Source organism: Centroberyx affinis, unplaced genomic scaffold, assembly GCF_046629955.1.
Source record: "Centroberyx affinis isolate AG114_WGS23_722 - 3 ecotype Tasmania unplaced genomic scaffold, CSIRO-AGI_Caff_v1 ptg000885l_1, whole genome shotgun sequence".
NCBI lineage: Eukaryota > Metazoa > Chordata > Actinopteri > Beryciformes > Berycidae > Centroberyx > Centroberyx affinis.
The window spans coordinates 1-135,000 of record NW_027279474.1 but is presented as its reverse complement, the minus strand read 5'-3'; the positions used below and the strand labels follow the sequence as shown (position 1 = coordinate 135,000).

The 135,000-nt window shown below is 42.7% G+C and overlaps 7 protein-coding genes across 9 annotated transcripts; 6 read left to right on the top strand and 1 right to left on the bottom strand.

Moving 5' to 3' along the window:
* Window positions 1–5,125: 5,125 nt before the first annotated feature.
* LOC139645574 (stromal cell-derived factor 1-like) lies at window positions 5,126–11,719 on the top strand. Its single transcript, XM_071521328.1, has 4 exons — window positions 5,126–5,241; window positions 7,057–7,174; window positions 8,317–8,400; window positions 9,916–11,719. The coding sequence occupies exons 1-4, from the start codon at window positions 5,175–5,177 to the stop codon at window positions 9,941–9,943; spliced, it is 297 nt and encodes a 98-aa protein (XP_071377429.1). The 5' UTR covers window positions 5,126–5,174; the 3' UTR covers window positions 9,944–11,719.
* Window positions 11,720–37,108: 25,389 nt separating this feature from the next.
* ercc6 (excision repair cross-complementation group 6) lies at window positions 37,109–53,229 on the top strand. 2 transcript variants are annotated; one of them, XM_071521333.1, is made up of 22 exons: window positions 37,109–37,169; window positions 37,793–37,965; window positions 38,162–38,390; window positions 38,897–39,017; window positions 39,270–39,384; window positions 39,622–40,345; window positions 41,990–42,121; window positions 42,747–42,905; window positions 43,889–44,024; window positions 44,288–44,458; window positions 44,689–44,865; window positions 46,080–46,196; window positions 46,659–46,754; window positions 47,591–47,809; window positions 48,289–48,399; window positions 49,121–49,240; window positions 49,501–49,595; window positions 50,270–50,415; window positions 50,612–51,217; window positions 51,313–51,481; window positions 51,597–51,675; window positions 51,762–53,229. In XM_071521333.1, exons 2-22 carry the CDS (start codon window positions 37,803–37,805, stop codon window positions 52,209–52,211), a joined length of 4,335 nt encoding a protein of 1,444 aa, XP_071377434.1. In that variant the 5' UTR covers window positions 37,109–37,169; window positions 37,793–37,802; the 3' UTR covers window positions 52,212–53,229. The 2 variants fall into 2 exon arrangements, with proteins under 2 accessions (XP_071377434.1, XP_071377435.1); XM_071521334.1 differs by lacking the exon at window positions 46,659–46,754.
* A 1,780-nt stretch (window positions 53,230–55,009) lies between these two features.
* drgx (dorsal root ganglia homeobox) lies at window positions 55,010–61,298 on the top strand. The gene is made up of 7 exons (XM_071521362.1): window positions 55,010–55,072; window positions 55,231–55,318; window positions 56,284–56,384; window positions 57,149–57,250; window positions 59,050–59,222; window positions 59,780–59,892; window positions 59,997–61,298. Exons 2-7 carry the CDS (start codon window positions 55,261–55,263, stop codon window positions 60,368–60,370), a joined length of 921 nt encoding a protein of 306 aa, XP_071377463.1. The 5' UTR covers window positions 55,010–55,072; window positions 55,231–55,260; the 3' UTR covers window positions 60,371–61,298.
* A 6,519-nt stretch (window positions 61,299–67,817) lies between these two features.
* On the top strand, window positions 67,818–79,739 carry cunh10orf71 (chromosome unknown C10orf71 homolog). Its single transcript, XM_071521335.1, has 2 exons — window positions 67,818–69,683; window positions 77,577–79,739. Exons 1-2 carry the CDS (start codon window positions 67,818–67,820, stop codon window positions 79,737–79,739), a joined length of 4,029 nt encoding a protein of 1,342 aa, XP_071377436.1.
* A 2,367-nt stretch (window positions 79,740–82,106) lies between these two features.
* On the top strand, window positions 82,107–90,284 carry vstm4a (V-set and transmembrane domain containing 4a). Of its 2 annotated transcripts, none has more exons than XM_071521359.1 (8): window positions 82,107–82,329; window positions 83,510–83,962; window positions 87,253–87,306; window positions 87,439–87,546; window positions 87,644–87,677; window positions 87,758–87,906; window positions 88,751–88,818; window positions 89,680–90,284. In XM_071521359.1, the coding sequence occupies exons 1-8, from the start codon at window positions 82,281–82,283 to the stop codon at window positions 89,830–89,832; spliced, it is 1,068 nt and encodes a 355-aa protein (XP_071377460.1). In that variant the 5' UTR covers window positions 82,107–82,280; the 3' UTR covers window positions 89,833–90,284. The 2 variants fall into 2 exon arrangements, with proteins under 2 accessions (XP_071377460.1, XP_071377459.1); XM_071521358.1 differs by having other exon boundaries at window positions 87,412–87,546.
* Window positions 90,285–92,278: 1,994 nt separating this feature from the next.
* On the bottom strand, window positions 92,279–131,921 carry LOC139645572 (WD repeat- and FYVE domain-containing protein 4-like). The gene is made up of 62 exons (XM_071521322.1): window positions 131,904–131,921; window positions 130,507–130,631; window positions 129,633–129,761; window positions 129,261–129,450; window positions 128,475–128,664; window positions 127,886–128,046; window positions 126,391–126,623; window positions 126,151–126,290; window positions 125,691–125,821; window positions 125,296–125,397; window positions 124,869–125,059; window positions 123,140–123,867; window positions 122,836–122,926; window positions 122,495–122,709; window positions 122,252–122,355; window positions 121,832–122,060; window positions 121,197–121,273; window positions 120,893–121,111; window positions 120,483–120,661; window positions 120,092–120,323; window positions 119,193–119,344; window positions 119,004–119,115; window positions 118,705–118,895; window positions 118,441–118,593; window positions 118,212–118,285; window positions 117,646–117,807; window positions 117,426–117,520; window positions 117,207–117,303; window positions 116,836–117,038; window positions 116,542–116,708; window positions 116,314–116,433; window positions 116,038–116,217; window positions 115,799–115,963; window positions 114,930–115,056; window positions 114,679–114,830; window positions 114,007–114,245; window positions 113,787–113,908; window positions 113,417–113,608; window positions 113,194–113,303; window positions 110,608–110,685; window positions 110,213–110,404; window positions 110,015–110,090; window positions 109,698–109,912; window positions 107,828–107,976; window positions 107,549–107,663; window positions 107,037–107,122; window positions 106,837–106,899; window positions 103,308–103,350; window positions 102,967–103,086; window positions 102,598–102,721; window positions 102,389–102,498; window positions 100,603–100,753; window positions 100,287–100,378; window positions 98,798–99,013; window positions 98,239–98,359; window positions 96,983–97,140; window positions 95,620–95,778; window positions 95,365–95,544; window positions 94,581–94,763; window positions 93,976–94,072; window positions 93,072–93,201; window positions 92,279–92,734 (listed from the first exon to the last, which is right to left on the bottom strand). The coding sequence occupies exons 2-62, from the start codon at window positions 130,522–130,524 to the stop codon at window positions 92,671–92,673; spliced, it is 9,294 nt and encodes a 3,097-aa protein (XP_071377423.1). The 5' UTR covers window positions 130,525–130,631; window positions 131,904–131,921; the 3' UTR covers window positions 92,279–92,670.
* lrrc18a (leucine rich repeat containing 18a) lies at window positions 105,808–106,587 on the top strand. Its single transcript, XM_071521317.1, has 2 exons — window positions 105,808–106,391; window positions 106,437–106,587. Exons 1-2 carry the CDS (start codon window positions 105,808–105,810, stop codon window positions 106,585–106,587), a joined length of 735 nt encoding a protein of 244 aa, XP_071377418.1.
* Window positions 131,922–135,000: the final 3,079 nt, after the last annotated feature.

Here is a 135,000-nt window from a genome sequence, read left to right as displayed (position 1 = left end):
AGCCTGAGGCACATTGTTTGTGTTGTGGTTTTCATTTTCAGTGACAAAATAAACTTCTCTCCTCCGCTTGCAGGAGTTTACGCTTGTGAGAAAATGTGTGTTTGCATATGTGTATTTGTCCATGTATTTGTGTGTGTGTTCATGCATGACAATTATGTAGGAGCCATGCATAAACGCACACAAAATACATACAGACACAAACACACACACACACCCCCCACACACAAATACATGGACAAATATATCAATATAAGTTCACCGTTCATTTCCTCCAGCCTTTACAGAATTGAGCATAGAGGAACAGAGCTCAACCATTCACTGCAAATTTATGCTCCGTTCCTCTATTTAACAATTTATCTCTTCCAATTTTGTGACATATGGAGAAACCCGCTCCAGAGAATGTCGAGCACTTGGGAAAGAAGATGATATACTGTAATAGCATTCCTCTGATTCACGAAAAACCACCGTAACTGAAAAGTCGCATGAAAATACATAGCAGTATATCATCAGTGTTGACTTCAAAAAGCCGATTCAGCAGTGCTATCGTGAACCTTCATGTGTCTCCCTGGGCTCCATTTTGGTTCGTCCTGCGGGCAACATCAGAGGAGCAGCTGAGGAGCAGGGTTTTGGTTCCCGTAGCAGGACAATGCCAGGTGTAGAGCTCAGTGGATCCACCGTCGTACGTCTCTCTGAGCGCGGAGATAACCGGCCACCACCACACCAGCTGTGGTTCATGTAATCCATCCTAGCCTAAACTCTCACCACACAGCTGAAGCCGTAAAACCAGCAGAACAGACATTCACTTTAGATCCGTCATTATGGCTTAATGTAAGGTGACCATATTTTTTGAGCAAATCCGGAGACACACATGCTATGAGGCTACACCACACACACACACACACACACACACACACACACACACACACACACACACTCACTCACTCTGCAGTTTGCCATCAATATGACATTTTGGTTTATTGGACAAAGCCATAGATCCAGCTTGTTGCCTGCAGCAACAAGATTGTGTTGTTGTGTGCAGCGTGCAAGAGAGACAGGAATTCAAGTCATGCATGGCTGGTAGTTTGTTTATGTGACAACAACGTAGCTATGCAAGCCGGTTTTTGTGCGGTTAAAAATCCTTTATAGAAAATTAAAGCTTGACCTGATTATGTCTATTCAAAATAAGAAACGAGAGGGGAATAAGAAATCCGGGGACTGTCCCTGGAAAATGGAGACATTTTGTCTCCTTATGAGACCTGGAGCCATATTTGGAGAGATATGCTGAGGTTAACAGGAAATTCATTTGTGCTGTCGTATTTGGAGGATCTTGAAGCTTACTGATGATTATAAAGCTATTGTTCAACTGGGTGTTTCTCCTTTGATTCGGCGTCTGTGGCTAAAGACTTTGTTGTCTGTTGACAGGGCATTGTGGTGGTCCATATGGTGGTGTGAAGGCGCAGGGCTCGTGACTCTCTGGAGGATATAGAGGAAGACAGACAAAGGCCCAGCCAGCAGGCCCTCAGCCCCACACAGCCACAATGGAGCACTGGCAGAGCCCCCACCGGGGCCAGTTGCCTGTACGCTCCCGAACCAAAGCCTGATCTGTGGAAACTGGCCACTCCACCATAATGCGCTCACCCATCCATACTCCTGCCCCCTGGGTCACATGGTCTCTCTTTTAAGATGAATAGTAGTTAAGGAATGTTTAGCAATCTGCGGGCATGTGACAGATTCCTGTTTTCCACCTCATCACTGACAGCATGCAGATTATTTGGAGTGTGATGTTATTCTACAGCGACATGTAATGTGGATTTTTTTTTTTTTTAGAAAAAAAAATCATTAGCTAGTTGGTGCACCCATGTGTGTGAGTTAGAACGTTTTCCATCGGCTTGTATGATCTGCCTGAAAATTTATGATCTGGAAATTTATGAGGGACAGGCAAAACTATGTGTGTGAGTGTGTGTGTGTGTGTGAGAGAGAGAGAGAGAGAGATCTGATCAAAGTTGGCAGTGGTAGACGCTCTCAAAGTGCAGTAATTCTTGAGGACACCTGCCATGCCTCTAGAGAGAAACCTGACATGTGATTTACACACACGGTCAAAGAAGGGTTTACATGTTCTTTGAGAGTACAGTAACAAATGAGTCACACAGAGAGGAGGAGGTGGACCCCTGGAGTGAGACCTCCCAGGACAGGCAGGCAGACAGATGGGCTACAGAACGCAACACCAACCTGTAACAGGTTCTGTTCAGACAAATATACTGCACAGATGTGAGCAAGTGTAAAACATAACAGGTAACACATATGTTCAGTATGTGTGCAACATGTGCCTAAATCAAATCCATAACCACGCTGACTGCATGCATGTGTGAACAAAAATGTCATACACACACACACACATACACACACACACACACAAAACTCTGTCACATATCCTGTATTGTACAAATAAAACACACATCAAACTAGATATACCTTAAAATGTGTGTGTCAACACTTTCTTGCCCTTACTGTGCCAAAGGAGACACAGGTCTCTTGTTAAGCCATTTCTGTAAACGATTCCTGGCATTCGGCAAAGAACTGAATGTTTTATTTTGGGAAGATGCAGACCGCAAACTTGTTAAAGCAAGAAAGAATGAAACAATTGGGCAAGAAGATGTGCTGCCAAATCTGCTTGCATAACCATACAGCAGACCATTCACCTCAGCAGAGGAAACTAAATCTTGTTGCTTGAGGCAGAATGTTGAAATATTTAGATGTGCTGCTGGAACTTTTCTCCCATAACATGTCACAGGTCAGCCTCCATTTACAAATTAAGACTTGCACGGTGTTCGGTTGTGTGTGTGTTCATGACAAATGAGTTCCATTTTTGTTTGTGTTTGTGCAAACCAAACTGCACATGTTGGTTGTGTGTGCATGCACACACAAGTTCAAGAGTGTGAGTATTTTTGTGTGTGTGTGTGTGTAGCAAGTGATTAGAGGAGTGCATGTAAGGCAGCTATAGTAATGGCATGCCAGGCATCACATACGAGAGTGAGCAGTTTGATGGGCTGTTGCGATCGGTGCGCTTTGATCTGAATGCCTCTGAAGTCGCCTTTCGCTCCAAGCTGAGAGACTCTTACTCAAATACTTTGGCTTTCATACTGCTCTCTCTCTCTCTTTGCTTGTTCTACCTCTCTCTTTCTCGCTCTAACTTGCTGTCTCTCACAAACATGTGCACACATACACTCACACACACACACACACACACACACACACACACACACACACACACACACACACACATTATTTGCTTTTGTGGCCTGTGAGAGAAGTCAATACGTGTCTGTCTGATGGTTTGTCTTTGTCCACTCAGCTGTCAGCTGGTTTCTCTGTTCATCTCTTCTTGTCTCCTCGGTCTCCATGGCATCATCTGTAACGACTGGCTCTGAGCTATTTGACATCCAAAACACAGACAGCCTGGAGCATAATGTACACACAGACACAAAAAGTTAAACAGATATAGATTTACAAATAGGTAAGTATAATTAAAGGCTTGGGAAACAACTCTATGAAAGAAATGTATTATTATTTTCTACATACAGTACATTAACACTCAAACATTAAGACAGATTGCCCACATCAACTACATAATTTTGCAGAAAGAGGACATGTATTTTACTAGTAAATCACAAGGATAACACATAGTTTTTCACCATATTCTATCTGTTCCTATTCCTCACTCATTTTCATAACAATCTGTGCTGTCAGCAGGTGGTTTGCTTTCCCTGGACTGTGCGATGAGAGGATCAGTTTGCATAAAAATTCACTGTTGTAGAAAACACAAAACTAACCACTTATGCACATCATTCATGTTGCTCTATGATTTACAAAAAATGTAGGAAAACACTTCCTCAGTCTGCATAAACACAGACTTTCAGTTACCCAGCGCAGTCAGGACAAAAGACAGGACTCACTTACCTTCACATCCCATATCTCCCCTTTGTTAAGAAGAGACTCCTGACATGCACACACATGTACACGTGTACATACACGCACGCACACACACACACACACACACACACACACACACACATATATATATATATATGCACATGGTACACATGGATGGAGTGTTTGCTCTGGAGGATGAAAGCCAAATGTCTGGAAACGGACTTCACATCTGCATCCCGTTAAACACACTAATAATACCCCCAACCCCCAAACACAACAGTGAGCAGTGAGGACGAGCATGTACACACACACACACACACACATACACACACACACACACACACACACACACACACACACACACACACACACAGACACTCCAACCACAACACTGGAAAGTTCCAGCCAGTGGTATAAAGGCAATTGTTTAGGGATTCACTTAAAATGAGAAGAGCTCCACTCTTTTCCAAACACAAGTTGGGAGCTGTATGTTGTTAATGTATCCCTTGTCTATTTATTGGATCGTCAATGTAATAAAACTCTTGTGATTCCTCTCTAAGTCCACTTTTAGCCTTAAATTAATCTGGGCCAAATGGACTCCCTGAGAAGACAAACCATAACTAAAAACAAACACGTGCAAAAATGTATTCTGTTCCCTTTCATATAGCTTAAGCAAAAGCCCAAGCGACCATATAAAGCAGAGGAGAATGCATATCCAATGGGTGTGCCTGGTGTGGCCAATTTCTCCTTATAGGATAACATAAAGGAGTAGTAACGAATGCAAAAAAAACAGTCCAGCAAAATCAATGCCAAAACCAGAAAATGCGTCATACGTCAAACGCATGATGATAAAGGAGGCAGCATGCGTCAAGACAGCCAGAGGTCACCAGATTAAGGCTCAGTTTACCGGAAGATAGGCTATTTTGCCTTCAAAATAAAAGCGTAATATCTATTACTTTCAATAAAAGACAATAATAAAGCATTGGGATTTCAGAAAAATATGGGTAAAACATCAATTATATTTTCCTTTACTTCTTTAATTACTTTGGTATTTTGTATTGCTCGATAACAAAATAAACGTTGAAATGTTTTACTTTGACACTTAGGCTATAACAGGAAGTCACTCTTCTCATTCTGGCTGACTTGACTGTTTTAATTATAAGTCGCCGCCACACTCCTGTCTGCCACAACGTCCTCTGGACTTTACTCCGAGCAGGAACAAGGCACAGTGGCAATAACGCAGAATGGATGTGAAGTTGATGGCAGTCGTGGCTGTGCTCGCGATGGCGACGTATGCGCCTCCATCACAAGGTATGACTTATGAATTAATTTATGATTATTTTCTGGTCGACTGCTGTAGTATTTTGTTGGCTCATTTTGACTTTTGAGCAGGGCAGAGGAAGGACACGCTCGTCTGTAGGTTGTTATGGATTTAATGGTGTATTTTGCAGCGGTAATTGATCTGTTACGATAGATCCTATTGATTTTCAGATTTAATTCAAGCTAACTTTCTTCTTGTAGCCTATACGTTTTTTAAGGACTAAACGATCAGTTTAGTCAGTGGTGAAGTGTGTTAAATCAATCTCTGTTTACTCATTTACACATCCCACACCTGATTATCTTTTGATTTATCAACAGAGAAAATAGAAAGATATAATTGAAATAACTGTAATTATGCGAACTAGTATTTTAAGTGGCTCAGTCTAAATGTTAGCTTCTAAATCTATTCAAATAATTGCCAGTGGCCATAAGTGTAAATGTAAATTAATGCATATACGCATGATGATTCTGCCTCCTCATGTTGATAAAATTACGACTTAAATTCCATTTGGAAAATATGAGGATTTATTTCGTTTTATTTATTTATGAGTTTATTCTGGAGTGGTGAAAAACATTCGCCGCTGTGCGTAAAGGACAAACGGGCATATGCTGCCCATGTGGCTCTTGTGTTCAGCAAATCCCTGTCGGATCACTGATTAATGTGTGTATTTGTTCTGGTCTTTGTTTTCACTTAATTACGCACAAATTAGGTATAAGACAAAGCCGCAGCTAGTCTATGTGGCGACATCAGTCACCTAACCTCATGGCGTCGTGCTCTTTCTCATGGTAATACCGTTAGATCAGGTGTAAAACAATTAGCATAGCGTTTTAATCCATAGCGGCACTTCTCACCATCTGTCTTGTCCCCTATCAATGCCTTTAGAGATTGCGGTGATCCGGTGGGCGCCCTGCATCCGAATATTTATTGACAGGAGAAATAAAATGAAACCATTCTGTCCAAGTCTTCATTATTATGCATCAATTTGTATTTTAAAACAAGGAATGATTTAAACAAATACTAATTTCAACCGTTTTTCCAAGACTAACCTATTTAAAATGGTAAAACTGAATCATGTAGGGTTATGGTCTTTAAAACTCCATAATCATTTTTTTTCTTCACTTATCAACAATGAACATTACTGTAATTTAAAGATCTGAAAGCTGAGGCTGCAGGGGATTGTAAGTGCATCCATCAGTATGAGGCAGAACCACACAATACACAGTTGTGCATGACTAGAAGATTTGAGTATCAGTATCTGTAGACTTACATGGGCCAAATGCTCCCTGTGTGTATTCAATGACCAGGCCAAAGAAAATACTTTTGAATGGGAATAGTTAAACTTCCCATCTTGATTAAATATTGGCTATTCTTATTCTTCTTGATAGTGTTACTGGCTGGTTTTTAATGTAGTCAAATGTGCATCTGTAAATCTGATGTGAATAGCTGCAATGCATATTTCCACGCCTGGAAACATGTTCTCTCATAATGCAAATAGCAGCACACTTGAACATCTGCTTCAACCTATAAATCTGTCAATGAAGACACTGTATCTTGATTTATTCATTTGCTGTATTATTTCTTAGCACGTCCAGTTGTTATAACTTCTGGTGTTATTTCTCTATTGTCTTTTTCTCAGTTTTATCCTATTCTCTGCTGCTGCTGCAACTAACCACTTTCCCCAGGGAATCATTAGTTTCAACTAATCTAATTGTTATATTGCTGTCTTTGAAACTTGGGCTCTGAAATGCTTTGCTGTATCTGGTGGGTTGTGTTTAAATGATGATCTTGTGTTCTTCCCTCCTCAGCCAAGCCCATCAGTCTGGTGGAGAGATGCTACTGCCGTTCAACAGTCAACAGCCTGCCCAGAGGAATCATCCGAGAGCTCAAGTTCATACACACACCCAACTGCCCCTTCCAAGTGATGTGAGTACCGTTCCTACATGCTGGCTCCAGTGGACCCCCTACACACACACACACGCATACACACACATCACATATTCTCTCCCCTGGCTCTAAAAAGGAGTATAGAAGACAGGTTTCCTCCTTGTTGGACATTTCTCACCATCAATCTCCCAGAGGTGACAGGCCAGAGAAAGGAGCTGTGCATGCATGTGTACACACACGCCTCTCTCTCTCACTCTCTCCCTCTCTTACACACACACACACACACACACACACACACAGGAAGGCGGAATTGTTTTATGGAGGTCTTTAACACAGACCCACTGACGCATCCACAGGAAGTGTTTGTGTATGAGAAAGTGAATGCGAAGGGGAGATGGAAATTGGATGCAGTTTTGTTTTCAACAGGAAAGCAATAATTGTGGGTTTAAGTAATTGGGTTTGCTTCTCATTTGCTTGTCACGCAGTGTTTCCTTCTCATACTGAGCTTATAACGTTTACGGTCAGGAATTATTCAGTGTTATGTCTTGTGTGGAGCAATTATATAGACAACAAAAGCTCAATACAGTTTGATAAAACAGTCTTGAAAAGTCCAGGGAGAACTAAATCTACAGAGCAGGAAAAAAGATACACGGACACACACCAACCAAATTTTTACAGTTATTCAAGAATAGGAAACATGTTCTGAAGGAGTCGTGATCTCCCACATAGAGACACATGATCCAGTCTTGACCCATTCTGTAAATAGCCACACAGGGTTATTCTGGATTTAGAAAGTAGCCAATAGCCATATGTTGAAGGATGGACTCCTCAGCCTCAACATACTCAGATTCTACTGTACATTGAGTTTCAATGTCAAGAGTGACATGCCAAAATTGATTAATTCAGTCTCAGAGAACTGTATGTAAAAAGTGTTCAGTCATTACTAAGCATCCTACCACAAAGACATTTTGTGTGTGTCAAACTGACAAAGCAGTGATAGTTAAGTCTAGACAGAGTTTGAAAACAATATGTCAAGACATCAAATCACAGAAGAATAAGGTATCCTCTTAAAAACATGCCTGATGCCATTGACTTTGCAGAATGTATTCTCTCTTTAACTGTAACTAAGGTCTATCTATGGCATGTACTCAACTCTTTTTTTCCTTCCCATTTCTCATCAGTGCCAAGCTGAAGAGCAACAAAGAGGTGTGTGTCAACCCAGAGATACGATGGCTGCAGCAATACCTGAAGAACGCTATCAACAAGTAAGTGGCTGAAAATCAGACTGGTTGTGGTTATGGATTATGTGTGGTTGTCACAATACACGGTTCTGGTGTCTGCTGTTGGTTGTCTACCTTTTACAGAAACTGTACACTTATGAATAGTCTGCATTGTAAAATCACATACACCACACAACAAAGATTTAGAGTAAGTGAGCAGGAATGCAAACGCACAAATGCGCATTTGAGCACTTGCACTTCACCTATCAGTAGCCCCATTGTGAGAGTGACAGCTCTTAATTGCCCAATTTATTTTGGAGTCCTAACCTGGAACATGCCGGTGCGTGACTGACTGGGAGTGGAGACTGAGTGATAACTTGTGTTGTGGAAACAGATGATGAGTTTTGGTACTGTACTGGTGGATTGTCTACCATTCTGGGTCAACAAAACACTGCCTACCGGCCCCAATACAAAAATGCACACATGCAGTCATTGAGCCAGCTGTGGGGTAGTGAGGATGTTAACATCTTTAGAGTATTATCTAGCACCAGGCTCAGAAATATGCACAGGCAATACCCTGTGACTGATCCAGCCACAGTCAGGCCGTCTGCCTCAGGATGATTGTAGAGCCCTTGTCCTGCGGAGGTAAAGGTGTGAACCGGTCCTCTGCATAACAAAACAGCCCAGGTAGAGAGTAGCAAATGGCCATTTACAATGGAATGGACCTACTCTAATGTTTTTTCGAATTTCAGTGTAGGGGGGGAGGAGAAACCTATTCACTAGGTGTGGAATTGTACACATGTCTAAGTCACACTTTATGCTGCTCTTTTGCCTGGGAATAAGACTGTAATTACAGTTCTGTATTAAATGATTTGTGGTTAAACCTTTAGCCTACAGAGCTATCTACTATTCCACTGTCAATAATTAAAGTGTATATACATCTATGTGCAAAATTATATCTATGGTTTATCATAAAAATATTGTTAGATTGCCAGCAACACATTTTCCAAGAAACCCATCTTGGAAAGGAAAAACTCAACTAACAACTGATTAAACGTGGAGTCTCAAATGGCCAGCTGACTAATGGGCTGTGAGGAGACTGATTAACTGACTACAACTGAACAGACAGAAACAACCTGAATAAGCTAAAAAAGTACAGTTCAAACACAAAAAAGTTTTTGGCTCTGTAAACTTGCAGCAGCTGCCTTTGTTTGAGCGTTTTGGAACAGCAAATACTTCTAATTTTGGCTCCTTCTCAGTGCAACTTTGGCATCCAGTCATGGCTGAACAAATACTCATTAATTTTCTATATGGTGTTTACTGATTAGAGCCAACAGCCAAATATACAGGATACAATTTGTTGTTTCTCACTAAGTCAAGAATCATCTTTGGTGATGTCTCTGCTCTTCTTGGTGCTGACAGACTCGGCTTAGGGTCTGTGTGGCAGCCAGCAACCAACTTTGTAGTAGGAATAGTCATAGCCAAATATGTTAATATATGCAGTACATGATAGTCTTCAGGGCTTTATAAACTCATATCAACTGTGCTTCTGTCTTCCAGGATGAAGAAATCTAAACAGGCCAACTAGAAACCCTGCAGAGATCCCTCTAAACCATCGCTGAGGGTTTGGACCATCATCACAGATATGCAACATGTGTAATGTGGGATCATCTGGTATGTTGTACAGCACTTATCCTGCCTGCCATGGAACCAACCAACAACTCACCACCATGGCCACCAATCACCGTCTTCGCCATCACCACTCTCGCCACTTATATAGATACTCCTGTTGTTAGCGCAAAGTGCAATTATATCTGTGTGAGTGTATGTTTTTCTAACTATGATGTACATACGTTTTTGTTATTGGACTTCAACAGTAAAGAGCTATTTTTGGAGCTTTTCTCGTCCCCCTGGCCTCTCTGTCATTTAGGAATTAGGATGTGGGCAACACCCGGGGTCAGAGTGGGTGCGGGGGGGAGATGCAGGTTAGTGGGAGGGAGAGGAAATTCACCACAAACAAACACAGCTCACCACCCACCTTGCTATCGTTCAGCTTATTAGGGGAAAGAAGTTCTGTGAAATTGATGACCAGGAGACTTTTAGTGGGCAGCTGAGCCAAGAGAATGTGGATTCATTACAACTAATCCATAACACGGCATAATCCTTGTTGTCTGTTATTTTAAACTATACAAAACAATGAGCAACAATGCATCATTTGTTTCCTGAAAATTCAATAACAGGCAGAGCCACAGAGTTTTATTTAAAGGTTCAAGTTAATTGGCACCATAATGTTGGAATTTCAGCGGGTGCCAGCTATCCCGAGACCGTATATCCCAGTAAAAATGGCAATTAGAGTGCTTTTGTCATGGAAATTATGACGCCAAACAGCTAGAGCATTTCCTGAACTGTTCTGTGGCTGTGATTGTGTGACCTCATGTTACCCGACATCTCTGCTTTTTTTTGTTCTCTGAGAATTGCTGAACATCTGGATCCCAAACAGTTTTAATTGAGCGACCAACGAGACCGCGTTCCTTACCGGAATCATAAACCTGCTTCAGTTCACAAGAGTCGGTCAGAACAAACCGTTACACTCACTAATCACAGTTAGTAGTTGAACTAAATGATGTTAACAACATTAACCCATGTTAGCTGTAGTCGTCATGAAAAATGTGAATCCACCTAATGCCAGATGCCAGCTGACCACTATGAATGCCCATAGAAGGCTATGATTTGGATAACAAGGAACATCAGTAACCATAACTATCAGTAGATAAAGTACTATGTTAGTTTTAGTGGCAATGGTAGTACTAGTACTAGTAGCAGCAGTTGTAGTAGTAATAGTAGTAGTAGTAGTAGTAATAACAGTAGTATTAGCAGTAGTAATAGCAGTAGCAGTAGTAGTAGTAGTAGTAGTAGTAGTAGTAGTAGTAGTAGTGGTAATAAGTAGAGGTGTACATGGGCTTGACTACCTACCACTGTCATACAGATAGCAATGCACTTTATATCCAATGTATTCATTTGTCAACAACAAATTAACAGAAAGAGCCTCTTGGTGTATTTCACACTAAGTCTGGTAATTAAATTCTTTCTTTTACCTTTAATTCTCTATGTTTATCATTTTGTTTGTATTTGGTTCTTTTTCATCAGTGAAATGTCTAGCTATGTTTGTAACTTTTAAAGCATGGGAGATGTCACCTATCCATTATGAGTTTCCTTGTCATATGTAAACTTAATATTATGCAAATATTTTATTTTTGTACTCTTTTATGCATTATATTAAATCCACACATTTATATGAAGGAACTGTACTCTCACAAATGAGCCATTCATCCATTGATCATTTTAATGTAAAAATTGAATACAGTTGGTCAGTAAAAGGTATTCTTCTAAATGTTATGGTCACTATTTTTTATTTACATTTTCCTACTTGTTACAAGCATTTCCATCATAAATATACAGTACTGTGGTACAAAAGTCCATAAAGCAAAGATGCTTTCAAAAATAATGAAATTAAACGATTCTAGATATCAAAAAATGTACAATAAAGAGCAGTCTACTGACACACTAATGCGGAAAACAAACATCTAAGGTAAAATTTATATAAAAAATCAAATCTTGGTTTCCTAAGATTTTTGCACAGTACTGTACACTTTCGCATATACACACTCCCACACATACACACTCCTCTTCCAAGGATCAGTCAAGGGGAACAGGATGGCTCTTAGAGATGTTTCCAAACACTTTACACAACTCATCTTTAATCTACATACGAAGCCCTGCAGCTACTGTAACACAGATCAGGCAGATCACCGAACCACAGGGAATCCTACAATCCAAAATGGCTTTTACAGCTTTACATTCAGCACCCTACGTTTAGAGGAGGCTGTTCCAGGGCCAGCATACAGCTGCCATAATGTTACTGTACTAGCGGGTCAGAGGGGCAATCTGAGGCTTTGATGTGAGAACATGTGTTTAGCTTTACTCACAAGAGCAAATGAAAGGCAAGGACAATGATCCTGCTTGTTATTTAACTATTAACTCAACAAGTGGCCATTAGGAAAACATTAGAGCTAAAAGAGATGAACTTTTAACTTTCCTCTAAGGGCGTATGTGAGGCGGAGCACAGTAGTACACATGATGAGAGTGGCCCGCTGATTGGAACATTACAGAGAGATAACAGGCTATCAATGAAGGCCCACAACTCATTTTACTATGTTGACTGATCAGCTTTGAAGTCCCATTTAAAGGTGATAAAAGCAGAGGTAGCAGATTTAGCTCTGGTGCCACGATGTGGAGTGGAAATGAACCAGTAGCTGAATGAACCGATAGTGTTCAATCTAGATATAATTGCAGTAATCAACAGGTTGTATTTTGCTTCCCCAATAATGTGAAGATTATTGTCAGGCAGCTTGTGTCATGTGACGTATTATCACTCCTACAGATGATAGATTTTCCTGCTCTCAATGTTAACTGTTTGTCTTCTAACTTAGACCTATTTTTTAAATATATTTGGTCACCCAGTATGTAGTTATATTTTGATTAAACATTTCAAGACAAATAGCCCAAATGTAATTTGCCTTCGTACATGCAGAGTGTCTATTTACAGTATGTAGCCTATGTCACTCTGGTGATCTGTCTCTTTTGCTGAACAGAAGGAGAGGAATGTGGGCTGCACAGGCACATATATAAATATGATATCTCCTCTAATGCATAGCAGTTGTCTGTGTTAGTTCATAACTCATTGTGTTCGTGGGATCACTGCCAACTCTCACCAGTTAAACTATGCAGGTGGTGTTGCTGGTGCCAGGAAGCTTAAAGTGTAGTAAAAAGGGATGTAAAAGGTTTAGGTTGCATAACTTCATACTTTTATGTGCACAATACATTTCCTTGTAAATGGGAAATGTAAAATATTGCAAAGTATGTCTGACTCCAAACAAAAACATCAAATATTGTTTGCACAGCTTTCTGCCTCTTACAAAACATCTTGTGTTTCAGAAACAAAACAGTTACAAAGACACCATGAGATGTGTTAAAGTGAGGGAATTAAAAACGTATCATCCACGCATGACGTTAACTGACATGGAAATGAACAAAATAATAAAAAACTGGCAGACTTCTCCAGTGTCATGCCGGTGCTGGAGGGTAGCTGGGCGCTGAGCCCAACTAAACACACCACAGACACACTCACCTCAAGGTGTTTCAGATCAGCACCTATTGAGAGACGAGCAGGTAGACCTCACTCCTCTACCTTTGGCGATAAAAATCCCTGGAAGAGCAACCAGTCAAGACACAGATGTTTTGGAGTCAAACTCTTTTTATCATTACAGAACCAATAACCAATTGAGATGTCAGTTTAAGTGCGAGGTAAAAGTCTTTTTCAAGGCTCTAGTTTAAAATATTGCATTGCAAAATGGGTGAAATCAGCAGGCTCCTCAGCAGCTATGGGCTATGCACCCAGCCCTATATTGAGCTTGCTCAATGGCATTGGAATGTGCAACACAGGAGAAGCCATATGAAATTCATATTCAGCACTGGCTTCAAAACTTCCATTGGGGTTTTGAGTTCAGCCGCAATGCCAGACAAAAGAGCTGACACCTTGACAGAGGAATAAAGATTTGTCATGTGAGATGCAAGGAATGACACAGAAATAAAGGACGAGGGCAGTGCATGTGCTCATTTGACTTACATGTTCCCTCCATCGTTAGCCCTAAAGGTTCCCAGATGTGCAGCCATTGAACCAATGGAGCTCCATTGAGTGGTTATTCATCATGAAACGTTGAGGATGAAAATATAAAATTTTAGTGTGTGTGTGTGTATGTGTGTATGTGTGTGGGAGTGTCATAGAAAGCCACTCAAAGAAAGCCCCAGTGAACATTATTCTCCCTGCTCAGATCAGTTTTTAATAAAACCAAGTTAACCTAGGTCAGTTTTATTTGTGTGTGTGTGTTCATGAGTTTGTGTATATTAGTGCATATGTATGCGTGTGTGTGTGATGTCACCTCCTAACTCTGCTCCAAGACCATTAACTTTGCTTTGGCTCATACCTCTACTAGTGCTGGCAGCTGAACACAGCAATTTAACAGCCCTTACAGTTTGTCACCACCAGAATGTCAAGGGATCAGGAAAATTGCCCTCTGATGCTTATTCAGCGGTCAGAACACAGACACACCCTCATCACTGTGGTTAGACCACGAAGGAGTAAAGTGCTGCGACACAATAATCTCTAGGAGGCGATTGAAAACTATTACTAAGCCAATTACCAAGCACTTGTGATCTTAAACTGTGTCAGTTGTTTGCACTGGCAGGACGGGTTTCTGCGTGCAGACGGATCTGATGCTCTTCAGGATTTTGTTCTTGCGCTCCAATGCACAGAAAAAATGCACTCTGGTTTACATCCTTTTTGGACTATACTAATTGCCTTCCCTATAGTTATTGCTATTCCCACACATAAGCGAAAGGCAAACATGTTTGTGAAAATGATTGGGAATGTGTGTGGCCTCTGCTGTCTCCCTGGATATTGGGTCTCTGTAATTCCGGTCCACTTTTAGTCAGACTCTAATAATAAGAGACAACAGGCTATTATCTGGGTGTTGCAGTCACATTTGCATACTGTCCATCTGTACCATCCTTTCAGCTGGGCCTAGTAAGCTGTTAGTGTGAAGACTACCATGGAAAACTAACAATGCTGAATAAAGAAATGTGTTTATGGCAGTACAGCTCTTGGAAGTCTTTGTGCAGTCTGCTGGGATAAACACTCTAAAAATCATTAGCTTATTTATGATCATTTCAAGGCATTTCTTCATTTGTGATACTCTGTTGATCTCCAAAGAGGAAATTTGTCGTTTTCCGCTTTCCCCCATCCATAGTGTCAGAGCACATGGTCAGCTGCAGAATAGCATCACTGGAGCTGGTAGGGATTCCAAATCCTGTTCAAGGACATGCATGGGGGATTGATCTTGGGACTTTCAGTTGAAGGCTGGTCTCTCCCTAATCACTACGCCACCCTGCTATATAAGATAGTACAGTGGAGAGAGACAAGAAAGAGAGGATGACATGTGACATATGTTGAGATTTGATTAAACTTTAAAAACCCACAACATCACAAGTACACAATATGAACCTTAGCCTGCTGATCCACTAGGACACCCCTCTCTTCTCATTAGTGTTGATACAGTGTTGGATCTAAGAAAGAGAGGCCTAATAATAGGAATCTTAAAGTCATATATCATCTCAACTGCCTGAAGTACATTTACTGTAAATAAACATTGGGCCTCTTCTAATGTTCTGTTAAGTTATTCCATCTTGTTCCATTAACCTTTTGTCAACAGGGTGGATGTGTGTGTGTGTGTGTGTGTGTGTGTGTGTGTGTGTGTCTGTCTCCAGGAGGTGAGTGTATCCGGGGCTACTGCTCTCTCTCAAGCAGCGCTCCCCTCATGGTTCCCCCCCGATGTGACTGTTGTTATTTACCTCCTGTCCCAGACCAGGTCACTGCCCTGGGGCAGCGTGTGCACCAAAATCATGATCCTCGAGGGAAACATTAGCACAGTCATATCTGTTCCCATATCAGATGACCTGTTGCACATTACCACAAGTGCACACTCTTGTTCTGTAAAATCCCTAGTAATGATTTGTAAATGACTTGCTGATTGTGTGTAGGGGGCCACTGAGTGTTGCAAATTGCCTTAACACTGCCAGTGACCCGCCAGAACATTAATCACAATTATGACAAAATTACTCAACCGAACGTCTCTGAAGAGTTTGTTGCTGCGACGGATGTTGAAAGTGACCATCGTGCAGTGTGTAATAACAGCGGCATGTGTGTGTCTGTTTGAGAATGAATAGGGGGCTAATAGAGGGGCCCCTATGAATGGCTAAAATAGCCCTCCTGCCGTCTCTCCACCTTTCATGTGTTAATATAGCCAAGGTTATGAGTCCCAACGCCATCCGTCTCCATACAGATGTGTGGATGAGAGGATTTTACACACACACACACACACACACACACACACACACACACACACACACACACACAGACACACAGCATGGACACGGGGCCTCGTCTCCACACAATAACACCAACTATGGTCGAAATTCCTTTAATGTGATTCAGGTTTCAGGCCCAAACCCAGAGCCTCTGTGTAAAGAAACCGAGTGAACTGTGGATCTTAGGTATGGATGAGACACAAAGGAGCCAACGACTGAGATTGGAGTTGGAAAGACTCGGGGGACAGTAGGAGGGCTCTGTCTGTGGGGCCCAGTGAAGCTGAAACACCACTCCAACTTGAAACCTCACATGAATATCATACACCCCCTCTCCCTTCATCTCCATTCCTTTCAGGATTATCACCCAAGTCCAAATTGGTTGTGCTATGAATGCTGTATGTCTTCCCATATGTAGATCTGAGAGCCAAATGACACCCAAAGAGAGAGACAGAGAATACCATGAAGGATGTGACTAACCAAAAGAAGAAAGAAACAATTACGCTATTATCTGGAGATGGAACTGACATACCGTACATGTTGCAGCTCCAGGACCGCAGAGGTTTTTTCCCATGGGGCTGGTCGCTGTGAGAGACCCTACTGTTGGGCTGCAGTGTGATTCAGTACTTAAGCACGCTGTCCAGATGCAACAGACAGGGAGGTCTGATGCCTAATACCGTTCATCAACATTGTTCATCCTCCAAAAATTACATTTTCTAGGCTTAAATGGTCATTTCACCCACAATACATCTGAATAGTATTTCATCCCCATTTTTGATGTAACTGATCCCCCACAAATGTTTAGGATTGTCTTTATTTCATTAGATAGTTGGTTGTAATGCTTTGTCCTGATTTGAAATTCTTTAAAGCTTATTTGCTTGTCTGCATGTTTTAAAAGAACTTAACTTAAAAACTTCATTTTCCCAACAGTATCCCTCACTGGAGTTTCAGGCACTAATATTATTTAATCTACACCATTTCGTTGAGGTGTAAATAACACAATGCAGTGTGTTCTCCAAAAGGCATCACTTGACGGTGGATACACTTAAACTCAATAGATCTAGATTACTGAAACCAAAGTCATTTTTGAGAGATTTGTTTTATTATTTCTTATGTATATGGCTCATATGAGCTTTGTCTAACAATAAAGTGTTCCTTGAACAGTGAGTCACACCTGATTGAGATACCTAGATTATTCCACCTAGATTAATGTCAGATTTGTCAGTGAGTATGACAAAGGCACTGCTTGATGGCATTTGACTACTGTAATCAGACAGCCTGGCATATGGCAGTTGCATCTAGCATGCAGTAAAAAATCTTGACCGAAAAAAAAGAATTCAAACTTGTACGCACATCAGTAGAGAGTGTTTAACCTGTTTTATTGGAATGTCAGACATGAGTCAGTCTTGAGGATACAGTTAAGCCAGTGCCACATCATGTCCAAATGCTGAAAAAGCCAAGAATGGCCTAAGTTGATAGGAAGAAAACGAACATTATTTAGAGTTTCATTCACATCTTAGGCCCTCACCAGTGCTTATCCCAAACCTGAGCCAACACAAGAAATCCTGTACAGGATCCAGGAGCCTGAGGATCAGTAGTGAGGAGGCCAAACCAAATATTAACTCACATCACACACAGATCCCAGCTCCAGATTCCCTCCGGCGTTTCACAACCTGCGCTGGAGTGCCATACACACAATTCTTAGGAAAGCCAATTAAACATAGGAAGTGAAGTTAAAGCCATGATAAAGCCATGAGCGCAACTGAAGACCATCCACCTTGCAGTCTGCCTGGTGCATTTGTTTTCATCCATCTGGTTGACTTAATGAGGCCTTCCTGGAATCAGATCTATTGTTAAAGGAGAACCTCACAGACCTCACAGACAAACCAGTTGTCTGCTGTAGTTTACATAGAACACATCAAAGAAACACAAGCGTATTCAGAACAAAGGCTTTCTAATACTCAGGCTAAAAGGAATTCTCTATCAATCTGGTATGAATTGTAAGATACATAAAGGAAATCTTGTAAGTTGGCTGTTTTAAATACACAAGGAAAAACAATGTACAGCTACTGCGTGTAAATAGTTTTAAAGAAGAAAACGTTACTGTCATAGCTGCCATCATAACTGAAAGTAATTCAATTTATGAGTCCAAACACAAATAAATAATTTTTGAATTCTGTGTTTTCAGTCTAGCTATTTGTCAGACCGACAAGTCCAAGTTGTATCAGGTCATGAAAATTGCATCCAAGTTGAGTTATGAGTATGAGTGCTGAACATGAGCATTACAACACTGCTCCACAAGCCAGCTAAGAAGTTGGCTAAAACAGAGACAGATCTGGCTAGGCATGGCTCTTGTCTAAAGGGGAGTGCGGAGGAGGGACTGTTGTTCTGCCTTTGGCTTTTCCATGGAAGCACACAAGTGAGGATGGAGTTTTTCACAGTTAATAAGGGTCATCTTGGTTGACATGTTGTGAATGTACAGTATGCCTCCTCAAAAATAAAATGCTTTCATTTCATTTTTCAAGTATAAAGTCTATTTACAGTGGCACAGAGACACTACAAAAGCATGAATGTGCAATGTGTGAAAAAAATATACTGACATATAAACCCATAAAAGCAAAAATGTAACCTGTAACATATCACAGCTGCAGCAGCAGCTTTGTTAACAGCTGCATACACTTGACATACTCAGGACTGGAAAAAAACCCAAAACAAAACCTGGTACATGGTTTCCAAATATATTAGTCCCTAAAATGAACGAATGAATCAATTAAGAAGACTGTAATTATATTGATATATCAACACATAGTAAATGAAATCATAATGGTGCTATACAACAATGGCTTTACAGTGCATCTGTTTAGCATAACATTCACAAGAGCTGATTATTTGTCTGAAGGTTGCTTTCTGGTCTGTTTGTGTCTCTGCCTAACATATGGTTTGGATTAATGTCAGCCCTCCGAGTGCTTAGCTTTATCAAGTCTGAAGTATGAAGTAGAAAGTAGAAAGTAGAAAGTACAAGTAAAAAGCTGAAGAGCAAAAGTGAAGCTAAAAATAATTTAGTTAGTTCAATTTTGTTATGACAACCTGAAACACATTAATAGTCATTAATAGCATCATCTTAAAATGGCAAGACAACACCGGAAAGATTTTACAAAACAAAAACTCATAAAGGTTCACAATGGAATATAAAGCTGGTTTGATTTGACAGAAACATTTAAAAACAGACTGACCTTGCAAAATACTCCCATTATTAACTGGCTAAATTCCCAAGAGGACAGTGGGGTGGTGTAGTGAGTAGGAAGACTATCCTTCAACCAGAGAGTCTAGTTTCAAGCCCCAGCGTCGACAAGCATCCTCCCTCCTGAAGTGTCCTTGAGCAAGACACTAAATCCCTTCCAGCTCCAGGAGTGCTGCTCTGTAGCTGAGCCTGACCTCTGACCTCTCTGTGGAGGAGGGTGAGCGAAAAGAGAATTTCCCCACAGGGATCAATTAAGTATCACAAAAATGGTTCAGCTTTAACAGAGGACACATGGCTCCTATATATGTTTCATCAAATAGCCATGATGGATTTTGGTACCTTATCGTTATGTCACTATCATGTGTCTCTCTCCATCACACACCCCTCAATCTCCCAAGCTTGAAACTTGAACACAGCTGGAAAAACAGCCAACAACCGCTAAGAGGTCTCTACACCTGCAACAAGAGGCTGAACTGTGATACAGTGCCTTCTCAAACTCAAGCTGTCACATGCATTTGAGCCGCACTGTCCTCTCCTTCATGTAGTTTCCAAGCCGCAGCTGGAGAAGCCACATCGTCTAGAGTTGTCTTTCAAGTGATGAGAACCTGTACTGCCAGCCTAATTTAGATGCTCAGTAGCAAGAGCAGCGCAGTAAAGTGAAAGCAGAGCGCTAGTTCTGGGACCAGAGAGTCTAGACAGCTGAGGATACTCTGGAGAAAAGTCTAATTTTCATAACACAAGAGGGGCTCTACTCATGATAGATGAACCCACTGACTCCCACTTTATGTTGTGTGATAACCACTGTATAATCTAATGCTTTAAATATATTTTGACAACAGCAAAGATGAACATGTTAATTCATCAAATCAAGGTAAATCTGCAAACCCTCCCCTCCTTTTTAATGTTCAAAGCCAGTGTTTAAAGTAGATGTTCTTCATCTCTGTCAAACTACCAGCGAGCAGGCAGGCATCTCCGTCTCTGCCAGCTTCCCAAGGCCACTTACTGAAAGAATCATGTCAACATAGACAACCTCCTTCGTTCCTGACGTGCATACACACCCACATGCATACAAACAGGCGCCCCTCTCCATCAGAGGGGCTGTAATTTTCACAGTTGCAGTCAATCTCTTTGTTTTCTCATAGCTGTTGGAGTAGTATTTAGCCCGTGAGGAGCATTGCTATGACATTCATTTCTGCACGAGCTTTTGATGATTAGTTAAATATACAATTGCTTATTTGAGCCACCGACCCCCTGCAAGTTTTTATTACTTTCATCCTATCTTCAAACGCCAATAGGAAAATGACGGTTGTCAACATCTCACGCATGGAATTTCAAACACAATAACATTGATGCAAAAGTGAAAGCCATGGCTTATTTTTGTCAAAACAAAACAGTGAAACAAAAGCAACGAAACTGAGAGAAAAGGAATTTTTATGTGTTTTGAAAAAAAGCTTATTAAGCTTATTAAACTTATTAAAAGCTTATGTTTCACAGCATATCTCTATCCTCATCTGTGTCTTCTGAGCAAAACCATGAATTGATCATAGGCTTCGGCATAGCTGGCCAATGTTTCCCAGGATCATTTGCTGACAGTGCACTATGTTGTAGAAGGAAGCTATTCACACTGTTCACATGCTTATCCTTCATACAGAAATCACCTCCATCATTGGATATTAAAGGAGATGGGATTCTTCAAGGAAAATACCTCTGCTATAAGGTTAAAGGATGGTGAAAAGATGTCAGCATCAGCTATAAAGGAGGAGGCATGAGCACCCAGGTTATAATTTAAAGATGAAGAAAAGAGAGAAACGGGGGATGTGGAGGAGGAGGGCAAGGGGAGAGCTCTCTCTCCAGGGAAAATGACAGCCAACTGCTTGGCCAGTGATGGTATGATGAAGAATTAGAAAATCTCTCCCTTAGAGGGAGAGAAAGAAGAAATAAGAGGATAGAGAAAGTAAAGAATGTAAGAGGGGGGAGGAATAAGCCTCAGTAATGGAGATGTGAGAGTTGGAGATATAAGAAGAATGAGAGAGAAGAAAAGAAAAATCCAGCAACACCATTAGTTCATATGAAAGAAATGATTACGGTTAGTGAGTGAGCATTTGTGTGTGTGTGTGTGTGTGTTTGTGTGTGCGTGTGTGTGTGTGTAAAAGACAGAGAGCAAGAGAGTGAGAGAGAGAGAGAGAGAGAGAGAGACAGGAGAAGAGGAGATGAGTGGCTGCATTGTGTGTAATTTCCTATGGGGTGAAAGAGCATCTCACACCTTCTTGGGCTTGTTAATTTCACTCCAGAGAGTGGAGCGGTTATTGCAGTCCCATTCAGTAATTACAGTGCGGTCCAGAAAAATGCTTAAGGTCACATCCATGTTATCCTGGCTGTCAAACCCCTGGGATGGACCAGAAAATTGCTCTCAGTGCTATTTCTAAGAAAGTCATTACTGTGGCTCCCAGCATATATTGTGATTATGAATGTGAGACTGAATTCAAAGGTGTTAAACAAACAGTAGAAACAGTGAACAGTTCAACTCTACAGCAGTTTACCTAAACATCCAGCTATTTTACTGGGGACACGTGTCTGATTGTGTCCCAAAGTGGGATTACATGATTTTCTGGATACTTTCTCCTCATAAGTCACACAGCTTTTTTAGTAGCTGAAAAAAGCACATTTCAATATGTTCATGAGAAAGCCAATACAATACTTCATCTAACTACGTTTCCCTATCTAAGACTCCCTGTGGAATTTTTCCCAGCACTTTGTGTCAAGCGAGGCATGGCATTTCCCACATTGCTCAATGAAAGTCATCAGAGTTCTCAAGCTGCTGAGTTTTACAAGCCCTTTGCTGTTGATCCAGTGGTAAAAATGCACAATAATTGGTGCGTTGTTATCCACTGCATTTTTTTGTCAGAGGGAGATGCCAAAGAATGAGATACAGCCAACTCATCCACATAAATATTAGGATTATATCAAACAAAATGGATAAATAAGCAAGGGAAATAAGTCTTGTGTGTGTGATATAAGAAACTTGCATCACAGAACGCTGTTATTACAGTAAGTGTGTACTAAAAAATAAACAGATTAATTGCCTCAGTGACATTTTGACTGTGATGCTAATCCCTGTTTAGTCTTCTGTTCATGAAGATTAGATTGTAAAACATATTTTTACATTGACCTTTATCTTCAACTGCAAATATTTTTTTAATCATAGTACATGGAAAATTTAGGCCTGCCTGACAGAGAAATGGAGATGATGATGAAGATGAAAGTTCTTGTGAATAAATGCATGACAACATTTGATGAAAGTGACAGCAAGGTTTTGGGAGAAAGCTGTGGTAGTCTGTTCTTGGCCCAGGACAGACTCACACACAGTGGGCCCAGTAGCTTCTCTCCCCACAGACAACCACAGACCCTGAGCTCAGGAAGCCTTTCTCAGTATCTCTAGTCACAGTGATGCGCTGGCTAATAAACACCAGTCTAACCCAAGTCCCACTGGAGAAAGGAAAGAATGAGGTATTTCTGAAGAAAGGTAGCTCATACTCAACATGAAAAATGGAGAGGAAGACTAACTGAAAAGGAACTCCCAATGACAGATTGTTCCATAGAGACTGACCTCCAAAGGATGGGATCAAAACCTGTTTAGGTTTCATAGGACGTCCTGGGAAAACGCTTTTTAGGTCCACCAGTTATGTTTTCACCCCTGTAGTTTGTTTGTCTGTCTGTCAGTAGGATATCCCAAAAACGTATGTATGGATATCCATTAAATTTGGTAGACAGATCTGCCTTGGGCCAAGGAAAAATTCATCAGATTTTGGTGGTGATCTGAACCTGGGATTTCCACTGTTAGATGATTGTTATTTTTTAACCACAACTATGAAATGAATGGCGATATTGACTTGATTTGAATGTTTAGGGTCAAGACATCAGTTTAACTTAAAATGTAAGTGATATCATGATGTCTTTATGTGTAACAGCAAGTTGGAGAATTGTTCAATGTTGGCGGAGGTTTGTGGTCTCCAAGTGCTTTCTAGTTCACACACACACACACACACACACACACACACAAAGATTTCTGGAACATACATCACTGCTCTGATAGTGACCTGTGTGACTTCAAAGCGTAACATGCTGTTACCTATTATAATGACATTAAAAGGCCATATGCTCTAGAACTAGTTTTGTGCTGTACTAACTCCTCATGTAGTCATGTAGACCATGGGGAATACAGGAGCAGGACGTACAGTAGTATCAGTCTCACCAGCCAACGAATGGCAGAGTACTGCGGCCCCTTGATCTAAGACGGATGAGCTCTCTGGGGAAGCACCATATCTGTTAAAACAGATATTGAGTTTGTTATTATAACTCTGGGCGAGACGGGGAATCTGTTTTCAGATGTAGCCACAGGGGGTTGGTACGGCTGAGTATTTGTCTTTCTCATTGACAGAGGATGTTATCAGTCACTGCTGCTTCAGTCTGAAGGAATCACTTTAATTTCTCAACTACTGAGCATAATCATCTAGCAAACCATCACCGGTGGATGGTGATCAGTCACAATGATTGGCTCTGGTACAACAAATACGAACATTGATCACATTAAGACAACCAAGCAAACTCCTCTGTTATGAGATATTTAGCAGCCACTGTGGGTCACATGGCACTGTTTGGACTAGGGATCGACCAATATGGGCTTTCGATGGCCAATACTGACACTGATAGTTTTAGACAGAAATTTTTACCATTTTCATGCTGAAAAAGCAATACAAGTTTCAGTGTTTCCCCCAGAATTGTACTTTTTGCTGGGAGGAAAAGCCTCTGAAACAACATTTAGATCATGTGACACTACAACTCTCCATTGAAACCCAGACTAATAAAATGATTTTGTTAATTATTATTATTATTCAATTATTTTATTTTTCAATAGAAGGGGAAACCGGGATACATTATGGCTTTAAATGAAGAATTAAGATACAAAAAATTCAGCAATGAAATGACTAAATCAATGTGCAAAGAAGAAGAAAATTAATATTGCAGGTTTTACAGACTGATTGCATGTAGCTGTGGTCAGAGAGGGACTATTTAATAAAAGGCCAATATTGGCCCAATAGATCGCCAAAACGATATATCATTTTAACCCTGTTGTTTGGAAACCTATGGGATGTGACCACCAACCACTGCAACTGAAAGAATATTTCAAGGAAAGTGTGGTATCATGTTACTGACAACTATATTGCACAGTCATAGCAGCAGTGTGCCTATGGAGGCATGCTACACATGTCCATGCAAGACACACACACACACACACACACACACACACACACACACACACACACACACACACACACACACACACCTCGGACCTCCAGGCTGATATGTACTGCCTGGAAAAAGAGAGGATGTTTAGACGCCGTCCCCGGACCCCAAACCCTTCAGGGGTTCAGCCCCACTGACCTATAACCTCACATAGAGGGGCTCTGAAAACATGGACACTCATACATTTAAACAAGAGGGAGAGTGAGAGATTGAAAGAGAGAGAGAAGAAGAGAGGGAGAGAAACTGAGAAGGAGAGGCACTGGGAGCCTGAGGGAGCAGCAGAGGAGCAGGGGGTAGAGAGAGAGGAAGACAGGAAGGCAGAGCGTGGTCTTCAGTAAGTGTTAAGGATAATAAAGAAGGGCTTAAGAGGGTTTCAGGGCTGTTGCTGGATAACAGCAGGACAAATGAGAGGTCCTCTCTAACAGCAGCACTTGACTGACCCCAGCTGAGTCAACAACATCGCCACGGGAAATCTGAATACCTGGGAGAGGAGAAGAGCGAGAGGAGTGTGTTGCTTTTCTCTGAGAAGAGAGGGTGAAAATTCCTCCTCCCCATAGATAATGCTGATCCTTTTGGTGTTTTATGCCCTATTAAATATGACTTACTGTGCAAGACAGTGAAAGGCATTAATGGGAAGGAATCCTGGCCAACATAGTTGCATGTATCATCCTTATCTATAGTTAGTACACATAAATTTCTTTGAGTGGGAAATATGACACTATATTTTTCCTTGAGAAATCTTGTAATAGTCTCATGTAGTCCAGATTACATACAGTATTCAATTTACCAGGTGGGTCTGATGTTTCCCATATGGGAGCTTCATATAGTTAAAACACACAGCTGCAAAGCTACTCAACCAGTTGATAAAGCCTATAGTGTATCCCACAGTTTATTGCACTAATAGGCACACATCTCCAAGGTGTAAATTCCCAGCTTGTTTGACATGTCACGCTATCAGCATGAATGTTTTTTTCTTTATAAAAGAAATGCTGACTTGAGTGGATTCAATCTTTCACTCAATGTCATGAGCGGCAGTGCTTCCCTTGAGGCAGGGAGGTGGTCAGAACAAGACTGCTGTGCATTGGGCTACATCATGCACACATCTGAAACATCTAAGAATTACCTCAGTACTTTTTTTATTAGCTGACAAAAAAATAAAAAAGGATGTATAGAACTCACCAGAGAACCTTACATACCGAAATAAACATCTGTGTTTCAAATAGTTTCAGTTTTACAAAAAATATTTTGCATCTAAACAACAGATGTTATCAATGTTAAATCAGCTGCTTTTCACTAGTAATTGTCAGTCAAACACATTTCCATGTGAAACAAAGCATTAGAGCTGATGAGCAGGTGAGACCTCACACAGTTACAGCGTCCCTGGATCTGCTGCAATAGTGAGCAACAGAAAGGCTTAAGATGTTAAGTGATGGATATAACAATAAATCAGTTGCAACTTTATTGTGGGGGCCAACACATTTGTTGATAATTTATGAACACTGAAAGTATTTAAAAGGTAAATGACCCACAAATTGTTAACTTAGGAAATCTTTTAACAGTTATGATACAACTTTTAATTAATTAGTAAACAATGTAGGAAATGAACTACTCATCAGTTAGTTGTTAGGGTTAGTTAATTATTAAAATGTATTAACAAATATGAAATAATTATTAATTCAGTATTAATTAATGATGTTCATTCTAAAGTGTTACCCAGCCTTTCTAATTTGATCATCATCATAATTTGCGTTATATAATACCTGGATGCAAACCCAGTTTATGAGCCCTGTGGGTGATTACTGACATTTTAAAATTAGATTGTGAATTGTTTCAGAACCCATTTGCTCATTTGCGCTGAACTCTCTGAGTACAGAAGTTTGTCCGATGAGCTTGTTCCTATATCCTACTGTGGAAGCATGGAGTCTCTGCCCTCTCGTTTTAGACCACCTGATAATGCCAAGGGAGCATTTGGATGACGTTAGACCATCTCTTTCATATGAATTATGCTGACCTTGCTGAATGAGAGAAGCCCAAAACATTTCCTCTTCTCAATGCCACCCTCATTGTTGCATTTTTTTTTCAATCAGCATTAGCACTTGAAAACCACTGGAGCTAACATGCACTGTTTAAGACACGTCTACATCACTGTAGCCCACACTGATAACTGACTGAGGTAGAGATGTGGCAAGATATTTCCGAGTATCAGCTTGTTTATGCTGTGTAAACAAGTCTAGCACTTTGTCCCAATTTTCCTGTTTCTCTTTTTACGTTGTATTGCTCTCCTCAGCTTGGAGTTCCCCTACATGCTCGCTCTCATCGGATCCCAGTCCATCCCAAACATGTGACAAGATAACAAGACCTCCATTAACCGGGATCACTACCCCCCTCTGGATAATACTGCGTAAGGCACAAATCTTTCTGGACAATAGGAGCATGCCCTATCACAGGAAACACAATAACCTGTGCTGAGAGAGTGACAATAAATACTGTGTGACCTTGAGCACTTGCTACTAAACATAGACTGCAGGCAAATGGTGGATGGGTAATGGAGTCATGAGGTCTGACATGAGGAAGTTCAGTGCTCTGCAGGACCACAATTAAAGATACCACAGAGACCTTAACGAAATACAGAAACCATCTAAAACATTATTAATCTTGATAAAGGCAAAATAATGTTTGTATGTTTATTTAGAATTTATTAGAGTTATTACACAACAATGAAATAGCGGGCCTGGGGCAGAAGTAAGGATTCTTATGAGTAAAGATGAAACAGCTTTAGTGTTAGGGCTTCCTTCATTCAAGAGACTCAACTTACAGTATAATCAATGAATAACACAATAATGTAGACTTATTGATAAAACACTTAGCTCTAAATGAGCCTATGGATGCTGTTGACTATCCTTAAGGTATCACTTGTCTGTCTATCAATACCTGATGGCTCATTTAAACTGAGGTTGGGGGGTCTGCCTCCCGCTCTAAGTCCAATGCGACAATCACTGATACAGGAAGTCAACCTGAGTGCGGAGAGTCAGGAAGGAAGGAAGGTTGTGGGTAATAGGAGGTAGGGGACATGGTTGGCAGAGGCAGGGAACAATATTTTCCACAGTTTCATCCCTTAATTGTATTAAAATGTGAACTGACAGTACAGAGGATGTGGTTGAGGGGAGAGGACACAGAGAGAAGACAATAAGATAGATGGAGAAAAAAAAAAAAGCACGCACTTTACGGTTTCTTTAGAAATTCCCCATCTTCCTAGTGTGAATGCTCCCTGCTGACCTGTAATATTCAGAGAGCATGAGTCTTTCCTCACTGACACAACTCCTTTACTGGTTCTATGGCCCAGAGCTGCTATCAGATCGGGTTGCACAGCGGCTAATAGATTCTTGGCTCTCAGACATGGCACTTTATCTATTCCAGAGTCAGACTTTGACTTTCCCAGCAATCCTACTCATTTATCTAGATTTGTCGTTGGTGTACATAAATCTGCCATGCTTGAGTCCTGTATACTCCTGGCGAGAGGTGTTTAGTTGCTTCAAACAGTACAACAAAGGGTCAGACAACGGTCACAACCCAAGTCCCACTCGTACTTGGCGAGCCCAGTAAAGAGCTTGTGCTTACCCAGCTAATTCAATGTACTTTTTATGCATTGATGGTACACATAAAACATTTGTAATCGGACCCTGATGTACAGCATATTAGCCAAGTCTCTGTTGAAACTCTAGAAAACAGCACAGAGGCAGAGAAAGGACTGTATATGAAACTGATCGAGAATACTCATTATGAAACCAGGCAAGTCACCATTGAACTGGGAGAATGGGATTTGATGTTCTGCAGATAGGCTTCGGTATCATTGCAGCACTTCATATATTCCTCTAATGTTTGCTTTACAAGAATGCCTCCCACACATGTTGTCTTGGTGCAGCTGGAAATACTTCTGAGGGAATGGATTACAAATTGAGTCTCAAGACACACCAGCATCTTTAATTTGGTCCACTGAAGAGATTGAGTAATCTTGTGCATGCATTTATGTTTCCCTAGTCAATTTTCCTCATCAGAGCCTCCTAGCAGCTGCTTAGTAACGGGTTCCTCAGGTATAAAAGCATACATGTTGGAAGCCCCAAACTGAAAGTAGAAATATCTCAAATGGATACCTAAGCTTTTGAATAAACTTGATCTTTTGTCTACATCCACAGCACACCACAATATCCGGCAGTAAGTGTGACGAGTGATGCTGTTTCTCTCCTGTTCAGTCCATTGGGGAAAGACAGGCAGCCAGTTAGCCTTCCTGTTTTTGTCTTTAGTGCAGCCACTGCTACGTGCCCTACGCTTCCGGCTGCGTGGCATGGGGTGTGCTTCTAATCACACCGAGTGAGGACAGGGGCCAAGTCTTTGGGGATAAAGGGTAAGTGTGGCAGAAGGGCAGGAGGAGTGGAGTGTGTGGCTAACAAAGCTCAGGCTAATTTACGACTCCCAGGACAGATTGAGGCCTGGTTCCAGCTCCACCGCCATGAAGGGTGCCCTGCCTGGACTCAACACCCTCTGATCCTACCCTGGAGTAAATCAACCACTCAAAGCCTGGACAGAGTGAGGGCTGCCCAGGCGGCCCATCGTCCCCACGCAAACTCCTTAGGCCTGGTGTAAATCAGCTGGTTGTCATACAAAGGGAGAGGCAGAGGGGGTATGATGGACAAAGGACTCCGTTGAGTCCAAGGGCCTGAGAGACAGAAAGCACTCTGCCTTGTATCAATGCATGATCTGAGTTCAGATTTCTTTGGGAGACACACTGGCAGACACAGAAACATACTACAGGACACAGACCAACTTAGACCCGAAAACTATGCAATGACAATACCAGTCACTATTAGGATGAACAGACACTGTCATGACATCAGACTTTCTCTGTGCTTAATAATTATCAGTCTGTCTTTCTGTCTCAATGATAACCTCATGAAGGATATTTCTAGACACTTTGAATGTATTGAACGTATTAACTCATTTTTGGAGATGTTTGAACGTCACAGGATTACATGATGTTCTATGGGTTGAGAAAATGTGACAATCGTTGGACTTTGGAAACCCTTTCAAAACCCATTGGATAAACTAAAAAAATGCATGGTCTTCATTGTTTGCAAGCTACAGACAAGGCTGTCTCTTGTAGTTCCTGAAAAGTTGACATAAGGATACATGTTTTCACCCGACAGCGATGATATGCTCCATTGTGCATTAAGATGTGTGAGTTCTGTAAATGTAATCAGACCATAAAACCACTCTTGCAGGGGTGTTCCTAAAACTATCAGTTGTGCAATGTTGAATTCCTGTTGAACAACCACTGAGTTCAAAGCACATTTCTCATGCAGTACATGATTTATTCATGCCATCGGGAGGATGCTTTTTACCAACTGTGCTTGACACCACCATTAAACACTCCGGGGATTCAACCTACTGTGTATAAGTGTACAGTTGGCAAGAAATGATGAGTTCCTTCCTGTTCCCAGAACACCTACAGTATGTCTTAATACCCTGGGAGGAAGAGAGAGTTTTGAACTTGGGGCTCGACCTAACCCTTGTCACCCAGCTTATTCCAATCCCACTCTCTGTCTTAGCTTGTGAAAATCCTTCCTCTTGGCCATGACCTTCTTGTTCCAACTCTGATTCAGTGTAGTGAAAACATAACTCAACCTTATTTCCTGCTTTGAAAGCAATAATATTTTTGCTGAAATAAGCTTGTTGGTTTCACATTTCACAAATGCATAAAGCTAAATAAAAGTTCACCTCCGTACACTGTGGCATCTCCCCTTACATGAACCAGACAAAGGACCAATGTTTATAATATATATATCTACGGCAATGATGGGGGGGTGACTGTACAGTAGTGTGGTCCCTGATTCAGCACATCATGGCTACTGATTCCTATCGTTGCGCTCTATCACTTAAGTTTACTGCAAAGATCTTATTATGCCCATAAAGCTAATGGCACAGCGGGCGAGGTCTCTGGTGCGCAGGGGTCCCCTAGTTAAAGTGGTGTGTGTTCAGCACACATTCTCCATGATACTACACATGGTTCTGATTAGACAGAGGGAACAAACACACAACAAACAATAGAGCTGTTCTAATGTTTTCTATAGCTGTATCCCATGTGGGCAAAGTAGAACCAAACCTATCTAGAACCACAGGGTAGCGGCACAGAGAAATGTGAGGAATCCGACTCAGACTGTTAGTGTTGAAAGCCATGGAAAATCAAAAGTCACAGCCAAATAAAGTCAGAGAATTTGAGTGTAATTGTATTAGACATTTGGAAACATTGTAGATGAGACAGGGAAGAGTTGGATATTATAGATCCAAACATATAGGGTATACTTGTGGGTGATGGAATTTGTCCATGTTAATTTAGCTTGATTCATTGTGTGGTTGGAGAAAGACAATTTGTTCTGAAAGTAAAACCATCAAATGTTATAATAGAAAGAGGTCTGGAGAGGAAAAGAGGGATGAGGAGTGGGTGGGGGGATGGGGAAGTGATGTTGATGGTAACTCCACTCTGTCCGCAGCAACATGTCTGGTCCGCAGACATGCATCAGGGGACAGCACAGCATAAAACAGGTGGACCCCTGGGAGCCATACATCACTTTGACCTGGACTGCAGAACACAAGTGTGCACACACACTGCATGCAGACGCACTAACAGAGAAGTGCTTGAGATACTGTTTTGATTTGTACAAAAAGGCTTTAATCGGTTGCTAACAACCGATTTTTTTTTTCCAGCAAGTTTAACAATTTGCTGAACATAAAAGTTGACAAAGTCCACCTCTCTCCTGCCTGTGAGGCAGCAGAGCAAAGGAGAGTCATAACTCTAACCACTCGGGGAAGAAACAAAACCTGGTAGACTGGAAGTTTTCCTGTTGTAGGAAGTTTACTTTTTACTAGTTGTTCATTCATCCCTCCCTGTGGAACCCCCCTATCTGCTCCCTGTCTGTAAGACCCCACAGGAGAGCTGCTATTTTTACAGGGGCATCTATCTAGAGTACATCTATCATAAGCTTAATGGCAACAAGGTATTTCTCCTTCAAGAAACTCAACAATTTGCATCCCAACATGGAAAAGCAGGCACATTACAGGAATTTTTATGATTACTTATCTTTGCATTCAGACCTTTAAAATGGCATATCACATAGCATGGGTCAATAAATTATTTTGTTTGTATTATTAATGATTATGAATCAAAAAAGTGAATTTTGATCAAATATTTTCTGATGTAAAATGGGTCTCCTGTTAAGTTGAATAAACCTGAGTGTAGGGCATGAAGTCACTATTGTTATTTCAGTCTTGCTTCCTGTGTGAATACCAATCTAGCCATCTCTACATCTGCTCCACTGTATTCTCTCCAGCTGTATCAGCTCATGTTTCAGGCAGCGCTCTGTGTACGGGCACTGCTGCCACTGTGTATCACCAAAATAGTCCTGATCCCACTGTTGTGGTCTGCAGCTATCACTGGCTGGGGTCCTGCAAGCCATGTCTAAGAAGAGACTATATTTATCACTGGAGACGCGCACACACACACCCCCGAACACAAACACAGGCAAGCATGCACGCACACACAGACACACACACACACACACACACACACACACACACTCATTGCGGTTCTGGAGGTTTCATCTGACCTGTCACTGTACCGCACGGGCCTCGTCCTGATTCTCTCTGGTGTGGTTTGGCCCAGCTGTGTTCGAGGTCTGCTGTATACACTTCTCTGCGTGAACAGCCTGCGATGTGTCGACATGACCTGGGCTGGGAGAGGTGGACAGACATGAATGTATGTACAGGTCTGTTCAGAGTCAGGCTGTATGCTCATGTGTCCCTGCAGACTCTAGCAATCACACTGAAGCCTTTTCTGGGGAGATGAAATTAATACCTGTGCTTCAGGTTAGCAAACTGGATGGTTCACCCCCTACATACCATGAATGAATTAACTCATCAATTAGGCTACAATTCAACTGAGGAATTGGAATTGGAAAAAAAAACCCTCCAGGAAACAGAATTGGAATTGAATTGGAATTTCGGGAAGTTGAATTTAATTCAAAGACATTCTGTGAAATTCAATGTTTTTTGTTTTTGTTTTTTCTTACCACATATCAGAGAATTACACATAGTGTTATACATGATCAATACTGAATATCATAAAATGTTAAAGGTTCCTTTCAGATGGTATTTGATGCATAACATGTAATTGTAATATATACATTGAATGTATTTGATTTGTCTTTTTTTTCTTTGTCTTTTATTTGTTTCATAATGTTTGATTTATAATGTTTAGCAAGTCAAGACAACCTCTCTTGGAAGTGATGGAATTTCATGGAATTCAATTCTGTTTCCCATCATTCCAATTTAATTCCAGTTCTGTTTCCTTAGAGATGGGTGCAATTCCAATTCCAGCTCCAGGAATTTGAATTTACCATGCATTCTCAGTTCAATTGATGAATGGCGCCAACCCTGCCGCAAACTGAATTTCATCAAGACGAGCACAGTAGCGCCAAGCTGACACCTGATTATGTGTACACAAACATACATACACACACACACACACACACACCTGCTATTCAGCTAAATCGCTAGCAGATGCTTTAGACATCTACTGTAGCATGGCAGTGGTCTGATGCAGTCGGATGAGAACCTAGCCCACCCCTGTAATTACTATCAGACACACACAGACATGTACTGACTGGGACCGGGGAACACATGTGAGACATTAGTGCTGCCAATATGACCGCACATGTATAGTGCAGTATGGGTTGAATATACATCAATATAGACAGGATGAGGCTTTACTCATATTGATTTATCAACCGGTCTGCGGCTAAAGAAAACATTATTGCTCTCATCGCTTCCAAGTTAGACCCTGTAGAATTACTCAACCCAGAAAGAACCCTAACCTTGTAGACTTCACCCCACTATACTAAAATTGTGTGTACTATAAATGTAAATGATTTGTGTGTGTGTGTGTGTGTGTGTGTGTGTGTGTATCATGAGATATGAAAGTGTGATATACAGTTCCCTCTCTGTGTCATGCATGCTTGCATACGTGTGTGTGCTTGTGTGTATGTGTATCTTGTGCAGGAAGTTCCATGAGGACAATATCCTACAGAACGATGTAAGACAATTAATCTTGTGTCAGACCAAACCTCTGTGAGATCAAAAACAAAAGAGTTTCAATGGAGACACAGAAGTTGGACACATTTAACATAGGTGTAACATTAAGCCTAAACCTACATTTATTTTGTACACATTAATGCATCTGCGCGTTAGTAGATATTGACACTTTGATAGTTATCTCCTTGGAAACTGCTAGCGTGTGTAAACGCCTGCTGTGGAACATTGCCTAACCCCAGGCTCAATAACAGAATTGTCAAATACACTTGAGGATGGTGTGTGAGGGAAAACAAGTGTGCTTCAACAATGGAATCCTTGTATGAGGAGTGCTGAGCCAAAACACATCAAATCCAATATGACTACTCAAAAAACTTCAAAATCCAACTTCATAAACCACCCACTGCACAGAAAGGAAACTGTGTAGCCTAGACTCCAGGTATTGTAATTGAGCAGCTTTTTTTGTGTATTTGTACTTTTTTGAGTATTTTTAAAGTCAGTAATTTTACTTTTACTTAAGTACGTTTTTACTGAAGTACTGTACTTCACTACATTTTAAATCACATCCATTACAGAGGCTCGCCATAAGCATCAGAAACTTGGCAATTGTAAATTTACAAATTGTGGAGCCATTCACACTGAACAATCAGTCAGCAAAAAAGAGAAGAGTAATATGGCTTTACTTTTTTGGCACTTTATTTTGTAATTTCAGATTTTTCCAATTTAAAGAATCTAGTTTGAAGTCTGTCCTCTCATCCGTTTAGGATTGCTTAGGAAAGATCACATCTAACAGTCTTCGCTTTTCTTAACTTAAATTTCAGCAAGGTAACAGTACTTCTACTTGGGTAGGATGTTTTAGTGCTCTTCTCTTATACTGGAAGTGTAGCTGCAGTGTCTTGTTACTCTTCCCTTGCTCCTCACACTCATAAAGACCGGGCATGTTGTGGAACTATAAGTCTACTGAAAGACTCTCTGAAAAGCAATCCCACTAAGCTTTGCACATGTCCACTTGTACCTCTACTGTTCTCTCTTTAAATGTAATTCCAGTTGTTATTATACTGTCAGGTTACAGTGGAGCGCACCCCAGCAGTGTTAACGCCACACCACTGCACCCTATAGGATTTACACTCTGCCCCCTTACACTCTATAAATCTACTGCCCCTTGCTTACAAAGCGGCTGGATTCATGCATGCACACACACATACACAATCATAAAGTTAAGATGGACAACTTTGCCACCTTATAAATCCTTTGGGCTTGATATGGTCTATCACTTAACCTCCCTTAGAGTTACGATGTGTAGACAACACAGCTATTATACTCACACAGAGACCCTCTAAGAAATTCCTTCAACCCTCTTAACTTTGTGGCTCTCGCAAAAGTCCTCCCTTTCCTCTCGCTTTCAACCCTGATAAGAGTCAAGGCAGCTTCTCACCTCTCACCTGTGATCACTGGGCGAAGGCTGCTGCTCTGGGTGAGCTATAAGGGTGAGTGTGAGGTAGAGAGGACAGGTAGACGACTTAGTGTTTCTCATGAGGAGTGTGTTATCTGGCGGAGGTGTGTGTGTAAACTGGGGGAAACACATGGGGGTGTTGGCAGGGCAGACACTGCGCGGCGACCTTCTTTACACAGCTCATAATTCACCCACTGAGCCACAACAAAATTGCCATTAGTAGCTCTTTCTAACTCTGCATATACCCTACTCACAATAACACTCTGAATTTGTGGTTATTCTCAAATTTATTATCCTCTTCTCCTGTATGATAATAACTTCTCGGCATTTACAGTGGTTAATTTACGCAAGAGGCGGAGGAGGCGGAGGAGAGAGACAGAGACAGAGAGTTTACATTCCTCTCTCTGGGTCACCCTTGGAGTCACAACAGCCGTATGAATGTATCCCTGTATTTCTCACCACAGGTGATTCATCATCAGCTTGATAGTTTATTTGAGTTACATTGCCTCCTTATCTGTACTCCTACATGGCAGCCACCCAGAGGAAAGACCACAACAGAAAACAGTGTGTCTGTCAGAATTTATACAGTTTACAGTACTGCAGGTCTCCCTCAGTAGGTATTCTGCTCATCACATTACAGTAAAACACATTTCATCTGCTAGTATTCATCTTTTGTGTCACTTTTCCTTTGGTTACTATTTTTTAATTTAAATGATTCCTCTGGAGAGGTTCCATAGAGGGTGACCCACATTTACTGATTAAGCAAATAGATAGAACAGTGTCTCCATTTCCCTTCACTTTCCAAGCCAACAGGTTATCTGAGGGTGACAGAAGGCAATATCTGTATCCCTATATAGATTTGTCTATTTGAACAAATAACACTGTTTGGAAAGACTGCTGCCCTTTGCACAGACAAATCAGTGCGACGTGGAGAGGGTTTTTTAATTAAGTCCTTCATTTATTTTTGCAAGACACTGGAAATAAACTTCCTCAGAGATGCAAGCAAAGCATTTGGCACAGCTCATATTTGCAACATCCATGCAGGCATTCCAAAACTGAAAAAAATCGACATATATGATATACAGAGATTGAGAGAGAAACAGACCTATATATTTTCTGCCAATCATAGGAAAGCAGCAAATACAAGTTATAGGTAGAGCGCATGTTGAAATTACTAATTACCTGAACTGCAAGACACACACACACACGCACACACACACACACACACACACAAACGCACGCACTCACACACACACACACACACACACACACACACACACACACACGCATGCACTCTCACACACACACACACACACACACACACACACACACACACACACACACACACACACACACACACACACACACACACACACTTCCCAACACTATTATGCGCATTCAGCACGCCAGGTAGAAGCATGAAAACATTAGGCTACAGTCAAAATATGGTCCAGCACATTTTCAATTGACTGGGACAGGTCCAATCACAAGCTGATTGTGCTGCTGTTATGCCTGAAGTGGTTACATAGCGCCATCTAGAGGGCTTGAGTTCCTGCAGGTCTGAACCAGCAGAGGGCGCCGTCCAACAAGTTAACCATTAAACAGAGAGGGGCATGTCTTCTTTTACACCGGAAAAGAGCCGCCTGGCAGCCAACATGTCATAAATGAAGCCAGTGATGTTGTGTAACGGCACGTTTTGTGAGTAATTTCTATGATGTTCGCTCCGATACTCGGGATACTTAACTGACATTTATCCAAATAGCACCGATGATGTAGTCGCTGCTTGCAGTATTTGCCTCGCTTGGTAGTTTCATTCGACCCGGCAGCTGGTCGCTCAAGCTGAACAGCTGATGATGTATCGCTCACTGTTAGCTTAGCAGGTTAGCCTAGCCACGTAAACAATAGACTGTGGTGAATTTTGATGTTCTGAAGTTAACTCGACGTGAACACTGTAAACGACTGTTTATAATGTTTTATTTGGGAAAACGGGGGGCATGAATACATTTCCATCGCTTACTCGCTTACGCGATAATTATTATATAAAGCGTTAAATTATCTAGCTAGTTACATTCAGCGTTATCCTTAGTTGACTGTCATTAGCAAAGCTAGCTAACTAACTAACACTGGATGCAAGTTAAACGTTGACTAAGATTAATAAAACCCACTTGACTGACGTGATATCTTTTATGAAAGTGCAGTTGGGGCTCAGCATGGGTCTGGCTGGTAACCCGCAGCTCACCAATTCACAGACCACTATAGCCAGATTGGTTGTTAGTTATTGTTATGTCTTGACAGCTGAATGACTGACTGTCTGTTTGCAGCTGCATCATCATGCCAGTAGATGGTAGAGAGGACCAGGAGCCCTCTTCCCTCGCCAGCCCGGCCAGTGCTGCCCTCACCCCTGGAGGGACAGAGGAGGATGGGGCCAACAGCCAGGGCTCCGAGGCTGCCGCAGCCTATCCTGCCAACACTGGACCTGGGGAGGGCAGCAGTGGTAAGCTAAGCAACACTGAGGCCAGCAGGACCAAGTGCTGTGTGAAGAGAGTAGTAGTGCAGATCATTTATGGTTTTAATCTCTCACACTGACTCGGCAAAGGATTTTGACAATGAAGACTAAGACTAATAAAAATAATCATAATCATTTCTGGCCATTTCTTGCCTTTATATATTATTTTGTATGGTATGTTTAGGTGGCAAGAGGCCTGGAGCCTTGCTGCAGATCAACCGGCAGTGTATTCAAGCAGCATCTGCCAGTTCTGGAGCAGCTGAGCTGCAGGGCCTTGGAGTGGCTGTGTACGACCAGGATGTCCTGGAGCAAGGTGTCCTGCAGCAAGTGGACCAGGCCATCCAGGAGGCTAGTCAGGCTGCTGCCAAGGCCGAGGCTGAGAAGGAGTACGAGTCTGTGCTGGATGATGTCAGGTAAAGGACAAGGGGGAACTGTGTAGCCTGGGGGTTAGAGAAACTGTCCAGTAATCAGAAGGACCCAGGATCCATCCCAGCAACATCAGTGTGTCTTGTCGAAATAGTGTTGGCACTGAATCCTTCCCTGCTCTGGATAAGAGCATCAGTTAAATGATTCATATGTGAATTCAATGGAATGGGTAGAGTAAACTGAGCATTGAAGTTTTCAATGTACTTTAAATGACAGATAGGCCCATTATTCATTGATAGATGATTGATGATTATTCATTTTCATCAGACATTTTTTATTACAAGATTTTTGGCAGAATCAACATGACCCTGAAGAAACGAAAAGGGCTTGCAGTTTTGACCTCTCACCAAACTTTTAGTATATAAAAGCCTTCCCAACCCTCAAAAATCTAAAATGTTTGACATAATTGCAAATTCACAAATCATTATATTGTTGAATTCAATTCAAATATTAGGGCGACCGCTTACTATAACCCTGTTTAACTGTGTTTCAGGTCTGTTACAGCAGCTCTAAAACATATCAATAAGATTATAGAGCAGCTGTCTCCCTATGCTGCCTCCAGCAAAGACATCAGCAGGAAGATTGAGTCTGTCAAACGGCAGAAAGAAAATAAGGTAAAAGATGTGACATATTCTTGAATTACAATGATATCAGTTAACTTGATATTGTTATATTGAGGATTTCTTTTAAATGTTATCCTTAGTTTTAACAAGACAAGGAGGTCCAATTAAGGCAATGGTCTCTATTTTTGTTCTGTTTTTGTCTCTAAACAAGATAAAAATCATGCAGACAAATAAACAATAGACCATTCATGAAGATCATACTTATAATGGTGATCTTGGTGATGAAAACAACTTTAATCTCAGGAGAAGCAGCTGAAGAAGATCAGAGCCAAACAGAGGAGACTACAGGCCATACTGGGAGGAGAGGACACCCTGAGGGTTGAAGCTGAGCTGCTGGCAGAAGACGATGGGGAGGAAGGTGAGTGAGTGGGAGGGTGGAATGAACTTGCTCTTGAAATTGTCTTATCTCCAGTAGTTGTATATCTTGTAGTTGTATCAGAGAAACCATTTGATTCCATGACCCCTGAACCAAGCCCAATCATTAAAACTGCACTCTAAAATGTCAGTGTCAAGAATGCATGAACAACTGTACAACTAAAGAACCAGTTCACGATGGCCGTGCATCTAATCCTGCATGTTCTCTGTGTTCTACTAGAAGCTGGACCGTCCACACTGGGCAGCATGCTCATGCCGGCTCAGGAGACAGAATGGGAGGAGCTTATCCGGACAGGTCACATGACTCCCTTTGGAACGCGGATCCCTCAGAAGGAGGAAAAGAAGGCCCCTCAGAAAGTGATGCTGGCTGAGAACTCTGCCTTCGACCAATACTTGGCTGATCAGGCCAAGATGGCTACAGACAGGAAGAGGGCCCCTCCTCTAAAGAGGAAGAAGAGCTCTGGGCTCAGCCCCGATGGGAAGACCAAGAAAAAAACCAACAGAGTAGTTGCCTCCTCCAAGGATAAGAAGCTGCGGAAGCGCATGCGGAAGCTCCAGATAACTGCTCTGAAGGCCCACCCTAAGGCTCGGCCCAAGGCTGAGCCACAGCTCCCTAAGCCCAGGAAAAAGCGCCACACTGAGGGAGAGGAGACGGACAGCGAGGGGTCAGAGTATCTGCCCAGTGACGAGGGCATCGATCCTGACAGAGAGGAAAGAGAAGCCATGGAGGAGGGCTTTGGGGAGGAGAACGATGATGAAGAGTATGAGTTGAAGCCCTACAAGAGAAAGACTGAAGGAAAAGGAAGGAAGAAGGGGAAGAGAAGGGAGGAGAGTGAGGAGGAGTACTGTCCTGACAGTTCAGAAGAAGAGGAAGATGAGAAAAAGGGAAAAGAGAAAAAATGCAAAGATGATGGAGACTTGGAGTTCTACAGACGGAGAATAAGGTGTGATACTTTTACTTACTGCTATAAACAGGATCACTTGTATAGTTTCTGTAAATACCTTAAGTAATTTTGTCCCCCTAAAAGCTTTAATGAACATATATAAGGTAAGCACAATTTTTAATTTTAAAAAATTATTTACATTTGCTTCATTTACATTGTTTACATTTGCCTCATTTACAAACGTTGGAGTGAATCAGATTTATATTTAGAGTAATGCTTGGATGCAAAAGTTGCAAAACGCTAATTTTTCATCAGCAACTCTTTAAAGAATGTAGACATCCATGCCCATAAATGACACACTCAACGAACACCAGATTGGGCCTTTAACTATTGAGCACATTTGTAATTGCAGGGTTGCAACTGTGTTATTGTTATTCCTTTTAGTTAAAGAGGAAACCAGTTGGTTTCTGCTGGCTCCATAGTGCAGGAGGAGAGTTAATCCCAGATGAGATTGGCAGCTGTTTCTTGACTAAGCAAATTCACTCCCTGCTCTTCTCTCTCTGCTCTCACACTGGCCTAATTATCCTCCTGCACATGGTTTTATACACTCACTCACTCTAATGCTCAAATTAATGGAAGAGCAGCCCTAATGAGATTTCATATTTATAGCTGCCAAATAAATTGTGTTGGCATGTGTCCTTTCTCTACACTACAGTGATGGAATGTCAATTCAACAGCATTGACACGGCATGGTTGGTGAGGCTAGCTCATATGAGGAATAATATTATTAGAGGGGGAGGTATTTGTAGTTGGGTGGTGGATGGGGGGGCGGAGTGGGGGAAGAAAAGTGTAATTAACTGAACCAATGCTTAGTCTTGACTTAATTAGAGAGTGTGGTCTCCCAGGCCCAGCTAAAGGACCAGTTTCATGGCAGGGTGACAGGACCAGGCCCAAATGAAGATGGATTCTTATCCTCTCCACCCCACACCTTTCTGGGGAACTCGCACTACTAATTGTCTGTATCAATCTTCATTTGCTGCGCGACGACTGTGCCTCTAACTGCCCTCTCTCCTGCTCTATTAAAACTGCTCTCCTTTACATTTCCCTTTTTGCTGTAGATGTTCCACCGCTCACAGGGAATACCTACAACTCAAAACATTCACTGTCTGTGTAGGCAAGTCTTAAAATAAACCACTGACAACAGGAGGTGGTTGGAAGTGGAACATCCAATCCGAACATCCTATGTAAAACAGAATTCAGCAACAAAAGCAAGCTTATCCCAGACTATTAAAGAGGATTTTTTAGACTCTGACAATATCCTTGGTCATTTTCTGTAAATATTGGTAAAAACAAAGTGTGGGTAAGAGCTTTTTTGCACTGCTATGAAACAAAACATTGGATGTGAAACCTTAATCAAACTCTCATAATATCAAGCACTCACACTAGGAACGAATTCACAATGTCAGCTGTCCATTCTTGTCAGGGGAGTTGGCTTAAAAAGTATCGCTTGACAACATGAGAGTCTTGGCTTCCTGGACTCGACATAAAGCAAATTGGAGTCTTTGTTCTATGGATTCTACCTCATTGTCGCCCATGTTCACAAATATTGATTGAACTATCTAGGATCCTAGGAATAAAATCCAGAAACCCTCTGTTATTACTCTCTGTGTGTGCTAACCATACTATACTCATTCCCTTTAATAGGAGGTGGAAGAGACAGCGTCTTCGAGAAAGGGAGGAGAAGAGAGAAAGAGGTGAGGAGGAGACGGATGACAGCGATGCAGAGTTTGATGAGGGATTCAAAATCCCTGGTTTCCTTTGGAAGAAACTCTTCAAGTAAGTGGAATATGTTGTATTGAGAATTGCATCCCATATGCAGACAGTTTATTAAAAATTGCCTTTTTTTGAATTATTGTTGTGTTCACATTCAAATAAGGAAGTGATTACAAATGACTAATGGCCATAAAGCATTTATTATATAAGAAGTAACTGTGGCCTTTGGTGAGCGTATTTATATTGCATAATAGGCTAGTTTGTATGTGGGAACATGTTTCTCTGGTGCTATGTTATACATCACACCCACTGCTCTGAACAACCTTTGTCCTGAAATGATACAGATAAGCCAAAGATTAATTCAGCAACACTGTAAGCCTAGTGACTGATTAGTATTTTTTTTTTGTGCGGCTGTAATAATGATAATCTGATACTTTATTGATCCCTGTAGGGAAATTCTCTTTTTGCTTGCGAGCGCAGGGTCCTGTAGCTGGTAGGGATTCAGTGATTTGCTCAGTGACTTTTAAGCAGTATGGATGCTTACCGACAAGAGTGCTTGAACCAGAGTTTCAGTCTTTCTAATCACTAGGCCGCCCTGCCACGTGTGTGTTTGGATCTGCTTAGTCTCTATTGGGCACAAGTATTTTAAGTTTTTGTGTGCACGTGTGTATGTGTGTTGTGCGGTCAGGTACCAGCAGACAGGTGTGCGGTGGATGTGGGAACTCCACTGTCAGCAGGCAGGCGGCATCCTGGGAGATGAGATGGGATTGGGTAAAACCATCCAGGTCATCAGCTTTCTGGCTGGACTGAGCTACAGCAAACTGAGGACCAGAGGGTCCAACTACAGGTATGCACACACATTATATACATATACAGTACATACACATACACACACAAGCTGTGGGCAGAGACTGTGTGTCTGTGTGGTATGAATATTTGATTAGAGGGATTTCTGCTTGAGAGTTTTCGTCTGAATTATTAAACATGTTTCAATTATCAGACTCCTCACTTTCTTACTGCAGACATCAGAGAAAACACTGACACTCTGTGTGTGTGGGTGTGTGTGAGTGTGAGAGAGAGAGGGATAGAGAGAGAGAGAGGTCGAGTAAGTGAGTGAGTCTCTTCATGTCCACTTAAAAGGGATGTCAGACTCATGAAATGGAAGGGCGCGAGTGTGGGACTACAAATCAAACATTGAAAACATGACACACTGGCGGCGATAATCTGTTTTTACTGCACAAATGACACTCATGCATTCAGTAGGTGGAGTCTCCCTTATGGTCAATACTCTGTCTACTGCAGACGCCCACAAATTGATTGCTTGCAAACTCAATTATGGCCCAGTATCAATAGCTTCCACCAAACAGAGGTTCATACCAGCCCATTACTGTGTGTGCGCCTGTGTCTGTGTAAGACAGAGCTCTTGTAAATCTTCACAGAGGAGTTGAGTGGGGAGTTGAGTCGCTTCTCTTCTGTCTCGTTTGAAAGGCAAAGGGAGACATCAGTGTACCTCGTCTTTTTAGAAAGCTCATTCTGCTGCATTGTAGTACCCATACTCACCTTCCTCCATTTCCCTCATGCTCAAATGCGTCACACATCACACATGCTCACCAAGTGCATTTTCATTCATATACTTATTGGAAGAAGCATTTGTTTTCTAAATTGTGTAACATAAATGATTACTGTAATTTACTACTGAATTGCTGAGTCTATCCAAAACTCTACGAGTCCTCAGTTTCACTGCTGCCCAGTGTAAACGTAGGTTCGGGAGAACATTACCACTGGAGCTTTGGCGTTAAACATCTCCCTGCTCTATGTGTTTGGTTTCAGGTATATGGGTCTGGGTCCAACAGTCATCGTGTGCCCAGCTACGGTCATGCACCAATGGGTGAAAGAGTTCCACACCTGGTGGCCTCCGTTCAGAGTGGCTGTTCTACATGAAACCGGCTCCTTCACCAGCAAGAAGGTCGGTGTATGCCTATGCAATTTGACACACTTGGATGTTCATATCTATGTATTGAGCTATAAGTTTTCTACAGGGTATATTTTCCTCTGGGGGGCACCAGAGGTCTGTTTATGCTGCATTAGCTCCCAACCTTCTCCCATCTCTCTCCTCGAACCGCACAGATGGAGACGCTATGCAGACACACTCTTCAAATTGGTGGCCATCAGAGATGTTTAGGAATAACACTGTCAGAGAAATGTACTGAAAGAGGATTTGTGTTACAGGAGAAGCTGATTCCAGAGATAGCGGCATGTCACGGTATCCTGATCACTTCATACTCGGCAGTGAGGATCATGCAGGACTCTCTTCAGCGCTATGACTGGCACTACGTTATACTGGACGAGGGCCACAAGATTAGGAACCCAAACGCTGGAGTTACCACTGCTTGCAAACAGGTAGTGACACACGCACGCACACGCACGCACATGCACACGCACACGCACACGCACACGCACACGCACGCACACACACACACACACACACACACACACACACACACACACACACACACAAACACACACTACTTACAACATGCTACTCACATGTGCTCACATGCTAGAATATCATGCACCATATTTGAACAATATCAGTCATATATTCTCTTTCTCTCTCTCTCTCTCTCTAGTTCCGTACTCCCCACAGGTTCATCCTGTCAGGCTCTCCCATGCAGAACAACTTGAAGGAGCTGTGGTCTCTGTTCGATTTCGTCTTTCCCGGCAAGCTGGGCACTCTGCCTGTCTTCATGGAGCAGTTCTCTGTGCCCATCACCATGGGAGGCTACAGCAATGCTTCACCTGTACAGGTACTGGAACAGACACACAAACACACCAAAATGCACACTTACACACACTTATGCGCACTTACACGAGCACATACATATATGCGCATAAACTGAGTGAATAAAGAACAACAAAGGAAACTAGTCACAGACATGCATGCGTGCAAAATTTCACTGTAAATGATAATGAAGAGGCAGATGGAAGCAAGAGAGAGAGATAGTGGAACAACAGAACAATCAAGTGCAGTGCAGGCTAATGTAGGTACATGCAAAGGGACTGCAGTACATCCCCAGTGTGTGAGAGAGAGGGAGAGGCTAAAGTGGAGAGCCAGTGAGCTAAATTGTAGCCCTTTGTCATTAGTGTCCAATCGTTAATAACCCACTGACTGTATGGATTTAATTATTTAAGATGGCTATTGATGCTTCTTCCGCTGTCGATAATAAAAACCTTTACTAATTATTGATGTTATTAAATGGTCAGAGAGGGCTAAGCTCTGCTGCCTTATCTTCTTCTTCTTGAAATTCTCACAGCAGCAAAGCAGGCCCTTAGCTGATGTTGGTGTGTATGTGTGTCTGTATGTATGGTTGGAAAAACTTATGTGGATGTGGGATTCATTACTGAAGCTTGCGTTGACACCCCCATATGAATCCACTCAGCAGCTTAGGCAGAGATCACTGGATCAGCCGCTGCACACCTCTCCTTCCTTTCCGCTCTGGGCTCCAGTGAGCCCTATATCCCAGCGTGTTATTGTCCCCTCCAGCTTTGCCAAGGGTTTCTTTGATCCCCTGTGGACCCCCAGTGAGTTAATGTTTAAAAGGCTAACTGGCCTTTAGCCCTGACTCTGGATGAGGTGTAGCAGGCCATTTGCAGGGGGGGCTCCTAGCGTGGGTTGAGACCAAGTTTTTTCTCTTAAGCACCCCCTCCATTTCAAATGGAACAGGCCAGCAGTACTGATGAAAGAGGAGGGCTCTGTCCCTTGAGACCAACAGCACTCTGATCAATGTTTAATGGCTCATTCTGCTGAGAGGGACAGAGAGAGGAGGGAGGTGATGAGAGAGGGCGTAAAAGGGGCTAAACGACAATCATGCCCCAGGATACATGCACACTGACAGGTGTGAGTGTTGAAGTGATTGTTCGACACTCTGAATTGTATGCTCCTTTTGTCTGAAAACAATTTGTTTCTACAGGGGTGTGGCTATAAATGCTGTAGGGTTTAACTGTTCTTGTTCATTTTCAGGTCCAGACAGCGTACAAGTGCGCCTGTGTGCTGAGGGACACCATAAACCCTTACCTGCTCAGACGGATGAAGGCAGACGTCAAGGCCAACCTCTCCTTACCTGACAAAAATGAGCAGGTATTCATCATGTCTTAAGACATTTGACCCTGTTCTGTCTAACTATTGAACAGTCTCTCATGCCTGGATCTCTTAACTGGGGAGGTGTTTATTTGATTGGATGTGACTGTATGTGCCACATCTAAGGAGAACTTGATGAATGTGCATGGCCCTTGTCAGGTGAAGCCAGCTAATAAAGTCCTAGTAAAGTAAAAGGAGCAGGTATTCATTAAGGTGGCCGGTCTCTGGTCTGTCCTCGTGGCTGAGGCTGGTTGACTCCCCAGTCCACTTCAGCTCATTAAGTCGGTCCCTCAGGACAGCAGCGGCTCCTAAAAACACATTGCTTCCCTCTCATTTCTCTCCTCGCACACTCCACTTCATCAAGGGGCTTTAAAGAGGATGTTCAGTGCTCATTACACACTCTTACACTGCTGTGTGTGTGTGTGTGTGTGTGTGTGTGTGTGTGTGTGTGTGCGCACGCAGGTTCTGTTTTGCAGATTAACAGAGGAGCAACGGCAGGTGTATCAGAATTTCTTAGATTCCAAAGAGGTGTATCAGATACTAAATGGCGACATGCAGGTAACCCTCACTTTCAGAGGTAGAACAGGTTCACTGTGTTTGTGTTGTTATGCTTATTCCATCTGGGCTCTTGTTTGACCCGTGCCTTGTAACAAGGACAAGGAGGGCAAAACTCGCGGCCGGGGAGAAGACTTCCGGGAACAAGACATGCCTTATTCATTATTTAACCCACTAACTGATGAATCTCAATCGCCCTCTCCCCTTGCGCTCTCTCTCACTCACAGGCATTAATTTGTGTTTTTTAATGCACTGCTCTCTTCAGAGATCAACACCTTGAAGTGGCATAATTGGCTTTTTTTCACTGTGTAAATGTTATTATACTCCTAATAGCTTGAGTCTAGTAGTCTTTATGACGGTCTCTTTAAGGAGGTTGTAGAGTTGGTCTTCTCACATTAGCCAGACCTACCCTGGAGAGAGAGCCTCTACCAGCCATTCATCACCACTGACCCAAATGGACGTGGTCAGAGAGCCAGGGGTGACCACAGCAGATTACAAACACACACACACTTGCACTCACACTCACTCTCATAGACATACTCAGTGGTCACTCTCAGTCCATTAACCACCATTACTAATGCAGTGACCGTTGGGCCTTCATCAAGAAACAACCTTTATTGTCCGTAAATAAATTATGTAACTCATTCCTGTAGACTAAAGTAAATGCATGTATTTGTTTAAAGGTGCAATGCTGTAATATCCAGTGAATTCTGTACCAACCTTTTCATATCAATCTTTTAAGTTAGGCATTAGGGAGTTGGTCACCAGTTTTGTGTCTGTGTGTCTGTGAGAGACAATCTATTTGAGAGCCTGTGTTGAAATAGTTTTGTCTTGTTTAGGTATTCTCTGGTTTGATAGCGCTGCGCAAGATCTGTAACCACCCAGACCTGCTGTCGGGCGGCCCGCGGATCCTGAGGGGCATCCCAGAGGACCAGCTGACTGAGGAGGAACACTTTGGGTACTGGAAACGCTCAGGCAAGCTGATGGTGGTGGAGTCGCTGCTGCGCCTCTGGTTCAAACAGGGCCACAGAGTCCTGCTCTTCACTCAGTCCAGACAGGTTAGGAACACATTGCTGTGGCTTGCTGATTCATTTATTGATTGCTTTTATAGAAGTTTAGTTAGAACTCTTTGTATTTTTGTGTTTGATGTTTGCATAGGCAGGATGTGCTGTTTCTTTACTGCTTCATTTAGTTTCCTGAATTGTCATTGCCAGCAAATGTTGTTTCTCCATTGCATTGTTGTCCAACTAGAACCCACCCATGTGCCTGTAAAACTATTATGTCTGTGTATGAGAGAAAGAGAGAGAGAGAGGGTGTATGTGAGAGAGGCCCCAGCTGTTGCAGTCAATACCAATGAGATTATACCTCAGAGGGAACCTGAGACCCTCCCTGTCGGTATCTCTGTCCATGTAATATTAATCTGCTCTAATCCTGTTAGAGATAATCCAAACCTCAGCCCCTCTTTCCCTCTCCCTCTCTCTCTCTCTCTGTCTCTTTCTTTATTTCTCTTGCTCTCTTTCTTCTCCCTCCCTCCCAGATGTTGGAGATCTTGGAGGTGTTTGTAAGGGAGAATAGCTACTCGTACCTGAAAATGGACGGCACCACCTCCATAGCCTCCCGACAGCCGCTCATCGCACACTACAACAAGGTAAGGATTAGCCATCTCTAATGGCTCTTGAGTGTTTCCCATGAAAATCCCCTCCTGAGGGAAAATGCTTCAGTGGAAACCTGCTAACCCCAGGGTGAAAACACTAATTGACGACAATCTGTTGTTCATCCTTTTTTTTACCTTATTGTCTTTGTAGTGAAATATTGATATTCCACAGTTTGATCACTTTGTAAGCATTATAACAATATATGGTCACTCAGTGTATCTTCATTGGAAAACGCCACTGTATTCTGGAAATTATATTATCAGTTATACTGTCATAGTCTGATATGGTTAAATATAAATGCATAGCAAAATTTACAATCAGTATTTAAAATGTAATGTTTTATGTGAAATTTCATCTTAGACTTAGACAGTATTATATAGTGCATTGAATAAATTAGATGAACGTGTCATTGCACTGGGTCTATAATGATATTATCACAGTATCAGAAATGTAGCTGCAGTTCAAAAAAAGTTGCCTGTGATTGATCAAGGCTACTTGATTCTCCCTAAAAGGGGGTTTAAATGAGAGGACAGGAGAGTAATGTGACTTTGACATTAAATTATTATTTTAAAATGCTAATTTCTTTCATATCATTATAACCCACATTTATAAGCCTAATGAATAGAACATTGTGAATGTTATTTTCATTTAAGACTGATATTTTAAGGAAATTAAGAGAATTGGCTCTTATGTTTTTTTCTTTCTCTCCTACAGGACAAGTCCATTTTTATCTTCTTGTTGACCACTAAAGTCGGCGGTCTGGGAGTCAATCTAACTGGAGCCAACAGAGTCATCATCTACGACCCAGACTGGAACCCCAGCACCGACACACAGGTCGAACACACAGCACACACACACACACACACACACACACACACAGAAAATGGTTCAAACAAAACATTTACTAGGGATATGGTTTTGAGGGTTTTTTTCCCTCCAGGACTTCTTTCTTTTTTTTTTTTTTAAATTTACCCATCCAGCCAGATATCAGCATTTCCCTGCTTTATACTGTATTTGTATTGTCCTCATTACATCCCTTGTTTACTTGCTGTACTGTGTGCTTTACTTAATTTCATGTTTTGTGTTGTGTGTAGGCACGAGAGCGAGCATGGAGGATCGGTCAGACGCAGCAAGTGACTGTCTATAGACTGCTGACTGCAGGGACCATCGAGGAGAAAATCTACCACAGGTTAGATGGATGCACTGTCAATGCTGGGGTTTTTTGGGGTTTTTTTTTTTTCATGTTCTTGTCACGTTTCGCTGTAAGCACTTCTTCACACCTAATATTTGATCACAGAACTTAACATTTTCATAATCAAAAACAGAAAACGTCCTTCACAGGTAATCATGCAGTTGCCTTAATCACACACAGCCTTGTGTTTTGGTGTTCTTTTCCATTGACTTCACACAGTCCTGGATATTCATCTGTAATGACATGACTAATTACTCACATCACTGCCGTATTACCATGTGCAGTATCCCAGTACTCAGTAATTGAAAAGCTTTGCTGCATTATTAAATGGCCAGTCTAGGATTTCTAAACTGTTGCTCTGTTCGGTTTGGGCCTACAAATTGCTTCCAAAGTCGGAACAACTGCTGGGATTCTATTTTGATACATACCATAGTGAGGTTAACAACAGTCAGCATGAAGGAAGATTTCTTCATGGATGGATATCAGTCTGGTTGCTTTTTTCCAATATTGCAGTAATAGAGCTTTGTTGTTTGTAATATGACCCAATATCCTCATCCAGTAGCCAAACTACTCTGGGGTGACAGAGTCGGGGTTGCCTGCTGAGGTAATGCTGTTGAATAGCTTAGTACACACAACTATGTAATGTAATATGTTTTTCTTTTATGGTTCAGGCAAATCTTCAAACAGTTTCTGACCAACCGTGTTTTGAAGGACCCTAAGCAAAGACGCTTCTTCAAGTCTAACGACATTTATGAGCTCTTCACTCTATCCAACCCTGACGGAACTCAGGGAACGGAGACTAGTGCCATATTTGCAGGTGTGTTGATTCTTCTGTTGTATGACTAGCTTGTATTCCAATTATTTGATAATCTTATTATTGATTTTTTTTTCACCAGTAAATAATATGGGTCTCTTACACTGATTAGTTTCCTCTGTGCCATACTACTGTCAGATTACTAGTACAGAAATTCCCCAATTAACATTTTTCAATCATTTTTCTTTGACCCTCGTAGGTACGGGCTCAGATGTCCAGGCTCCCAAGAAACCAGAGAGGCCAAGATCATCGCACGGGTCAAACCATTTCAATCACGCACGTAAACCCTCCTCAGCCAACCAGAATGAAGCTGGTGCAGACAACAGCCACTCCTCAACCAACATTCCTGCATCAAGAGATGGGAACGTCTCTCTGTGTAGTAAAAACTCTCAGGGTAAATCAAATGTCCTGACAGACAGTCAAAGCACCAATCAAAATGGGGCAGATGTGGAACCAAATATTTCAGCAAGTACACAGCACTCAGGAGAGAATGGCAGAGACTGGGATGGAGCCACGCCGACAGTCAAACACTCCAACTCACCCAACTCTCACCGACACAGAGACTCTGCCCTGACTAGCCCGCAGAAACACCGGGAAAAGAGGAAGCACTGTGACCCGGCTGACTCGGACAGACGCAAACAAAAGAAACGCAAACACTCCCGGGACGTTCGGTTTGAGGGCCAACGCATATCTCACTTGGTGAAGAGAAGGACCTATAACAAAGAGGAGAGTGAAGACAATAAGGACAAGGAAGACCAGAAGAAAAGTGACGATTATGTATTGGCAAAGCTCTTCAAGAAATCTGGTATGTCTGGTAAACACCATCTGCAGTCATGCCTTTCTTATTTAGTAATGTACACAAAACAATAAGATTCCCTGTTACCTCTTGGTCTTCTCTAGGTATCCACAGCGTGATGCAGCATGATACCATCATGGACGCGTCCAACGCTGACTATGTTCTGGTGGAGGCAGAAGCCAACAGGGTGGCTAAAGACGCCCTGAAAGCCCTTAAAGTGTCCCGCCAAAAGTGCAGGCTGCCCTACAACAGACCCCCTCCACCACCTGCTAGGTACATGCAAATTCTCACGATTACAGTTTCTAGGGTTGTTGCGAGAGCCTCATGGGTTTCACTAATCTCGTCTGACGCAAATATATCTCTGCTCTTCACTCTCTTGCTAACCTAGGAAACGGTTTGGGCAAAAGAAGAATCCTCTCCTTTCTGCACCTTCTGCTGCATCTGCCCCTACTTCAAACAAGTGCAAGGTAACAGTAATTTTATTGCGAAAAAGCATTAAGTGTAGTTCTATCAGCTGTTCTGTGATCATAAATTCATCTATTTCTCTGTTTAGGATGCTGCGATTATAAAGAAGTCTGTTTCCAAGAAGCCTGGTTCGGGGGCTCATTTCAGCGGCGAGGGGGCAGGAGAAGGAGACTCTAGCTCCGCCCCACTCTCCTCCTCCTCCCTGTTGGCCAAGATTAGAGCCCGCAATCACCTCAGCTTGCCCTCCAGCCAAATAGAAGAAGCGGAGGAAGAGGATGGGGGCGGAGCTGAAGGAACCAGCAGCCCCCCAGTGCCCCCCACTGAGCATGACGAGCTGTTGGTGGACCTGCGTAACTTTGTAGCCTTCCAGGCCCATGTGGACGGAGAGGCCAGCACCCACGAAGTGCTGGAGTACTTCACACCTAGACTGACCCAGCAACAAGCCCCCGTCTTCAGAGAGCTGCTCAGGAGCATCTGTGACTTCCATAGGACCTCTGGACAGGAGGGCATCTGGAGACTGAAGGAGAGCTACCGCTGAGTGGAGGACGGACTGAAGCGGAGGGATGGGCAACCTGAAATGAAAACTCAAGATACCTGTAGTCCAGACTGGGCAAATACATTCAAACTGTTGAGGCTGTCCCCACTTCATGTACAAGTCAACTATCAGTCTGTAGGGGCCTAGCCAGCAAAGATATTTTAGTCATTTTGTTGTTTTTTATGTTTTATTTTTGTTGTAATTTGTTGTGAACTATTTCTTTTTAAACTGTACTTCTTGAGATGTCTCTATTGTCACAACAGTACTTCCAAAAATACATTGGTCACACTTGATCGAAATGGGTACCTTTACATGATTACAGTCATTTACTGACAGACCATACTGTATGAAGAACCATTTTACATTTTGACAGTTAAATGGGCTATTGCATTAGTTGATGAAATCAGATGATTATTTGTTAACTAAGTGTTGAGTAGGAGACAGCCCTAATCTTGCAATATCTAATGTATGCATTTCAGCTGCAAATGTGACTTAAGTGCAGCAGGAGTGTTTTGCTTGTTCAAGCGCTATTGAAATTGTATTTGTTTTTGTTAATTGTTGTTTATACCTGGATGTACTTGAATTCACTTGTTTTGTTTTGGCCGGAAAGTTGGAACTGTGTATTACCTTGAGTAATGATTTACTCAGAGCTGTACGTTATTCGCATCCAATCTTCATACTGACTCACTGATGTTGGATTTTGTGGAAAATGAATACTGTGGAGGTAATATGCATGTTATCTATGGAAGAAAATGTATCTATGGAAGAAAATTTACAGAGTACTGTGTCATTTTGTAAATATCAAATCCACCTTAAATTTTGGAGAATTTTGTATTGGCTGACTTTTTTTTCTTAAGCTATGGATAAATATAGATTGTGGAGGAAATAAATACTCCTAAGCAAAATAAAAATCATCTACCTCTAACTGCTTTGTGAAAGCTGTGGCAAATTGCAGAGGTGTTGAGTTTCCAGGTTTTATAGAGAATAACATGGGATTATATTGCATATATTGGATGTAATAAACCCCTAATTAATATGATTGCTTGTCTTTTTGGCCGTTTGTGTATTTAAAATAGTTAACACACACTTAAGACCAATATGCTTGAACAAAGAAGGAAGATGGCTTGAATTTGCAGGCTTTTAATTATCATCTTATCAAACAAACAAATGTTGGCTCATGCGTTTGCCCAGAACATTTTTGTGTGTTGGTAAATCAAGTGTGTTAGGATATGTGTGATCAATACAATATTGTTCAATACCCAATCAAGCACCTGTTCTTATTTAGGTGCTTCAAGTATTTTAAAAACTCCCGTCGTTCTGTTGAAGCAGATTTTATTAGAGAGTTTTATTTCAGTCTGGAAGGAAGAAGGAGCGCGCGGTGGAGCTGACCAAGGTGCTGAAATGTGTCCCGGTCCTTAATGGTAGAAATCTACTAAACCTAGTTGAAGCTCACTTACAAAATTATTCCAAGCCAACGAACAGTGCACTATTCAGTTATTTAACAACAGGACGGGAGAAGAGAGGGGCTGACGGGAAGCAGATGGAGACACTTTCTGTCTAATAGGCCTGCACTCTTGTCAGAGTTGTCTAGACCAAATATTGGGATAAAGTTATCAACCGTTATTTGATTTCAATTTTCTCCACGCACCTCGCCGAGGTCATAATAACAACTTTATTTTCAGTGGTGCATAAATTAATTACGCGCATTTAATAACTAAAATATCATTATATTCCCCCTTTAATAACATAAACGCTGCACGCCAGGGAAACCCTTAATAGCGCGGGGCCCTGTAACTGGCCATTATCCGCCTGTAATGATATTACAGAACCAATTACGCGCCATTAGAAGGGATTTTCTGCACTTTATGTGGTTTAGTCCAATCCCGCTCTCCTCTTCTAAATTTCAGCTGCTTCTCGAAGCCTCATTTTGCCTCCACCTCAGAGACGCATGGCGTCTGCGCTCTGCCGTCCCAGATGCGCTTTAAAACTAATTGAAAGGGTCCCGCAGCAGATCATTTATCTGAGGAAGCGAAATAAATCGCAGGACCCCTTGCTGTGAACAAAATCAAAATTTTGGCCTTGTGAGTGTTCTACACACGCAACCCCTTGTAAAGTGGACCCCCTAACACACCCTGACGAGCAATTAACCCACCGACAGTCAATCTAAAACCCAAAAGCAGTCATCCTCCTTTTTTTAATATATGAAAGAACCAAATAAAAAGTGCACCGGATATGTGTGCATGTTTATGGTTAGGGAATAGGCTTGACTCTGGAATAACAATCACTTGTGATGAATTTTTTTGGCACCAGAGCAGAGCTGCCGTTTGCCACCCGGGGTAGCCTACAGCTCTCTCTCTCTCTCTCTCTCTCTCTCTCTCTCTCTCTCTCACACACACACACACACACACACACACACACACACACACACACACACCAGGGGTTGGGGGTGAGAGAGACAAAGCCGTGATAATCCGATTAGGACCAATTAGGCGTGAGATTCTGCGACACGAGCTGAAAGCCTTAACACTCTGTAGACAGTTATACAGTTATAGAGACATCTGGACACTCCCAGAGAGAGAGGGAGAGAGACATAGGGAGAGAGAGAGGGGGGGAGACAGAGAGAGACAGAGAGAGAGGGAGCGTGCGTGTGTGTGTGTGTGTGTGTGTGTGTGTGTGTGTGTGAGTGAGTGAGTACCCGGAGAGAGAGAGAGAGAGAGAAAGAGAGAGAGTGAGAGAGAGAGAGAGAGAGAGAGAGAGAGAGAGAGAGAGAGAGAGAGACATCTGGACACTCCCAGACAGAGAGTCAGAGGAAGTACAGCAGCCACTTCTCTCCAGAGCAGGAACTCGCAGCATCCTCACTGCAGGTAGGCTTCTCTCTCTTTTCAATCTGCCGAAATCCATCTCCTCGTGGAATGATTTCATGTTTATTTCCCACGATATATAATCTAATCCTTGACCGTCTGTATTGTAGCTGCTGAAGTCTATTCAACGGTTTGGGGTTGAAACTTTTGTCTCTTTGCAGATTCAGATTAGCAGCACCGAGACGCGCAATATGTTTTACTTCCACTGCCCGCCTCAGCTGGACGGGGAGTGCTGTCGCTCCAACACATGTAAGTATACTAATTATTGCCATAATTTCCACAACCTCCTTTTCAGCTGATTTCTACCGCCTTTTCACTTGGAAAACGTGTTATTTATAGCTGCGAGTGTGTTTTCTGTGCGTAAGCCTGAGTCTAAAGTTTTGGGCTGCGTGCGTGTGTGAGTGTGTGTGCGGTTGTAGTTTGTTGTTGTGGTTGTTGTTTTGGAGGTCGGAGAAAGGTTTTGTCTTTTTTAAATAATGGGAATATGTTTAATTGATAGTGAAAATAGCATAGGCCTATAATTGAAATCCTATTTTTTATTGTATGCAGTGATATCGTGTTCTAAATAAAAAAGATGGGTAAACTCTGACCTCCAGTCGGTGATCATCATATGGGAAACCACCACTAATACAAAAATCAATTATATTTTTTTCAGAAAAGTTTCCCCTTTTAAATCCCATATAACTTACACCGGTTTAGTATTACTTGCTAATGCACCTCATAAAGATTTATGTCAGCCTAAAAGGGAAGATATGTAGCCCATTCCGCAAATAAAACGGTGGGTGAAAAGCGTCAAGGCAGACCTCCCCTATGTCATTACATGGTGGGTGTTTTGGTGCACAGAGCGCTGGTGGTTTGGCCCCGGGGGCAGAGCAGGGTGTTTTGTCCCGGGCACAGATGTTGGGTGTCATGGCTCTTAGACCGTCATGGTTCCCCTCAGACACCCAACATCAATGTTTCATGCACTTAATCGAAATACAACGGATTGCTCTGCCTCTCTCCAAACAATAGGTCTACTTGTGCCATATAGCCTAAATAATCATGCCTGCTTTGGCCTTTATTAACTATTGTTTTCTCTCTTTCTTTTTTTTATTTTAAACAGTCCACATTTATTCCTTTTATTAGGCAACATTTACTCCATTTATTTTAATACAAGCATGAGATTTTAAAGGCACTTTTTTTATGAAAACACTGATCTTCAATTAACTTTTCAGTGAATTCAAGCGGATTTGCCAACCACGCCCCGGCTGATTTTGATGATGGGTTTCTACGTAGAAAACAGCGCAGAAACAGAACAACATTTACTTTGCAACAGGTAAATATATCCCACCACAAATGTCTAGAACAACTTAGAAAGATCTGAAGCTGTAGGCACATAAATCTATAAATACAAGCCTTGGAAATATGACCTGAATCAAACAATAGAGAAAGTTTTCAAAAATTATGACTAGTGTGGCGGCGAGCTGTGCTTTCCAAATTCTAGCATAAGGCCTTTATGTTCATAACAAGGTAAACAGCCTAAAGGAAATATCACTTTGCCTCACCACATATGAAAATATTGTTAATAGGCTACAAGATTGTAGGACCCATCTACAAAGCAATAGTCGTGTAGTTTATTATAATACATTTTCTGTTGAGGATCAATTAATCAAAATGCAACATACAGGCTAAACAGTTTCGTTAAATTGCCCTTATTGGGCGTGCAGGAAAAAACAATTTGTTCATGTTTGTTAGGCTAAAAAGAATCTCTGATTTTTTTGTTTTTCCTTTTTTTTCAATAGCCGTGTCAGATGTAGGGGAGTTTTAGGGGAGTTTTCCATTTTTAAACATAATAGGCCTAATTAGGTAAATATATCCTAAAAAAAAAAAAAAAAAAAAAAAAAAACAGAAAAGAAAGAAAGAAAGAAAGAAAGAAAGAAAGAAAGAAAGGAAGGAAGGAAGGAAGGAAGGAAGCAAGGAAGGAAGAAAGAAGGGAAGAAAGCAAAGCAAAGGAAAGCAAAAATAACCACTGATATGAACAAATGAATCAATAACAAAATAAAGTTATTTAACAGTAAACCTTGCTGTGTGTCCATGCAGCTGGAGGCTCTGGAGGCGGTCTTCGCCCAGACTCACTATCCTGACGTGTTCACCCGGGAGGAGCTGGCCATGAAGATCAACCTGACCGAGGCCCGGGTGCAGGTAGGAGCACAGCGTGTCCTGGGCACGTTTGACCAACAGAGGGTAAATTAAGCCACTCTGTCATTCCGGCGATGCACTTTAATAACATCAACATAATGGTGAATATTAGATTAGCTTGATTAATCGGTCATTCATAATTAACCAGCGATAATGTTCCTCGCTAATTTGTCCGCGTCTCAAAGGTAGGAATACATCATCCATGCAGATCCTTTTCCCGTAACGCAGACAGCAAAGGATGTGCTTTTAAAGAGGGCAAGGTATAAAAGTAGCCTTCAGGAAAAACTCTCTCTCTCTCTCTCTCTCTCTCTCTCTCTCTCTCTCTCACACACACACACACACACACACACACACACACACCGAAAAATACACACGCACCTTAAATTTGGCAATTTATATTCTGCTCCTACCCTGCACATATGCGTGGTTATAAACTTGGCCAGATGTAATTAAGTTATGTGTCCTGTATGTAATTTCCTGCATTCCAGATTTGCTTTTGGGTTTTGTTGTGCGCGCAGATCTAATTGTGGGAAATATAATAGTTTGCCTTTTGTTCCCCAGGGTCATCTTACTATCGCTTAAACCCAATGGCGGGGTTGATAATGGAATCCAGCGCTGTAAATTAGGGATTGTAAACAAATTATTCCCCTCCTAATCCGATTACCACATTCCTATTATTAAATCTGAACATGAATCCACCGCAGTATGCAGGGATATTAAACTTACATTATTATTAGAAAATAAATTTCCTTTCTGTTGTAGTGTTGTTGCCCCCCTTTTTGTAAAGTGTCAATGGGCCTCCCCCGCATTAAGAGCACGCGGCAAATTGAGATTAATGGAGCAATTATAGCCCATTCAGAGACTGGGGGGGGGCGCGACTTCTAGCTGGAAGGTGCAAGGGTGAGATAAGTCCATTGGCTGTATTGTTGTCCTGCCACTAAACTGTTGTCCTTTCTTTATGCCGAATGAATGCATGTGTTTTGTTTGGCTGTTGACATCATTTATACCTCCCGTACAATAGGATGGATGCTGAGCACATGCAGACTGACTCTAACCTCCATTCACACATCATGATTAATGCCTGCGAGAACCGAGTCCTAATCGAATCTGATGTTGTCAAACAATCACTAAATAGGGAAATAAACGACTTCATCATAGCTCCCTCTCTCTCGGGCAGCACAACTGTCAGTGGGAAGTCATTAAAATATGATAATGAAAAATTGCTCAATTAAATGTTGTTATAGGCAATGACCTTCATTCAATTAAGATACAAGAACTTGGTTATATGTTCTCAGCTGTGCGGATGGTGAAGTTTTCGGATAAGTCGCGGACTGTGGGAAGTTAATGGGGCAGACCGCCAGCTTGACACATTCAAACGCATCTTTATATACTAGACCAAACAGAGCTGTTTTTATATTATTTTTGACGGGCTTGTTAATACGATACAAATACTAGATAGTTATATATAGGTCAATTTGTTTGTTTTAAGGTTGCACTCAAAAGGTTATGCACAGGTTATTGTTGCTATAAGCATAAGAAATTAAGAAAAATCTTATGAGATCAACATAAAGAAAAGATAGAGAAATAAAATAATGACATTCATATAAAGGTGCTTTCAGTAAAGAACATAATGGAATACAATTTATCAACAATGCTGACACCCTGTCTCAGACAACACAGTACTTTCCACTATAATTAGTCAAATTTAACTTATTTCCTTCCTCTGCTTCTTTGTCCTCCTCTGCAGCCTCGTTTCCTCCTCCACCTCTGACCCTCCTTTCCTTTTTTTTTTTTAAATGCAGGTTTGGTTTCAGAACCGCAGAGCAAAGTGGAGGAAGACCGAACGAGGGAGCACAGACCCTGATGGAGGGAAAGAACAGATGAGCGAAGGCACTCCTCCATCTCGCAGCATCAACTCTCAGTCTCCCGTGGACCAGAGCAGAAAACAGAAAGAACCACTGGAAATACAGCAGAGGTGAGAAAAGATAGACAGCTGATAGCAGTTTTTTTTAGAGTTTTGTTAGAGACGCTTGTGCCTGGAAGGTTGCCGGTCCAGATCTGCAGATTGGTGGGTCTGTGATGGAAGTAAATAAGAAGAAATCTCCTGTCCATCAACAACTACCATTTGAAGTGTCCTTGAGCCAGGCACTTAATCCCCCAAACTGTGTGTGTGTGTGTGTGTGTGTGTGTGTGTGCACGTGTGTGCGTGTGTGTGTGTGTGTGTGTGTGTGTGTGTGTGTGTGTGTGTTTGGGTGTAACCACAACAATCCACTGATATTAATCTCCCAGATCATTGCTGTAGATTATAATATGTCTTTAACAGACTTTTCTAATTAAACAAATTTTGGATAAGAAATAAACACGGTGATAATAGTCAGCCATAGATAAAACCAGCTCCATAGTGCACAATTATAAAGTTCCAAAATTGTCATAAAATCTTTATAAAAGATATGAAAGGTGCATAAAGCAGATAATTTATCCATATGAACATGTTATTGGAGGATGAGCTGTCTGTGTTCTCTTTTGCTTCAGTATCAACCGGACAGTGGGTCCCGGCGGTCCGTTCTTCCCATCTTGTATACCTGGCACCCTCCTCAACTCTGCCACCTATGCCCAAGCCCTATCGCAGGTCGCCACACTCAAAGGTAAAACTGCTTATGATTCTCATTAAGTGATGATAATGATGATGATATTGAAAATCATATTTCCAGTCCCTGGAGTTTTCTGCAACTCTTCCATTGTGTTTTAGGAGGCGGTTTGTGCTCCTGCTGCGTTCCTGACCCCATGGGCTTGTCCTTCCTGCCGCCCTACGGTTGCCAGGGCAACCGCACAGCCAGCGTGGCCGCCCTGCGCATGAAGGCCCGCGAGCACTCGGAGGCCGTGCTCCAGTCCGCCAACCTGCTGGGGGCGGCGCCCGGGCCGGGAGTGGGCGTCCTGTCCGGAGTGGGAGTGACCGCGGTCGGGGTAGCGAGGCCGCCAGTGGGTCCTGCCATTGAGGTTCCAGGAGCTGTGGGAAGAGGGGGAGACACCTCCAGTCCCAGCCCGGCCGCCAAGGCCCCGGTGCTGGGCAGCAGTCCTGACAAACACCTTCACTGCTCCAAGGAACCGCTGGAGAAGAAGTGAGGCACTGGACAAAATGGCCAACGTGGATATACTGATAATCTAAGTCTGTGTAATCGTGCCTGTTATTACTACTCTACCCTACTCTGGTCCTAAGCAACTAAGCACAACTACTGACTGATCCAGAAACAGCCTGGGAAGACGCATTGTTGCTGATATCATAATGTATGGATGCAACCATTAAAATATTTATTTGACTGTAAAATAATATTGTTTGTGAGAAATGCTGAATATTTGGGGCCGTGTCGTCCCCTTAAAAGCACAAGTGTGGTTTTGGAACTATATCTTTCTTCATGCACTCTTGGACACTGTTTGATGGACAAACATAGAAACTGTGTGCGTGAAACAAAGACTTCCTGTTTGATAATGTGAATTCAAGTAACCCTGGTACAATTTCTCTCTTTCTCATAAAGAGGACAGAGGTTCAGATTGTGAATGTTAATGCATGTAAAACCGTATGTGTAGTACCGATGGTAGGACATTCAGGATTTCATAGGAGTTTGGCAATAGTGTTTATACCATCAGGTCACTAATGGGCTCTCAAACAATCTTCTCATTTTTCACTCTTTTTATTTGACAGTGAAAGTGCACTTTAATATTAATCAGCCATTTTCAATGTAAATGTGTACACGTGCCAGAATACAGTATGTTCATGTGTGATCCCCAGGCAGGCTGAAGCAGAGTCGGTGACAGAGCAGTGGTGTCCTTTTCACTCTGTTAGCACATCTGTAGCGCCAGCAGACAGGGAACACTCTGGTCCTGTTGTGACATGTTCTTTAAAACAATTAAAGATGTAGTCGCTCATGTTCCTCTCCTGTTGCCTCTCGCTCCAGCCATCTGTTCTGATACATTATTTATCAGCTTCCCTTAAAGCCGGGAGAGGAGAGCAATCGTGACTCTTATTATTTATTTACTTTTAGGAACGCTCTCTCTCTCTCTCTCTCTCTCTCTCTCTCTCTCTCTCTCTCTCTCTCTCCGTTTCTCCCACTGAGCATCACACTTTTTTAATAAACCCCATTAAACATGATGCATGCTATTTATTAATGTTGAATTTGCATTTAAAATATATCATCTTTCATCACCTCAGGGCTCTTCATACAGTACTTTATCACGGGCAATACGTTTATTTATTTATTCATTAATTCCTAAATATCTCTTCCTTCAGCTATCCTCACTAGAATGACTCTTGAATAAAGGATCAGCTGATCAGATTGAGAATACTTAACCGCAGCGCGCACAACCAGTAGTCGGGCTGATTCAATTTGCGTCCTTGAGGATTTTCAGGAAATTACTTTTGATAGTCAATAACACAATTAAGTAAACTACACACACATTATCATGAATAATTGATAAGAAATTATGTATTACCACGAAGTACTGGTTCAATAATTGATGAGGCGACACCCTGGTGACATAGAGGAGGGAGATAATGTCAGAAGTCCTGCCTGGTGGTACACAGAGTACTGAACACTCACATCCTCTCGTTTTCTTTCTCCTTTCACACCATGTTGTGCATGCTGTAAATACCCCACCAATATACTAATAAAGTGAGCTTTTCACTGAGTCACCCTCCTGTGACATTAACATTTTTTAAGACTTTTCCTTATTGGAGTACCATTGTTCTCTCACATACTAATACCACACACCATCCATACAAATAAATTAGCACTTTCAAGATTACATTTTCAAAAGTTAGCTAAAAGAAAGTTATAAAATTGAATCTCAACATAGCACCTATTCTGAGCGTTTTCATTTATTTTGTTTAATAAATTTGGTTGGCCTATTATATAGTAGGTATTCTACTGTATCTGCTTGTGCTCCAAAATATATTACCAAAAACATCATCTCCTAATATAATGATTTTGCTTTAAGTGCATGAGAGAGCTCCAGAGCAAAGATGTTAAGCCCCATGACATGGCAGCTAACGATAACACAATATCCTTATACAAATCAGCTCCTTTTCCAAAAATGCACCAGTATGAGCGACGGACTCCAGCCAACTCATACAAAAGATGTAGAAAACACATTCAATCTCTCCAAAATTGAATACAGTAGTTTTGGAATTTAATCATTAGCCAAAACAAAGGATGCTGAAGTTATAATGACTCCGATCATCATTAAGTTCTGCATGGTGCCCCTAATTCACTGCTTTAATATTTCATAAACAAGTCAAGTTGGTGTTGACATTCAGCTGTGCATGTGGCATCATTGATAATTTTCTGTCACCTAAAAAAAGTCCTGAGGCGGTTTTGTGGAGCATTGTTATATCAAATTAGCTGGAGAGCGGCCAGAAAAGCAGACAAACATGGTGAATACGGGGGACAGCAGTTGAACTCTGTTCTTACAGTGCAGTTAATGGGCTTCTTTTGTTGCAGTAATGAAATATTTTGCAGGGATGTGGGGAAATATGTCCTGAAACAGGGAGGCATAGCACACACACACACACACACACACACACATAAAAAGAGACACAAGTTACAGCATGCTCAAGCATACACAAAACCGATACATACATACAATGCTTTTCCTAAACATTGGGTACTGGACCTAGTATTTGTTATTCCTGGATCCAACTTCTTCTTAAGTCAGATATGAACAAGGGTGCATTCAAGGCCGGGTCAGTGAAGGGCCAAAACACCCACTGTCATCACTGCTTTTAATTCCTGCATCAGAACTGATCAATAACCCAATCAATTAGAATCAATTAAGCTCATCTCTGAATGGAGATAATACAAACAAAGCATATCTTAATGCAGCGAGTAATGTGCCTGTCTGCTGTCTGCCACATAACCACAGCTTTGTTCCTCCTTACTCAGCATAGGGAAGAGCATCCTCAGCCTCTGTGATCAATGCTTACAGTCCTGAATAGGTTCACAAAACAAAACACGGCCATGCAAACTTCTTGTGGTCAAATAGCACTGTGCAAAACTCAAGGGATGTCAAAAAGTATGGTGTTTGCAATACCAATGCCAATGCAACAGCATCACAAAGAACAAGCCAAGTGGAAGTGAACGTCTGTGCCTAGTGTGTCCACTAGAGGGACTTGGTGAGCAGGAAACCTTTCCAAGGCTTAACCCAACAGGGCTTCATTTCAAACCTTAGTGGGAGAATCAAGCATCATATTATATCATAGTTGTTTTTGGATAAACATATACACTGAGTAATTTCACCAAAGGAATGAAACAGGGTAATTTTTTTAAACTAACTAAACTTTAAAGGCTTATATGTGGCACAACAGGATGGTTTTGGAGCATGTTGATAATTGTGGGTGAGGATGTTTGAAATTAGTGAAATTAAGCAATCATGTATGTAAAATACATTTAGAGAGGGATGACACTGGTTGACAAGAGTCTAGTGGTGGATGAGAAGAGCATGTGGGGGAAGGTGGAGCTATAAGTCATGTGGGAGGTTGTTTATAACGGCAGAAAAAGATCAGTTAGAAGGGGATGATCTCAGCCTTTCCCAAAGTTTAGTAAGTTGTACGGAAAAAAAGTGTGTATGTGTGTGTGTGTGTGTGTGTGTGTGTGTGTGTGTGTGTGTGTGTGTGTGTGTTTGTGTGTGTGTGTGGGCACATGGGATGGCGTGCGTCTCCATTAGAGTCCATGTGTGTGTGTCCATCATCCAGCCAGGCCGGCCCTGCACCCGCCAAGAATCCCGGGAAACTATCTGCTACAGCAATCTCCTATTATAGCAGTGGGCTGTAGGGGGGCGGGGGTTAAAAGGGGAGGTCTGATTCCTCCCCCTTCCTCTGCCTTATGGCCTTTTCTGCCGAGGGGTGAGCGAGGCTGTAGCCGGGGAGATCAGGCCTCCAGTTCAAGTCTAACTGGAGAGTGTAAAATCCATGTTGAAATGAACACCACAGATTAAATAGAAAGCTATTTGGTGTGGCACAGGGAAAGAAACGAATGAGAAAATGGCCCAAATCTGGCAAAGGCTTACCTGTTGCTTAGTCTTAAACACAAAGTGCATAATGATCTTAGTCACTAACAAACTCCAGTGTATATGGTGGTGATAGTAGGGTAGAGGATGGGCGGTGACTAAGAGCCACTTGTTGACACTCCGTATAGTGCTTGACAGGTCTGTTTAACGAAGAGGGTGGCACTCCAGCATGAGGCAATGAGTTATTTATGTCTCCTGGAGAGGCACCCAACCTTGACCCTCCCCACACCCATGATAATAACAGATCCATTGGAAATAAGTTTTTCTGTCTTGGTTTAGACCTCTACAACCACTTCAGCCAGTTCTAACGTTTTCATGGGTGCTGACAGTTAGCTTTAGCTGCTAATGGTCAACAGTTAGCTGTCCAGATTTATAAATAGTTGAGAGGCTGTTTGTTTCATCCATCTGACACTCGACACCAAAGGATCTCGCAGATCTGCATGCTAGCTCAAGCCCTCATTCTGTCCCCCATGGTGGACACTCTCTCTGGGACAACTCCTCTATTTCTGTCTGGTCTCCGGCCCTGAGTCCCGGTGCCTGCCTCTAGTCGGATGCTCAAAGGCCTGAGAGTAGACTATATAGAGTTTTTTTTTTTGCTTTGGATTCTTGTCAATAGGAAGAGACAGAGCTGCCAGAAGGCTTGTGTGCAGTGACAGGGCAGGACCGGCTTGACAATAAGGCCTTTCTGGGGAGAGAGAGCTTTTTGAGGAGTTACAAAAAACCTCCACATTGACTATGGAATATAAGACTGGAAGGTAAGACAGACCAACAGTTCGCTGTAAATGCATTCTTGTTCATAAAGGAAGATGTAGAATTGAAGAAAGAATACATACATTCATGCATGATACAGTCTCGTTTTCTACCAGTTTTACTTGCTAGGGTGAACTTTTCATGCAGACAAAATTCCCCACTGTGATCTCCTAAGGATAATACACATTCACTTATCACAGGTATTGTGCAGTATTTTATCCCAGTGACAGTATTTTATTTTATTCCACTGACAGTAACTGATATTTATAAACATTTCGTCATATCCATTCTGCTGTTAGTGGCGATGGCTTTGCTGCTGTTCAGTCCACCTTTGGACCAGAGACCTCTCTGAAACGAGGCCTCCTTGGTGTCAGGTTTTAGAGTTGGAGGCCCTTCATTGGACAAAAATAAACTTGCCACATGCAAGGATGAACAGAAATCACCCTGACAGTTTGACATATAAGATTATTGGCACAGAAAAAAGGGACTCAAATTATGGACCGTTACCGTATCAGTGCATGATTTTGACTGCAGGTACAGTTTGATGTTGTGCTGGACGACTGTATACTGACAGGCAGTATTTGTTTCTTTCTCCAACAAATTTGTACTTTGGGCCATGCGGGCCATGTGTGCCAAATATCCATCCATGTTTACTGTGCATTGAAAGGATCAGCTATACAGTGGGTCACAAAAATGAGATTGTCTCTGTGTAAATCCAACAGAAGATGATAAAAGTCAGTGTAACTATAAAATGGGAAAAGCTTGTTTGTTTGTTTTCTGTCAAAGGAGAAAGGTGCTGCATGACAATATTCTTTGAAATCCTTTCATTTTTACACTAGTTTGGTGTGTTGTTGATGAAGCCTGGTAGTACAGCAGTGTGGAGTGCAGCTGATATTCTGTAGATGCGTATGAGATGGACGGCTCCCAGGTCAGGAGGTATTAATGGACCACTAGATATTCTGGGCAAGGTGAAGGCTGCCTGGCAGCTGCAGTAAATTTAACCAGAATATACCCATGACGTTGCCTTATGTTGCCTCTCAACGTACAAACTTTACACTGTAGCAAATAAGTGTTTCTAACAACTAAAATGTCAATAAGTTTTATTGAAATAGCAGTAGCAGATACACAACAGTTTAAGTGGGAGATAAGTAATCTGTCTGCCCAGGGTGGAACTAACAAATTGCAATTACTGTACTGTTGATACTGTAATTGAGGGTTAGGGCTTTTTTTGTGTATTTCTGTGAGTATTTTTTTTAAATTAGTATTTTACTAAAGTATATTTTGACTTGAGTGTTATTCCTTGCTACATTTTACATCACATTTGTTGCAGAGTACAAATTTTGAAGTCTCTCCATAAGCATTGCACTTAGGGAAAGTCAGAGTGTTAACAGATCCAGATCACCTCCCTAGCCCTCAACCATGGCCTTGAGCATTTTAGATTTACAGTTCTTAAAATACTGATTATGTTTGTGAAGGGAGATGTCTGTACAGAAACCATCTCTAAATTGATGATTTATACTTGTAAAGTTTTTTTTTGTAACTCAGTAAGTGTACTCTGAATACATTTTAAATGAGGTACTTTTAATTGTTTCTTAAGTAGATTTTTACACCAGTAATTTTACTCTCAGCCAAGTAACGACTCTTCTACTTAAGGATATTTTGGTACACTTTCCACCTGCTCTCTCCGTGCTTGTAAAACTGGCTGGAAGATTAGTTTCCAATGCAATATCACAGTCTGCCTGGTCCTAAGCAGACACTTTGACTCTTTGACCCAAAGAACTAAAGCAGCTGGGAGGTCTAGCTCACGAGGCCTCTTAGAAAGATATACTGTTAACACAGTTGATATTGAATCCGCACTTCTTTTCTAAGATCATCTAAGCCCTTGAATATTATTAAACTGATGTTAATCTTTAGCTATACAAATGAAATCGAAATGAAATCTAATGATGATTTACCAATGATGATGATTGAACACGTAAGAATCCTTTCAGCTCACTATTATAAGCACATGTTGTGGGGATGTGTGTGTGTGTGTGTGTGTGTGTGATCATCTGAGTTTGTATGGGAAGTGTCCCTCCTTTCCTAAAATAACTCACGTGAGGCTGGGTTCTGTCTTTACTGTGCCTAGCAACAGGATAGTTTTATTCCCAACATGTCCCTGAAGGTCAGTGTGATTGAGTGGGAGGATTTACAGGGCTGTTTTCAGAACCACATACAGTACATTGCTGCTTAATGCACAGGAAAAAGATTCTTGTAAAGGCCAGCAATCACTAAAATGAAAAACACCACAAGAAATCACCCTTGAGGGTAGCAATTTTTTAAAAGGCCAAGCACATCCTAGGCGCTGGATTCTTTCCCATATTAAGACTAAATGATAACTTCATATGAAAGAATATAACTTCCAATTTATCAAAACACAAATACATCACCCACCACATGAAAACACCACATCAAACTGCTTTGTTTAGTGATAGATTTGTATGCCTAGATGTGTGACAGTGATGATCATGTCCAGACTAATTCTCCTTTCTCTTCTCCTGCAGGAAAGTAAGGAATTCCACGACTTTTTTGGACAGAGAACAACTCAAATGCACAATGTCTTAGGAGCTACCGGTGGTCAAACATCCTGACAGGGGGTCCCAAACCCTGAAAGTTCCACTGGCAGAGAGTGTGTGTAATGTTGAGGTCTGTGTGAGTATGTTTGTATGAATGACTGAGCAACTGAGCAGAAGAATGAACTCTTTGTGAGTGAGTCTGCATCATGACTTCAGTGGAGAAGCGCCACTCAGGGCGAAGGAGTGGCGGACATCGAAAGCACAGCGATGGCGGCTACAGTGACACCTCCAGTGGTGGGTCCTTTCTGGATGAGACGGATCGTGAGGTCAGCAATTTGACCGACCGAGCATTCAGGAGCCTCTGCATTGGAGATGAGGCTGTTTATAATGACTCGGACCTCTGCGCCTCTTCCCCCTCCGCCCAGAGAGAGAGACAGCAGGCCTTTAGCAAAAGTGGCCAGGACAGGGACAAGGAGGACAGTGAGAGGGAGGAACTTAAGAGAGCTGCCCATGAGAGCTTCAGCCTCAGGGTGCAGCAGTATGGACAGGACTGGATCCATGGGGGAATATATGGGGCGGAGACCAGCGCGGATCCACAGTGGGGCGTCTATGGGGAGGGAAGGACAGAAGGGGGGGTTTCTGCCACATTCCAGCACTCATTTGTGGAAATGTCGCAGCAAGAGAAATCTCTGAAGGAAGAAAATCTGTCCTTCCTTAGTAATGGAGCCACAGAGTTGAGTTCACAGCAACGCAGGAGCCGCTCCAGAGTCTCTTCTCTTATCAAGGCTTTTAACTCTGAGGGCTACAGAGATGGAGTGGGGGCGGATGGTAAACTCAGGGAGTGGAGTAATGAGACAAGCTGGGACAAATCAGCTCTGATGAGCATCCAGAGGGAACTCTCTGAATTCTCCTCAGCATACCACCAAAACTTTAACAGTGGCCCTTTCCCCTCAGCTGGCCCCTTCTCGTCCCAAGATAACAGCTTCTACTCCTCTGAAGTAGCTACTGCAATGGCTCACATGAATTCTACATCTTCTTTTATGAGATCTTCCCACAGTAAACACAGCATGTCAACACAGGTCAGCTCTAACTCCAACTTCTTTATGCACAGTGAATTTAGCCCCTTCAAGGTGTGGAGGGACCATAACAGGTTTCCCTTCCAACAAGGAGAAGTCTCAGGGTTTATGCCCCGTTCAGAGTTCCCTAAATGGTATGAGACCCCTATGTACAAGGAGCTATCACTAGGGGCCCAACTACAGGGTCCCTCCATGTTTGATGAAAGAGGGGTTAGACCTCAGAGGAAAACCATTGCGCCAGTGGCTCCTCCACCTCCCCCCCCTCCTCCACGCTCCACCTCAGCGTCCACAATGCTGCACAAAGCCTCTGCTGTGGAGAAGCGCTGTGAGTCAGAGTTGGCAGGACATTATCCCAACTGGAAAAGGACACAGAGCCTGGGAAGTAACAGGCTCCCATCGCAACGGCCATCAACTGTCTCACCTACCATTGAGATGTCTCGACGTGTCCGAGACACTCTCAGCTCCTTCAGTGGCCTCCAGCAGAAGCTCACAATGATGACATCAGAGCAAAACATTACAATGGAGATGACAGCAAATCAGCAGGGTGTACTACATAGTAGTTTAATACCCTTTGGCAACAACAATACCACAGTAACAGTGCCACAAAATGTTGTCAGCAGTAACACTAGCACAACTCCCTTTAACATCAGCCAGCTGCTGACACCTGTAATCCATACACATCAAGAAACAGAGACATCAGAAGTCCAGCAGTATGCAGTTTCACCCCTAACTGTGGAACACCCCCCTGTACGGGCTGAGAGCAGGGGAGCAACACCTGATGTTAGGATGTCCAGCTACAAATCCAGGGCGACGAGCCTTCTCTTCAACCTCAAAGACAACAGGAAGAGAGTGAAAAGCACCTACAGTCCTACCAAATTTAAAGGCTTGGACATAATGGACAAACACAAACAGCCCTCTAACCAGGATGTCAATGAGCCCAGAGACACCGTGATAGATATCCCTGATTTCCCAGACCCAGATGTCCAAATTCCCCAGGTGATTGTACAGAAGGAACCCGGCATGACAGATGCCGCGTCACATCAACTTTTACAAGCGCATCATAGCCCTGGACTGCCATTTACGGCATTAACTTCCCAACCTACAACAGCACATATAGGCCAAAATTCAGAGTACACTTCAAGTGATTACCTGACAGCTCAGATGCAAGGTGAGATGGTTCATCATACTGGGTTCAGTGGCCTCATGCAGGAAAATTACACTAGCAATCAGATGGCTAATGGACAGAATCTCTGTGAGGACTTATCATCATTTACTCCCTATAAGCAGGGCCAGATTGATAAAATAGAAACCCTGGCGGGTGATGTGTACAGGCAGACAAACTCAGGTGTCCCGAATATACTGTCCATGGTTACTTCGCCTCACCCTAAACCTAATATAAGCCCTAAGCCATCCTATTCAACTATGGACACGCCCAGATTAAATGCTGACTACACCAATCAAAAAAGAGAATATCTAATAAGTAAGACAAAGACTGCGCAGGATTTCAGTGAATCATCAGGGGGGGTATTTGCAAAAGTGGATAGATATGAACAAGTCAAAGAGAACAAATATGGTTACAGTGATGTATCCTCCCAGGAAAGGTGGAGACAGCAGCTTTGTGTCAGTAACACAAGTAGCCAAGACACAGAGATGCTCGGTCTGAAAGCACCTTTCTCTCCATGGAAAGGAGAGATACCTGCTTTAACAGAGAAAGACCAATATGCACAGTCTTTCCAAAGAGCAGCTATGATAAAGGATGAATTCCACTCACCCAGAGACAAACACGGGGGAGAAAACAAGTGGAATATAAGTAAAGAACAAGAGAACACAGAGTTGAGGGGGAGTTTGGCTGTAGGAACCTCTTCACATCCACAACAGGCTGTGTTCCACAATCCCTATCACACATTGGTCAATCCTAACCTGTCAAACCAACTGCAGCAATATGCTCCACTTAGTACTGACTCTGTGCTCAGAGACGCTCCAGTCAATGGAAAACAGCAACCCGGAACATTAAAGGACAAATACGAACTTCAAAACTACTATGGACACAATGAAGAACATGAAATGAAAGAGAATTATCTGATGCAGAATTATCTTCCACACAGAAGTACAGAGCAAGGCTACAGAAAACAACAGACATTTTATTCAAATGAAGACATTGCTTTCATGCAACAAGAAACCGCTCAGAGAAAACAATTTATGCCTTTGCTCAATGAGAATGAAGTGCCAAGATTCCAACAAAAAGAGGCTAAACAACAGTATGACCACAATATGCAGAGCAATTCATTATCTAGCCCTGACAAATCATCTGCCCCTACATTGGCAAATCAGGTGAAAGATAGACAATATCTTGAGGTGACAGCTGAACAGGCCAGGGCAGAACAGATACAAGCAGAGCATGCCCAAGCAGAGCTGGCTAAAGCACAGCATGCAGATTTGGCTCAAGTGGCACAGCCCAAAGCAGAGTCGGCTAGACCAGAGTTAATTATAGCAGGTCAGACTGGTATAGAGGAAGTCAAAGCAGAACAGGCCAAAACAGAATTGACAGAGCAGGATCGGGCAAAACAGACAGAAGTAGAGCATCTAAAGGCAGAGGAGGCCAATATTAAAGCAGAACATGAGCAGAGATGGGAAGAACAGGCAGAACGGGCCAGAGAAGAACAGACAAAAGCAGAGCAAACCAGAGAACAGGAGGTAAAAGTAGAGCAAAAAAACAAAACAGAGGGAGCAAGAGCAGAGCACACCAGAGGAGAGCAGGGTGAGGTCAAAGCAGAACAAGCTGAAGCAGAGAGGATAAAAGAAGAACATATCAAAGCTGAACTAGCAATGGCTGAGCAGGCAGGGAGGGCCAAGCAAGCTCAAGCTGAACAGGCCAGACGAGAAAGGATCAGAGCAGAGCAAGTTGAAGCAGAGCGGATAAGAGCAGAACAAGCTGAAGCAGAGCGGATAAGAGTAGAACAAGCTGAAGCAGAGCGAATACGAGCAAAACAAGCTGAAGCAGAGCGGTTAAGAGCAGAACAAGCTGAAGCACAACGGTTAAGAGCAGAACAAGCTGAAGCAGAGCGGATACAAGCAAAACAAGCTGAAGCAGAGCGGTTAAGAGCAGAACAAGCTGAAGCACAACGGATAAGAGCAGAACAAGCTGAAGCAGAGCGGATAAGAGTAGAACAAGCTGAAGCAGAGCGAATACGAGCAAAACAAGCTGAAGCAGAGCGGTTAAGAGCAGAACAAGCTGAAGCACAACGGTTAAGAGCAGAACAAGCTGAAGCAGAGCGGATAAGAGTAGAACAAGCTGAAGCAGAGCGGATACGAGCAAAACAAGCTGAAGCAGAGCGGTTAAGAGCAGAACAAGCTGAAGCAGAGCGGATAAGAGCAGAACAAGCTGAAGCACACCGGTTAAGAGTAGAACAAGCTGAAGCAGAGCGGATAAAAGCAGAACAAGCTGAAGCAGAGCGGATAAGAGCAAAACAAGCTGAAGCAGAGCGGATAAGAGCAGAACAAATCAGAGTAGAAAGGATCAAAGCAGAGCAAGCTAAACTAGAACAGGCCAAACTAGAGCAGATGAAAGTGCAACAGGCCAAAGCAGAACAAGATAAGGCAAAGCTGGTTTCAGCGGGAAAGGTCAAAGCAGACCACATTCAAATAGAGGAAGTAAAAGAGGCTGAGCTAATTCAAGCAGGACAGGTCAGCGCAGAACGACCTAGAGCAGAGATAGCTAAAGCCGAGCAGGCAAAGGCGGAACAGGCCAAAGCGGAGTTAGCTAAAGCAGAGCTAGCTAAAATAGAGAAAATGAAAGAAGAGTCAGCTAAATCCAAGGCAAAACTATCAGAGACAGAGCAGGCCAAACATGAGCCAGATAAAGTTGAGCAAGTTAAAACAGAATTAGCTAAAGCTAAAGCAGAGTTGGCCAAAATAAAGGAGAAAATGAGAGGAGAGCAAAAACAAAAAGTCAGAAATACAGTCTTCACAAAGGAAGATGACACTACAAATAAAGATGTTGAGTGCAAAGAACATGATCAGGCAACACAACTGCATCAACAGAATGAAGACTCAGCTGTCAGCAAGAATAGAGTAAAAGCTAACAGAGGGGCTGATGATTATGATCGTGTTAGAGAGAAATATGGTTTTAGTAATACAATTTCAACAAATAGAAGCAAACCATACACTGCAGCCAATGTTTCTTCAAAGGATGACAGTCAAACGTCAGCTTTAGCTCTTGATAAAGTTGAAGAGACAATGAATAACAATAAATCAAAGGATGAAAGCAGCCCTATAAGCAGAGTTGCTATGGCTAAAACAGAAAATCAGGAGAGAGAAGTGAGCCTTAAATATGATGAGGTCAAAGAAAACCAATATGTTTACAGTGAGTCATCCAAAGAATTCAAATTATCTAGTACAAATGATTTACCTCCACCTGTGAATAAAAGAACAAATAGTGAGACAGTTATTGATAAAGTAAAAGATGACAGGGTTATGAATGAAAATTATGAAAAATGTGATCCTCTGAAACATAACATTGATGTTTCACTGCAAAGAAATTCTGATTATGTTAAACCCATCCCCCTTGAAAGGAAGCCCAAGCCAACTGAGCATAGTGTAGTTCCAGGTAAGGATACACATTATACCCCACCCAGAGCTTTGTCTTACAAGGAGAGAGCTCAGACCAAGCAGGAGATATTGACTTCCAAAATAAAGGCTCATGCTGAAAAGGAGATTTCAGCAATTAAAGAAAAGGGTTTTGCTATACGAGATGGATTTTTACCCAAAAATACCACTAAGAGTCAGAGTAACAATGTAAGACAGAAACCACCATCACTGGATGTCTCTAGCAGACATGAAAATACAATTATTACACCAAAGAAACAGATGGGGCCTTCGGGGATGAAGATGGAACTAGTCAAGTCTCTTTCACCTCCCAGCTCTGCTACCGCACCAGTCAAGTCTTCAACAGCCACCAGTCGGTTAGACCACTCACTGAAACAAGTTCCCAAAGAACCACTGAAGAGCAATGACACTCTGATGCAACCACCCAGAGAACCAGAACAGGTTGAAAGTAATGCCAAGAGCATAGATGAAGGGTCGAACAGACTGAAGAAAGAGGAGCAATCTGGAATCAAGTCGACACAAAATAAAGAGCAGACTCCTAACAGCCTAGGAAAACAGGAAGCAAATCATGGAGAAAACTCTGAGAAACAGCAAGAGGGACTTAAAAGCAAAACGGCAATAAACACTGATCTGCTCAATGAGAAGAAAGATCCATCACAGGCTAAAGCACTGGTCAAACCTGAAGGTTTAATGGTCAATGCGAATAAGATAGAAAGCTCCCAACTTGAAACTGAAGACAAGGCTGAGAGTAAAAGTGAAGCAGTTCCTGAAGATTCAGCACCTTCACTAAAACTTGTCTTTGGTCAGGGTGCGACCACTGTGGCTGATGACAGCTTGCAGATCATGGGAATAATGGTAACTGTAAGAGAGAGAAATCCATCAATGAACAATGGTCAGATGGAAGAAAAAGCTCAAGAAGAAACTCAGGCAAAAGAGAAAGAGCACACTAATACTGAGCCAATTGGTAACGTTAAATGTCACCCCAGCTCAGGTCTTGAACTAAGCAAAGAAAATGACTCTTCAAAAGATGTTTCTGTTAGCATAGTTAAGGACAAGGACAGAGCTGTACAGGAAGCACGACCTACAGCAAAGAATAAAACAGAAGTTGGTATAAATAATCATCCTGAAAATATGCAAGAAGAAACCTCAAATACGGAACCTCTAAAATGCAAGACACATGTGATCAATGAGGAAAGGACCATTTTCCAGGAGGAAAGCTCTTCAATGAAAGAAAAGTCCCAAAGCAAAACACGACTCCAAGACCCTCTGGCTGATGAAGATGAGCCCCCCGCAGTGATTGAACCTGCTAAAAATAAAGTGTTGGCTGAAACTCAACCCCTCCTCTTCAAACAGGGAATAATCACAAGAAAAGCTAAAGACTACACAAATGAAAAGTTAAAAGAGAACTCAGCAATGAGCAATATGCACGATCAATTACAAGTTGATATTGAAGATAGGAAACCACATAGAACACAAACACAACACATCAATGAGAAGTCTGTGGCCAAAGCGGCCACTACCAACTACCAGGAAAATTTCAACAGAGGTGATACTGAAAGTTTAATGAAGCATGACGTCCAACCACCAATGAAAGAAGATATGACAAAAAGTGTCATGAATCCATCCAAAAGCAGGAACATAGATGAAGAGAGTGCACCCCTACTGGTGGAAAAGACACATGACTTGGCACCACCAGAGGTGAAGCCACAAGACAGTTCTCCTAACAGTTTAACTGGAAATGAGAACACATATGTATCTATAACAAATCAGCATACAGGGAAACACAGTGGAGACAACAGTCAAGTGGACGAAAATGTGCATATAGGCTGCATTGCCATCCGAGTTGTGCCAGGAGAAACTGAGAAAGACAACCAGAATGTGACAGGAAAACATACCACCATTAAAATTCCCACAACCAGTGTGAGTGCAGTAAATGAAAATAAACAAGTCGCAGTACTAAGTCCTGAAGAAAAAATGAGCACCTCAAAAGAAGAGGACCGAGCCAAACTCCTCACACCAGCAAGCAAAGACTCAAAACCAATAAAAGACAGTTTGGAAGCTCGATATATGTCATCCAGTGTGAGGCAGGGGGCCCATTCATTGAAAGTCAGTGATCAACACAACAGCGTGACCCCAACCAGTGAGAATACACAACTAGAAAATAGAAAGCCTGAAAAAGTAAAGACAGTTGGGGCCACAATGGATGAAACAAAGAGACAGCCAATGGAGGAAGACTACTTTCAATTGCAAGGTGTAATAGAAACAAACAATGGACAATATAATGATAATGCAAATGTTGGAGGTATGTCAGATGCAGTATCAGAGAGAAAGGACATTGCATGTTTACTTCCAGACAAGGCCTCTATCAGCAAGGAAACACACTTACAAGGGGAACCAAAAAGTGTTAGAAATGAAGCCTTTGTGTTGAATGAAGGTAAAATGAGAACTGTGGAATCCAATTCGGCAAGTGATAGAAATGTGGATTTGAAAAGGATAAATAGGGAAGATAAGACGGTTTCAAAGCAGAGTGATGGTCCCACAGAGAGACAGAGCAATAACAGTGAAAAGATGGAGGTAGGTCAAGCTATTCATATAAGAAAACATCGCACATCATCAAAGGAAAGACAGAGTACTAAGAATTTATATCCAACAAGGGATCATACAGTTAAGGAAAATGTTGACTACAAACCTGAAGTTAAACCTAAACCAAAAGAGAAGGTCTCCACTATACCTGAGATATCAGCCATTGCAGACTATGCCAGATTAAAAGTGATTGTTTCAGAGGACCGGCCAGACACAATTCAGGATCTCCCTCCCAGCAAAAAAGAGGGATTTATTCCAAGAATACAGACTCGTCATAGTAGACGCCCGGTGTTCACTGCTGACACACAAGAACTCTCTGTGAAACAGAAACCTTTGCCAAAAGAGACAGAGCTCAGCACCAAAGTGAACAAAGAGCCCAAAGCCTTAGTATTTTCAACTATGGAGAAAGAACACAAAAGGACAGGGATGTTCAAACTGGGAGAGAAAGAGAGACAAGAGAATATGCTTCCAGATGTCAAAGCTAATGAAGGCGTCACAGACTCTGGGGCAATACATACACATACACAAGATCTCAAAGAGAGCAGCAAGCCAACACCAGCACACCTTAAGAACCCAGGAAGTGGAGAACAAGAAGTGGCTGTAGCTGGTAACCAAAGACTCAATCAACAAGGAGACCAAAGCATTTATCAGCCACACAATCCTCCCACCCAAGCACCAACCTCACTTTCCTCAATCAACAAAACAAGAAACGCTTCTCTGTCACGACACCTAGCTCAACTTGACAACTCCATCCAAGTTGAAAGACCTAAAGAAGAATTATTTCCCCCTAAAACAGAAGGAATGCCACCCATGGATAACAATTCTCATCCACAGCCCCCTTTGGGGCAAATGTACAACTTGGAGGAAAGCAGAACAACTCAAAGAAAAGATGAGAAGATAGAAAAACAAAAATACAATGAGAGAGCTGCTAAAATTGAGGATGAGAGGATGAAAATACAGAGACAAGAAAGGCTAGCAACTCAGCATGAAAAAGAAATTGTTGCAAAACAGAGAGAGGCCGAACGGAAAGCTGAGGAGGAAAGAAGAGCAAAACAGTTAGAGGAGAAAAGAGCAAAACAGAAAGCGGAAGAAATCAGAATAAAACAGATCAAAGAGGAGAGTAGAGCAGCTCTGGTTGAGGAGGAGAGGAGAGCTGCTCAGAGAGAAGAGGAGAGGAGAGCAAGAGAGAGAGAGGCCATAGCTCTTAAGATTGAGGAGAGGCGAGTAAAACAGAGAGAAGTAGAGCAGAGAGCAGAGGAAGAAAGAAAAGCAAAACAGCTAGAGGAAGAGAGAGCTGCTCGAGAAGAGGAGGAGAGGAGAGCAAAGCTGAGAGAGGAGGAAAGGAGAATGAAAGAGATTGAGGAGGAGAGGAGAGCAAAACAGAGAGAGGAAGAGAGAGCTGCTCAAGAAGAGGAGCAGAGGAGAGCTGCTCAGATTGAGGAGAAAAGGCGAGCCAAACAGAGAGAGGAGAAGAGACTCGCTCTTATTGAGGAGCAAAGGAAAGCAAAACAGAGAGAGGAGGAGAAAGCTGCTCAATTTACGGAGGAGAAAAGGATTAAACAGATTGAGGAGCAGAAGAAAGAAAGACAGAGAAAAGAAGAATGGATGGCAGCTCAGAAAGAGGAGGAGGAGAGGAGGGTTGCTGAAAAAGAGGAAAAGAGAGCAAAACAAAGAGAAGAACAGCGTGCCAAAGAAATTCAGGAGGAGAGAATGAGACAGCTTGAGGAGGAGCGCCGAGCAGCACAGAAAGAGGAGGAGAAGAGAGTTGCACGAGAGAGGATGCTAGCTCAACAAGAGGAGGAGAGCAGGGCTAAAGAGAGAGAAGAAGAAAAGCTAGCAGTCCAGAGAGAGGAAGAGAGAGCTTCTCGGAGGGAGGAGCAGAGAAGAGCAGCACAGAGGATGGATGCTCTTCAGTACTATGCCATCACCTCGACAGAGTCAGAGAGGAAACCCAGAGATAGAGATCTACGCTCCCCTTTACCCTCCCAAAGAAGAGTGGACCTGTCTGGCGTAGAGTTGACTGAGGACTCAGGATCCTACAGTAGGCCATCTGCCCCTCCATCTCCAGCTCCAGCTCTCCCCCGCTCCAACACCTCCTCTCCTGCTCTGGGAGCCAAGCCCACCATGTTCAGGGTGAAGGATAACACCATGAGAGGCTCCTCTTTCACCAAATCAGTCAAACCACGCTTCCATAAGAACTTTGGAGAAGATTTCAGGGTCGGCTCGCCTCTGGAGAGCTGGAGGGGGTCCGACAGAGGAGAGGAGGAGCAGGACAGAATGAGACGCAGCGCTGGAACTCCCATCCACCACGACACAGTCAGTGGGTTCAACAGACTTCCCACTGTCAAAGAATCGTTGACTCCTCAGCCAGCATCCTCATCACAGGAGTACACAGCCCCTCTCCCAGAATACAGGCCCTTCTCCAGGAGGAGCATAGCTTTGGATGAGGATGACTCTCGCTCTGTTATCAGCAATATATCAGAAGATGTGGAGAGTTTTGCCACCAGTGCCACAGACCTGGCAGACCTAAGGGGGTTGTACGACTATGAAAGGCCAGAGTCAGCCTGTAGTTTCAGCAGTGATGTGGCCCGGTCTTTGGGAAAGCCTCCAACTGTGCCCCCAAAGAGTGAGAAAGCCTTACGCAGGGCACAAAGGCTGACCACTCGGAGGATAAAGAAGGAGTTGTCTAAAGCTGTGGTAGACAGCCCTACTCCAGTAGAGAAACCAGTCCGCGCTGTCTCCAGTATTCCTTCCTCCCCAACTGAGCTACGCTCCTCCAGCCGCCATGCCCGGGCTTCCCCCCATTTCTCCGCTCCCATCTCTCTCTCTCATGCCCCAACATTAGAGTCTAGTGTGCCCTCCTCCCACCCAGAGCTGCAGTCCTCTTACCGCTCTTTCCATACCTCCCCTCATGCCACTGCCCCCGTCTCTCTCCCTGTTGCCTCCCCTCATGCCACTGCTCCCGTCTCTATCCCAGTTGCTTCCCCTCATGCCACTGCCCCCGTCTCTCTCCCTGTTGCCTCCCCTCATGCCACTGCCCCCGTCTCCCTCCCTGTTACACCCAAAACAGTTGCTAGTGTTCCCTCTTCTCCCACTCTGCACCACACCAGCCATCCAGCCCCAGTGACACAGTACCATGTAGAGTCAGGTTACGCCCAGTCCTTCCCACTGACCCAGCGTAAGGTGCTGCAGGACCTTGGGTCTGGCCAATACTTTGTTGTGGACATGCCCGTTCAGGTGAAAACCAAGACTTTCTTTGACCCTGAGACAGGGAAGTATGTCCAGCTGAATGTGCGTCAGTCAGCCCAGAGTGGCTCTCGACCCCAGTCCCAGCCGGCTTATTCGCAGCCCCAGCTCCAACCCCAACCCCAAATGCAGGTCAAGCCACAGCAACAGCCCCACTCCCAGGCCGCTCCAGCTGGCAAGCCCTATGTGCTGTACCAAGGCTACCAGGGTTATCACCAAAGCTACCAGCCCATACCTGTCTCCTCCTTGCCCCCCCACAGGTCATCCTCAGGACTGTCAGTCCCTGCCACACTCTCCCAGGACCCAGAGCCTGTCACAGAGAGCCAGAGCTGCGGATATCAAGAGAATGAGAGGGGACAGAACTCAGTTGGGCAAAGCTACAGCCCAGAGCAGACTCCGTACATGGACACGGCCCATGATACAGACAAAACATACAACGTACACACAGCTCATAACACACATGGCTCAAACGAGTCATACCCAGAGCATGACACCAACAGCCAGCTTGCAGGAAGCTCAGTGTATGAAAATGATAACCCAGCACACTCCAGGTTGCGGCCTCGTGATATAATAACCATAAGTGAACTGGAGGACTTCATGGATGTGTCTGATTGGTGAGAACAGAGACTAATAGCTTTGAGTGGAAAGGGTTTGATAGTGTAAATGAGACAAATAACTAATACGTCAGAGTATGTAGCACATTCACTGTAGCTAAATAAAGCATTTGATAAAATGAAAAGATACCCAAAGGCACAGTATGTATTGATTATTATATATTTTATTATATATAAGTGATATGGTTGTATATGTGACTTATTCAAGTGAAAAAAGTCCCAGAATGTTTTTGGTTGTTAGTTACTTTTCATGAAGAAGTCCTTGTGACATGCTGTTAAATTGCTGCTGTTATATTTCACCATTTTGGAGATTCATTAGTGTTGAGCTATTTATTGTGTTACAGAGAAGTTTACCATTCCATTTGATTTTTTGAATGTGAGACGCTAAGATCTTTTTTAGTGTATATGATCAGTATCTCATTGCCACCTAGTCCTAAATACATTATGAAACAGCAAACACTAACAGTATGTCTATAGTGTTCAATAGTTTGGTATTGGTGCTGCTATGTAAACACTGACAGGCCAGCTTAAGTTTTCATTCTCTTTTCTTGTTTGAGAAATCCTACTTTTGGCATTTTGTGATGCATGAAATAATCCCATAGTGTCAAACAAAGATCTGCAGATGCTGTACACCATGGTTTGTCTATTCAACCACAATGTCAAAGTGAAAACAATGATGTGATTATTGCTATTTTGTAGGTTTAATTTCATAACGTAGTCCATTTCTAAAGTGGGAAATTTGTGAGAAAGTTTCTGTGTTGCTGTGAAACAGAGTAGTGTGACATGGACGTATTCAGGCAATAAAAGCACACTCATTCAGCAAAACCTTTGTCAGTATAATGAATTTCAGAAGCACCTTGTAAAGGTTAAAAATAAAAAGAGGAAAGGAAAATACAAATGATTGTTGCAATTGGTTGATTTCATTTTTTTTTTTTCAAAACAGTGTAATGAGTAGATGACAATATAATTTTACTGTCACCCGCATCCTGTTCTGACTCTTAAAATGTTTCCTGGGTCTGAACGCCACAAAATGAAGAGTCTCTTTACTCAGTGCATAAAACAATTACAGATTCTTATTGAGAGGGAGCAATGATATGTCCTGAGAGGGTTCATAAACAGAAAAAGAGAGAACAACATTTTGTAGTTGCTGCTTGTGTGTGTGTTGCTGTATGAACTGATCCAATTGCTTAAATCATTGCATACTATGCCTATGGGATCCGACGAGAGAAATGATAAAGTGTGAAAATGTCTTTCCCTTGATTTCCCTTGATTCACAAACCCGGATTAAATGTACACATCTGTGAATGTGAATGCTTGCATATTCCCCAGTTTCATAGTTACCTCATGTATGTTATTGTTGATCCCCTCGAGAAGCAGTAGCCTTCTTTGACCACTGCAGGGCAGAGGAGAGCGGATCCTCGACCAGCTGGGGCAAAGACTCCAGCTGAAGAAGTATGAGGGAAAACTTGAGGGAAATCCCATGAAAAGTTGTTGGTGAGAAGACATAGTACATTTCACAATTACAAAAACTGTCATTCTGGCACTTTTTACACATGACCCTCAGCTTAAAAAGTAATTGAGCTTCAGCTCAAACTTTTAGTATAATAGAATTAGCTGTTCAAAAGATTTCATCATAGACAGAAAAAGATGAAATCACGTTATCAGGCCATTTGGTATGTTTTCCTTCACGGGATCCATGTTTTTCAAGAGAGTCCCACGTATAAGACCTGAAGGGTTAAATGTGTTGTGTAATTCCATTTGGCTTTGGCGGAGCTCTGAGCGCCAGCAGAAGCCCTGCCTCAGCAGTTTAGCCTGCCCAATAAAGCAGCAGGCTTCATACCACTGGGACAGTCTGACAACCACAGCCAGAGACAAGCCCATGCCACTCTGTCCAGCAGCCAGACAGGGAGAGGTCCCACCACACGCATGCACACACACATGCACACACGCAAATGCATGCAGTGCACACACACGCAGATACGCAGGTCTCACCCTTCTGTGATTGGCATTTACTCTTTGTAAACTTCATTGAGAGATGCTTTAAGGAAATTAACCACTAGACATTCAGGGATCCGTAGATTCCCTCTGTGTGTGAGCAACTTTGACAATGGAATTGCGTGTTCAGCTTTTTATCGTGTGCTTCTCAAAATGATACACAATGTGACACACACACACGCACAAATACAAACCATGAGACTTGACCATTGCTTTAAAGTTCTAGGGTTCTGGGCCTTGGTCCAAGACTCCTCACAGCAACACAGGAAATGACATTTCCTACGTTTTGCAGGACAGAGAGAGAGAGAGAGAGGGAGGGAGAGAGAGAGAGAGAGAGAGAGAGAGAGTCCTGGGAGAGTGTGATGGGAGTTTCTAAGTGGGAACAGAGCATTTACTGTTTCATATTACACAGAAAAGAGGAGAAAGAGGAGAGGAGTTAATGGTGGGTAAGGGCTCTGGTGGGTCGTGCAGTGAGGCTGTGTTTTGAATGTAGCTGCTTGTGTAAGTGCGGTGGAGTTGTCTGGGTTTATGGATTCGCTGACTGAGGAAAATGTACTTCTCTATAGTGGTCCTTGTCCTGACTAAGGCTCTGGTCACAGGTAAGTTTACCTTGTTTACAACAATACAAAGAAAGTAAGAAAGAAGGAAAGAAATTATCAAAAAAATAGTGTCTACAGCAATAACTTCATCTATGATTTAACATTAACAACTGTGAAACCGCTACTTTTTGAGTGCATTATGGAACTTTGGCATGGTAATCCTGTCAACTAAATAAAACACACATCTTCTAATAATCATTCTCTCTGCAACAACCAAAAGTTGAGAGTGCAATACTTGATTGGTAATAATGACTTGAGTTAAAATCAATGCAAAATCACTCACTGCAAAATCAAAACTGCAGTGGAGTTCAGTAAGTCTTCTCTGTGGTCAGAGAAAACCTCAGTTTGACTTGCCTTCTATTAACTAGTATGAAGTGGACTTTACTCACATATATGTGGATAGAACCTGCCCACGAATCTCTCTCTGTCAGATAGTGATGTTCAGTGTTGCATTATGTTGGTTTGAATCCCTACTGCTGCCTCGGATGTCACATGAAATTGTACAGGACAGACCCTGGGGGAGATTCCCCCACTAACACAAACAAGAGCAAGGCAGCGCTGCAGCCCAGATGGTCCCTGTTATCTTGTCGTGTTTCTCTGCACTGAAGATAAATGTTTCCCACCTGTAGATTCTCTTTGCCTGTCTGATCAGCCACATTGTGTCCAGACTCTATGTCTCTTCTAAAGAGAACTGACCTAGCTGGCAGACACACAATAAAACCTGAGTTCCTTCAAAGAAGTAGACTAGGCACAGACAAAAATCTATGTAGGCTTCTTTTTATGCTTTCTAGTGATTATAGACTAAATCCAATCTGATGATTAAATGACATGTACACAGAACACTGATTTCTTTAGCGTGTGAGCTCTGAAACTCTATAAATATGAGCAACCACTGTGGGTGTGCATATAAACCTACTTTGTCTAAATGCTACAATTATGTTTAATTGGCAGGAAATCAAGCATCTTGAAAAAAATAAAAGAACTCTTGCACAAAAGGCATTTTCCATTTGGAGCAGATCACCAAATCTAGTTAATTACTTGCTGAAAAAAGTAGGGAGGTGCCAGCAAGCTCCAACTAGATCATGCAGAATATAGCATGCATGCATATGTGTGTATTTATGTGTATGTGGGTATATTTTTATATGTATGTACCTACTGTACGGTATGTGTGTCTTTTCAGAGGTATGTTACGCCCTGAATGTGACAGTGACCCCTGGGCCTGTTGTCATGGTAACTGAGAGCGACAACTTGACACTGTCATGCCTGGTGTCTCAGAGGAAGAGGAGTAACAGTGCACTTGTCCTCCGCTGGTTCTTCTCTCCTCCTGCTGCTCCCACTCTCTCGCCTCCTCCTGCCCCTCCGTCCCCCTCTCCCCCGTCACCCCGGCCCTCCGAGCTTCTGATTGTGAAGCTGGGCATAAAGAAAATGAAGCTGTACGGGAACTACACCCGGCGTTTCCCCCAGCCAAAGTTTCGTCTGTATGAGGAGATGGAGGGAGAGGCGTACCGGCTGCTGATCCTCAATGTGACAGGGAAGGACCAGGGCCTCTACACCTGTAGAGTCCAGGAGATCCGCAAACACAGAAACACATGGAGAGCATCGTCCAATGGTACCAGCGCCACACAACTCACAGGTAAATAAATGTGCATTTTTATACACTCAGCTCTCCATGTCACATTTGTGTGCGGACAGGCTCAGGGACACAGTTGATAAGGGGATGAAGGTTGAGTGATGGAGGAGTGGGGTTTTGGGTAGAGGGTCAGAGGGACAACTGCCGTTTCTTAGACAGGGCATACCCTGTCTTTGGAGGCAGTGTGTTAGCCTAGTGGTTAGGGAGATTGTCCTTTAACTGAATGAGGTTTGAGGGTTTGAGCCCCTGTATCAGTAAGCATCTGCCCCGCTGAAGTGTCCTTGAGCAAGACAGTGAAGCCCTATCAGCTTCAGCGGTGCTGTTCCCTGGAGGGGGGAAAGTGAAAGGACAATTTTGCTTTGAAGCAATAGAGAATTTTTCAAAAATTACATTATTACAGCTAGGAGTCAGATACCTCTCTCTCTTTTTCACCAGATCAAATACAATGTAATTTATTCTAACCTTCTAACCTTTCTATTTAACCTTCATTTGTCCTGGCAGGCGAGTAAAAAAAACAAAAAAAACAATTCTATCTCTTATGATGGCCTGGCAACACAGTAAAACTATACATAGTATTGTTCACCACCTTTGAGGAGAGAGGAGGAGACTCGTCTACAAACAGAATATTTCCTCAGCACATCTCTGGTCACTGACGAAGTGGGATTTCTGGTGTTATTTCTCCGAAAACATTTATCCTGGAATCCTTCTTTCCCAGGAATCCCCACACAGAGAACAGCCGCACACATTCAGCTGAGGCATGCTGTCTATGTCATCTGGCAATGGAAATCATTTTCTAATGGAAAAGCAAAAGTTTTTTAACAGAGGACAAAGTGCAAACAGAAATGCGTAGCATGTATTCCCCGACTCCAACTTGGCCGTTTGCTGTAAGTAGTGCCTGTCTGTGTTTGAGTCTGACCCCAATCCTCTGGCATTTCCATCTCAAAACAATGAGCTCACACAGCCAAACCACACTCAACAATATCACTCTCTGTGTGTGAGGAGCAAAAGGTGCAGTGGTGCTGAGCTGGCTATACGTTCAAAAACTCTCAACTACATGACGTCAGCATTCTGGTTTTACTTTATGCAACCCTCAGGATAAAATTTACTGGAGAATTCAGTTGCACTGGAACTTATTTAGTTTCTGCCAAGGTTCCAGCAGAAATCAACAATAAACAACAGGAGCAAACCTGGTGGATAAGAAATTTAAATTGCATACTGCACTAAAATGTTTACCCTGACCACTTCTTTTTACATACAGTTGAGGAGGTTGATTAAAGTCACACTTCTGGTAGAAATACAAGCCTTCATTTGATTTAATTGGTTTAATTGGCAGTGAAGCCGTCATGCTGGAACGCACCGACCGGACAAAGGATTTCAAAACTCTCTTCGTTAACATGACTGACACCTGTAATAGCTGCATTTACCTTTCGCTCCCCGTTTCTCAACAAAGCCAGAAGGTTTGAGTCAGGCAGAGCGATCTGACAACGCCCTGCCCTACATGCACGGCACTGTCCCACTGAGGAAGCCACACAACCTCAGGCATCTCTGACATGCGTTGACCACAGAACCGGGAACACAAGAGCTGAGACTATGAGGGCGAACAAAGAGAAAACAAAGTTAGAATTGTAATCCAAGGATCCCCTCCGTCCGCAGATCTCAGAACAAAGGCTACACCCTACTGAGATGGCCCACTCTCATATTGTCCAGAGGGGAGATGGTCAACTCTCGCCCACTCGCTCAGCCCAGAAGCCTGACTTCAGACCATATGCACTTATTGGTTGAGCCAAATGCTGGCTGCTCCTTTTCTAAAGTGGTCCACGGAGCACACAGCCAGCAGTTACATCAGGTCTTATAACAGCACTGGACTGGGCAGCCTGTAAAGACGCTGCTCCAGCTTTAGTAGTCTCTCCCTGCCAGGTTGTGGCTTTCAGAGGAGGGTTGACCTTTCTAAGTCATTTCTTGACAGCTGGACTTGGGGGAAGAAGATGAGCCGAAATCTGTAGCTAATAGTTTTTGAGCCTTTCATGAATACCTGCATATTGTGGTACATGCCTGGCTCTGTTTGATACGCATCTGGTAGTCTAGACACATGTGTAGGGAGTGTGTAACATACCGGCTGTCTGACAGGCTTCAGAGCCAATCTGTTAACCTCACACTGGGTGCTCTGATCATATGTGGGATTTAGCATGTGGTTAACCATCGTGGGAAGGTCAGATATGTGGTCTACTTTCATGATTGTTAACTGCTCACATTGTCAAGAGATGCCTGTTAAATATACCACCTCAATAAATGTGTAAGACTCCACTATAATTTGACTATTGAACAATGTATTGGGGCCTCTTCCTTATGCTGCTATTACTTTCATGGTGATGGTAGTTTTTCATATTTGGGTATTTGTGTAACCTGATCATGGACTGGACACAGGTTTTTGAATAAATCTATGAATAACTGAAAAAAAAAATCGAAGGCAGCATTATCTTGAAAAATCCATCCCTATGTGCATACATATATATATCACCTGCTATGCCAGATTGGAATGTATTACTTACATAACCTGCAGCTTCTTCTGCAGTTAACCCAAATCACATACACTGTTATGCCTGAAATGAATCGGAAAAGGAAAAAATCAGTGTAAACATGGTGATCAACTGTTTTAAGCTGATAACAGTTTTTCATGGGTGGTCACAATGTGAAGGCCAGTGTTGCTTACTGAAGTCTTATCTTTTTTTAATTAATATGTCATTCCTGTGTTAAAAAGACATATTAAAAACACATTATGGGGTTCAGAGACAAAGTACTTTATGTACACAGCCTCTGTTCACTCTCCTCAACCTCTCTCTCAATACCCGTGACCTATATACAACTCATCAGTCATTCCTTGGCACCCACTGGCATGCTAACAACTTCCTTATTCATTCTTTTTTCACACTGATAAGTTCACAAAGAAAACAGCACACATAAAACAATTGTGAAGCGACAAAGCAACAAAAAAGGAATTGTAGACGCGGAGCAAGGGGGAACACCCTCACACTGTCCAAGACTAGCAAGGCAGCCAGGCCTGTGTGTGTGTGTGTGTGTGTGGTGGGTTTGGCTGATGCCGCAGTAGTCTCTCTCTTCATGACAGCGGTTTGGATATTTCAGGAAACCACTGAGGTTGTCTGCTGTATTGGGTCAATGCCCTCAGACAACGGCAATTTACAAAGATACTTAGGCTGGGCAGAGTTTCCTGTCCTCAACACAGTGTGCTACATTTCTGTGCTTTTTGCTGACTTTTTCAACAATTGTTTTTCCAGTGCACTTTACTCTTGAGGATGGTAGCAGTGAAGGAGTGTGGCGCTTATTTGCAGGTATTGTTCTTTGTCTACTTCTGTTTCATTTTACAATAAAACAAGTCTATGTTAATGTGACTGTTCTGATGCCCTTTTGCATGTTCACATTGCACCATATGGTAGCATGGTATGTCTGTCTGTGTTTTGCAGATGTGTATCTGTGTGCAGTGCTGATCTGCTCACTGGGCTTGCTATCTATCTTCCTGTTCACTCTGGTTCTAACCTGCCAGTACTTTTACAGCAGACACAGGCTCAAAGGTAGAACTATCATTCATTATCCTAAACTTACATTTTCTGTTTCACTTTGCCTATTCAAAACAATACATCAACATTTTCTCTGCTGTTTTCTCCACAGCCAGTTACCTCCTGGTCAAGTGTCCAGAAAGCAGGTAAATCCTCATCAATAAGGCCTTGGTTTTAAGCCTGGTACAGACCGTCTACTAAACTTGAACTCTTCTGCTCTATACAGCTCAGGAGAGACTGTAACCAGCTCTGTCAGTTCCTCCAGCTCCTCTCCCAGAGCACAAAGGAAAGAGACCAGGCAGAAACCTGCCAGAAAAGTAACATCAACCACACCTAAAGTGCCTGAGGAGCCACCGCCACACATACCAACTAAAGGTAAACTGTTATTACAGTGTAGTGGTAGCAGTGGGTGGTGGAACACAATACTGAATACTACTATCTTAATGGTATTTATATAAAATTAGCCTACCTGAAGGGGGGATGTGACCTCTTGGATGGCTTAAATTCCTTTAGAGGTCTATTGTGCTGCAAATACGGATTATGCAGTGAAATAAAATGGCCTTATATTCTGCTTTGAACATCCAAGAAAACAATGTCTTAGAAATGTAGTCTATCCAGCAAGAGGTGGCACGGTGGATCAGTGGCTCAGCATCGTCACCTCAGAATTCACATGTTCTCCCCATGTTCACATGAATTTCCTCTGGGTGCTCCGGTTTCCTCCCACATTCCAAAGACATGCAGGTCAGGTGGATTGGAGACTCTAAATTGCTCATAGGTGTGAGTGTGAGTGAGGGTGTGTCTGTCTGTGTTAGCCATGTAATGGACTGGCGACCAGTCCAGGGTGTGTCCCTGCCTTCCGCCCAATGCATGCTGGGATAGGCTCCAGCACCCTGTGACATTGAATAGGAATAATAAATAAATAAATTATGTATCCAGCAAGGACACAAGCAGAAAATGATATCCATAGTATAATTCAATTGATGAAACAGTATGAAAATCTGATGAAAATAGTATAGTTATGGAATATGAAGCAGACAAAGGAGTGACTGGGGCAGAAAGCAATGATGATGAAACTTGGCTAAAATCCTGCTGTCTGTATTGTCTAAGGTACAATTTGACACTGAAAGGACGGCGTTGCCTTCAACCACACAGTCATGTTTGTGAGTCTGTTCTTCCAGGTCGTTGTTCTGAGTGGAGCTGCATTGTTTGTGTTTTTCAGCGCCTGTTGCTGCACAGAGACCTCGAAAGCCCAGAAGGTTAAAGACCCAGTCGAGGAGATCTGCAACCGTAAGTCCTCTTGCTCTCACCCATCAGCACACTTAAGTAAAGCTCAGTTATTGCATTACATATGTCTGCGCTTTCAGTTACACCATTTATGAACCATATTATGCATTTAATCCTTTTTGTTACAATTCATTTATTATTTACATTTTAAAAAACTGCTTTTTCATGCATGCAATTTTTCAATTTTATTGAGATACATGCAAGAGGGAATTTGTCTCACCAGATTGCTTGATTGTCTACTGGAGTTTATTGCTGTGTCTTCATTCAGTTATGAGGCTGATAATTCTATTTAGCTTTATTGCTTCTCAAACACAATTATTTATTTAGAGCGCTTCATTGGTTTTATATTTACAATAAAAGTGCCAAACAAGTATACAGGGAAGAACTATTCAAACTAAGGATCATCAGTATTTCTACTGATGTTATTTTTGTGATTTTGTAGTGAAATGAAGGTCCAGAGATGTGAAGGAGTCTTTCACACGAACATACTGATTGGATTAGTGCGACTTGGACTTGTGAGGTTGTTGGATAGGGCTCCTATTGTACAAAATGTTTTTCTCCTAAACTGAATGTTCCAGGAGGTCCTGCAAAGTCTGTAAACACATACTTTCTACAGCTGAAAAGCACTCACAAACTAAGCACATATTTACCTCGGAAAGAGGAAGAATACTACTACTGATACGCTGAAAAAGGATTATTATAACAAAGATGTCACAGACAAGGCACATGTGGTCCCAATTCATATTTATTTTCTGAGGGAAAAGCAGAATTGTTTACGCTCATATCCAAAATATTTTCCTCTGTAGTCGTATCTCCTGGCTACGTTCCCTCAAGCCTCTCTCTCCCTTTGCCTCCCTCCTCTAGCCGCGAGTGTCACAGGAGGATAGCCTGACATACGCAGAGCTGGAGCTGGTCAGACCGAGGCCGGAGCCCCCGGCCTCCTCCGGCCCTGACCCCACAGACTCCAGCTCGGACACTGTGTACGCTCAGATCCTCTTCCAGGAAAAACGGCTGTAAACACAACAGCTTTGGACACACGGATGTTACTGAACCTCCTGGCGAGGGCAGAGATTCAATCATCTAAATTGAATCCAGTGACATCCCAAAGGACTATATTTATGAACTATCTGTATGGCATTTAGCATTCTCTTTGGTTATAAGCACGCTCTGTTTGTAAATGGGATTAGGGGCTTTGCCTTTCTGCAAGGTCCCGTTCGATCACTGCAGTTTTTGGTTCTCATAATGCTGTTGTTTTGGTGTTGTTTGTTGGCATCGCTGGCCTGTGTGCCAGATGTTTGTTCAGGAATGCTTTTACTGTTAACTATTGGTGTACAAACCCAGGGGACTGTGTGGCAAGAGACTGTTGTCCAGGCTCACTTACTGTAGTGCCATAAGGCATTGTAACACTCAGCTTTTTTTAAAATGTGTCTATAATTACCGTACTAATACACCAATTGAATAAATGTATGCCTGGTTCTGACATTCAATGTGTACAAACAGTCGTTACTTCATATAAATCATGCCTATAAAATATTGGTTTAAATATTTAGTGAGTTTTAGTTTTTCTACGGCTTGCTTGAGAACAGTTAGGAGATTGAAATGGGGCAGAAACAGTGTGGGAGCCTGCTGCTTCTGATTTAAGTCTCAACACAGCACAGACATAAACAGCAAATGTGAATTCTGGAGGCAGCAGGCATCACGCTCGGATGCCCAGGAAAGGTGAAGGGTGTAGGCCATTTTGTGAAGGTCAGTTTGTGAAAAATGGAATGAAGATAGAGGTGTGGAGAAAGAGAATGATGCTCGTCCACACCCTTCTCTCCATGTGAGTGGGAGGGAGCGAGAGAGAGAGCATCATCCCCCACAGTTCAGACTCACTGACTAGGATGAACCCACTAATGACTACATTTATTCAAATTAGACTAATTGTAATCATGGTTAATAATTAGCTTTACAGTGCATTATAATTGGGTTAGGCTACAAGATGGTTCTGCCTAGGTGCAATAATTTATTTGATTTAATTATTCTGAGGAACCCAATGGTTTGACATTTCATATCATAAAACCAGTGGTGTAGAGAGAATGGAGATGGCCGTTGTCTTTAGAGAAGGTCATTGCTCGCTCTCTGGGAAAATTATGAGGACTATTTTCCACTCTATTAAGCTACTCCACTTAGCACAATTAGCCACACACACAAAGGTTAAAGAGAGAGACCTCCTCCTTTATGATAGAGAGAATAGTGGTGCATGTGCATGAGAGAGTGAGCGAGTGAGGGAGAGAGAGAGAGAGACAGAGAGAGAGAGCTTCATCTCAGCAATTCGCCCTCATTTTAACTGAGCAACGTATCTGCAGGAGTATGAATGCACGGATGCAAGAGTGTCAGTATTGTGCTTTTCCACTGAAAGGATAACACTCAAGAGTTAGAAAGGGTAAGTTTCACACTGAGTCTCTTCATGTGGGTCACATTCACCCAGGAATGTGTTGTTGAGGCGCTGGAGTGATTATGTGATCATGTACAGTTTAGCTGATGAGGAGTTTGAGCAGTCTGATGTGGCTCACAGACAAGTAGGCCAACCATAAACACACACACAAGAATGGCCAGGACAAGAGAGACGATACCTGAAATTCTCAACAACACCCAAATAAATTTTACAACATCCACTACAACACATACACTTGAAACGCACACAATAAACTTGTAGAGGATAATGGTTCAAAGAGCAGTTAAACATTTACATACTTTCAAAGGCCACATTAGATGAGATTGAAAACACATTGTAAAGAACAAAAGTGAGCCCAGTAAACACTTCACAACAACTTGACAAAACATCCTCGATCTCTCATGCCACAACCACATACCCAAACACAGCTACAGCTATAACTCTTCTAGCATACCACGCTAACATGTTTACATGCCATACTTTTATGTTATGGGATGTTTGTTGTGAAATGCGTGTGAAACAGGAGAAAGAAAGGAAGCGCTCTAGTTCTACAATCCTTTTTAAAGCTTTATTTCTCCAGGGAAAGTTGACGGAGCATGCGGGCTCTTGCTCAGCACTGCCCTGCTTCACATTCACACACTTACTTTCATTTCCACCTGGGAGCTGCCCAGTACAACCACAGTGCCTTGCCCAAGATAACCTCGATGATTGTTTTTAAGGGAGGGGAGGGCGGAGTGTTTCTCATAACTTTCCCCAACCAGATTTTACCAGCCGGTCTGGGAATTTGAGCCTTCTGCATGGTCCAAAGCCCCTTAAAGGCTACTGCTGCATCAATACCTGATTTTAGCAATAAGCTGAAATCCTCCTGACAACAGTTCAGTCTCTTTCATCTTGATAAAACCTCTGCTGATTTGAAAGAAAAAAAAAGAAAAGAAATCCAGGAAACCTCCAGATTTTTATATAACTGCTGGGAATCACAGTTGATATTTTAAATAGAGACTCAAATTAGTAGAATTAGGCAAATGATCAATAGCAATAAGGATTTATTCAGATTTGTTAAAATTCAGTATTTACACACATACAGAATTAAATATTTACCAAGGAAGTACAGTAAGTAACATATTTGTCAGATTTGCAGATTTCCTGTCACCTTCATTTTATCTACTGTACTGTACATACACTGAGGCTTAAATATCCAAATATGATATCATGGCCTTCCCTGAAAGCATGCACAAACGAAGAACTAAACCAGCTCTTGATCCTCAGCTGGTTTAAGATATGAGACGCTAATGGATTCTGCACGCCTACGAAGGTCTGCATCCGAGTCTCTCTGATTGTGTCTCTCCTGCCAGCATTCGGACACTCAGGAGAAGATAAAGGTTGTATAGAGAAGGTGGCTGGAGGAACGATTGTACCTCTCACTCACAGGTCCAGGTGAAAACTCTGCCCCAGGCATCGCCGGCCAGCAGGGTACCATGACTCCTGCACAGACAGAGAGAGAGAGGGGTTTTATACCATGAAAAATAGCTGCTTACTTCAAATCAGTGAGGTTAAGCTAATGTATTCTGTAGGGTATGCGAGAATACACATAAGTATAATACAGTATGTATGAGGCAGAGTTGGCATCAATTCATTTTCAATTCAGTCAATTCCAGAAGTGAAAACACAATTGAAATACTGAAAATTGTTTGATTAGGAATGAATGCTCTTTTTTATACATTGACATTCAATTTTAATGCAGAGCTTCAAGTGATAAAATGTAAAACAAATCAAACCTTACCCTGGTGTGAGTGTGCGTACTGCATGTAATTTACTATACCTGGACATGGCCAGGGCTGTGATGGCTGGATTGGTCTTGTAGCGGCGTTGGGACACCGCCTGACTGCGGCTCAACTCTCGGCATAACACCAGATGTCTCTCCCAGCCTTTACCCTGGCACAAGCTGCCCACTGTGGACCAAACAACACACAGATACATCATGCAGGATGGAAATACTTCAGCTGAATTATCATCTTGCAGTAATCACTGAATCACAGGGAAGGTGTCCACCCTGACTGTACAGTAGCACCCTGACCTACTGCAGCAAATGGTCCCCACAAAAAAAAAAAAACGAAACTGATGTGAATTAAACACGGTGTTTATCTGTGGTCAGCAGGCTGTTAAAGGGAGAAAAATCCCTCCAATATAAATGCTTCACTGTTACGCAAAGACTTGTCCCAATGTAATTTGCCAAGCGTAATACTCCTATGAGGTGACGCGAGGCTGTAACCAACGTATGCCAAATTGGATCTGGGTATTATTGCTTTCTAAATTATACACACACACACACGTCAGCAGAATTACTCATCAGTGTTTACTGCCTCTATGTTTAATAACTTTATAACAACATAATTTCTGCTAGCCCTAATGCTAGCGAGGGATGGGGCAAGCATTATAAACTCTCATCTGGAAACCACGCTGTCTAGCTGAGGGATGAGCAGTTAAGAATAATCTTCTCACACTTAAGAATAAATCTAGTTAGATAACTATGGATTTTGGTTTCAAATATGAAACGCAAGAAACATTTTGTTTTTGTAACATTGCACTTCAGACAATTCCACAGTTGTGCTACTGTCAGCCGATCCCACCATCTGTGCTGTTGTAAATATAATACCTACATGAATATCTCTTTGCCACATGTTATGCCGTACGCATTAGGGTTAGCTGTGCGACAGTAGCATTACCGTCTCTCTCTGTCTGCGCTGTATGGTCTTGCCCTGGGGACACAGGCTCTTCTGGAGGGCCGGGTAATTGTGTTCTGGTGTACTCTGTCCTCCATATCTGTATGAGAGACACATAACGAGTAGCAAAATCAGACATAATTCAACATAATAATACACATACACACACACACGCACGGAGACACGCGCCATAACTCAAGGTAATAATAAGGTAATAATCCCATTTGTGTGTGTTGTGTATGTGGCATGGGCACCCATTCCCAAGTGAAGCCCAATTTAGAGTTTGCAGTTTTGATTGCAGAGAGGCAGCATATGCTTATATTAATCCTAAGAAAAAAACAATCACACACAACACACACACACACACACACACACACACACACACAACCCATATGCTGTTATTAATACCTTGGTGGACATCCAAGCTGCTACCTGCAAGGCTAATACCAATATAATGACTGCCATATTTGAATACTATACAGCCTGCTGTACAACTACAAAGCAGAAACTCTCTTTCTCGCCTATTAGTCCGACAAAGAGCTTACCAGGGAGCGACTTCAAAGACAGACGTTCCCTCTCACACTTATTATACACACACAGACACTCACCCGTACGATGCCATCTGCACAGCCGGTGACGATGACGTTCCTGGCGTCCCACTCGTTTCGCTGCGTGAAGCTGACACACAGGATGTCTGCCTGAGGCCCGCAGGAAGTGTTGAGGCAGGTCAGCAGCTGACCCTTCATGGTCCACAGGTACAGCAGAGCTCCTGCGCACGACGCTATCTCACCCTTGGACAGAGTAACATGGATACAGACACACACACACACACACACAGTATGTACACAAAAAAACACACACAAAGAGGATATGCGTGCTGTCAGCAGTGAGAAGAACCCTCCCTTCCTCATACTGAGGGTCAAATGAACGGGAACAACATGGGATGGGGAATGGAGAAAGAGGTATGGAGAAGAGATTGAGAGAGCGAGAGAGAGAGAGAGAGAGACATTTTTTCCTAAAATCTTGGAAAACACCAGATTTTAACGCACTTGAAAAACAAGAAAAATGTGTATTCTACTACTACTACTACCAAGCACCTACAACTGACGGTTTTATAGTTTTATTTCTCTCTCTGTTTTACTACTATCTATTACTATTACTATCTATTTTACTGTTATGATCTTATAATCATTTACTGTTATTATAACCGTTATTGTTTATTCATTATTCTTCCCACGTTCATTACTGCTATCAATTATGATTATTGTTCCTGTTTGGCGTCCTGTAATTTAAATGCTATAGCAACACAACACAGAGAGAGAGAGAGCGAGAGCGAGAGAGAGAGAGAGAGAGAGAGAGAGAGAGAGAGAGAGACAGAGAGAACAGACTCACAGTGAGTTCGTTGATAGCCAGTGCGGTGATGCTGGCCTTGTGTCCCGCTAGCTGGGTGACGTAGCTCAGCTCCTCCAGGTCCCACAGGATACAAGTGAGGTCGCGGGAGCCACTCACTATCAGACTGTGGACCTCGGACACAGCCAGGCATGTCACCGCATCGGTGTGGCCGTACAGCGGCTATGAAAAACAAAGGGGTCAGTATGACATTCGGGATCATTTTAATCTCTGTCACACACATGCAGACAGACTCACCTGTTTCAGTTTCATGTGAGTGAGTTTGTCCTTGTTGACTGCTACGTCCCACACACACACCACAGCGCTGGCCCCTGCAGTGACTATGGTGGTCTGGTTGGGACAGGCGGCGCATAGCATCTGCCCCCAGTCACACAAACTCTCACACACTGCAAAGGTCTGGAGAGTGATGGGGTAATGATTTCATTAATCTTCATCAAATTCATCATTATTCAAATCTCTTCTTAATACATACTTTTATCATAAGGCCTTTTTGTAACCTTTGACTTGTATAAATTTTTTATCCTTGTTGCCTTGTCTGTCATATTATTCCATTTGTTGTCATCCATATGGCTGGATCTTTTTATCTTACCTTTTGTTTATTTATTGTTTTTATTATGATTGCTATTATTAATAACTCATATCTTATAACTTAAATTACAAATTTTGAAAAGTGCTATATAAATAAAGATTATTATTATTGTTATTATATTTTTTCCATGGCACTATTCAAATTCAACAGACAAATTCAGGTTACTCAGGCCAGTCAGGGTGAGACTTTTCTCTGTATTTTCTCTTTTCTCTATCAAACTTGAGAAAATTATCTTCTACAAATCGTGTCTGATAATTATTGAACAGTATACAATTAATAAAAGGATGTAAAAGTTTTTACTGTGACATTAAACTTATTTTGACAGTTTAATTCATTTACCAACTTTAACTACAAATCTGCACACTTCAGCTGTGAATTTTCCCACAATCCTCCTCTCGTATTCAGACAGAATTATTCGATCTCCTGTATAGGCCCATTACATGTACACTCACCTAGCACTTTATTAGGAACACCATGCTAATACTGTGTAGGTATCAGCTTTCAGCTCAATGTCAACCGGCTACCAAAGTGACATCCGCCTCAAGGTTTGACGTGTTGCATTCTGAGATGCTTTTCTGCTCACCACAGTTGTAATGAGATTATCTGAGTTACTGTAGCCTTTCTGTCAGCTCCAACCAGTCTGGCTATTCTCCTCTGACCTCTCTCATCAACAAGGCGTTTCCGTCCGCAGAACCGCCGCTCACTGGATGTTTTTTGTTTTTTGCACCATTCTGTGTGAGACTGTTGTGTGTGAAAATCCCAGGAGATCAGCAGTTTCAGAAATACTCAAACCAGCCCGTCTGGCACCAACAACCATGCCACGGTCAAAGACACTGAGATCACATGTTTTCCCCATTCTGATGTTTGATGTGAACATTAACTGAAGCTGCTGACCTATATCTGCATGATCTTATGCATTGCACTGCTGCCACATGATTGGCTGAATGGATAATTGCATGAATAAGCAGGTGTACAGGTGTTCCTAATAAAGTGCTCGGTGAGTGTATATACCTTCTCTGTGGCATAGTTTCCAAAGGCACAGCTGTTGTCAGGGAAGCCCCAGCTGAAGAAGCAGCTCCACAGAGGCGACAGGAGAAGCCGGTTTCTCTCCAGGACCAGGACCTCTTTCTCCAGACACAGTATCTGACCCACTGGGCCTCTCTGCAGCTCTGCAGGAGGGACAGCAGTGTTTGTTCAGAGACTTACTGAGAGTTGGGCAACATGAGCCGTAAGAGAAATGGAACAACTGAGTGTGTGTTTTTTCTAATTTGTCACTTAAGACATACACAGGCATAAAAAGTTATACTGTAAAAAACAAACAAAAAACAGTAAAAGTGACCTCATTCTGCCTTTAGTGTACCTGAATAAACTTACCTGGTCAAATAAAGGTAATGGCTCTTCAAAAACATCACATTAAAGAGTTTGGTGGCTCAGTAAACTTGCAGTGAATTTCATTAAATTGACCACAGAAAACTGGGCAATTAAACAGCTATTCCCAGGTTACACCATGCTGAGGCTCTGCCCTGGGGGGACACATGCATCCTGGACAGCACAAGGTGTGTGTGTGTGTGTGTGTGTGTGTGTGTGCGCATGAGAGAGAGAGAGAGAGGGGCTGTAATTGCGCCTGTAATTGACCTATTCATGCAGGAACGGGCAGAAATCATTATATCCTATTGCCAGCTCTGCTTCTAAAATCCCCAGAAAGAAGTTGTGTCTGCATTAGTCTTAGTATTCCTCCTCCTATTCATCTCTATCTGCTTATTGATCAGATCAGACACTCTAAGATTTAATATGAAATGTAATATGCAGGAATCCCTCCCAGAGCATTCACAGATTCATCTCCTCTCCCTCAGTGGGCCTGTAGGGATATTCAGATTATTAAGTAGGGCTCAGCGGAAGAGTCATCTCCATATTGTAGCTCTAACAGATAGCGCCTTCCACCCCTTCCATAGTGTAAATTAATCTATGGACGTACCCAGCCTGTTTCAATGGCTCCCACGAGAGCTAGGCACATCTTGTATATAATAATTGACATCAAATGGTGTGAAATGAAATAAAGGAGGAACAATATAAAATGGTACGAAATGAAGATGACTATAATTGATTGAGTTTAGTTTTCTCACACAGAAACAGCAACGTTGATTCAGCTATTTGGGTACATGCGTTGCATAGGCTGTATTATTATTTGCTTTAATTTTATACATTCGATTAAGATTATGAAATAGCCTTTTTTCTGGCTGAGCTGTTCTTTTACTGTCTAGTTTTACCTCTAAATGGCTGGACGGAGGTCCTGAGTCTGTCCAGTTTGAAGAAAAACGGAGTAGGGTGGGCTGGTGACGGCCCTTCTTTCTTAGAGACACTGCGAGGCGGGTGGGGCTTAGTGAAGAGCTGTGGGACAGATGAAAATCATTCACAGAGGAAGATTAATTTTAACACAATGATATGATATGTCTGCACGCAGCATGTATTGCACTCAGAGTTCCCACACTCACATTGACATCAAATTCAAGGAATTTTCAATGACTTTCAAGGCCTTGTTTAGTGAAATTGAAGGACTCAAAATTGGCATGTTTTAGGACATGACATGTTTTCCCTCTGAATGAAGTGTTGATCCTAGGACAGAGAGGTCCAGAGAGCTTAAAGGCATATTGATGAATTTTGGTGGTACATTTTAATAAAAAACAAAGTACTTTCAAGGCCATCTATTAATTTTCAAAAAAATGTAGGCCTTATTTGATTTTTCAAGCTTTCAAGGATTTTCAAGGCCCATGGGAATCCTTTACTCTACATCCGCCACTCCTCCCGTTCTTAGTTCATCCTCCCTACCTGCTTGGGAACCTGGCCGAAGTTGCTGACGTATCCCAGTTTGGTGGTCTTGATGAGGGGGTCTGCAGCATCCTGCCGCCTTCTGTGCCTTTGGGCGTAGAAGTAAGGATGGAATGCGTTGACACTTTCCACAGCAGCCGGACCCTGCTGCCGGTGGCCGAAGATCAGGTCGATCCACAGGTGGAGGTGGGAACTTACGTAGTCACTTTCCAAGGCCTAAGGGGCACAGCGGAGGAGGACACTGTTGCACCAACTAAGACCACCAACTCAAATAATATTACAAACCTACTATGCTTGTGCTGCGCATCCTTAAAATACAGTAGTGTGCTGCACTCACTGTTATTACAGAGGGACCCAAACCATCCCTCAAACTGTTAATATGAGAGTTAAGAAACACAACAAACTTCTTTGACAATGCAGCGCACAACCAATCAAACTATCCAGGTACTGCATGATTTCTTCCAAAAGTCAATTTAAAAGTCCAGAACAGCAGGAAGCTTCACTGCGGTGTTATGAGCTTATCTTCATGGTAGAATTAAAGAATGATTTGGGTTGAATTAGCCCAGATTGGTTTTGAACAGTTAATGAAGGAAAAGTGGCCATTATGACCAGCAGTATCCTTAAACCCAATCTTAATAACTACACCTGGAACAACAGAAAGCTAAAAACACATTTCAGTCTCATAACTAGCATATATTGTCCTGAGTTAATTTGTGTATGGAAGAAAAAACAATCTTCTAAAATCACTAATTTTATGAGAATGGTAGGTCATATGAGTAGTTCAGTTGATTACAGACTGATAACCATCATAGATGCCCAAGGATTGGAAAAAGGGAGGGTCAGATATACTGAAAAAAACAAACAAACATGTGAGAGAAAAAGAGGAGACAGTGATATACAATTATCCCACAGAGGGAACGAGGGGGAAAAAAAGTGTTGAGAACAGAGAGAGAACATTCAGCCCAATAAACAGACGGCAGAAGTAATAGTGTTATGGGAAAGAGAGAGTCTTGTGCCTGCCCTGAATTGGATTAAATAGGCTTGTTGTCCTGCAATGACAGTAGTCTAGCGCAGATATATGGCTTTCCTTGATTAGCACAACAAGCGCTTATTATCTGTGGAAACAGTCAGGACTAAAATAACTTAATTCCATTTGTCAAGACCCCGAGTCAAGCCCGATGGGAGAAGATGGCCTTTTGAGAATATAAAGAAGTAAGATAGTGGGTGTTGTGAATAAGATCGATCTCTTATACAATGGTAGGATGAATAAACACTAACAGACTGATTGCAACCAACACTATCACTGTGTCGCCATCCCAAGAGTTTTCTATGGATACTTGTTTTACATCATAAAAACGTACATGTTCAATCCAAATCATGCTCAACAGCCAGTATTGAGCCATAGTATTAGGTCTTGAGGGAAAAGCCCCTGTGTGTAACAGGACAGACTGGCCAATTGACAGACCGGGTGAGGTCAGGGGTCACTGACCTCTCGATGGATCCTAATGAACTCCTGGGGGTCATCTTTTGCCCACGGAGGCAACACCACATCTCCCAGAGCAGTACCATCCTCCAAACGGCCTGCAGAGACATGGATACACACACGGTCAAAACACCATCACCATTTCACACAAACTACAAAACACAAGTCATTCAAACTGAGCACAATTACCTGTATTCACAATTAACTCCATGTAAGGAGTTTACTCACGTGTTCATGCAGCTCAACAAAGAACTTTCTTAACAGGACATTTGTTTTCGCTTTCAATGATTAATTTGGATATACAGATACGTTTGTGCCTGACCCAGCTGAATGTGGTTGGAGTTGAGCAGGAAGTCTGGCAGGTAGAAGAACTCGGGCATCAGCTCTCTGACGTCCCCCATGTTGTCTCTGGAGGCCGACTCCCACTCCTTCTTCACACAGTGGAACATCCGCTCTGGGATGTCAAACCCTCCCTAAGCGAGACAGACACAACACTGTCAGACTCTGGCACATTGTTGAACCAAAGTTTGCAGCAGAAATATTAATAAAGTAGTCTGCCTGGTGTACAGTCTACTAAACCATATTTTATGTTCTTCATTCTATTACATAAGCAGGAAATATTTGCGGTTGAAGAAGGTTTTCATCTTTCTGTAAAATTCTATAATCCGTGGTGGAAATCTCATGAGAGAGAATGTAATTTAGAGTAAAACAATTACCTCAATGAATGAAAATAGCATATATACTGGGTAAACTCTGTTAGAGATGCAAATCTAGTTATGGATATTACTGCACACCCGTTATGTGCTTCTGAAGACAAAAAGGCACCGTAATTCACCAGACTAACATCTTTATTGCTTTATTCTGACTATCAAATATGCATGCCTTTTCATTATAATCAATTGGATGGTGTATTGTAAATTGGTAACTTCTGTGGCTATCTGAACAGGCTTCTTTTAGATGCTTTCTATGCAACTCTAATTATTTGCATATATATTGAAACCTCCCTATAATCTGTTTAAATACCAAAAAAGCATTGAAAACGGAATCCAGAGTGCCTCAGTTAAGTCATATTATTAGTAAGATTACATTCCACAATAAAGACTGACAGTGATGAATGTCACTGGCCATCTGGAGCACTGGGTTTGCAGAAAGCCTGTGGAACTGGACCGATGCAGACTGAACAGCCCACTGACCTCTCCTCCTTAGTCCATTTTGTAAAAACAAATCAATCAAGACAAAACCCTGTGGTGATCTGCAGTAGCGCTAACTTTCCTAATTAGGTCTACAATAATATTTTTTCTGCTCTCTTGATGGGTTACACCACTTTGGGTTCTTGTGTATTATTTACATAGGTGTGTGAGTAAAAGCTTCTGAACACTGTGCATATGCCTCAAGATGAGCCTCCATGCCAAAAGACACAGTTAATGGCACAGAAAGTGAATCTTCTGCAAGGTTCTGTAGCTGTCATTAGAGGTTTAGATTTTCATTCACTTATCAACAAACCACTTCAGTGTTAGATGCTATGCTTTCATAAAAGCTTCATCCTGTTTCATCATTCAATAAACTTGCCTTATTAATTTCTATCATTCTAAGCCTTCATTATAGGCCCGCTGATGCCCTGATAAGATCTTTGCTGTGTTGTGATGCTTGAAATCCCATTATAATGTGAAGTTATGCAGCCTAATGGACTTTAATGTGCTGTTTGTTCAGTATGATACATGATGGATGCGCTCAGTGGTGATTCACAATAAAGTAGGCTCTCTCTGAATATCAGAAAACTGATGTATTTATTTGATTCTAACGCAAGCTAAGAAGTAAAAGTTTTTGTTTTCCTTTTTGTGGAAAGTGGGTCAGTAAGGCAACAAGTTCAGGCCCATTTTTTCCCCAGTCTCCCCACAGTCACACCCATTATGGGCATTGCTGAGCCACAGAATTTCTTCTAATGCCAGCTTATCTGTTTCAGCAATCTAAAAAACTGTTCTGAACTATGATTTTGGCCATGATGGTAAAAAAGGCTCTAGCAGTCTACTGTGTTAGAAAAAAAATAAAAATCTTGGCTAGACGCTGTGTGGATGTATTGTTGCATCTCCTGGTGTCAAAGGCCTCACCTGCAGTGCCAGGAAGGTGTGTGAAAAGGGCTCCATCCTGACGAGGAAGGAGGACACGATGATGGCTGAGGAGTAGTGCGTACAATAGTGGCATCGTGCTGACAAGTCACCTGGAGAACACGTCGTTTTAAAAGGACACACAGTGGGTTGAATAAATAAGTATGGTGAATAGCAAAAGAAGAGAGAATTGTGGGAAGCAGAATAGATACCTTCACCCTCACTGTTCTCCACTTCTTCATATCTCTGGATGAACATCTCTCTCCTCTTCTCCGTCTGAGCTCCCATTGGCTTAGAGAGATCGCGGAATGTTGCTGGATTGGACAGATCCAGCGTCTATCCACGAAGGGTGAGAATACAGCCATGGAAAAAATCTCACATATGCCATTTGTTAGACACTTTTATTCAAAACACATTACAGTATCTGAATGAATGAATGCATAGACTTTTAGCATGGGCGGGCCCCCTGTGGGAATCAAGCCCGTAACCCAGGAATGATCTCCCCATTGAGCTATATCATATTGCATATAGCATATCTCCTTTGTTGTTTTGATCAAGCCAAGCATGTTGCTACTAATTACCTCAGACTGGTAGTCAGCTAGGACCCAGGGGAAGACTGGGTACTGCATCAGGTCATTGTACGTCCTCCCTGCTAGGGTGTTCAGATGCATCAAGTACTCAAAGTTGCTTATCTCCCCTCTCTGGAAGACAGACAATAGTAATTTGAAGCAGATAAACACCGCACAAAACATTGGAATACATTTACAAACAAAAGTGGAGCTGGACTACAATTAATGTCATACTTGTTCAACATTTTGGCAGTCATTCAGTGAAGTCAAAGGTGTAACAATGGAATCTGCAAGCACAAACAACTCAGATAAACTGCATGGATGAAGAACTGTTTATTGGATAGCTGTATTACCTGCCATTTAACTTGCGCCGTCTTCCCGACCACAGGAGTCTTCCTAATGTACGTCAAAAACAAATTCCTTAAATTAGCATCAGAGGCTGATCACTGAGCAATGCCTACCAACACAATGTGCAAGTTTTGGTTGCTCTGTTGCCTAGCAACCAGTGTTGAAACGTAACACTGTATGAGAGTTCTAAAGCAGCAGAGTAGAGGTGAGTGAGTGAGTGAGTTCAGGAAATATGAATGTTGTGTACACAGCTGTAAGAACAGTTATGGGAGTGAGGTGAGCTTTCTAGCATAAAGAGTGAATAGTGAATACAGACATGTTAGATGTAGCATATGGTGCCATCTGTAGGCTGTGAGGAAATTTACTTTAGATCAGCTAACACTGGCTAGCATGAGGTGTCCGATTAAACTCCCTCAGTAAACTGAGGTGGTCAAAAGAGAGAGCAATATATTCTTTAGTACAGTGTGTTTTTAGATGAAGTGTTTTGACATGTGGCACCACTGGTGATCATTTCTCCACACAGCAGAAGGTGATGATTGCCTGTCAAACAGGAACAACATCATATTTCTGTCACAGTATTTAGTTCACTGAGCGAGGAGAAATATGGATAAGATTTCCTGCTTCATAGCTAAGGAAGAGGTACAAACTTTTCCAGCAATAGAAGTTTCCTCTCCAGCTGTTTTTTTAATCTAGCTGATCATTCAAAGACGGTTGTAAGGAGATCTTTTAATAAGCATTCAGTGAAAAGGAGGCATGCAGAAGTTGTACATTGGTAAACTGCTGAGTGCTGCTCTATCAAAATACCTTGTTTCCAATTAAAATACAAGAGCATGTGTTTGGCTAAACAAAAAACAAAATATCTATGCTAAATGACAATGTTGCTGAACATTTCATTAAGCATTTTACTCACGGAACACCTATCTAAACTTGTTTAATCTAAATTAGGAAAACATTCAACCGCTCCTGAAATCTCTTTTCCCTCTGTGGGCCAGTAACATGGCAATAAAGTCCTGGCGCCAAGCGCCCCAGTTGCTAAGTAACGCTATTAAACAAGAGGAACCTTGACTTTCCCTGCTTGGTGGAGAGAGACTGGGGGAAATGTTGATATACAAACAGTGCATTCCTCTTTTCTTTGTACTTCAACATTTTGTAAAAGCAGCTTGCCATCTATAATTAGTACTACTTTTACATCCTGACCAAGTGTCATGAACTGGAAATCAAATTTGAAGCGCTTTAACGTATTGTTGCTATGCAGGAAGAAGCAGAGCTGAACAATATGACTACAGCATGTGAAGTTTTATGGCACAGGACTGAAAGGCTTCTGGCTGGAATGGCCTGTTCTCAGGAGCTGAGGCTACTGGTATGTTTCTGACGCAGAAGACAAGCCCACCTCTTCACATCAACATCCAGATAATATCAACTTAAAATATGGTGAGTACATATCTGCATTTAAGTTTAAAATCTAGAAGTGTTTAAACTAAGATAACTTGATTCAATGGGTTTGAAAACTGAAATACTGATGCATAAATAGTCTTAGTCTTATGTGAAGTGTATCCAATTTCTAACCCCAATAACTCCTGACCAAATTATTTTGTAAAACTACACTAAATCAATCATTGCATTTGGCCCAGTGTATGTTATCTAATTGCAGGTAATAATTTCATGCAATAGTTTTCTATAGGAGGTTATAATGGGAACAAGCACTAGTGGATAACCTCTCTCATCCTGAGGATGATGAATGAGGCGAGAGAGGGCCTTGGGGTGTAACACAGACACAAACACAGACACACACCTTGCTCTTTTAGACAGGGAGGGGAGAAGAGCGCAGCCCTCATCACACTCCCAACACTCCTAACTATCATTTATCAAAGTCCTGATTTGACTCTTTTTGTGCACGCGCAGACACACTGTACAGTATACCCTATGTGAACACACTTGCACGTGGATGTCCAACACACACACACACAACCACAGACACACACCCTCCTTGCCTGAAAGAGCCAAACAGCTCAATCAGTTGAATGGTGAGGGAGCATCAACACTCATTTGTTTTTGCTGTATTACCCAGCGTCGCCTCTCTCCTATTGTTCCCCAGCATTAGCCTTAATTAGAGAGCCGTGCTCTTAAATACCCCCACGGGCAACACTGGGTGAGCAGGCAAGAGTGCAGACATAACACTGCGACACACACACACACACACACACACACACACACACTACTCAAGCTCTCATTCCCCAGAGAGCATGCTTTCCCCTATTGCCCCAGGCCATACATGAGCCCTTGTATCTGTGTAAATAACATCAGCCCTACGCACACACATACTTACACGTAAACACATGCGTGCGCACACACACAACACAGTTATGTGCTATAGTACTGTGTGGTGGTATAGATTAGATAAATTATTGTAAATCAGTCTCTTGAGGGCAACCATCACAAAAGTGAGGCTGAGCTGAAATTCTAAACTAAACCTATGTACTTTATTTCTCTGTGTATTGCAGCACCATGCCCAAAGGGAAGGCAGCCAAAGGGAAGAAGGTGACCCTCAAGATGGCCAAAAAGGCAGTGTGGGTCACACCAGATGGACGGCGCAGGCTCAGCCTTAGCAACATGGGTATAGCCACCTTCCCCAAGTGTCTCCTCAAACTGACCGATGTGGACGAGCTGGACCTCAGCCGCAACCTGATACAGAAACTCCCAGATGACATTGGGAACTTCCTGTCACTCAGCTGGCTGGATCTCCATAGCAACAAGCTGGAGGCTGTGCCTGAGTCCATTGGCAAGCTGGTGGGACTGACCCACCTTAACCTCTCCAACAACCGCCTAACGTCCGGAGGGTTGCCCTCTGCACTGGGTTCACTTGCCCGCCTGAAGAGTCTCAATCTGGGTATGAACCGGCTGGCTGCCCTGCCTCCCACTATGGTGGCTCTAACCGGCCTCCAGGAGCTGGGCCTGTTTGATAACCTCTTCATCAAGCTACCAGAGTTTGTGAATGTCCTTAGCAGCCTGACTAAGCTGAACACGAAGCGGAACCCCCTGTCCTACGCTCAGGGAGATGGAGGTGAAATGGCAGAGCTGGAGGAGGATATGTACCTGGCCACAGAGAGCGGCCTGTGTAGGACTTGCCTTCGGAGGTGTAAGGAGGAGAGGGAAAGGCAGAAAAGGATGATGAGAGGAGAAGGAGTGTTTGAGGAGAAGAGAAAGAGGAACTACTCAGGACTGATAACACCCAACTCAGTGGCTAAAACCAATCAGGATGTGTGGAGAATAGGACAGAAACACTAACCAAACATTAACCAAATAGCTGCTGACCTCATCTTCTTGGACAATAGAGCCTGATACAAATGTTATTTTTTACACAGCCATTCAAACTGCTCTGCAGAACACATAAATGTATATTATACTTAGCAACATGGTACACAACTATTTTTAACATGTGTTCCATTTCAATTTAAGAAATAAAAAATGGATTATATGTAACCTTCTCAAAATATTTGCTGATGCATAATTACGTGACTAACTGATGACACCTACCTGGCATTAGCAATGACCTCAGCAACCCCTCTGCCTTTTAATGATGAAACTACTGAGCACAACCTGCAGAGAGAGAGAGAGACAGAAAGAGGAGAGGAGAGAAGAGAGGAGAAGAAAGAAAATAGAGATCAGAGTTAGAATAACAACTCCATAGTGAAAAGAAAAACTCTTTAAACCTCCTGTATATCTAAATGTAGTACCTCTTATAAGCAGAGACGTGGTCTTTATTCAGGAATACCAGGAAGGCTGAGTGTCCATTTCTCATGAAAATCTCAAGAGCGTTGTCCTATTGGTGCACCAGAGTAAAGGAGAGGAACACAGTGACTCTCCAGTAATTCAGACACTATGACATTGATTCAAGACTTTTGTATCTAACATTCAGACCCCCCTTTACATCTGGAATTAACATGCGCCCTGATTGAAACTGACTGAAACTTACACGTGTAGATTCCAACGACAAAGTGCACACAAATAAAACAGGTGGCAGGCATCTTAGATAGCAAGGCATAAATATTACGAGAGCAAGTGACATGCACAACAATCAGTGTTTTGCAAGAAAAAGATAAATCTGATTTCAATGTGTATGCCGGAGACACATTTCAATGTCAGGTGTAAATAATCCAGCTAATCCAGCTAAATCATGTCTAGACACAATCTGAATATGAGACGTGTGTTAATGGTAGGTGTCAAAGGGGGCCTCAGACGGTCTGACCTCTAAAAGGAAACGCATGAAGCGGGCCTCCTTTATATCCTCATAGAGCCAGTGTCTGCAGCTGGCCGATGGCAGCTCCTTACTCAGCATAGTGGAAATGAAGGAATCCCTCACACTGGCAGCGAGATGGAGAAAATGATAGGAATAGTGACTGAGACCATTGAGTATGTATGATCATTTTATACTTCGCTATAACTGTACACAACTGTACATACACATAGGCATGGCACATACTGTATGTACATGGGCACACATACACACACACACACACAGCTGTACCTGCTGGGGTGGTGTTTCCTGCAGCAAACATCTCCAGCAGGACTGATGGTGAATTCCTCACACAGGAACAGGCTCTCCTTCCCAAACAGCAGCACCCCCTCTGTCACTTTGAGGCCACTAACCACCACTACACACATCTTAGCTTTCACCTAGAGAGAGAGAGAGAGAGAGAGAGAGGGAGAGGGAGAGAGCGAGAGAGAGAGATACATTAACCCCCATGTGAGCGGCACAATACACATCAGCACATTTCTCTCACGGGACATGGCAGCAGCGTAGGCACTCCAGGCTTTACTTGATTGATCATTTTAATCACATATTTTAATCATTATTAAAACGACACAGTTGAACACTTCATTATCAGAGCTGATTGATGGAGAGGAGAAGGCCTGGCCCCCTTTTCAGCGGTGTGACTGTGCGCCATCCAGACGTTCAGCGCCAAAGTGGACCCACGTGCTGCTTTCAGTGCTGGTTGTAGCTAATGCTAACTGCGTTGTGATAATGTGTGGCTAATTCTATTGTCTCCCCTCATTTCACAGTGAGTGTGTGCACCTGGCTGTCTCCCTGCGTTGGCCCCTCTGCAGGCCCTCTGGGACACAGCGCCCAAAAACCATATGGGGCCCCAACACACCCGCAGGCCCCTCACAATTTATACTAATCAAATCAGACCCCCTACCCCCAGCCGCAGAGTGGCTCTCTCTCACACTCAGTGGAGGAGCAGGCCGTGCCTAGCCATTATTAGGGGAATTAATCACTGCCACACACACAATAGGAAACCTGCTAAGTGATCAGAGCCTCTTGTCTGAATACACATATACAGACACGGTATGATGGATAATATAACATGTCATGTGAAAATGTTCAGGAGTCAAGGCGAGTGAGTCTAGCCTACATTAATACTTACAGCACAGAAATCATAAGTTGAGCTATATCATTGTCAGATTTTATGGCAATTTCCGTCAGTAAACACAAAATGACATCAGCTCCACTGTGAGTAACAATGACTGGATTTCAGAAAAATAGTTAAATTTATTGTTATCAAAGATAAACTAAATACATAACAATAAACTCCTTATTTCCTTATCTCCTTACTGTGCTCTGGACAGATAGGCGTTATCAGTCTGAGGGTGATTTAGCTGATGATGGGAAGAAGGAGAGAAAAGGAGGACTCTTATTGACTGAGAGCCTAATGTCAGACCATTGATTTCTCCCCACACACATTACCGTCATAATCACACTATTGGCGCTGGCAAGCTAATTATGAGTGGGTCTCCCTTTGTGTGTTACTCTGTGTGTGTGTGTGTGTGTGTGTGTGTGTGTGTGTGTGTGTGTGTGGTGTGTGCATGTGTGTGTGTGTGTGTGTGTGTGTGGGTGTGTGTGTGTGCGCGCGTGTGTGTGTGCATTTTTCAGAGCTAATGACTGTGTTCATTTGACAGGAAGCTCAGCAGGACACACACACACACTGAACCGCTGCAAGACAACAGGACACACTTGCACACATCACACACTTACTAAGCGGGCATAAGACAGCTTGCATCACCTCCTACTGTTTTTATTAATACTTCTGTCAGAAACATTAAAAGCCGCGGCTGGTTGCCGGAGCGGTGAGAGTCCCTGTCAACATGAGCCTCCATGCCTAACTTGCAGGAAGAAGGAGAAGAGCTGAGCTGGGCTGCAACATTAAGACATTACACTAATGAGGAAAGATGAGGTTCTGATAGCAGCACTGGGCTATTGGAATCCCTTAGTCTACATCAGATAATTATGATTGTGAATATTAGTAGGGTGAGTAGGAGTTGAGCCTGTCTTTGGGCTTGTTGTTGTAATTTTTTCCGAAGGGCCCCTAAACACACCAACACGCCTCCTACGCTACCTCTTCTCCAGGATGCAGCTCCTGCAGGATGATGCGTATGTCGGGGCAGGACTGTGTGTGGGAGCAGGGCTCGGGGGTGCAGGGTTCAGACGGACCCTCGGCGACAGCGGGTGTCTCGTTCAGAACAGGGAAGAAGGTCAGACGATCGCAATCCTGCCCTTCCTCCTCTTCCTCCTCTTTAGCTTCTGCTCCAGCCTCACACAGGATCCTGGGCTCTGCAACATAGGGAACATACATTTTCCCGCTGTACATACAGTAAACACTCACATAGTGATAAAGGTAATAGGAAATCGACCCAATATAAGTCTGTCCTTTACCTGCGTCAACTTCTATTCTACTCCTGCTCTCTTCAGTCATGCCAGTCTTCAAACACAGACCCAGGGTTGCTGGCACCTGTTGTAATCAGAGATGACACCCTTTAGGTTAGGTTGCACACTAAAAAAAGTTGAACACTAAATGTTATACAGCTGCATTCCAGGGATCGTACTCTGAACTCATCAAATGAAAGGCCATACCCGCTTGGAGTGTCTCAGAGCCTTCCTGCGGATGCGTGGTCGGGTGCGGTTGGGTCCTTCAGCGGCGTTCTGCACCCAGCCTCTGGTCAGCAGCACCCCGGGCCCGGGGCCGAACACAGCTCTCTCCCTCAGCAGCTCTTCCTCCATATGCAGCCACTTGGAGCTCACACGCTCCCGCTCACTGGCACATAACTGGGCCGCAGCAGTAGGGCCATGACAGAGGGAACAGACGTTTCATTCAATCTCATCTAATTTCAACTTCCTTAATGACATTTATTTTAGTGTATCCGTGCATATATTTATGTCAAGGCTGGAAGTGGTTTGTCATTCAATCTCATCTAATTTCAACTTCCTTAATTTATTTTAGTGTATCCGTGCATATATTTCTGTCAAACCTGTAAGTGGTTTGTCCTCATACTCTCAAACATGCTGTGGCCTCTCTGTCGATGAGACTCCATGCAGGACAGAAACTCCTGCAAAGAAAGAAGAGTCACCTGATGGGCGCAAATGAAAAGAATGGGCCAAGCAATCACTCCTCCCCTAGCTCATATTGTACACACACACCCACACACAAACATCATCTTTACCCCACGGAGATTGTATATTCATGATGGTATTGTTCTTTCCTCATGCAATTACAATGCATTCATACAATTACATCTGGTCTAAATTGCATTCACTGGGCAAAATAAGCTAGTGGCTACAGTCTTACAATAACCCTGTCTGGAAATGTAATCATTTGTTGGTGTGATCCAATTAACATAAACATTAATATCACTGAGCCACGCCACAGTTAAGGGCAAGGTGTGTGTGCCTTGTGTGTGCATCTATGTGTGAGTGTGTGTATGTGTGCCTCATTGATTGAATAATAAAAAAATTAAAAAAAATAGAAAAAACCCAAAACATAGCTGTGTTGACACTGCAGGATGCTTGTGTTCAGCGGACACACTGGGCTCATATTCTGACTGTTAACTGCTTCATTAAGCCCATCATCACAGCAGTGCTCACTGAGAGACTAGTGAAACAACATGTGTCCATCCTTACAGCTGACCCAGGAAAGCCATTTAATTGACTGAATGAACATGCAGTAACTCTTTTTATATCGAGAGTCTTATTTACAGATGCTAGCACTGTTTTTTGAGGTACAACCCCATGAATGCCATAACTGATTCCAAGTACAAAAAAAGTGACTCCTTTGAAATGCTTTGGTAATACATGATATGCAAAAAACATGTGACACAATTTTAGAAAAATCCATGCATAAATGTTGACGACAAACTTTAACAAGCCCTCTGGAGAATGAAAACTGTTTCTCTAAATGGCTGCCTGCCTATCCAAATGAGGAGTTATGGAGAGAAACAAATAAAGGAGTAATTTGAGGGGAGATTATAGAAATATTACAGACAGAAAAGAGAGTAATAATGAAGTTTGCAAACTAGAGCCGTGTTGTCACAGATAAACAGCAAGTCAGCGTCATCATCTCCTAATTTCATTCCTTTATTTGGACAAACATAAGTAATATATAGCATTAATTACCCTATTTAGCAGATAGGAACCTCATTGGCTTTTTAAACGCTGCATTAAATACATAACTCATCTCTTCCCCTCTGCAATTAACATCAGAACATCACACTCATTTCCATTTTAATGACTTCCCAACAATACGCCACCTTTGATGATAAGGCAACATAATGTCAACTTCATTCTGGGCTGGCAGTGAATGTGTAATGAACTTAACGTGATCATTAGTGCTGTTAATTATCTTTCTAATATGAGGACACAGATATGATTATGGAAACTGCATTCGCTGATGAAATAAATCTCTAGAAGCTTTGCACTGAAGCTTGACTGAGGACAGAGTCTGTCTATCAGTCGCTATATTCCCATTCATTACCTACAGTAGGCTTTAAAACGCTTTTCTTGTGCAATAAAAATACTGGGGACATCTGAGACCCAGAGACTACACTCAGTGTAGAAATATATCACTGTGCATCCAATGGCTGAAACAGCCATAAGCATCTCTCATGACTTGCCAAATAAAGGTCATAAGTTGGTGATCCAGAAATTAATTAATGACTCACTTGTTTCTTCATGGGGATGGATGGACAAATGAGCAGACTGGCTGACCAACCAGTAGACATTTAGATATCACTTATTGAACAAGACGCTCTCGCTCTGTGCTGCAACCTACTCAGTGCGATGTGGTGCAACACACTGCAGAGTCCAAAGGAAGCAAACTTCCCTCCCTCTTCTTGCCTGCCTCTCAGACGGAAAAACAATTCATCACCCTCACTGATAGCCTGTCAAAGACTGATATGATAAAGAATAACATCAAATGAATAATGTTTTCATCAGATTGGTACCACTATAATTGCCAACCCGATTTCTGTGGGCAAGAGACACACACAAACAAGAACACACATGCGCTTTGTGGGGGTGAGACAGACACGCAGACGCGGTAATTTCATGCCTGTGTGCCTGAGTAATATGTCCCCGCTCCCTGCTCCAGATGGCGCGACGTCTTAAGCGTTGTGGGGGAACTAATGATGTGGGCCACGTGTTTCGGGGGGAAAAACAACAATAAACGCGTCTTTAACCTTCAGCAGCAAACAGTGTGTTGTAGCGAGTGTTCCCCTGGATGGGCCTAACAGATATCAATTACTCTGCCCACTCAGGGGCAATCAGCTGTGATAATCCAAATCCATTTAAAGAAATAATCAAACACCCCCACAGGGCTGGATGGCCCACAGCACAAACACAACAGTGACTTTGGGAAGAGTGTTTGTGGCACAATGCTCTGGGATGTGGGGACACCTGGGAGTCAGATATGTCAGAAAGGTAATGACCCCACACTCCTTGAAGGAGACACGCAAACGCATACGCAAACTATCTCTCCGTCCAATAGACACCCTGCAAGCAGCTCTCTACCCTATTTTGTGCTCAACAACCACACATTCAGGGAGTGTGAGTGTGTTAGTTACCTCTACTGTGGCCGACTCTCTGCCCAGTATGCCCAGCGCTGAGCGAACAGCACTACTGATCAGACCAGGCTTCTTCTGGGCGCTGCTGACCAGCTTCTTCTTCTGAGTCTCTGACAAGACATTTTACACACACATACAAATGTCAAGAACTGTATAAATTATTATTAGCAGTATTAGTATTAGTAGTAGTCATACTAGTAGTAGTGGCCTAAAACTAGCTAACCTGTGTATATCTGCCAGGCTTTGTGTGCCGTCTCCTCCCACAAAGGACTAATATCAGTCATGCTGACTGGCCCCGTCCGTGTTGCGTTATTGGCTGAGATCTCTATCTTATAGGTGTCCTCAAGGTTGTGTCGCCTCTCCATCATGATCTTAGACCAGCAGGCCTCCACCAAGGATACCAGTTCACTCTCATCTGGAACACACACACACACACACACACACACACACACACACACACACACACACACACACACACACACACACGTTAGTTCTGAACTCTCAAGTGACACAATGAACTTTCATACATTTAGTACATCAGTAAAAACCTCAACCAGACAAAAGCGATAAGCGTAAATGATAGCTCCCTGTACCTGTGGCAGAATCTGCTCTGTGGTCGATGGGTGCAGAGCGTTCGGTTTTGAAAGGAAACAGGTGAGAAAGTTTTTTTCTGCCGTGCCCTTTCTGTACCTCACATCCAAAACCATTGGGGTAGCTGTAAAACACAACGTGCATAAACACTCATAAATGGATCAATGTTTTGACTATACACATTTGTCTGTGTCTCTGTGTGCGTTTTCTTTTTCACCATACCTGCCGGACCGTATCAATAATAGACAATGAAGGAGGCAGGTAATGAAGGTCACATTTGCATTGTACGTTGCCATGACGACATCCCAGCGGTCCATGAAGACTCGTAAAGTCCTGATGACCACTTCCTGCTCTACTAGGGAATGTCGAGGTTGAGACAGGTAATAAAGAAGGACTTTATTGGTGCATGAGTAGAGGGCTGACACGGTCCTCTCTTTCTGGGATTGGCCTTTCTCCAGTGCCTGAAAATATACAGCAGTGTATCAGTTATCAGTAAGATAAGTAAGTAAGTAAGATGACATAAGACAAAACTTTAGTGATCTCGTGGGGTAATTGGGGCCTTGCCATAGCAAGGAATAGGATATAGATAAAAAATACTATGAACATATTGAATATTAAAGATACAGCGTCTACATCATGCTAATCCGGGGCTCCTGCTGGTTTGAAAGAATTATCGCCACTGACAGATTTACAGATTAACGGATGTTTGCAGTGTACAGATTTATGAATTTGCAGTCCAGTGCAAGAGCATGTACGCAGGCTGTGCTAATGTGCATTGTTGGCTATCCCCATTATCAGATTAACAGATTTACAGAGCAGACAGTTTGTTTCCAAATTAAGTATTTGTGTGTGTGTGTGTGTGTGTGTGTGTGTGTCTGTGTGCACGAGTCTCACCACCACAATCTGATCTGCGAGGAAGGTGAGCAAACTCTCTGAGTCCCCCAAAAACATTCCACTGTAAAGTTTCTTCAGCAGTGTTTTACTGAAGAGCACCATGTTCTCCATCAACGTGGCCATCTGTCCTTCAGGCCTTTGACTCTTGGAGTCTGCGAGAGAAACCCATATATTCAGTTGAGTACATTTTCTGCATAGACACTAGGTCTACCCAGAGTGAGTTGTGAGGTAACCATGCGTGGTAATTGTACCCTGTGAGTTGAGATGCGTGTAGTTTTCTTCCTCATGGCTGAGCATGTGGATGATGTCCATGAGAAACTCCAGCAGCTCAGTCTGGAAACTCTGCCTCTGCTCCACCGACGCTCCATCTGGGGAGAACTATAACATCTATTTCTTAGTTAGAAAATATGACGTGACACTATTTTGTAACTAATAAACAATAGATAGGATACTAAATAGATACTGATAGGATACTGACTGACTCTTCCTTCTACTATGTTCTATATTAAGAGCAACGCCTCATATTAAATTGTTGGAGCATCGATCACCCTTCCACTGAGAACTGTAACGCATACAGAAGGGTGGTGTGTGTGTGTGTGTGTGTGTGTGTGTGTGTTTCAGCTTGGCAAGCTGAAACCACCTCTCCAGAGATCTAGGTCAAGGCCTATGGGTGTCGTCTCTCTCCTAGTGGTGACTGATTCTATCAAGACTACCTTGGCTCTCTGCCTAATCCAGTAAATGTGCAAAGAGTGGCACCTTCTGGAGAAGAGAGAATTCTGCAGTATTACAGTGAAGAGGCTTTTACAATGTGAATGTACTATATGCATTAATGTGTGTGTGTATGTACGTACATAGGTATGTATGTAAATATATATGTATTTATGTGTATATATATATATATATATATATATATTTGTAGATATGTAAGTGTACATAAATGGTTGAATGGTTGCTTGTGTTTATGTGTGTGTGTGTGTCTGTTCACCTGCTTCCTTTATCGCTTTTTGAGGTTTGAGGTTGAGGTTTATGCTGATGTACTAAATGTATGGAAGTTCATTGTGTCCCTTGAGAGTTCAGAACTAACGTGTGTGTGTGTGTGTGTGTGTGTGTATTCACTCACCTCCAGCAGCAGCAACAGAGGGTGTGTGTTGCTGTTGGCAGGAACATTAAGGAGACTGTCCATCAGCAGAATACGGATGAAATCGCACACTGGCTTCCTGGTTGGATGACTCCCGGATGCCGCCTCACCCTCACCCTCACCCATGACGCCAGGCTCAACCCCTTCCTGAAAGAAGTGGACAAACAGCAAATGAGGACCGGAGGGATTTCATGAATGCACACCAAGAGCAACGCACAAACCTCTGAAGTGTCCAGGGGGTACACAACGGCAGCGAGCGCATGGAGGAACTCTGGTGACACCCACAGCGGGTCTCTGGGCCGCAGGCTATGGAGTAGACACAGGAACTGCATCACACTCCCTGGGAACTGCAACTCCCAAGATGCACCATTATCTGACAATCTCTTGGCAGAAGGGACAGGCTGTTACAATGAGAAAAAAGATAAAAGTGAAATGGATTTTACATTCTATTATTCTTTCACCATACAAGTTGTGCAAAAAAGAAATAATATTCTTACTTGAGTGATGATGACTTTGACTAGTTCCAGCAGTATGGTTGCAGCCTCAAGACAGAGCTGATGAACAGGAGCGTCTGCTTGGCTGTCAATCAACGACTGTAGGATGTCATCCAAATGCACCTGCAGATGACACATAATGAGATGACGGTGATAATGATGATGAAGACAAAGATGTGCAATATAATTTACAGTGTAGTACGTAAAAGTTTCATCTACCCGATTCCTTACCTTTCCCTCAGCAGTGTGGCTGACCTTCTTCCCCAGCAGTAGAGCAGCCAGCGCTCCATACACTTGAGCCAGGTGAGACTGGCTGACCAGCAGCCCTTGTAGGACATCAAAGCCTGGACATGTGGTGCTCTGGCACTCATGAGACCAAGAATGGGCCCGGAGGTTGTCTGGTGACAGGATCAAAATATAAATGACAAAAGTTATTGTAGGATGAACAGCTGAGCAAATAGCATGCTGGTACTATGATAACAGACTTAAAGGACCGTGAATAGTTTTCCAAGGTTATGTTTATACCCATGACAACAAAGGGTTCCTCCATGCCCTCTACAAGTGTCCCTGGTATCACACCGTCTCTGAAGCTGCTCTGCTGGCTGTGACAGGACAGGAGGTGTGTGAGCTGGATGAGGCCCAGCTTCAAGGTGGAGGGGTGCAGGTGAGGCTGCAGGAACAGCAGGAACCAATCACTGCCCAACGCCTGGAACAAGGCTTTCTGCTGGCTAGTGGGGAACAAGACCATTATTCTGCCTCAGCATTATGGCATATAAAATACTAATAGAAATATGTTTTGAGTCCAGTTTTGGTACTAAGGAATCTATGGCTATCTAAGTAGTAAAAGCATTATCCCCCTTGTGAGGAGTTTACCAACTTAGGTTAGCGCTACTCACTCTTTGATTAGGGGCCTGTCTGAGGTGAGGATTTCGCAGAGAGAGAGCAACAGCTGGTTGCGGATCCAAATGGGGCTGGCTGGACCCGAGCTCTGAGCTACAGAACAGAAAAGACAGGACCAAGTCACCACAGATGATGACTTGTGTGACTTTGCCCACACATCAGTCAGTTTGCGTGGGGTTTTACCACAGTAGTTGTTGAAGAGTGTGTCCATGTACCTGCTGTATCCTCAGGAAGACCGCTGCCAGAAATCCCATGGACTTCACTCACATCACTAAGAGGAGGGAGTGTGTAGACCAGGAAGAGTCCAAGTCTGACCAACCATAAACATACATTTTAAGTATATGATGTGGCTATTCAAATAACTTAATCTGAAAACCATATAAGACAGAACACATCAGAGCATCTTGGTGTAACTGCTGTATCCCTTTTCTGTACCTGCTTATGTCTGCAGGGTTGAAGTGCCCTTTCAGAAGCCGTGTGACGATGCAGGAAATGACGTTAACCTTCTGATAGGTCACAGCAGGGTCAGAAAGCTGGAAGAGCAGCTTAGATAGCAGGCCGATACCGTGCATGACCTCTGCATTACTACTGTCACTACTGAGGAAGTGGAGAGATATAGAGAGAGCGTTAATATCAATCACAATCTGTTCCCACAGACAGAAAATCTAATTCAGCAATTCAAGCACTCATTCAGTCACGCTCTTCTCTTCAGCCTCTATGACTGATTCTGTTGTACATTCCCCTGACTGTCTCTGTTGTACATTTCCGTGATATTGATGACAGGGTGCTGCAGATGTTGACAGAACAGCCGATAAGGTCTGTCGTCAAACCTGAACAAGAGCCTCACTTGTTCCCTCCTCAGAATGTTATATAACTCCTGCGAGCCATGTGAGGTAAATATATTAGATTAGAGCAACAAAATATTTTGTGGTCTCTGGTCACATCAGGACACATTGTATATTCAGACCACTTGATTTTGTACTGATGGCTCCAAACATTACCTTGTGGATTTCAGGATTTCAGCAAAGTGATTGAGAACTGAAAGGTCCAGATTATCGGTTGTGTTCTGCCACACCTGAAAACAAAGTGTGAGATAATGAGATAAAGCTACAAGAAACATTGACCATAAGCTTCCAAACACAGTACAACATTCCCAATCAATAATGGGTGGACATTAAAAAAATAAAATAAAATCCTGGGCCCACAGAACTGCTGTCCTAGCATGCATACCTCCAGGTCACAGAGCAGGGCCTGGAAGGCAGGTGTATGGTGTAGACAAACAGACCCAGAGCTCAGCTCCACTGAGCTGGAGAGATACAGAACCAACTGAAATGTTCTGTTGCTGACCAGATTGCTCTTCGTCTTCAGCAGGAACGCTAGCAGCTACCAGGAGAGAGAATTATGAATAAGAACGCCCTGAGCAAAACAAGTTTGAACTGTAAGGGAGCATATTTTCATGTATGTACTCAGTGATTTCAGTATGATCCGACAGACCTTATATCCGTTGATGCGGGTCATTTCCTGCTGCATGGCGGTGCTGGTCTCCAGCACAGACAGAAGAACTTTCACAGCTGCATACAGAGAACCATCATCTGGTGCCATAGCAACCAGGCTGAGAACCACTGCAGGCCCGCCGACATACAGGAACCCATTAGCCGCACTGCTGGGGGTAAAGGTACGCACACCTAGAAGGAGAGCGTCCGTAAGCTTACCAAATGTACCTATCTACAGGAATTAACAAAAAAACATAAAAAAACAAACACTTTCCAAGAGTACTAGACTACTATGTTTACCAAAGTGTCCAACCAGGGCCGCTCCTATGGTGCGCGCTGTACCACTGAGGTGCTGGCTGATGTTTCGAGCTAGGAACACGGGGGTGGACTGATCCCGAGATGTTATCCCCATCTGTAATTACATACATATTGATTAGCACAGTATACCGAAACAACAAACACACAGACTCGACCTCGGATCCACCTAACCTCTTTAGCGATGAGTCTGCAGTCCACTTCATTGTAATCCTCTCTGATCTGTGCGACAGTTGTTAGTGTCGCGATGGCTGGGTTGATGCCAAATGAGATCCTCTCCTCAGGAACCAGCCTGACAGGGAGAGGCTCAGCATCTGGTTTATGGCCTGGATACAAACAAGGAGGTAGATGATAGATTTAGGTTCAGTAGAGCTGCCTTATAAAATTGTAACTTCACGAGAAAAGGCTAAACAACAGGCACTTGAGTTTCCAAATGTCCTGCTATAATTACTGTGATATAATAAACATAACCAGTTATGCTAATGAGGTCATTAATTAAGCTAATTAATGTAATAATTAGCAAATACTTTTATGTCAGCATATTTGCCATAACACATGGACGGTTTTAATATGAACTTCGTATCTTGAGTTCTAGTAGTTTAAGGAAATCTCATTAATATGCAAATTTATGCAGCAAGGTGCTCCAAAATCTAATCAGATCACCTACTCTATAGTCGGTACCTGTGGTGTGAAGATTAAGTAAGTATCGTTTTTGAGTTATTGTGGTCACGAGAATGTGTCTAAACACAGACAGACAGGCAGAAGCCACCATGACAACATAATGTCCCACATCATGTACCATGGTAGCAAGACAAAAAAATAACATGAAACAAACAAAATAAATAAAATAACCAAGCAAAAATAACTTGATTGTGGTTCTTCAGTGTACTAATCTAGGACCGCAGGTCTTGTTTCAAGACCCCATAAACATCACTATAATTTGCGCTCTTATCCAGGGTGATTCCTATTCACAGCTACATACTATGAACACAGAAAAGACTTTGTGAAAACACAACATAATTGAATATCACATTCCTATTATTACACAGCTCTTGTCCAGATCACTGACTCACCCATGTTGCGCAGTGCCAGGAAGTTGCCCAGATAGGCAGTGCCTTGTGTGTAGATGGCCGCCACAGCTTCAGGGCTCAAAACCTCCTCAAACAGGTATGTAGGACCGACTCTCCACACCAGAGCAGCGTGCTCCTTCCAGAGAGACGGCGTTCCAATCACTGCACACACATCGATCACAGCTGTGGGATCCATGGAGACATACTGGCCCGGGAATGGCTGAATATACCGCATCTGACAGAAAATATAGAGATATGAGATTTTATCCACTTTATCACAAACTTACACTCAAATGCTAATGATGCATTATGAATAGATAAGCGCCAGATTGGACCAAGGAACAGTTCAATCATCAGTCCCTCAGTCTACCATTCATCCTCTCTTCTCCTCTACCTTTCCCGTCCCCACTGCCTTGCCGTTGAAGTAGGCTGAGACCCGGCAGCTCTTCTTCACGTCCTTGGCCATGACCAGAGTCAGATGGTGCCACTGACCTGGGACCAGCATGCTGGAGCAGCGAAACCTAAGTGAGGTGGGCAAAGCACTGGGGGTGCACACCTCTGGCTCCATCATGTCTGGTAAACAGGCAAGGAGAAAGTGAGTCAGCCGATCTCTGCAGTAAAAACTGATAACATAACTCTTGTCCAGTGCAGTGCAGATTCAAACACAAATGATAAGGAGTAGCCGTTATGTTTTATCTTGGACAGCCCAACAGTTTGTGTAACCTAAAAAGCTAAAATTTCTTGACGGCAATTGATATATATTATGTAAAGTTCACCCAGGGCAAATATTGACAGAATCTTTACCCAGGAATGTGAATGCCTCCTCCTCTGTGGAGATGACCAGACATCCGTCGTAGGCTGAGAAGGAGATAGACAGACAGATGTACTGCTGCTCAGCCCGGGACATGTGGCGGACCACAGACAGCAGTCGGATAGGGTGGGAATCACACGCTGAACTGAACCTGTTGATCTGGAACCAGCAGGAATATGAAAGACCCGCAGTAGGGGGAAAACCACGACAGTCTGAAAACGAGACAGAGATGATTGAGAAATTGTTTACATTTATTTACAAATACGTGAATATTGTACAATCAAATTCCTCTCTTACCTCCTCCTATTCCACCTGTTGAGACTGAATCAGCATTCACTCCCTTCACTGTGGCCAGAGAGGGCAGGAACAGACAGCTGCAAACACATTGACACATAACAAGAGGTGACAGTTTATAAGAGTAATTTAAAGCCAAACCCCACTAAATCCTCAAGTACTTTTTCTGCACATACTGTTTGTATGGCCTGTATGTATCTGTGTATCTGTATCTATATGTACAATCTGACATGTAAGAGAGCTAGCGATATTTATATATTATATATTATATATATAAATATATTATTGTATATATATATATATTACATTTTTGTCATATTTTCCATTCATTTTTCTTTGTCTCAGTATGTTATACTGCTTTTTTCGCACACTCTGCATACACGCTATATTGTGTTTTTTTGTCATATCTTTTATATGTATTTTACTTATTATGCTTTAGTGTTGCAATTGTCGCTTGTGCTATGTTTAATACTCCCCATTTGCTCTATTCTTATTTATACCCTATTTGTTCTTTTCTTTGCTGGATCTTATCATTTGCTGCAATGACCCAATTCCTCCACAGGGATCATTAAAGTTTCATCTAATCATCTAATCTAGTCTAATGGATACTGTATGACCCCACTGAACAGTGGCCTCACCCATATCCACTCTCACTCATGTCAAACTCTACGAAGGCAGGTGAGGTGGAGAGTCGGTGGGGTCTGAAGCTGCGTGGTGATGTCATGGACACCAGACTGATGATCTGGTGAAGCGGGAGCGGAGAGCCCACAGAGGATTCACAGGGAACGGGAGAACGCAACAGGCTGAAGGTCCGCTTCAGTGTCTTTACTGAAGATCCTGATGAGCCGTCTGCCTCTGTGCTGTGATCTGAGGGACACAATAGGAATGGCATCCAGTGCCTGACTGAAGAATTGATGTGGTGTTTGAACATCAAGAAAAAACAATGTAAACCTCAGAGGTTTAAATCTAACAATGCATCTGTAATCTAGGAAACAACAGAAGAGAAAAGCTATGGACCAAAAATGAACAATTATATGTAATAAAAAACAAATATCTACCATCCGAGACAGGTTTAGTGCGTAGTTGGTGACCTTCTAGTGCAGTGGGCATGGACATTTTGTCAGCTAAGCACATGAGAGGATCTCCTAAACACAGGAACTTCCTGAGGAAAAACAGATAGCACCAAACTCATGGTATAAGATATCTTGTGTGCGCAAATACACAGAATGTGTTCATATCATTTCAAGCCATGTATGTGTCTGAACCTAAACTCAAGGTTGTTGGTTTTGAGAGTGTCTGACCTTAAGTCTGAGTGTGTGATGGCCTGAGAGGAGAGTTTCTCCAGGATCCTTGTAACAGGTAGATGTAATGGGTGGTTTGGAACCAGTAACATGCTCCGACAGCGGGTCAGGAGAGTGGAGACCATTCCCCCCTCACACATTATCTGGCGGTTTCGCTCAGATTTGACCATGGCCTGGATGTGGTGCGCCAATGAGAACTGGACCTCCATAGAGAGCTGGGAGAGAGGGAGAGGAGCTGAGGCGGAACCACATAACTCCAAATTTGTCTCACACAGGGGCCTTATCTTGAGTTAAATAGTATGTAACTGTAGCAATGTAACATGCTCAGTTTAGAAAGATACCTGTGGGTCTTCTGGAGTAAACACTGATGGAAGGAGAGTCATGATGACTCGGATAGCTCCGGGGTGAAGAATAGTATGATCGCATGTGAACCTGAGCCAATTAAAAAAACAAAGACAAAACAAAAAAAACATGTTAATATTTAAGGGTTAGTTTTTAACCCACATCCTCCCCATGGATCCCACTCATCAGTTCAATTTAGACATGGTTTGCAAATTCATCCATCTAACAGTAACATGGTTAATATATGGCTAGAAATCTGGAGTTGTTGTCCTCTACCACCCTCATATGGACAGAGAGATCCACCTGATTTGGGACTCTGAGCAGACCGTGGAAATGCTGAAAGCCGTGTTCCTGGATCTTCCCTGTGTGTCCTCCATGGACTGTGAATCTGATGCCAAGTGGACACGGGGGGAGCCTGAATACGCTCCTTCTGGCCCTGCTGCTCCATTTAGTGTCTCTTTCTCTCCGTCACGCTCATCCTCAGCCCCTAAGTTCAAAGCCAGAGCAGAGTACGTCCCTGTGGCGAACTGGTCGAGATAGGAAAGCAGCCTTATACATGTCCGAAGAGTGAGAGGCAGATTGGGCTCAGACTGGGGAGTGGTGGAGGGAGAAGGGGGCACTACAGGAGCCTCTGCTAACTCAACAAACTGGTGGAAGCTCCTTCCGTGGGACTGGTCCTCTGCAGTCTTGGGACAGTAGCACTCATCCCCATCCAAGTTCCCCGGCTCTGAGCCCTCTGTCTGGAAGCAGCCCAGTTGTAGCAGAGCCTCTGCCAGCCTTTCGTAAAAGCCCCCGTTTTGGAAGTGGTGTGCATTGACTGGGTGAAGATGCACAGCCAAGGACAGGATGTGGAGGGTGAGGAGGAGGAGGTCCAACACCGCCTGCTGCCCCAGAGACCCCCACACCGCCCCCTGGGGAGGGTCAGACAAAGCTCCTTCCATGTCTACCACCAGGGACAGCAGTCCAGTAAAGCCCCCTGCTCGCCTGAAGGCATCCCAGCTGTTAGGGCTCTCCAGCACCTTCAACACAGACTGAGACAGACAGAGGAGAGGTGTCAGGCACAACATATTGACATAGGAGGAGGATAGTGAGAATGTGACATCATCAAAAGACAGTGAAGCCTAATCATGTATGTGGCAAAGCAGCTGCCTGTCATACTTCAGAAATAACCTCAGAGAATGTATTTTGAAATGATACTATAATCTTAGCCCAAACTTCCACCTTTTAAAAGGATCTTCCCAGTCAATTAAAACAATGTAATGAAAAATAGACGAAACATATAGATATATCATAAATCATTTCTGATAACTAGTTTTGAGAGGTGAACAAAATCGCATTAGCTTTATTCAATTGAGAGAGCTAATCCATCAGGTAGGTAATGTGTGAGGCAGAACGCTGAGGGAAATCTGATTAACTGAAACTGGAGTAATCACAATGGCTCTCAACACACGCCAACCCAGGTCGCACCCAATCTGATTGCCACCTGCTTTAACCAGGTTAGCACAAAGCACACACACACACACACACACGTGCGCACACACACGTGCGCACAAACAAACACAAGTGTACACGCATACACGCGCACACTCACACACAGTGAATACACACAATGTCTGCAAGTAAGTGTTCTTCTCACTGCCATCTATAAAAATGGACACATACAGTAGGTGTGTAACTTGGTTAGCCTTAATCAGATCTCTGTCCCATTCACTGATCTGATAGAGGTGGTAATCTTCGGAGTGCCACGGCACAAGGCTGCCGGCCTAATCGAATCGGCCCCCGAGTTAACAGCTAAACCTGTATTAGCAAATCAATCTGCATTTGTCAATAATGTAATCAAGGTCCCACATGCTATGAAAATAAATTCACTAGCTTATTATGTTTTAAGTGCATTACAATTTGTTATGATTGAATGTAGAGTGGAAACTACATTTACAATTCAGCAGAGAACCCGCATACCTAGGTGTTTGCGGATGTGTGTGTGTGCTGCTGTCTGTGTGTGAGTGTGTGTGTGCACGGAAGATGTGAGTACCTGCAGTAGGTCCGTCTTCAGACCTAGTTCCTGCTGTGTAGAGGAGCAGAGGGCTCCTACGGCCGTACTCATGAACTCCTCAGGGTTGATCTCCGCTAGCTGCTCCAAAATGCTCAGCGTGGGACCTCGATACTGCTCCTCATCTAGGAAGATCTTTATGTAGGGAACCATACCAAGGTCTCGCACTGAAACTGGGGCACACGCACAAAAATAAGGATAATCAAATTTCACTACAATTGACACTGACAGGACTGACCTGCTGTGTTGACGCATATGTTTTTCTCCATTTCCTTATTTTCAATTATACCGGTCGCTTCTAGCCTTATTTTGACTTTAATATACTAAAACAAATGGCGTCAAAAGATAAAACACTGAGGAATTTATCAAATCTAGGTAAGTGAAAAATGTGTAGCTACAGTATATATACCTGCGTTTCTGATGGAGCGCAGGGTAAGGGCAGACACTACTTTCAGCATGCAGGCAGTGAGGAGTCTCTCACTGTCCTCCACACCCGACTGCTCCTGGTGACCTGAAGCACACAGGGTAATTAGTAAAATAAGAACTTCAGGTGTAGGATTAATAAATAGACATCATAGAGTGAACAAATGACATGAGAGGGAGTTTTACTTGAGATTTGGCACTGCTAAGCTGCAGTTCCAGGCGCAAGGGCAAAGGTCCTACATCATTATCATTTTAGTAACACATTTTGAAACTGAAAGTAATGAGGTGTGATTGGACATATGTGCTAGATTGTGTGATGTTAACTGTTGCACAGTTATGATTACAGCAGGGATGGAGGCAAAAGAATATGTTGCGTCATACTTATTTGGGGGGCAGAGACAACTCCAGCCTTCCTGAGGATCTTGGCTCTCCTACGAAGTTCCCCCAGCAGCAGCTCCAGCAGACCCAAGTCACTCAGCACCTCCGCTAGCAGGCCGCTCCGCACAGTCATCCTACAGAGAAGAAGGATCTCAGTGGGCCGACACCAAGAAAACAACAGATAGAAAGTCTACTAGCAGTTCTATTACAGCTGCAGTGTTGGGCTCATTACTCAGGAAAGAAATATATCAGTCATTAATCATTTCGAATGCAACGTTATTACTTTATTAGTCTCCATGACGAGGACTACTAATTCTGACTACAAAGGATCACAGGAGTATAATTTAACTTCAATCTGGTATTTAGAGGGGGTGATAACAAAAGAAAAAGTTTATTTTTTGATTGGTAGTAATCCATTTTCCAAAACTGAAATAGTAATAATATACTGAGTAATACTGCTCACATGTGGAAACAGCTGAGAGTCGCCACCCCGAACTCTACCCTTGCCACCCCTCCAGCGAGTGTCCCAGCCCAGCTCTGCTTCAGCACGCCCTGCACTACCCGCAAGGTCTCATGGGGGATGTAGTTCAACTGGAATACCACCTGTAGAAAACCCAGTGTTTAATCAGACTGTGTAAACCACTGCTTCATGCTGTAGACAAGAAAAAGTATGTGATGGGACTTTTAATATTGGAAGCCATACCATCTCCAGCACTGAAAAGAATAGTTTGTGGACTGGTGCCGGCTTACGCCACACACAGGCAGCGAGCTGGGCCATTGACTGGACGGTCCACTCCAAGAGGAAGAAATTGGCTTGGTCCCACTCCCATATTGTCCGCAGTGTTTGCAGGATCTGGCAGCACAGCAGCGGGTCCTCTGAGCGCAGTAAGGAGCTCTGCAGCACATGGAAGGCCGGCAGGTTCTTTACTGCCGAACCTGGAGACATCGGTCAGATAAGAGGTGAAGAATCAAAGAGGTGTCAAGGAAAGCACAGATTGCCACTATACTTCCTTGTCAAAGGGGGCTTCAGCCATTTACAACAGTTCATATTGAATAGAATATGGTTTATGTGTTTGTTTATCTTAAATGTTTGATTTGGCAGGGAGTACTTTCTTGCGGTAGTCTAAGACATATTGCAATACAATATCAGCCTGAGGTCAATTTAGCCTAAAGGTGTTTTGATTTTAAAGATCTATTCATCAGATTTTGTTTTGGCAAGGTCAGACAGTCAATTTCATAGAGAAAGGAAAACCATTAAATTACAAACAACCTTTTACATACAGCACACAATGAATTTCACACGTCAATTGAGTTATACATACATAGATAGATTGAAAACAAACAACCTAACATGTATGAAGGCAAGAGAAAAGTGGCCTCATCTGCCTTGATAGAGTTTGGTTGCTGCATTGTCAAAATATTCAGAGAAGGTCTTAGATTTGGAAGCCAAAACACACTGGTGTTTGTGGTAAATAAATATATAAGTGGTTAGTAATAGGATTCATTTTCACACTTAATCAAAATCACATCAGAACCAAATAAGATCAGCCCAAAACAGTCCCTGGTCCCTCTGTTGGCAAGAGATCTACTCCTCGATGTGATAGATGGGTGCCGTGTATGGGTGTGTGTGTGTTTGCGTGCGTGTGTGTGTGTGTCTTATGGACACTCTATTTATGAGTGTTGGATGGAGGTGTGCGTGTGTGTCTATGATAGATGGCTGGTTGCTGTAGGCCAGTGGTGAATGGATGTGGGGCATCCTAACAGAGTTAGAGGGGAAGCCTCCACTTCATCATCCCAGACATAATCACCTCAGCTTCCTGTTAACCTGAGGGGTGTTGAGCAGGGTGGGGAGGGGAGACAAGGGGTGTTTGGGAGATCGGAGAGAGGGGTGTTGGGTGGGGGTGGGACAGTGTGGGTGGGTTATATAATACAACAAACCATTAGGAGGTAGAGGGCAAAAGTGCAAGGGAGGGATGAACTGTGTGGTCATTTAGGGGCTCCGTTTTCCCCCTTCAGCCTATCTTTGCTGAGCCATGCAAGTGATAATGGTGGAATGGTTTGGACGAAGTATGTATGTGGAAGGGATGGTTCAGAGTCTATCCTCACGGACCCATCAGCTTTTTAGAGACAATAATTAGGAAGGGGGCCAGAGAGTAACAATTCAGGTATCAGATTTTATTGTGGAGGGGTTGACCTACCTTTCGTGAGTGGGGGGTCAAACTTAAAGCCTGGAGGTTGGGGGTTGCTGACACACAAAGCCACTTTCAGCTCAGCTTTCCCACACAGGGTGAGAGACGCCACGAGAGCCAGCAACTCCTCCACAGGCTGGAACTGATCTGCCGACACACCCTGCTCACAACTTATGATGGTATGATGATCAGAGAGGAAGGCAACAGAAGGAGAGGTTAACAGAGTAGCAGTGAGAAATAAAGGGCTCTTTGTAGTGATAACTCTATAAGCAGACAAATGTAATTTCTATGAAACAATGTGCCCTTTGAAGTGGCTGTGTATTAACACCATGACATGCCACTTCATTTCAAAGAATACCTTTTTATTTTTATTTTTACTCTTGCCTTTAAAAAGATTTTGGTCCCCCCCCCCCCCCCTCTAATTCCTTTGATTCCTATTCATTCCCTTTAATAAGCAGGCTCTCTGGTATTCTGGTATTTTCTCCAGGCCCTCTCTTTCATTGTGTCTAATTTACTCCTAATCCTAAAACCCTCTCTTATTTATTCTATAGAATCCTAGTCTCTCGTTTCTTTCTGTAGCAGTGCCTCTTTATCTCACCGTTTCAGGATGCTCTCAAGGGCCGTGTAGCCATTATTGGTGTCAAACTCGGTGAAGAGGGCTGGGTTGAGGGGATAGGTGTCTCTGATGAAGCTGAACACAGCCACAGCCACCTCAGCTAGCACTGGTCCCGAGACATCAGCACTGATGCGCAATAGGTTCTGGATGCAGATACGCACACAGTTTTTATCTAAGGAGCAAGAGGAGGTTTAATGGGTTAGTAATTATTCAGAGATACATAGCGGGAAATAAATCATACACAAACACACATCTTTACTCAACAAGAGAAACAAACTTCATGGTAAAGTTCTATGATAGTCATGGGAGCTAACTACCATGTGATGTAATGTACAGAACAGTAATTCCATCACACTCAATCTCTTAGAAATAAAAATGTTCATAATCTCCAAAACAAATCAAAATTAAACTTCGGTGTACCAGGACATTTGAGTGGATTATTTGTGCTGATTGGGGGATCATGTGAAACATACTTGTGTCTCTGCAGGGACGTGTGGTCATGTGCCCAGGCAGAATCAACTCATTATTGGAGTAAAAATATCTGTCTGCACAAATAGCACTGCCTAATGCAACCAAAATAGTCTCTCTCTATCCAACCTGTTTTAGCACATTTTTAATACTTTTCCCTGTGTGTTCAACCAGTGTTGGTGCAACTGGTGGAACAGAGTACATTACAGCTAGGCAATACCAAACACCTGAGCACCCTGCTCCACCTAAAGACTATGAACAGAAATGTTACTTATTCTAAACGTTTCTGAGTTACCTCACCTAGCAGGCTGGGGACAGTGTTGCGTGTCTGTGCAGCAGAAACTGCCCTGAGGACGAGGGAGGCCTGGTGCCTCCAGGAGGCGCTGGTCTGGTCCCATAGTGACGTGAGGCCAATGATCAGGCACTGCAGCTCCTGAGTCTCCACCATCTTCTCAACACTGACTGGCTGCCTACAGAGCTGGAGGAGAACCTGGTAAAGCAGAGAGGGGAGAAATAGAGGGTGAGACCAAAATCTAATGAGAAAGGAGAGAAGAAGCAGAGCTGAGATTGGGAGAGATTGCATGATGAGGAGGAAAAAATGCAGAGGTTACCATAACCATGAGAAATTAAATGAGGCCATTGCTTCAAGGGGAGGAGTAGATTATTATTCACCTGTGTTAGTAGCTCCTGAAAAGTCTCTTCACTGGTTGTGTTCTCCTTCCTGTCTGGAAGGCACACTAGCAGGTACAGACACTTCACTAGGGCAGCAGGCAGACCTGGCTTTATCCAGGACAAAACATCCTACACACACACACACACACACACACACACACACACACAATAAACTGGGGTTCACCATTGATGCATTAACTACAAAGAGTATTTGACATCCATGATGTCAATTTAAAAGAACAATTCAGGAAAGTGCTTTGGGCCTTTATTTTCAGATACTTTGTGATAAACCCATGGTGTCGTATTTAATCATATGCATTTCTGAACATATGTATGCTAATTTTTAATATAATAAAATATGACATGAAAATGTCCTCAAATGCCAGTCAGTCACTTCATGTAATGAAGCTGGATTGGAACTTTGGACCCTATCAAACTCACTCAAATGACTTGCTTATGCTTAAGGTCCCCAAAGCACGGTCTAAATTTGGACAATCAGCCTTTTATTTTAGTGCCCTAAATTCTTGGAATGATCTTCAACACATGCTAAAAATCAATACTCTACTAACCTATGGACAATTTAAAACCATAATCACAAACCTCCCTGCCTCAATGTGTAACTGTTTTAATTGATTTTCTTTATTCTCATCTATGTCTTGTCCTATTTATTTTAAACTTTTAACTTGTTTGTAACTCAAAATCATTGTAAATGAGGGCAACCTCAATGGTTATTCGAGTTTAAATAAAGGTTTGAATGAATGTAAATGAGTGTAAATACCACAAGGAAATGTCAGATAGTTGCCAACTCTGAGAGCCTAGAATAAATTAAGGTGTAGAGACTTTAAAACTATTTGAACTGCTAAACATCACTCACTGAGCTGTCTGCTGTCATGAGGGACAGAGACTTCAGCAGGAGCCACCCTGGGGTGTCTCCCACCTCACAGTCTGTCTCTCCAGCCCGCCTCTGGAAGAACTGCACCACCTCATCGCGAGCCTCCTCTGAAAACACACACAGGATGCATCACATAGTGGTCTGTTATCCCAAAAGGATAAGGGTTGAGTTTTGAAACTAATTAAAAGGTAGATACTGAGAGAGGAATAGAATCCCGCACACTGTCTGTACTTGGAAGATTATTTAATACGACGTTTCAGTCATCTGACCTTCATCAGGCAAACATCCAATGACCGAAACATTGTATTAAATTATCTTGCAAGTACAGACAGTGTGCGGGATTCTATTCTTCTCTCAGTATCTACCTTTTTGGTTGTGGTCCTACGCACCTGTCATCTAAAGACCTTTAGGTGTGCAAAAATGTATTTTTTCTTTTCGAAGCAAATTAAAACAAAGAAGTCTTTTGCATAATTACATAGCTGGTTCTCTTCACAATCTACTATCACAGAAATTGCATTTCCTCTTAGTTAGCTGTGTCAAAATGAGAAACACCGTGCACATTTATTAGGGAAATAGGCCTGCTGAGCTTTACTCACGTAAAACTCTCACTTCTATTTTCAGAGACAGAATTTGCATTGTGTTTCTATTTTGGTAGGCGTACGTTTTATCAACTTGCCTGAAAACACCCATTACAAGTCTCTTGAGAGTTTCTAGTATGTTCTGATACGGCAGCAGGGCTTGCAAGTAAAAAGCTGAACCTAGAATTTAGAAACAAGTTCAATGCTTGTTGCGGTGTTAAATGAGTGAATGAGTATTCCAAAGCTACAACCTGCATCATGCATGTGCCTTATCAAGTATTAACGCCATAGCAGAGCTGTATCAAAAACCAGAAGTATCTACTTCTCTAAAAACAAAAAAGGCTCCACCTCCCACCCACCAGCAAGCACACAAACACACATGAACAACCAGAGAGAGAGAGAGAGAGAGAGAGAGAGAGATAGACAAGTGGTCATCCAATGGTGTGTTAAGCATGATAATAAAGTAAGGCACTTGTCATGGCCTTCTAAATACCTGATCTGATGAGCAGATCAAGACCATGGCAGAGAAAGCACCCCCCCATCACTGAGGAATGTCTTTACTCTAGTGTTTCCATAGATTACGTACACTTTGTCTTATCAGTTATTTTCAATACTACAACATGTGTGACATTTACACTTGGAGAAATTTGCTGGATGTAAGAAGCAGAGCAGAAACTACAGTGCATCAAATCATGTCTTAAGTAAAAGCAGAACTAGGCAGAGCAGGGAGAAAGTCCCTTTCCCGGGGATAACTGAACTGTGTGTGCTGATGTGAGTGGTTGTTCGTGCATGCAGTCGTACCTGCCGGCCTATCTGCCAGTCTGTTGTGGATGTTAGAGACCACTGTCTCAGCGGTGAGAGCTGTAAGCCCCCTCAGGTCCAGCCCTTCAGCTCTGCCACCAGGCTCACACACCTGGCATCAGACAGGAGAGAGGCAGGGGAAGAGGTCACTATGAGGAGGACAATTAATCAGACAAAGATACTGGAGGGCCAAAAACTGTTGGCATGCTCAACATAACCCAGCAAACATTCTTACATTAAATAGTTGTTGATACCAATGTTGAGAACCCATGTATGAAGTAAGATGTAAGATGAAAGTTGAGACGATGTCCATAGCTGCTACCTGCATTGTTCTGTGAAATCGGGACCTAACTACATTTGATACAAGTTTTAATATGAATGTTTACCATGCCATATCATCATAATATGATGCTGACATTAAACTCAGTCACCGTGAAATGGGTGCTGGGAAGTGTTAGGTCTGTTTTCATGTGCTTCATGTTGTGTGCATGGTGAGATGCACCAAAACAATGGCATCCATATAACAAGCGGATCTCAACTGCTTTGACTAATGCACTACACCATAAATAATAGAGGCCAATGCATACTGTATGCTCCTTTCACTTCCATAAGAGGATATCGGATTTCACTGAGTCTGCTATTCTTGAGTGAGGTCCTATGTTCTGCTCAAATCTCTACAAGCAGGTCATGAGCCTTGCGCACACACACACACACACACACACACACAAATAAACCAAAGAGTGATTACGTCTGCAGCTGTAAGCCCGATCAATGGGTGTTACACACACAGAGATCACCAATGGAATTCACACTGTGTGGGCGCACGGGCAGAGGAAGAGGGGAGGTTTCTTCATGACTGTGACGCAATTCAGGCATGGTGAATAAGAAATATCCAATTCATCCAATCAACCAAAGCGATGCCTGAAGCGTTGGATCTCAGAGCTTTTGGTTTTTCATGTGACAGTTTGGCAAACTGACAGATTTATAGGAGACAAACCACTTCTCAAGAGTTCAGAGGACAGTGATGGGATCTGCTGAGGGCCAAACATCTGACTGCTGCCTCATGTCATTTGAATGACTAAAGGAATGTTGGTTCAAGCTGGAACAGTTTTGGAGACCATGGTATTTGATGTCTGTCAGGCATCCATTTAACCTTTTCAAGATCAGGTTTTAATTAGAACAGTCGGTCGTGGTTTCAATCTTAATTCTCCTTAACGTCACAATTTATCAATGTTTCTCCAAGTGATTATTTCTACTTCTTCTTTTTAGAGTAGAAAAGGACACAGATTTTGTGTGGAAACAATTTACTTCTCCATTCAGAACTGGAAAGCAATAACTCTCTTGATTGATCAAAAAATTGCACAATGCCCTTGCAAAATATAACTCTCTGTGACTTTGAGAAGTAACATGGAATGAACAATGAGAGACAATGCGGGAGACAGTCTAGCTGCAGCGCTATATACCTGTATGTAGAAAGGAAGGACTCTAAGCAGATGTTCCTCTCTCTCCTCTCTCCGCTCTATAGGAACTTGGTCAGGTGCAGGGGATGTGTGTATTTGCAGCTTTTTTAGTTGTTCTCTGAGCACTTGTAGGGGCTGAGGGCCCCATGGTGCCCCTGTCCCTTCCTCTTTCTCTGCCTTCACTTCCACAGAGACAGCTAACTCCCCTGAAGCACTCAGCTCTCCGGTTTCTTTGTTGATCCTCTCCACATCACCCATCCGCTCCTGGAAAAAAGAAAGAGAGAGAGAGAGAGAGAAAGAGAGAAATACACAGACTATTTTATCTGTTCACGGCACAACCTGAGCTAATGGCATCTACAGCACACACTTTCTTATCTTATTTCCCTGGTCTCTCTCACTTCCTCAGATAAATGTGTCCCAAACTTCCAGTGGTCCACCTTTCCTTTCCCCAGCGCATACTGTCTGGGTTTAGAGATCATCAGACAAAGACAAACACTTGGCAGTCATGTGCTATTCTCCTCAACCTCTCTGAGGAGATCAGAATGGCATAATCAATGCGCAATTTTCCACACTTGGGAGGCAAATAATGTCAGTAAATGTCAACTACTCTGAATAATCAACTGGTATGAATGACTGGAACTATTTCAGACTATCTTCTTCAAGTTTAGTAAAGAAAATCAAAGTCTAGGCACTCAGATGTATTTGAAAGTTAAAAAGCTTTAAGTTATAAGCTTTTAGCCAGTTAAAAGTGTTTTAAGCTTAAAACCCACGAGTGCCTGGACTTGGATTTTTTTTATGCCATATACAGCATGTGGTCATATTATTTCCTCTCTTTCTTTCCAGTACAAGTCCTAGAGCACCACATTACTATAACTAACTAATTATAAGCTCTATGAGGTGCAGACATCCAAACCTCATGGCAAACAAGGAACTCTTGTTCTATCAGAATCAGATAATGGAACTGATAATAATCGATCTGACAGACAAATAGACCTATTATGTACATATGTGTATTTGCACTTTGGAATATAGCCATTCATTGTAATGTTTGTACTAGTTGATCTGCCATGATATGTAGTGTATTGTATTGTATTGTATTGCCGTATGTGTTTTTGTTTTTATGCACTTTGTATGTGGGAGATGCCAAAGGCAAATTTTAATCTAATTTAATCAAATGTCCTGTCCAACTCAGTTTGATCAGTTTCATTTTGCCCTTTGAAAGCCTGTCACCTGATATTGTATACCTCTAGATATTAAGTCCTTCACACACAACGTTGCTAATATTAGTGAGTGCTATGTCCCACTTATTTTAGGGACTTTCTGCTTAACACACACACACACACACACACCGTGCATAGAGAGAGAAATTGGCGGTATACAGACTCTAGTACACTCAGTTAAGATTGTAAGTGAACTGAGAGGCAGTTCACATTCCATTCTTGTACAAATGCTTGTGAATACTTTCTTTGATGTTTCCCAGTGTGAGAACCTTCCGTGTATGGGTGTGTGTGTGTGTGTGTGATGAAGCATTCAAACTAACTCCTTCCTTGTGCCATGGCAAAACAACACACACCTCTTTGTGTTTTACAGTGACACAGACTAAAGCACACACAAAAAATGTCTATGCAAAAAAAGCA

Bases quoted from the DNA above. Each gene is read 5' to 3' on its own strand.
- LOC139645574 (XM_071521328.1), top strand. From the start codon at position 5,175: ATGGATGTGAAGTTGATGGCAGTCGTGGCTGTGCTCGCGATGGCGACG. The intron at 7,175-8,316 runs GTGAGTACCGTT...ATTTCTCATCAG, and splicing joins AACTGCCCCTTCCAAGTGAT to TGCCAAGCTGAAGAGCAACA. The intron at 8,401-9,915 runs GTAAGTGGCTGA...TCTGTCTTCCAG, and splicing joins CTGAAGAACGCTATCAACAA to GATGAAGAAATCTAAACAGG.
- ercc6 (XM_071521333.1), top strand. From the start codon at position 37,803: ATGCCAGTAGATGGTAGAGAGGACCAGGAGCCCTCTTCCCTCGCCAGC. The intron at 38,391-38,896 runs GTAAAGGACAAG...ACTGTGTTTCAG, and splicing joins TCTGTGCTGGATGATGTCAG to GTCTGTTACAGCAGCTCTAA. The intron at 48,400-49,120 runs GTAAGGATTAGC...TCTCTCCTACAG, and splicing joins TCATCGCACACTACAACAAG to GACAAGTCCATTTTTATCTT.
- drgx (XM_071521362.1), top strand. From the start codon at position 55,261: ATGTTTTACTTCCACTGCCCGCCTCAGCTGGACGGGGAGTGCTGTCGC. The intron at 55,319-56,283 runs GTAAGTATACTA...TTAACTTTTCAG, and splicing joins GTGCTGTCGCTCCAACACAT to TGAATTCAAGCGGATTTGCC. The intron at 57,251-59,049 runs GTAGGAGCACAG...TTTTAAATGCAG, and splicing joins TGACCGAGGCCCGGGTGCAG to GTTTGGTTTCAGAACCGCAG.
- cunh10orf71 (XM_071521335.1), top strand. From the start codon at position 67,818: ATGACTTCAGTGGAGAAGCGCCACTCAGGGCGAAGGAGTGGCGGACAT. The intron at 69,684-77,576 runs GTGATTGTACAG...AAAGAAATTCAG, and splicing joins CAGATGTCCAAATTCCCCAG to GAGGAGAGAATGAGACAGCT.
- vstm4a (XM_071521358.1), top strand. From the start codon at position 82,281: ATGTACTTCTCTATAGTGGTCCTTGTCCTGACTAAGGCTCTGGTCACA. The intron at 87,547-87,643 runs GTAGAACTATCA...TTTTCTCCACAG, and splicing joins CAGCAGACACAGGCTCAAAG to CCAGTTACCTCCTGGTCAAG. The intron at 87,907-88,750 runs GTAAACTGTTAT...TGTGTTTTTCAG, and splicing joins GCCACACATACCAACTAAAG to CGCCTGTTGCTGCACAGAGA.
- lrrc18a (XM_071521317.1), top strand. From the start codon at position 105,808: ATGCCCAAAGGGAAGGCAGCCAAAGGGAAGAAGGTGACCCTCAAGATG. The intron at 106,392-106,436 runs GTACCTGGCCAC...TTGCCTTCGGAG, and splicing joins GCAGAGCTGGAGGAGGATAT to GTGTAAGGAGGAGAGGGAAA.
- LOC139645572 (XM_071521322.1), bottom strand. The intron at 118,594-118,704 runs GTCTGTCGGATC...CTCTCCTGGTAG, and splicing joins CCCGCATCAACGGATATAAG to CTGCTAGCGTTCCTGCTGAA. The intron at 94,764-95,364 runs GTGAGTCTGTTC...ACTCTGTCCAAG, and splicing joins TGGCTATCAACGAACTCACT to GGTGAGATAGCGTCGTGCGC.